At 41.4% G+C, this 118,995-nt stretch overlaps 3 protein-coding genes across 9 annotated transcripts; all 3 read left to right on the top strand.

Annotated features, from left to right (window-relative positions):
- The first annotated feature begins 15,010 nt into the window (after window positions 1-15,010).
- LOC148344119 (transducin-like enhancer protein 4) lies at window positions 15,011-44,914 on the top strand. 7 transcript variants are annotated; one of them, XM_088293462.1, is made up of 20 exons: window positions 15,011-15,586; window positions 15,973-16,058; window positions 20,822-20,885; window positions 20,979-21,023; window positions 29,528-29,590; window positions 32,225-32,299; window positions 32,729-32,930; window positions 33,330-33,346; window positions 36,755-36,874; window positions 37,027-37,080; window positions 37,163-37,315; window positions 37,479-37,611; window positions 38,259-38,470; window positions 38,777-38,853; window positions 40,034-40,283; window positions 40,370-40,617; window positions 41,721-41,868; window positions 42,393-42,543; window positions 42,655-42,731; window positions 43,043-44,914. In XM_088293462.1, the coding sequence occupies exons 1-20, from the start codon at window positions 15,542-15,544 to the stop codon at window positions 43,148-43,150; spliced, it is 2,328 nt and encodes a 775-aa protein (XP_088149588.1). In that variant the 5' UTR covers window positions 15,011-15,541; the 3' UTR covers window positions 43,151-44,914. The 7 variants fall into 7 exon arrangements, with proteins under 7 accessions (XP_088149588.1, XP_088149612.1, XP_088149577.1 ...); XM_088293486.1 differs by having other exon boundaries at window positions 15,961-16,058; window positions 32,732-32,930; window positions 37,482-37,611; window positions 38,295-38,470; XM_088293451.1 differs by having other exon boundaries at window positions 15,961-16,058; window positions 32,732-32,930.
- A 6,050-nt stretch (window positions 44,915-50,964) lies between these two features.
- Window positions 50,965-61,470, top strand: mccc2 (methylcrotonyl-CoA carboxylase subunit 2). The gene is made up of 17 exons (XM_088293422.1): window positions 50,965-51,223; window positions 51,555-51,621; window positions 51,818-51,902; window positions 52,075-52,176; window positions 52,810-52,937; window positions 53,250-53,362; window positions 53,488-53,601; window positions 54,253-54,317; window positions 54,724-54,823; window positions 54,895-54,990; window positions 55,538-55,610; window positions 56,468-56,544; window positions 57,440-57,506; window positions 58,302-58,458; window positions 58,801-58,915; window positions 59,276-59,361; window positions 60,526-61,470. The coding sequence occupies exons 1-17, from the start codon at window positions 51,092-51,094 to the stop codon at window positions 60,641-60,643; spliced, it is 1,695 nt and encodes a 564-aa protein (XP_088149548.1). The 5' UTR covers window positions 50,965-51,091; the 3' UTR covers window positions 60,644-61,470.
- A 2,805-nt stretch (window positions 61,471-64,275) lies between these two features.
- Window positions 64,276-101,505, top strand: tmem8b (transmembrane protein 8B). Its single transcript, XM_088293406.1, is given in 14 exon segments — window positions 64,276-64,443; window positions 64,445-64,499; window positions 69,973-70,162; window positions 71,086-71,293; window positions 76,195-76,328; window positions 78,287-78,555; window positions 80,893-81,275; window positions 84,801-84,897; window positions 85,005-85,128; window positions 87,520-87,662; window positions 89,241-89,419; window positions 90,382-90,528; window positions 93,218-93,334; window positions 98,509-101,505. Coding segments are annotated over 14 exon segments (2,550 nt in total). The 3' UTR covers window positions 98,845-101,505.
- Window positions 101,506-118,995: the final 17,490 nt, after the last annotated feature.

Here is a 118,995-nt window from a genome sequence, read left to right as displayed (position 1 = left end):
GTGGGTGGTCTCTGTCCCCATTAACCGCGATAACCGGGGTTTCACTGTATATTTCACTGTATAACGTCTTACATAATATATAGAATGTCGCATGTTGTTGTAATTGTGACTTTGGCTTGTCCCATCCTGATATTATGTTATTGTGTATTGTATTTATACTGTCACATGTACAATAATTTATTCAATATTACACCTATTCAACATTTGTTGTGATATGATACAATATTGTTTCCTGATTCATATTAAATTGTAATAAATACATAAATTTAATGCTGTAATTATTTTGAAATAGCTATGTTTTTTCAATATGAATACACTATTCTGATTATTATGCGAATAAGATCTCACCTCGATAAACATCTTACACCTATTAAATAAACTCTCGCAGCCACCCTTAACCAAACACTAATTAATATGAAGTATATATCGCATGTTTCGTATAGTAAATGCTATTTAGGCAAGTGCTCATTAGCCAAAAATAATGCTTACCCATTAAGCTCAAGTGGCCCATTCCCGCTTTCCACTTTCTCACTTTACAGCTCCAAATGGCACAATTAAAATTACAAGGTAAGATTCAACTCTATCTATTCTAGGTTTTGGGTGTGTGCGCGTGTCGGTGCGTGTGCGCGTGGGTGTAAATGTGCGTGCGTGCTCAAGTGTGTTACTGTGTGAGGCTAACATATTATCCTATGAATAGAGATCAGTGACAGCGCGCTACGACAAATTTAATTTGCACCTACAGCTAAGTGAAATGAGTGAGGGGAATCCTATGGGTCGAGACTAATTGCTGCCAGGTGATTCGTGTGTGTCAACGTGTGCGTGTGTTTGCATGTGTGTGCGCGGCTGTCGGTCTGCCAACGTCAATACTTGAGTGAATATTTAATGTGCATGTTTATCTGTGTGTGTCTGTCAGTGTGTGATAGCAGAATGTCAGCAAAAACAGTGGAGTTAATGAGCTGTTTTTCTTTTTTTGCCACCAGGAGGGGAATGAAAAAAGTGCACACAGTTGTGCTGCTAATGTGTCTGTGTGTTGTGTTGCGTCGCAATACATGTGCCGATGAATGGTGCTATACCAAATTAGATGTCATGATTTAGAATATTGTGAAGTAAAATGGAAAAAAAATGGACATTTGACACGAATTACGATGTAAAATTATCTAATTTGAACTTGTTTGAAAATTATTTTTTATTTACTACAAACAACGTAGTAACGTTTTGAGGTAATTGTTTTATGGTGTACTGATAATTTTGGCATACGCACCTTGGCCACCTGAGGGCAGTAGATAGCCATATAGATATACAGTAGTAGAGGGTCAGCTCCTCTTTGGCTTCTCAGTGCGACAGTAATAATTAGTTGTTCATCACTGAGGTTAAAAAAACGCCCACCCCCCTAAAGAAATCCGGAGAGATTCCAACGGCAGAGGCTTATTTACACATCATTAGCTTACTTCATTATGAGCTTATTGGTCTTATTGGTCTCCTTCGTCTTATTTCCTTTTTTCCACGAACATGACCAATGCAAGTACTTAAGTACGCAGAGTAGGTGTTATAGGGATTGTGGTATCGCCCCCCCCTCTTAAATGGTATGCCCCAGTTGAAGGTGGGAGGCGCGGGTTACGTGACGTCAGAATAAGGACCACATGTCCGCTTGAAAGCTCACTGTTGTCTCACGTCTCTTCATACACAATCAGGTGCTAGTGGCGCTTTTGAAACTTCGGTGGCAATTTTTGTTGTTTGCCCATTTTACGAGTAGGTTCATTACACAGCTGAGGGCCGAATGGTGGGCCGTACTAAACTCAACCTCCGGCCTTTGTTAATCGAACCCTTTATTAAAATTTGTCACCCCCCCCCTCCCCCCTCACACACACAAGCTCTAAAAATGGGCATCCGGCCGGGCTGGAGTGTCGGACTGTTCCGCCACCGGGACGGACTGCCTAGGTCGGTTAACATGTATCATTTCAATTTAAAATTTATATCATTATATCCCAAGATACATTCCAATAAAGTAGAGGCGTAAACATTTTAAACGTTTGTGTTTTCTCCCGTGATGTAGTGGTGCAGTGTTTCCTCTGGACGTCGGTATCCTCAGCAGGCATACTCCTAAATTGGAAAGCTAAGCCTTTCATAAAGTTTAATAAAGCGCTGTTTTGAGGCTCGGGGGAGCTGGTATTAGTGACGGGGAACAACTGCTGGCTGTTCCCAGCAAACCACATCATCATAATGAGCCCGTGGCGTGGGAGTCAACGCCACCGTTTTAACCGAACCCCGCGCCCACCTCCCCTTGCACCGATTCGTGTTGTCTTTATCATTCTTCTGACACAATATGGACGTCTTACCTCCACTGCCTTGGCCCCATTGGGGTTTGAGGGGCTGGGGTGGGAGCATTGTTTAAACGTCGTCGGCCAGCGCGGGGTTATTTCTCATTTCCAAAAGATCACAGGCGCTGTAAATGCTGCGAAGGCACGCCGTGAATGCCAACGGCGGCGTGATTGGCAGCTTGACGGCGGCGGCAGCATTTGCATGGCATTTAGCCGGGCGGGCGACGGCCACCCCCAACACCTAGGTGGGTAAATAAGATGACTTGTCTGTTCATACACACTCACGCGTGCAATCTCGCTCCTCGACAACCAACCCACCGTCTTGGCTTGCCAAAGCCCGGGCCACGCTCATAATTGTGTGGCATTTAAGCACAGCAAAGGGACACCTACTAGAGGTTTACATTATCTGACAATCATTAGGTACAATTACAGCTTACCAACGCTCCCTGAGCTTGGCTTCTACCGATGCAAAATTATCTATAGTTGAGGAAATGTCAAATGTAAGTATGGGAATTGAACAGATCGTGAGTCAGTTATGCAGTTTAATGGTCTGAATCAAAGCAACATATATAGGAATACGAAATGGGACTAACAAAGACAAAGTAAGTACGTTTATCAGCACTTTTTAAATCCTTAATTTATCGAACTTTAAAAGTATATATCCATTTTAAACGGATGACATTTAGTGTTATAGTTACAGCCGATAATAAGTTATTCTACCAGTGCAATTGTCGGTGTGTTTACAATGCTAATGCTAGCTTAGTTTTATTAGTGCTGCTATTTTGCTGAAGATGGATTTGCATTCTCTCTGACTATCAAATCTGTTCGAGTGACGATGCAATTTTAATCCAGCTATTTGGGATTCTCATTAAATGAAGTCTTGAAGCATCAGGGATGTTTTCTTTGAGAATTATATCGAAACAGATATATTTTAAAACTCATGAGTTGAAGAATATACCAGAATCCTAATTTTGTTCACAATTGGCTAAAAATTGTAAAAAAAAATTAAATAAAATGTTTACATGACAAAAGGCTCACGCTAACGTTTGTATTTGATTATTTTATTTTTTTTACTTTTTAATCTCCATATGAATCAACATGTTATTTACCCTCCTGTGTTCCCACTTTTTTTAAATTTCAATATGTTCTACCGGGGTGTCAGAATTCACATTAAGCACTCTGAGACGTTTTATTTTTCTAATATTTTATCAGACTGAACACCAATTCGCCGCACCGACACTTTTATTCACCTGGAATAATTTGGAAATGACAGCGGCGGCGGTGACAGCGAGGCAATAAGAAAAGTCCCAGGTAAAAAAAAAAAAACTTGTCAGGAAACAATGAATCAATAAGCCTCGCCAACACCTCCCGGCCGACTCCTTGACACCTGAAGCTCATTAAACGCAGTCTAACGTCAACTTAGAAGAAAAAGAGTACACAGAGGCTCAGCATTTCGCAGCCTATCACAGTAAGAGCTGCAGAGCAACCTTGATATATTGTATATACTAGAAATAAATATGATTGTCCTTTAATCTGATTTTATTATATTGGGGACTCCCGCTGGCGGGCCTTCTGAGGGCTGATGGCGTGTAATGTTATTGCAGGGGGGGGTGCAGTGTGTTTCATATCCCCTTCTTGACGCTGTTTTATCGTGTCAGGGCCATTATTGTTTCTGTTGCTTTCTGCATTTATATGCACCCGCGTATATAACTTCATAAATCAAGTTATTGCGCTGTCTCTGTTTGCATATGCGTTTGCACCTCCCCGGTGCTTTCTCCAGGTCCGCTACGGCTGCTAATTTCTGTTCCTCGGCATATCAGTATCCTTGCAGGCTGGGTTGGCTGAACCATAAGCCAGATAAGCACCTGCTTAGGGCCCCGTGACCACAAGGGGGACCCCAAGAGCAATTAACAGTTAAGAGTTCTTTTGTATTTAAAGGCAACTCCCCAAAAAATCTTTGCAATAAAATGTGCAATGCATCTTTACACTTCTAAACATGGCATTCTGATTAATATTGCATTTGTGGAATATGAGTTAAGCAGTAAAATTCACCCATTTTAGCCACGTCAAGGGGCGGCCATTTTGTCACTAATGTCCACTGAAAATTACATCACAGTCGCTCATGGCTCAGGTAAAGACCAATCACGGCTCACGTTTTCTGAAGCTGAGGCGTGATTGGCCAATTCACAAACACAATATTAATCAGAATGACAACTTTCGACTAATGGGCCTTGTAAAGTACATTTTCGGATTGACTTCCTCTATAAGTAGAATATATATATATATATATATATATATATATATATATATTTTTTTTTTTTTTTGCTAAAACGTTTACGCATTTTTACATAATTTAAAAGCCAAATTAATCAACTTCATATTTGTCATTCGGCACATTGCTTCAAGTACTTTTGTTCAGTTAGATTGTGATTAAAAGTCCCTGTAAAGTGAAGATGATGATGTCTTCCTTTGTCTTTTTTTACACCACCCCAGAAATGAGTATTCTAAGCTACCATGCCAAATTTAAAATGGTTAAAGAAATCTCCAAGTAAATGAAATGAGGTTTCAAAATTGTGAGGACTCAAACAAACGGTAGAAATATAGGATGTTCTGTCATCATGCGAGTTTTTGTCAAATTTTATTTAAAAATGAATTCAACTTTCGTTTAGTTTCATTTTCTTTTTTTCATTTTTTTTGTCCCTTTTTCATGTCCTGTTTTTGCCATCCATTTCCTGCGCTTGGGTCCTCTATACAAACCCGTGTCCCTGACATGATCTTTGCAGAGGACGAAGAATGTATGGCATTAAGTTTTGTTATATTGTCTTTAGACATGAGTTGCTCATTGTGTGCATTTCGATATCCACCAAAATCTCATTTTGCCTGGGCCGGCCCCACGGACAGGTGGGCCAGCTCGGCTTGCAGGTTCTGCTCAGCTAATGAAGAAGCCATATTTGCCCCCCCCCATGCTTTTTTTTTGTTGTTGGACTGCATTGCCAGCTTGCATGGCTGCTGTGCAGTCAGATTGAACTAAACACTCTACACATCATTGAGCAGCATTACCAACCTCTCCCCGCTCATCACTCTCACAGGGTGCGGCAGGTGTGTGTGTGTTTGTGAGCGCGTGTGTTTACAGGATCGGCTAAGTAGAATGTCAAATAAATCAAGCTGTCTGTCCTCTACTGCATTACTCCCCCATCACTCGTCGCCGCTCATATTTTTTTTACCACTTTTCTGCCTCCATCACGCTCTCTCTCTTTGCTTTATGTCCTGTAATTCTCCCTTTAAAGCTCATGGGGGGTGTCACGTGTCCCCTGATACATCACTGTCATCTGCAGATCACACTTGTGCATATTGCGGTGATGATGCTATTTTTGTATACCCGTGTGTATTTGTTACACCTGCCTCAGGTATTACACTATGTCTGCATTCAAGCTGCATTCAGAGCGAACACACTTTTTGTCTTGGACTGTGCTCCATGCTTGTCCTGCTGAATGGTGGCTGATTGAGACACATGGACTGCCTTTGTACGCTGATCTTGTTGCCATTGATTACCTATCAGGATTTTTGATTGCATGCAGGAAGTAATTCTTTTAAATAGGCCCTAATGGCCTCCAATCTGGGCTGATGACGCCCTGCGAGAGTCCAATTGCGGGTCCATTTAGGCCCTTTCAGACCTCTCGGTGTACATTGTGAGAACTTTCCCCATAGCTCACGCCACAGTTCCGTGACCTGCATCATGCCGTCTCATTATGGCGGAGCATTACTATTCCACTTCAGCGTAAGTAGGGAGTTTGGTATGCTGTGACCTTGTAGGAAAAAAAATATTTCTTTACACTTAGAAAATGCATTCTATGTTAATTATAATGTGGGGCTAATAAAGTAGATCTTGTTCCTTTTTCTTTCTCCAATATACTTGTACAGTCTTTCCTTGCTATATTGCCGTTTGCTGCATTTTTTTTGAACGTACTTAGATTACATAGATTTTTCTCTATATCGCGGTGATGATTTTTCCACACAGACTGTAACTTCGGGGCAAAAAGTGTGAACTAGGAGGAAAGAATATGTAAAAACAACCCAGAAAAGGTCCCAAGTTCGGGATCATTTTACACTTAATAAGAGAAGCTAAAATGCTGCCTGAAGTTACACAACTGCTCGAAGGTAAAGTAGATGCCACTAGCTAATTTAATATAGTGTAGTCTATTCCCACAAGGTAGCGCAAATTGTACTCCTTCCACCCATAGAAGAATAAACTCAGCTGCCAGTGAACTTAAAATGTAATTGGATTTTTTTTTCAGTGTTGTTTAGCCCCAACAAATGGTTACCTAAATCAGCCACTGACTATCCTGTCAGACAATGCAGTTATCATAAAACACCTTGCCTGAGATAGCTAGGATGATTTAGGTTCGGAAAGGTGAAAGATGCAGTTAGAAGGTGAACCAAGTGATTGAAGAGGCCGACACCAGGTGTAATCCCACTTTTAAATGGACGTGACAAGCTCAGCTTTCTAATATGAACAAAAAGAAAAAATAGAAGCAGAGAAAAAAAGGCGACATGAGAGGAGCTATGACAAATCTGTTAAGGATAAAAGAGAGCAGGCTCGGGAAGCGGGGGGTCGCTCGATCATCAGAATGTCGGGCCGTGTTATTATAGTCTGAGTTGGACAGCAGCGTGGGGGGAGAAGGAGGCGGAGGGACTCAGCAGACAGGAAGAGGGCTCGCCGTCTAATCTTCCAATTTTCTTACATTACTAACCCCCAACCACCCCACCTCCCTTCTTATCCGCACCTCTGCCAACAAATGAAACTGGAGATAGCGACGGCTTCTTTGCGAGATTGACTTGCAGGAGTAAAACACACACCGGGAAAGACGAAGCAAGCCAGAGACCTGCTGCACCTCTGGCAACATACCGTTAAATGTACCCGCGAGCCCTCGTTGGACCCCTTCATGTATGATCCTGGCCAGGTTGCTGTGTGTGGGTGTGTTTTTTGCAACATACAGTTGTGTCAGTAGCAGTTACACAAGAAGCCATTCAACGATCAATAACTTCCTGCCGATAAGGAGACAAATCAGATGAAGGCATATTAAATTAAGATATCGTTTTACGCTCTCATTGATGGATCACATGAGGCACTTTTCTCGTTCACTTGCGATGCTACAGTTTTTTTAAATTTTTTAAATTTTGACCTTTACTTACTTTTTGGGTCAGATGTGTTGACATTTGATAATGAAGTAAAACAAATCGTTCTTACCTCTCACCTATTTAAATTTGTTTATTTTTCCTAACGTGACCTAATGTTCACAAAAATAAAAAAATGTCATTCCATTGTACTGATGCTACCACGTTTGTATACACTGAGGTTGTGCCAGCTCAAATCTTAACCAAGACAACTAAAATGAATTTGAGGTTTTCCAGTGTGTGTTAAATAGGGCTGGCACAAATTATTATTTTGATAATCGACTAATCACCCATTATTTTTGCAATTAGTCGATAAATCAAATCCTACGTAAATGACACCTTTTCTCACCAGCAAGCAGGCACTTTTATGTAACTAGGGATGCCGCCAACAATTGTTTTACAAATCCTTTAATTTTATATATTTTTTAATCAATCAATAAATTAGATAAAACATGTATTAACTTTCATCCCTGTATTAAAAAAAGGACTTTATTTCCCATTCGCAGCACAGAAAATGCATAAATTTGATACATTTATTTTGATTCAATTCCTGGCTTGATCCTTCAATGGCAGAAAATAGGCAAAAAAATGTAATCATCATTGTTTTAGAAAATAAAAGCAGATATTTTTAATAGTCTCATTTTGACAAAACAAAAATCATACTGCATACACAAAGCACTCCAGAATTCTTTTATTTACTGTTAAGAGGCTGAAATTCTGAGGATTGCGACAAGTTGTCGACTCGAACTAAATCAAGGACAACAGTGAAACTGTATATGTCATCCAACCAGCCATTATCTGTACCGCTTGTCCTCACAAGGGTTGCGGGGGACTGATATATGCCATAAAATATATTTTTAGTCGCATCTCAAATGTATGACAGCGTATTAGTGTCACCCAGCAAGATTAAAAAAGACAAGACAAGACTTAAAAGCATTTTGACGTGACTTCACATAGTCATGATGAGATTAAAAATCATCATGATGACTTTTAAAGGTGTTAAAACGAGATGAGACGATCACGACGAGAGCGATTTCAAGTCGTCATTGCGATAGTTGATAGTTATCACCTGTTTTCTTCAACTGAGCCATGATAGCCGTGCGCAACAGTGATGTCATTTTCAGTCGACAGCAGTTGGCAAAATGGCCGCCTCCTAACATGTCCAAAAAATGGATGGACTTTACTGATTAACTCATATTCCACAAGAATAAGAATCCACAATCAAAATAATGGTTTTTAAATTGTAGGACTGCATAAAACACACTTGTTCGGACATGTTTTGGGTTGACTTCTCCTTTAACATTTACAACAATAAAGATAAGCATTATACTGACAAAATATTTGACAGACAAAAATCTGTGGAAAATCGGCCAAAGTGCTATTGTCCGATTAAATCGGCCGGCAGATTAATTGGTCAGGGCCGAGTAATTGCCTTATCTCACATGTTTAAAAACAACGGAATAGCATGTCAACCAATTTAATAAGTATCTCACATTTTCTCCTTTAGCAACAGGTACCAGATTGGCGCCACTAACGAGCTGTAAATAATGTTTTGACCACATTTGGGAATGTGTCGCTAATTAAACACTGGGTGTGTTGTCCATTTAAATGTCTCACTGTCAAATACATGCCTTCATTCTTCTCTGGCGAAATAATAATCACTTGGTACAATTAGATACCCATAATTACGGCAACTCACTTAGGAATTGAGAGGATGCGTGTTAAGTAATTCTTAATGTGCATTGCCCGCTCAAACAAACACCTCGCTTCAAGTAGGCACCTCCCGTTTTCCGCCTCCAGAAAAATGTAACAGGTGACATCACTGTGGAGCTGCGAAAAAAAAGCCTCACATCAAAATACATGACTTTGTTTTTCTTTTCCATGATTTTCAAATGAATCATTTAAATAAACCTCTCACCTAAAATGGACGCCTCTCTCCTCCCTCGAGAAAAAGAACATGTCTGAGGTCCCTTGAGCAAGGCAACCCAGCCGTCAAGCTTTCCACTACTTGGGGCTGTTTTTTTTTTTTTCATGGTTCATTTGAGAATAACAACCATAAATATTTTGACATCCTAATAACCACCATGCATCAATCGTGCATTTCATTTTCAGTATTAAAGTGTAGTGGACGGAACAAAAGCAGCATTAATGACGGTACCCACATGAGTTTCCACAGTTGCGCAACTCTCCTGCCCGCTTGATTGGTTCACATTCCAGTCACCTCTCATTGGGCGAGGCAGAACCCTGACTGAGCGGGACTAATTTGCCATGCTAATGAGATGGCACCAGCAAACACAGCCAGCTGGAGACCAGAGTAAATGATCCTGTCATCGGTCGAGAGCACAAACACGGCTAACCGCTAATTAGCTCGCCTGCGCTCATCCGGGTGACATCCTTGCAAGAATCGGAAGAACGCCGATGAAGAACACAGGGCTGGGTGGTGGAAATTGGACGCAAAGGCAGCTTATATTTTTGCTGCGTCCTCATCCTTTCTTTTTTCCATTGCGCCGTGCACTGAGGGGTGTGTTTAGTGTGGCGATGTGCCATAAGAATAAGGCGGGAAAATATGCTAAGCAGACAATCAAGGTGTACCCCCCGGCGCTAAACAGCCAATCATGGCGGCCCCAGCGTGTGTCACCAGCGGGCAGGAGGCAGAATTAGTCCTGGTTAGCGGCCAGGGCCCTGCCGAGTGCCTGATTAGGCTTTTAGATGGAAGAGGAGACAGGACGTGAAAAGTCTGCCTGCCGACATGAGGTGACCCAGACAAAGGACTTTTTATACTGAGGAAAATGTTGAAGCAAAGAAAATTGCTTAACCCTTTGATTGCAGCAGATATGTGATGTGATTTGATTTTATTTGAATGACTGGATTGCACTGATCGTCCCCCATGTTACGTGCGACACCTCTTGTGCTGAGATGGGCTCTTGTAACCTCGATGCATAAGGCCTCTGGATAGATTGACATAGCGGAAGCGTGTGCCTCTCCATTCACTTGCACACACGATGAAAACACTCATCTCTTCCTTCATTGACGCATGTTATGCCAACATAAGGTTCTGGAAAAAAAATTAAGAGATATATGAAAATGTGAAGCGACAGCAATTGCTGTGCTTTTGCACCAAATTTTGCTCCATATTTATTGCGACTCTCAGTTTCATTTAACTGTCAAAGTAAACATAAAGCAGAGATGGTAAATCGTGAACGTGAAGCAACCTCAATGAAGGGGCGTGCATCTCCATACAAATGGTGGGATACGATGCAACGACGTTTCGATTTTAAAGTGGAACGATTCGGTTTGATTCAGAGAGTCAACGGTTTGATTCTATATTGTTTTGAGATTGAATGATACATTTTGTTTCTTGGTGCCATTTTTCATGATATGAATGAACGTGTCAGTACCATTCAAAGATATATCCCTTCAATAAAAGATAGTTCGATACATATCTCGATATATTTTAAAGGAGAACGATTCATCTAACAGTACACACAGTCATATACTGTGTTCTTTCTCCTTTTTGAAGAATGATTATATAAAACCCACTTGATTGTACCCCACCTGCTGTCCGAAGACGGCTGGGGTAGGCTCCAGCACGCCGCAACCCTCGTGAGAATAAGCGGCTTGGATAATGGATGGATGGATTTCAAGGCAGGACACTGCTGCAATATGATTGGCTGCTGCACCCTGGCAGGAAAGTAAACGTAAAGTACAGAATATATGATTTATTGTTTATACTTCTATATAGATACATCGTTATAGTTAGTTTTTAGTCAAGTCATCTTTTGCACTAAAAAAAAAAAAAAATATATATATATATATATATATATATATATATATATATATATATATATATTTGGCTGCTGTTTTATAGGGCCCTAGAACGGAATAATGTCCTTTCCATTAATCTCAATGGGAAACGATAATGTGAGATATGAGTGTTTGAGGTATGAGGGTGGTCAAGGAACAAATTCAACTTGTATCTTAAGGATGATGTTGCATTTAAGTGGCGAGATGACTGAGCACCAGATGCTGATGCTCCCCCAGGCTTGTCACTGTGATTGAGCCCATCCTTAAATGCCATACACACACACACACACGCACACACGTCGCTTTCACCGCGCAGAGGCAGGATTAACCTGCTGCTGGCGGAGTAAATCCAGCGCTGCCTCCGCCTCTCCGTCTCCCTGTCTGGTTATCCCTTCACACGAGCACCCCATTCAAAGGGGACGACCGGCGGGGATTAATGACGTGTTAAGGGGGCGACAATGGAGGATTTAGATGCAGCTTGCAGTAAGGACAGGAGATTTGAGAACACGGGCCACCGGTTAGTGCTCACTGAAGTATGATTAGGTACGAGCAACCCCTACTACACACACAAAGAAAGCATGATGGACAGGTTATGTATTATCTTTGCATGTGCCTAGAGAATAGTGCGGTGACAAGATGGTCCTATAGTAAATATACCTTGAGAACCCTGCTGACCTTAAACTCAACAGCAGCAAGCTCCAGAAGCAAATGGAGGAGCCTGCATATTGTTTTCCAAAGTTGACACATGCTTAAGTGGGGTGCTTAAAACATCCGATGCCCCCCGCCTCCTGCTCGTAGACAGCTGGGTTAGGCTCCAGCACCCCCCGCAACACTCGTGAGGAGAAGCGATCATTTGAATCAGGTGTGCTGGAGGAGGGAAACATCTTTGCTGGTGACTCGTAAACGGTCTTTCCCAGCAACCTAACTGGTTGTTATTGTTGGCCATGATCAGGATTTGAAACCCGGCCCCTCGTCTCCAAAGTCAGCAGTGATACCCAATGGGCCATCCAGCTGCCACCAACAGTTTCTAAGAATGTCACATTGAGTTGGTTTCAGCTTTAGTACACAACAAATGGTGACCAGCTTTAGCCCTTCAGCCTCCAGACAAATGGAATATAAAATTGATGAATGGATATTTACAAACTGGGGTTGTGCAATTTGTTTTGCTCATGCATACCAAGTGGAAAAAAACAAAACCCAATCGGGTCATGTCAAACACGTAGGTGCAAATCCAGCCTATGGTTTATGCTTGCACATTGTACTCTATGTTACAGCCAGCACTGCAGCTGTGGAGAGGCTTGCATTTAAGGACATGCGCGCACCCTGAAATAAAGCTCCTCATGTGGCATACTGGACAAGAGCTTATATGTTCAATTTTTCTAAATTTTTATTATTTGTTGTGCTGATGACAAGCAGTCATAGCCTGAGAAAGGCTTAGTGTTAGTCACCATACTCTTAACCCTCCATGCCACACTTGCTTCCTTCTTACCAGCACACACACATTTACACACTGACACTCATATCCAGCCTGCTACCCATCTCTAAAACCTTCTCCCGTGCAATCTCCTGTGCATCAGCTGCCAAATGAAGTTCCTCTTTAGAAGCCACCCCCCCCACTTGCCCCCTCAAAAAAAAAAAAAAAGCCCGGGCTGTCAAATCGTCAGAGGCTCGGTGGCCAGCGGCATAGGCAGCCCTTGTGTTGAAGCCAATAATCCGGCGTCGGGCTTCAGGCGCGCAGAGAGCCGTGATTGACAGGCCTCGATATGAGGCCCTCGCCTCACTTGACATTTGGGTTTCATAAGGTCTGGAACAAAAGGCAGGGGCAAAATAATCAGAGACGGGCGCAGGCAAATAAATCTGTTTATTCCTCCTCACCTAACACCCCCGCCCCCTCCCTCACTTCAGCAACTCCCTTGCTCGCCCACATCACGGCTCGACCGCTGGAGATGATGGAGGGAGGGCATGATATTACCTTTTCTGAGCCTTAGTGGATTCACGCGCCACGACAGCGGGTCACTTTAGGCCCTGTGCTTACCTGAGATATTAGTTTGTATGTGTGCTGGACAGAGATGTGTATTTGGACAATGTGAGTGTGTGCTTGGGTGCACAGCCTGGTGTCTGTGTGAACCAACAGAAAGGATGAAGAGACAGATGCAGACAGAGGAGAGACGTGCTGTCAAAGTGTAGTTGATTATTTTGAAGAGTGGGCCACATATTGGCACTCGATGGCCCCTATTTGGGAACATCAGACCCTATTGAATACCTCGGAATCGGTACTAGGAGGAGTCTTATTATGCAAAGAGTAGTTGTATTGTGTTATGTTTTAGTGTAAAAAATGGTGGGTTGATGCCTGCGTGAATTCTGAAGTCAGATTTTTTTAGATAGATTCTGATATTTGTCAGAATGTAATACCGATAACCGATTAATCGGACGGTTGATAAAGAACATATTTAATATTGTTTTTGGGCCCCTAATGCTCAAAACAATAGGGATAAGAATTACAGGCGGAATATTTTACAATAATTTTCCTTTCAAATATGTATCACTTTACACAAAAGACAAAAATGTGTTCAAATTGACCAATTTTTGCAGATTTTGAAAGCTCTAATGTTAAATCCGTCGGACCCTTCAGTGATCACTTCGATGTAAGTGTAAATGTATTCATTGAAGACGCAGTAAAGTGTATTCAGAGATGTCATTCTGAATACATTATACATGTTTGAAGCTAATTTGAAGTCCGATGTGACAGCCGGCTTCAGGCTGGCATGGAACATTAGAGTGCCTCGTTGTCGGCCGTGAGTATGTAGAGAAAGAAGGCAGAAGAGCGAAGTGAAAAACACAAGTTGAATATGATAGCCAGTGCGTAGGCTGTGGCTTTGGGCAGGTGTGGCAGTTTTAGAGGGCCTTGTTGTTGGCTGTGCGGACACAAGTCACACATACCCTGACAAACTATTGGTGGCTATTAGGGCAAACAGAGAGACGGCTGATATTGGTACTAATCAATGACACCATTGATTGACTTAGGTTGTCTGGACACCCTCGAATGACGCAGACTGCCATTGAGCCGTAGGAGAGTGATGGAAAATGTCATCCTAATAATCAATCATTCAGGGACAAAGTCGGTAAGATGTTCAGTGAGGTAATAAAGGTGTAAAGTAACAAGTTAGTTAGTCGTTTGGCCCCAATTTAGGTTCCAGACTGAGCCAAGATAGCCCTTACACTACTGTACAGTATATGGCCCACTTTTGCAGCGGTAATAATTCAGATTGTGTTCACATCAGTACACCTCCGTGCGTTAATTATTCATGTGCAATACAAGCAGAATGGCCTACCTGTAAAGCTCAGTGACAATTTAATTGCGGGGTTGTAAAATGCAAAAACGTGGAAATCACTGCAGACTGTTTTAATGTCTTAATAAATAAATGGTAGAAACAAACAGGAGCGCATGTTCGCCTGGGAGACTGTGATAAAACACACATAAATCTAAGGATAGTTACAAGCCTGTGTCATTTAGCACCATACAGAGCCGTGGAGCCCCACGTGGGGTGCAGAATAAACGCCTCGCTCTTTGCAGTGGTGATTGGACAATACCATGGCGATTGACAGGTTCCTCTCGCGCGGCCGAGCCTCTTGCCGCTCGCCATTGGTCGCCATTAATGGCCACCTACAACCCAGCCGCCACGAATCAAGAGAACCAGGAAGTTGTAGTCTCTTACGGGGGACTCACACAGGCAGGACGCCGTGGCTTACACTACACGTCCCGACGCGACGTCAAAGTCGCGAATCTGTAATTGCGCTCGTTTTTGACTGGCTGCTTCTAAAATGTGGTTCGGCGAGGAAGGGGGGGGGCGAGCAAGCAGTCAGTGTAGCTGAAGTGGTCGCCGCCGCCTGGATGTGCACGTCAGCCGGGGGGAGAAAAGTCGGAAATTAAACGGTTGCCACCAAAGCGGGAGGACAAGTGGGGTCACGACATGGCGAAAAACAACCACTAAGAAGAGGGAATTCAACAACCTAAGCGACTACGCGGGGATATATTTTCTTCCGCACCTGACTGTTACACGGTGCGAGACTTTTTCCCGATTTATCTGAGCGAATGGCGACCAGCCAAAGGTTCGAGGATGTTCTCACTCTGTTGCTCGGCATCTAACTGACAATCTGACTGACCTTTTACGCACGGGAGCGAGCTACGCTTGACTCTTTTGTTTTTCGTCTTTACGGAGGAGGAACTTCTCAATGCCTTTTTAATGATTCGAGACTTGAGCAAGATGTACCCGCCGGCGCGGCATCCGGTAAGTACAAAGCCGTAGCCGTGTAGTCAACAACAAAAAGGTTATACTGTATTAAGAGCCGCGCGCCTGATGCGTAATCACTTTGGATCGAGTTTCCGTGTGGTTGAACGCTGGCACGGACAATTGCGCTCATTGACAGACTTTAGCGCGCGCGTGTGTGTGTGTGTGCGTGAGGGCGCGCGCGCGTGCGCGTGCGTGCGTGTTTGTGTGTGGCTAAAGAGAGACATGATGAAGGAGGCTGGGCGAAGCCTAAAGGCAGAGTGAGTGACAAAGGCTCATTGTGGTCATGACAGTGGAACCTCAGTTTGTTTCAGTTTCTCCTCTCTTCTTCTTCCTGTCCATCTTCTTCCACGGTTCTTTCGCTTCGGTTTGAGGTCCCACCCCAGCCCGGACAGCCATTTAAGTTCACTGTGTCTGAATCCTGCGACCGGATCAAGGAGGAGTTCCAGTTTCTCCAGGCCCAGTATCACAGGTGAGAGAAACACATCCATCCATTTTGGGTCGCAGGTGAGCTGGTGTAAGCACGTGAAAATTCCACACAAGGAGGCCAGAACTTGGACTCAAACCCTCCAAAAAAAAGATAACCAATCACCAATACGACCATGTACAATCAACTTCTACTATTTTCAGAAGATTCGAACTGGCTCTTCTCACAAATAGCCAAAATTTGCGTATAATTGCCCTCCATTGTAATACACTGAGAAAAAATAACAACAATCAAACCCTAAAAATTCCCCCCAAAACACAGATAAACATTCATTAAATGGTAAATAAGGCAAAAAAACAAAACGAAAAAACAACCATGCCTTTTTTTTATTATATCGTTCACTCGTCAATAAAAGGAAATTATTTTTAAAACAAATGTACCAATTCAACTTTTGCTTGTTGACTCTCCGTAATAAATATTGCCTAAATTATTCTAACATTGTTTTAATTTAAATGTATTTTACAAAATTTCTACAAACAAAGCAGTTAGTTCATTTCTTTTTGGATGACTTGCTCTCCCCTCATGGTAAAACCAAACAATAGTCCACAAAGTCACAAACATTATTCTGTATCAGCACATTGTATCATGTGTTCATACTTTTCAAGATGAATTGTGGGATCCATTAAGGACCTATATGGGGGTTAACCTATACTCACTTCACATTACAAAGTGAAAGAGTGCAACCCCTAATTGGACATGCCTGGAAGTCATAACAACAGAAACAACTACAAAATGGCCAGCTGACAATCTCGAGCGCTGTATAGTTGATAGGGATTGATTCTGAGCACATATCTTGTGTCTAGTAATTAGCTCTTGGTCTGGATTATAGTTCCCCTGACTCACACTGTTGATGTAAATTAATGAGAATGAACACAACACAATAAAAATTACCCCGCGACCCATATGGGAAAGGAAAACAATGGTCAAGACTGTACCAGGCAGGCGTTCTTGAAGTTTTTCGGTCCAGCTGGAGTCCAGCCATTTAATCCTAACGCCACTTAAAGGTAACTAAATAACATATTCTTTATTTATAATATGTATCCATCATCACTTGTTAGAAATGCTTTATGCATGAAGGAATGTCAGATTTTAATGTGATATGTCCTATCAGAGCTTTAAAATGGCCAAAAGGTAAGGTAGGGAAGGGATAGGGAGGAGTACTTGGTTTACTATGTTTGCGTCATTGGCACACTTGTGTACTTTTACAGTACCAGGTTCAATTTTTTTATTTGTGGAGCAATTTTGCAACGACTTCAAGCAAATTTCTAATTTTGACAAGCATTTTGTGGTTAATCCCTGGGAACTGAAGTCAGGAACAATAGAATAAAATGATTTAAACTAAAAAAATTTGACTATATAACGAATGAACAATCATTTTTCTTCCATTCATCGTCTGAGCCGCTTTTCCTCACAAGTGTGCTGGAACCCTTCTGGACTCGTCGCCAGCCAATCACAGGGCACACAAAGACGAACAACCATTCACACTCACAATGACACTTAGGACCAATTTAGAGTGCTCGATTAACCTACCGTTTATGTCTTTGCAATGTGGGAGGAAACCAGAGTACCCGGAGAAAACCCACGCAGGCACCGGGAGAACATACAAACTCCACACAGGGAGGCCGTAGCCATACCTCTCTGTACTATGAGGTGGACGTGATAATCAATATATGTATATACGTTTTTATTTATTTTAGTCACTTTGTGTATAGCACTAAATTGTATTTGTTCATCGAGAAAATTTTTTAGTGGGGCTATTTCAAACTCAAATGTAAATTTCAGTTTAACGTTATCTTTTCTCAATGGGTTGTATGTTTTTTTTTTTTTTAATTTAATTTTATTTATTTATTTTATTTTTTTATCAAAGCTTGGGAAAAAAAAGGATATGCTCTACCATAATGTAATTTTGAGAACATTTGTTGTGCAGACCTCAAAAGTCAAAATCTAATCTGGAAACGATTGTGAGAACAAACCAATAAGAAAACTGCTATTATAAATCTTGTGCGCTATCTTAATTTACTTTTGAGATTATAGGCCACTCCTCCTTGTTTAATTATTTTTTTGTTATAATTAATCTCCGGTTTCTGGTTCAGATTTTTCCCTCCAGAGTATAGACACTTCTTAATTTGCCTACTATTTTGTTGTTCGATGTTTGATGCTCTCCTCTTTAACGCCGGACTTGCGTGAAAAGTGTACTCGATCACCTAATTCCAGTCTTAAACGATAACGTGTCAGTTTTAGGTTATCTTAGCAATTAGCATATCTTCTCTGTCCTTCCTCGTCATCCCTTCTTGAGAATTATTTTTGTCAGAAGTGTATCTTAGTCGCAATGCGTTTGGCCACATTAGCTATCCAGCCAAATCTCGTTGCGAGCTACCTATTGTGGCGTAAATAACATTGAGCTTGCCTCTACCGGCAACGCGCAGATTGGTTACGTAAGCATGTTGCACCACATTAATACGTGCCTGTAAAGCTCAGCAAAGCTTTTTAGGACTATCTCCGCCGTTCAATTATCGTAAAATCTTACAAATCTGTGATTCTCAATTTATTACTTATTCAGTTGCGCAACATGTTTTGCTGAGGTACAAAATGCGCATTTTTGCTTGCAAGCTGCGATATTATGAAACTGGCAATACATACACAATTTTTTAAAATGATACCAATTAATGTAGGTTAGAGGAAACTTTTTTTTTTGCAGTGGTTCTCTAACTGGGGTCCACCAAAAGTCCTGAGAATCCAGTTTTAGAACCACTCTCCTTCGGGACTCAGTTGGACCTTTACTATACGACCCCCATTGCAACGAAATCTGCATTGTATTAACACGGTACGAAAGAGAAACAGTTTCTGGACAAGCATCATGCCGAGGCCACGTTCGCCCTACGCTGGTGACTAACCACAGGTAAACCCCATCATCCTCCACATGCACGTCTGCCTCTGCGAGTGCAAGAGGTGTGAAATACTTTTTAGCCGACATGATGAAGTGTGAAATGTATCGCTCGGGGCAGAACCACAAGCGCCATACCAATGCATAATAATCACCCACCTCTGGCTGCCCCTGTAATTATTGTCCAGTCACCTGGTGAGTGTTGGCCAGTGGGTTTCAAAGAACTGAAGAGAGCTGCATTATGCAACCTTGCAGTAGGGAAAACCAAAAATAATTACAGGAGACGTTTAGGTTTTTTTTTAGAGGAATATACATATTGGAAAAAAAAGCATTGAAACGAACAAGTATCTCTTTTTATCTGTTTCTTGCCATGCATTTAATTCTTAAAATCCACGAATTGTTACTTAAGCATTTCAGTTGATAGCCATGTGCTTCCTAACAAGGAGCTAATTGAATAGTCTCGTCAGACGGAGAAACCAAATAAAACACATGAGGAGAAAACTTAAATGGGTTTCTTTCTTCTCCTTCTGCTGTTATGAAACTGAATTTTGTTTGTTAAAGCGTAAGGCGTCTCTTTCAGTGTAATGAAGTCAAATCCTCATTTTGGATATTTAATGTACATCGAATATTTCCTCATAGTGGCTACATACTGGCCTAGCACATCTCAACTGAAACGGGTGTTTTTGTTTTTTTAATTGTCTTTTGACTTGGGCTTGCTTTTCTTTTCAATTTATAAAAAAATCATTTTTATGAGATCATTGTATACTTGAATAGCTTTACAGATGCGACGCACCAAGGTTATTATAGTTTAAAAAAACTATTGAAATAATTTAGAGAATTAGAATTGAAGTAACATTTTCACGAATGAAATAAAATAAAAAACAAAAAATACTCTCCAAAAAAAACAATAACTAACTGAAATGACATTTGAACTAAAAGTAACTGCAGCGAAAATGTTTGTCAATTAAATTCCTACATGATGAGCTTTCCAGTTTTATTTGAAATATATTAATTTCACTAGAACCGTACTGTCGTACATAACATAGAAGGTCAAATAGTCATTTAGGAATTGTAGTCTAGTTCACTTGATTACAAAATACTTGTACCTTTTTTAATCTTGCCACAAATACTCCATAAAAATACCACAAAAACACTAAAATTAGACACAACTAAGACAGAGCATACACCATAAAAAAACTAAAGCTAACACTAAAGTTAATTAAAGCGAAAGAAAAATAAAGCAACTAACAAAAAACAAACAAACCCACTCTCATGTTAGTTTCTGCGCCTCGTAAATTATTTCAGAATTCTGAGGCGCTTATGAATATTGTATGAGTCTAGAAACATCTAAAATGTATCACCGTTGCTCTTGAACGTATTCCAAAAAAGATACAAATATTCTTGTAGTTATTCATTCACCCCTGTATTGGTGCGTCAGCAGCCTCGCTTTACCTGCCCTGATGATGTTCAGCCCACGACTATCTCATAAAACACTCACACTAAAGAGTCGTCGTGGTAAGTGGATAGTTTCCTGTAATAGATGAGAAATAGGAAAGGGTTAAGCTTTAGTGTAACCACACTTGTGATATGGGCCCTCGCTAAATGGTTGTTTTTTTGTCGATGGTGCAATTCGGGCCTTATGTTGAGGTTTGTGTGGTTGTCTATTGATCCATTAATTACTGAGATGTACGTGCTGAGTAAGTGTCTGCAGGGGAAGCTGGTGAGCTCCGAAATGCCACATTAAAGTAGCAGGATGTGGTCGCGCGCAGCTTCTGCTTTTACATCCTTACATTGTTTTTGTGACAAATGTGAATCGCTAAGTGTGCAGAACGCGTTTATGTGACTCCCCACATCTACCTCACAGTTTGAAAATGGAGTGTGAGAAACTGGCGAGTGAGAAAACGGAGATGCAGAGACACTATGTCATGGTGAGTTTCACACCGCAAGATGGTGTGTGTTTTGATGCAAAAAGAAAATCACACCACGTTTTATTTTCTTTGCTCTGATCTTTTGTTTTTCAGTACTACGAAATGTCATATGGACTCAACATCGAGATGCACAAACAGGTAGGCAACATTTCAAAAAGTGCTGTGACCGGATTTCACTGGTGACTAGTTTGACTGTAACAAATTGTCCAGTTGGTTATTTTTAACTACTGATGTACAGAAATTGGTTTGAGAGTTAGACAATGTCCAGAACCCAGATCACAATTATATTTGACATGAATCAAGATTATTCCTTTCATACCTGAGCACACAAGCCACATGGCCAAGATGTAATTGTTTATCATACCATCCACAGTCAGGGTTTCGTGAAATAAAATGCACTGATATGGTTGGTTCTCACAAATTATGGTCCAAAAGTATGACAAGAGAGCCCAAAATTAAAGGTTTTCCAAAACCAGGTGAAAATGATAAATGCTTTAAATCAAACATTCCTGCAGTGTGCTCGGAATAGATAAAGGAGTCCTTTGTTTGTAAGATATTGTTTAAGGTCATGATCTACAATGTTGTGTTATATAGGAAAGGTTGGTAAGTGAAAAAGAAATTGACACTTGAACAGCTTCACTACCGTTATACAAAGACGTTCGATTGCATACCTGTTACAAAGGACCAGTTGTACGCAGAAAATGAACTCTGAATGGTGAACAATGGCTGTGATTTATGTAGCGTTCCACAGGAGGGACGATAGACTAGGGCTGGGCGATATGACCTCAAATCAATATCGCGATAAATTGGGCAATTTTACCTCGATAACAATAAATGCACGATAAATTCCCCCTGAGGACTAAAATCAAAATAAATGCAGGAAATGCATATTAACTGCTTTTTTTATTGACCAACTGGTACACATTACTTTCAATGAAAAATAGAAGTACAGAAATCATTTGAATAAACATTCAAAATAGCTTGCTTTGCATGATTTGAACAATGTCACAAAGAACAGCAGAAAAAGGGTACCTCTCACAAAATCTTTTTCTGCAAATATATTGTGCCGAGATGCTGTAATGCCATTTGCAAAGGCCTAGATTTGTGTAAACGTATTTTGTAAACAATATAAATAATGCCATGTGCAAAGGCGCTAGTCGCCTGTAAACAAAATGCTAAATAAAATGAAAAAAATGTCAATGGAATGCCAATGCCAAATAAACGCGTGTGCTTCATCAGGAAAATGCCGTCTCGAGTACCCTGGTGCGCGGTCGCCACTTGTCGTCTATGTAATGCACATTCAGGCTCAAACAGGGATCCATGTTGCAACTCGACCACAAGTCGGATGTGGATGCAAAATGCTTGACATGTCTCCGCTCCCGTCCCGATGTTGTCCATATTGGGAAGTACGGTTTGCAACAAATATTTTCGTACCTCTTGTCGCCTACGTTCATGAGGCGTTTAAATCCTGTGCGCTCCACTGTAACTAGAGGAGCTCTATCTTTAGCTATGTGCTAGGCTATCGCCTCCACCACTGACGTTCTCTCGTATGGTGTCGCCTCCGTTATGGGCTGTTGTCACTTGTCCAACCTTGCTTCTCACTTTGAACTTTTAGCACAAGCTCCAAGTCAACAGCGTGGTTGTGTTGTGGGTGGTGAAAAAGAAAAGGTTGGACGCGCTGTTTTGGTGCTTATGACGCACTTTGTAGTTCATGTTCTTTTGCTCAAACATCGTCTTTATGGAACCCAAAACATTTCCAAGCGACAGATGTTGAATTTCTTTTCGGGAAAAGCGCGACAGGAACAACTTCAACTGACGTTACTTCGTCTGCAGCCGTGTCAGCCGCTTCAGGATTTGAATCGCCAGCTACGAACGCATCTTCTGTTTACTTTCTTCTACAGCGCATGAGTCACGTGACTACAAGCGCTGTAGCCGTCTGAAAGAGGCATGAACTTCGCCGCAGACAGAAAAGACTTTTCTTTTTCTTTTTTAGACACCGAATTTACAGACAAGGGCAAAATTATGTCGGTCATTCTAATACATTTCGGGAACGGTCAATTTTCGGTTTATCGCCCAGCCCTACGATAGACAACAACAAAGGATCAGTGATTCGTTCACAAAACTCATAATGTCCGCAGCTGAACAGTGCGCCGTCCAAATCCTGCCGACTCGCAATAAAACACCAAAAAATGGTGACGTGTTGCAATGCCATTCTGGCAGTTTATTGATAACGGCTGTTTTTGAAACTGATGCATTTCACGGGTGTAAAGTGCTCTTAATTACAAGTGCGTGTTTGGCATGTCATGAAGAGGAAGTGGTCTCGATGGCTACTTTTCACCACTTAAAATACATTCACACACAAACAACTTGAATATCAGTCAAGTTGTTTATTTGATGTCTGGAATATTGTGAGCAGTGAAATCTGGTGATTGTGAACGCGGAGAAAAAAAACTCTGGAAATGGGTCAGCGCCACTCATACACCAATCTTGTCTATCACCCCCATAATACGAGTCGGGACAAATCTAAATCAAAAACAAAGTTAAGAATTGTGAAGAAATAAAAGCATGGTGTGTCATTGTGCTTCTTGGATGTAGCAGTATGCAAAATTCTGTCGACCTTTGGTGACAATTGATCACATCTGTGTCAACCTGTGTCATTGTGTCACCGCTATTTGAATTGCATTGTCACATTGGAGGAACTCTCGAATTCAGGGTCACCAATGTGGTGCACATGGGCCCCTAATAAAATAAAAATTTGGGGTGGTACTTGTTTGAGACCCACCACACTTGGCCATAACTCCTCTAATAATCCATATCATCCCGTTCATTCGAATAAGGTGTTTCCACTTGCAAAAAAATACTTTGTCATTTTGAATGAGTGAAGAAAAAAAGTCTTATGGATGAGGTTATGGCCATAAACGAGCATTTGCAACCACACCGTTTTTTCCCCCCTAAGGGCAGGGTGGTGTCATTAGCATAAACATCTGTGTTAAGTGCTCATCAACTGCAAGGTGAAACGGGCCATGGCAAGCCACGCATTCACCTGCGCGCACACACACGCGTGTGTGTGTGTGTGTTTGCCCAAGACTAAAAGGAGCTGAAAAATGCTTTACCATGCATTGTGCGTTTGTCTGCTTGCGTGTGGCCGCCTGTTTGTATACGCTACATGTTTACTTGGTGTGTGTACTGTATATGTGTGACTGCATGCACATTGCAGTTATTGATTTAATTTTGTGTGCACATTGTTCCTTGTGTCGTATCGTTTACGTGTGTGCGTAAATTGCAGAGTGTTAATGTGTTTCTGTATGACAAGTGTGTGCTTGTTTGCACGAGGGAATGTTGCACACGTTCGCAGCTTTTCACGGCGCACTAATCAGAGATGCGTGATGAAATATGAGGTGTCCATATAAATCCTGCTGCTGGCCACTTTTTGAAGCCCCTTTGTGTGCGCGCGGTTGTCTATAAAGCCAAGATGGAAACAAATACAAATGTGGCCGTTGTTTGTTTTCAGTGGGTGGGCAGTCCAGTGATTTCCTCTGTGGAGGGCGAATCTCTTCCATCTGCATTTGTGTGTCTCTTGTAGAACCAAACGATTTTCGCTGGACGTTTGTGTGCACACTCCTACACACGCAAGCCTCTGTGCAAATGTGTCTTTGGCATTCGATGTGACGATACGATTCCCTGACAGAGGTGGCAAAAGTACTTTGGGTCTCTGTACTCTGAGCTTGAGTAGAAATAGACATACTTGTTTCAAAAAAGGCTCGTCAAAGTAAAAATGCTGATTAAAATCCTGTACTGAAGTGAATTTTCAAAACTAAAGTGAATATTAATTTTTACTACCTAATATGATAATTTTCGCACAGCTCAAAAAAACCTCACAAAATATTTTCGCTCTTTTCATTATCTTAAACATTTCTTGAACTGAGAAGATGAACAAAAAAAAATCACTGCATGTTATATTTTTTAACCAAGGCCTAGCTAACATTTGGACATGCAACTTTGCTGATTTAAACTGAGAAACCAATGGATGCCAAATCATACCAACTGAAAAAAAAAAGACACTACTTGTATGTGTTTTAATCCACCTCTTGGTTCCCCCATTATCACGTTGCAAAGCTGCACAATAACTATGCGTGGCATTACAAAGAGATATTACAATAAGCAGTTCCCAATCATTACATACTTAATAACGTGACAAAAATCTGAAAACTTGGAATAAAATACATCATACTCACCAGAGATGCTTCTTCTTTATAGACAAAATCCATCCTCTTTTGCTGGCTGATTTGGGTACACTTAAAGATAACGAGTTCTTGCCACTCTGGAAGCGATGAATAAATCTCTCACCGCGTTGGAAACAAGTCAGCCAGCTACAGCTTTGTCCAAACGATCCTATTTTGGTGCCCCTCAGTAGATTTCATTTACATGGCAACACATTAAAGGTTCAATCTGATTGGACGATAAAGAATGTACTCGCAGATGACTATGACACACGTTATGAAATAAAGACAAAAGACCGCTGGAAACAAATGAATGCAATTTCATGTGAGTTGTAAATTGTCGGTGCTTTGGATAGTGTTTTGGCCTGCAGATGCGTCTTGAATGCTCTGACTGTTCGATCCCAAGTAGAGAAGGTCTTTTTTTATGTTGTGCCATCAAGAGCCCATCTTCACAGTCCCACTGTTGTAGATTTTATGTTTTCATATGTTGGGAATAAAATTAAAAAGTCGCTAAAATAAGCTACCTGAGAATTCTACTTAACTTCCCACCACCGCACGGCGAATGGATGTCGAGATTGAATGCGGGCTGGCGGCGACGAGTGTGTTGCCGCCAGCCCTCCAGCTCCAGTCCCATTATGGCAGACGCTCTCTCCCACCAAGTGAATCTCTGATATTGCTTGTTTAGCATTTTCCGAGGGTAATAGGCCCATTGATTTTTGGCTGGGCTCTCTGTTTTATTTACACAGAAGGACCGCGTCGCCCGGGGAGCGAAATGTACCAACACTCGTTAAAGAGAAATTGACTTGTGGACTGAGCTCAGGCTGGCGAAGGGCGAGGTAGGAAGGGAGGGAGACCGGGGACCACGAGGGCTTCGGATCAGGCGACTGAGCTACAAGAAGACAGCTAATCAATTGCAAATTAGTGTGACTGAAAGAGAAATAAAGCAAGCGATGGACGGATGGCGAGAGGCGGAAGTAATAAGACGGTGTGATAGTGAGGAATGGCAGCGTTCTCAACCAGGGCTGACAACTCATTTACTGCGGCAGATGGGGAGGGGACGCATTCGATTCACTTGAAAGATTTAACGTGATTTTAGCATTCAGTGTCACTATTGGAGATAGATTTGGATAGAAAATTAAAACGACTTTAAATTACCTGGAATAACTTTGGTGCCTGAAGTGTGCAGACAGGTGATCTAACTTTAGCAGTCAGTTGAACCCAGTGCACCAACCGCAAATACACTTCTGAGAAAGCGAAAGCAGACTCGGGTTGCTTTCACACATCCACTTTACTTTCGCTGGTCTGAATCAGTAATGATAGATTTGTGAATCTCACCCGCTTTCCACCTGGGGCAGCTTTCTTTTCACACTTTAAAACAAATCAAAGAAACTAAAATGTGCCTCAAAACAGTCCACCTTTGCTTCTCTTGATGCTCGCTAGCTCACCACACTAAGAAGGTTTTGTCTATAGACTAGGGAGTAAAATGCACCCATTTTGGGCACCTGTCGATGAAAATAGGACCCAACATGTTTGTTAAATCAACAGTCTCATCCATTCGTCATTTTGAGCAGACCTCTGTCAAATTGCTTTCATATCGCAACTCAACCAGATTGTTTTGAACTGTACCAAAGACCACCAAGATGATGAATAACTGTTTACGCTTGACCAAACCAGCCACACCGAGAGGGAAAACAAATTAAAGGATTAGATCCGATTAAAACGTACCAAAGGACGCAAAGTGTGAAAACAGGCTAAAAGAAGAACTGGAGGGGAACTAAAAAACCATCGATAAAAGTGGGTTTATTTTTAGGCATGGTCAACGTTGGCCCTAACATATGCTCCAGTTGGGTGGTCATTGTATAAATCTCTTAAATCATCTGTCGCCATCTAGTTTTTGTGATGTTGCCATTTCTTGGTTCTGACTAGAGGCCTAACTCTCACCTCTTCTGCAACTTAATTTATGTCCTCTCTCACCTTCTGAGGTTTTCAGCTTTTTAGCATTTCACCAACAACTCACCATTACCTCCGCTTGCCATATGAAGAGAATGATGTTTTCAAACTAAATGAGCATTGATCATGTCATATCGATGCTTTTATCCTGCTGTTTGACATTCTGTGTAGTGCCCTTTGTTCTGCAACGTTTTTTTTTTTGCTGCTTGGCTATCACACTACCTTGAACACGCAGTCAGTCAGTCCGCCCCAGGGGAATGCAGCATTCATACAGAGGGGTCCATTAGGTGTATTAGCTGGTGGTGAAAAGCGGTGCTGATGTGATGCTTACAAAGCTCCACAGGGGAGATGGACATTTGATCTTCTCTCTGACCCAATCTGACTCCAGGGCGGCTGCCTGGTTTCATTTATCGGATGTGAGCTGTTAAGGTGGGAGGCATTGCTGTTTTTTTTTTTTCAACGCTTTCAAAGCGACATCCACTGCGATAAGTGGTCGACAGTGAGCCACTGCCATCTTGTTATTCCCTAGAGGCGATGGTACTTTAACCTACAGTGGCCCTGAGGGCAAAACACAATCCTAGTCAGCTACAGCAGGATTGAAATGTAAATAATAAGCGGAACATGACTGTGTGTAAAGTAAAAAAAAAACAAAACAAGGCAAAAATCATTCAAGTGCTCATTTCAACCGATTAATTTTTTGGGTTCTAGTAAATGAAGTAGTTTTACTTTAAAATCGACACTTTTGACGCGTTGAACATAGGCATGGCGAGCCTGCATCATCTACTGAATTAGTCTAAAATGACTCTAGTTTTTCTACTCCAAGTTCCACAAAATAGTGTAATTGCCTCCCCCAGTACGTAGCACAGCAAAGAAATTTGTTTTGTGATATGTTGCAGGATGTTGTCATTCATCCAAATTCATACAGGAGTCATTCCAGTGGACGCAGTGTTTTATTGCGTGCGGGTGGCTGTCTTCTGCCTCTTTTCTTGTTTGCATGCTCGCTGGGTTTAAATTGCACTTCTAGCACTTCCTTTGGGAAGGTGGATCAGGCAATTTCCTGTTGAAAAAAAAAAACACCTAGCGGGGGTGGGTTTGCTTTATAATCTTTAAAAGCCAACCCTTGGGTTCGGTAAAAACATCTGATGAATACAGAGTAGCTTGGGGAGGTACGTTCACGTAAATGTGTGTGTGTGTGTCCACTCTCATGGCCTCTGGCGGCTTGTGTTAGTGCTGATACCAACTTCAACTGCAACTTCACCTCTGTCAAGGTCATAGACATGAATTGAGTGCTTTAAGGTTACTTTTAAGCCCCCTTGCGTTTCCATTGCATTCAATTTTTGTGTACTTGTTACTTTCATCGTTTGCTTTTGCAAACTTAAAAGTCAGCTTTTTTACACGTATGACTTATCTGTGTTGTACTACCATCAGGAGCAACATTCGAGACACCTCCACAGTTAAAAAAAGAATCACTTTAGAAAATTCTGAAATTTCCATCCATCCTGTCTTTTTTTTATTCGCCCTATCATTATAAGCGATGCTGTTGAGTCGGATCTCATTCCAGATGATTTTGGGCAAGAAATGGGGACTACAAATATGGGTGGATTAAGTTTCTCGATTGTTTCATCATATTTTGAAGCTATTGAGGCAAAATGCAGTGCAGTACTTGGCTGCAACCAGCTGCGGTACTGTTATTTTTCAATGAGAGAGTGAATCTCCACAGTAAAATAGAAAATAAGCAAACAAAATGTTTGCTTTGTTGTGCTAATTATTAACATTGTTGCCATGAATGTCAATAAGTAGTATTTTAAATATGAATCATTTTAATTACAGTTTAAGACAAAAAAATTACAAGTTGTGTTATGGACAAATAACATCACATCAGCAATGGTAGTTTGGCAACATCCACGCAGAACTCTGCTTTAAGATCTATAAATACTCTGAGTACCACTATGCCAAAGAGTTTAGAACCATTACAGGGAGATTTAGCCATCCCGTTCAGAAATAATCAATTACATGGAGTCACATGTCCCAAGGAATCAATGCAGTCCAAATCAATGCCTACTTATCTTTGTTCAAGACAGATTTGTTTTACATCTCGTTAGATTGTTCAGAAGATAAATTTTTCCAACATCTTAGGTCCTCATAGCATTTAATTAATCATGGACGCTGTATTTTGTGTATTGATTTTGCACAAGGCACTCACTGACAAGTACCTCTTTCTGTGTGAAACGCATGTTTTTGTTCTTCAAAAAACCCTTCTGCCATCAGTGCGCGGCACTAATATAAAAGCTCTCAACAGCAAACTGTAAATCACATTCTAATAGCACATTAAACTTGCCATACAGACTTTGATGAGAGTTTATGGAGCTATTTTTGTCTCTGAATTGACTAGATGGCAGTATTTGTGGGGTGTGTGTAGTGGTTGTCCTTATCAGGTATTTGTTTTTATGTGCCCACTTCCCTGTCTTTCAGGCGGAGATTGTCAAGCGGCTGAACGCAATCTGCGCCCAAGTCGTCCCGTTTCTTTCTCAAGAGGTAAGGCGAAAAAAGAAAAAAAATGTCTGTCGCTGTTCGTTAAGGAAGAGGCAGAGTGAGAGGTGTGGGTGTGGGGCGGTGGTTGAAGCGAGATGTGTTGCGTGTGGTGGATTGCAAGACGCAGCAGAGAGGCTTGCACGCACACGCACGCTCACATGGTCACCGCGCACACGCACAGCGGCAGATTATCCCGGGTTTATCCCCCCTGCTCAGGGTAGGCAGATATGCTTGAACCTATTAAATGTCTCCCACTAACATATGCAGGAAAGAATATGCGATTTGTGCAGCACATGTGTACAGTGTTTTAATAGTAATATGTTTACCAGGGAATGCTTCTGTGTATGTGTGTGTTGAGCAGATAAAGTCCTTCTCTGGAGGAATTGCAAGCGCTGGCGTGTGTACGTGTGTTTTAGTGGAGGGGTGGGAAAAGCAGTAAGGCGCGAGTGTGTACTCCACAACTCTCCTCCAGATTAGCCCTGGATTAGGAGGGTTTAAAGTGGATTAGAAATAATGGCATTAGACAGCAGTGCTGCTGCTTGCTGCACAGCCCCGAAGCCTGCAGCGGATGGAGGCAGCGAGAGGAAAGAGGCTTTTACTGTTTTGTTTGGATTCACTTCCCACACTTGGCGGTTGTGAACGTGAAATGTAACACAATCATATTAACATGGCACAGTCACCCTATATGCACTGTCGAGAGGTATTTAAGGAGCATCTTTTATGTCATGAGAATGTCCCTTCATTCTTTTTGGAGGGTTGCATTGTGTTCACTAATTTTCGATCTTGCCTCCCTTCTGTTGTGCTCTTGCAGTAGAATTGTATATGCACTCTCAGCAGTATCAAATATGACGTGCAAGGCATCTTTCTTTACATAGCACGTTTCATTCACAATGCAACTCATTGTGCTTCATAGAAGCAAAGAAACAACATCTACAAGCATTGACAAACTGTTAATGACATTCAGAAGCAAAACATAGAAAACAAAAGTAACTTTAGAAAACCTACCAAAAGAACATAACTTGACAACTGTTAAACACATGAACAGAAAATTCTTAAAAACATTTCAAAGTAAAGTCAAGAAATAAGGGTAGGTTTCTAAAATAACTCAGCTGCAGCTGTTAGCTGCTCTTTTGAGAGTGTCCAGGAAGAAGACTGTTAAAAAATCAAGTCTACTGGCAATAAAAGTGTATATGTATGTATGTGTATATATATATATATAATATATATATATAACCCACGCCCGATGCTGTCTCTCACTATGAGGCCATCGTGCTAACCAGTGCCGCCTATATATGTGTATATATATATATATATATATATATATATATATATATATATGTATATGTGTATATGTATATATCTCTATATATATCTCTTTATATCTCTCTCTCTCTCTCTCTCTCTATATATATATATATATATATATATATATATATATATATATATATATATATATATATCTCAAAACATACATCAAGTAATACAGTCTGAAAAACAAAAACAACCGAAAGCCATATAGAGCAGAAATTGTTGCATGTAGAGAATTTTCTCACACCATTGTGATCCCTCCCTTAACAAAGCAGTAATTTGTTGTTCATCATGTTGTGGGTCCAATTGTGAAAAAAAAAAAGCCAATTATCCATTCGTGGTCTACAATGAACTGTCATTAATAGTGTCGAAAGATGTTATTTTCTTCTGATGAAGGTTGTGCGGCATAGAGGCAGGATAAATGTGGCAGCTATACTTGAGCCCTGCAAACTTGTTCATTTTCACCCCTGATAGGCTCTTTCATGTCTGTCCTACTTTCCTGTGATGGTCCTGGATGAATCTCTGGATCCCTGCTTCTCTATTTCATTACACTTTGGATGACGTTGCAAGAGTTTGTTTAATGTTTCTTTGTGTCTCGACCTGTTTTTTTGGATGTTCAAGAACACGGATGTTTAAAGGGGCAACCTCCAGTAAATGTACAATTATGTCACGGTTCGACATTAACGATGGCCCGTGGCCACTCCCTTCAAACGGCAGCCCGACCGGGCCATGTCAAATTCATTAGCCACGGCCGGCAATTTTAGCACTGAAACAACCTGTCAGAAACAGGATGTTGTGATGAAGAAGGAAAACAAACGTGACTGGAGCACGCTTAACTGGATAACGCGACATGAATCCGTGTCAGTCTGATGTCGCTAGCTTTGCTTAGCCTGATTGCTGCTCGCCTTAATAGATTTTGAAAAGTTCTGACCGAACCATTGCTCAGTTCTTTTATCTTCAATGCCCGCATGGCGAATAGTAACTACTAGAAGATAGATGCATATTCTCCATTTAAATATGAGGATACCAGAAAGATTAAGACATGACCATCGAGCCGTTTTCTGCTAATCTGTCCAAAATGGTTCCTCTACTTTATACTCTCAGAGCCGCCCCCACAGTGAAGGGCGGCTCTGCCTAGCTCATATGACTGTGTGTGACCCCACAGTCTTAAATGGTTGCAACTAAATATGTGTGCCGCCGTGCAATTAGAACCCAACGAGCCAGGTGTCTGTCCGTTGTTTTGTTCGAAGAGCTCACCATTTCCCCCAATGCATCTTTAGCATTTGGATGTGTCTAATATATCCTGATAGCTTCATGAACCTTTTTCAGCATCAGCAGCAGGTGGTTCAAGCGGTGGAGAGGGCCAAGCAGGTCACCATGGCGGAACTCAATGCCATCATTGGAGTGAGTGTTCATCTTTTTGTTTGTTTTGTTTTATTTTTTGTTTTTTTTGTTTTTTTTGCATCCATGCACACAGACACATTTTTGCGTGCGCAATAACACACACTTTGAAATTGTATTTGATATCCATTTTATGGCTAGTGTACTGTGACACTTTGTCCTGACTACTTTGTGAGACAGTTTACACTAATAGAATGACTATGCAATATGGAATACATTCAAATTAATTCAGTGCACTCGCAGAACGACTGTCTTCCAACTAAAGTTAATTCCACCATTGCCTTCTACTACTACTACTATGACATTTCCTAGTCATTCCACTCGTGCGCTGAATTGTCTCACTCATCAGAGCAAACAGTGTATTAGTACACGGATGTGAATATGAAGGATATGAGATAAATGCTCAAACATACGTCTGTGTGTGTGCATCAGCAGCAGCAGCTCCAAGCTCAGCACCTCTCCCACGGCCACGCCATCCCTGTCCCGCTCACGCCGCACCCGGCGGGCCTTCATCCCCCCCTGCCCCCCGGCGCTGGTACTGCCAGCCTGCTGGCGCTCTCCTCGGCCCTCGGCCATCAGCTGCCCCTCAAAGATGAGCGGAAACACCAGGACAACGCCGAAGACCACCCGAGAGGTACAGTAAATCCTCCTGTGCATGTGTGCCCGTGTTAATTTTTGTTTTGCGTGCTATCTGATATGGGGAGGTATTTTGCCTTGGAATGCTGCACATCCATGAAACATTTTTACAGTTTGAATTGGATCTGTAAAAGTAGAAGAACAGTTGTATATTATAAATCTATGCTACCTGTTGAATATTAATGAGCTGCTGTTCATTCAAAGGCACACGGTTAATTACGTTGTGGCATTACCTTATATTGCATCAGATAATCTTCTTTAAAGAGCGCCGATCTTATAAACCCAGCCAACTTACTGTATTTATCTGTGTGTTTCACATTAGGTTGACATGATTACTGTGCAAAGTGCTCATTATGAATGTTTTTTTTTCTCTTTTTGTTGCTGTCTACCTCATCAGAGAGAGATTCTGTGAAGGTAAGTCCTCCATCTATCGCTCACCAAGTGAACATCTTTGCCATATTTGCAAACTAACTTTCATACATTGCTTTCTGTCAATCAAGCCATGTTAGAGGTTGATGGATGGATGGATAAAAAGATAGATCTATGTATTTGTTTACTTGATTTCTGTTAATTGAAGCACTGTTTTATTCAGTTTGATATTTTGCACTTTATTGCGTTCCTTGAAAGGAAGTTGTACAAGCACATATTTTGATTATAAATTTTTAAGGCCACTGGATTTTGTTTCACTTTATCTATTTATTTAAATTCATTTGATTGTGTTTTCTATATAAAACATCAAAATATCGAACAAAGATCATAGAACTTTGCCATTCATTTAATGAATTCAGAAGGAAAAATGCTATATACGTATACTGTGATCCTTCTTTAACATCATCTGTGATTGGTTTAATAGAAATTGTATGTCTCAAAAGTACTAGAGATATCGATTACTTGAGCACTCGAGAGTTGAGTACTTTTACTGGTCTGAAAAAAAGTTGTATGGAACATCCCTAATTTGTATACAAGCAATTAAAAGTGAATTTGCTAACCTATATCCCTTTTAAAATGTCTCATTGCTGATTAATAGTAGACTGTGATGGACCTGTTCTCTGATCATTTTTAAACCGAGTCTAAGGTTTTGGTCTTGGGTGTGTTCTTTTTCTGAGATGTGCAAATGGAGACAAAAAGAACAGCATGGTTAGTGAAGGGGGGGAAAGCGCCAAAGACTAACGTTACAGCTTGTAGTAATTAGTCCCTTAAGCTCAGCCTTTTCCCAAGGCAAACGTTTGGTTTGTTGAATACTCAATGAGCAGATTAGCATTTCTTTATTCCAGCCGCCTGAGCTCAACTGGAAACACGCACACACACTTAGAGGCTGCATGTTCACTAGTGTTTGGGAGTTGGTAGAGACTAGAGGAATGCTTAATACGTTATCGCCTGCCCCCCATGTAGTCGATCCTCCTCCGCACACACACTCGCAGCTGTAGGCACTGTGATGGATACGATTAGCAGCGTACAAATGTGTGTGCGTGGGGGTGGGGGTGCGTGTGTGTGTGTGTGTGTGAGGTCTTCTGGAATCGGGAGCAAAAATAGGAAGACTCAAATGATGAATGCCTTTCATTAGTGCCCTGTGGGGGAGCGCACACGCACACACACACACACACCCCCACACCCACACACACACACACGCACACACACACACGCGCGCACCCCCACACACTTCGAGATGCTCTTTGACATGGCGGCCAACAGTCACTTCATGAAACCAATAAGCCCCTTGTCAGCGGTCTCCAGTTGCCTTGGCAACAGTCCACTGGGTACAGTGTGTGTGAAATGTATGAGCCTCTGTGGCTTAATGTCCTTGGTGTTCGCACCTCATACACTGATAACGTAGATGTGGGTGTGAATGTCACATTACACTACATGATGGCCGTAGAGCACAGGTGTCAAACTCCAGTCCTGGAGGGCCGCTTTCCTGCATGTTTTCCATCTCCCTCAGTTGCAACACACCTGATTCAAATGAGCAGGATACATATCAGGCTCCTTCAAATCTTGCTGATGATCTGATCATTTGAATCCGGTGTGTTGCAGCCGGGAAGGATTGAAAGCATTCAGGAAAGCGGCCCTCCAGGAATGGAGTTTGACACAGATGACAAAGAGTATTGTTACCATGATTTGTTCAAGAACTTAAGGGGACCAATTTTTGTCCCGAGCACATGTATAGCGTTGAGCGAAGTCTAACGACGAGCATGGGTAGAGTTTTCTTATGTTTCCTATTTTCCAAGAGAGGCGCAGGTAGAAGAGGGTGCTTGCGCTCTTGTGAGAGGGTATGTATCAGACTTGTTTGTCATCCAATGGAAGCATCTTTTTCCCTTGTTTAGAATTGTTTTGCAATGAAATTGGTTCAGGCCTGATTAGGTTTTGGTGCTGAAACGCACACATAAGAGACAATTAATGGCCTCCACTTTAATAGTCATTGTGTTTCAATTAACAGCCCAGTCACTTGAAGCAAATTCCTCACCCCAAACATGGGCCTCATTTTTTTTAACCGTCAGGCAGAAAAAAAAAAGTATAACTGGGCTTACTTACAATTACTTTTCTTTACCGTGACTTAGCAACAAATGCAAGCACCAATCATTAGTCATTTTATAAACACTATTCACATGCGGCTATTAAATAATGAATTGCTAACCAAAACAGAAGCCCCCCCACCAAGATGCAATAGCACTCTCTGAGGTGAGTTATAATGTACTGTTTTTGCTGCTGTCTCTCAGATGTTATAAATAAAGCAAGATAAGGCAGGTTTATTTACATAAAACATTTTAAACACTAGATAACTGAATGTGCTTCACACGATTGAAGATACAACACTTAAAGGCATTCACAAACAAAATAGTTTAAAAGCAAAGTAAGGAAATAAAAAGAGCTCATTAAAATGACTAACTGAACATACAGTGCAAGAACATGATTATGGAGAATATGATTTTAGAAGTGCTTCGAATGAGTCCTCTTTGTCGTTTAAAAGAAAAAAAAACCTTGCTGCTCCCTTGCAAGATCCTTGTCATCAACACCTGCATCACGTCAAAGGGCAGCAAAAAGGTTACAAGCGTGAGTTAGTGGAAAGGTCGAGTTAAAGGTCCTGCTTTATTTTTCTTCTCTCTGTTGGTCGGCTGCGGGTGAGACGAGCCAGCAAGAGACGCCAATTGAGAAGGCCGAGTGATCGTTAGGCACGAGTGAGAGGCGAGGTGTTCAATTACACTCTTCAGCACCACTGTTCAAGACCATATATTGTTTATAAAAATGGGAGACATGCTAACAAATTCATCTTCTAGACCAGTGGTCCCCAACCACCGGTCTGTGGCCTGGTACTGGACCGCAGGCCATTTGGCGCTGGTCCGTAATCTTGCAGATACTGTACCCTGTTTATGGAAGAAAAACGAGCCATCCATCCATTTATTATACTGCTTATCCTCACTAGGGTCACGGGGGAGCTGGATTGACATTGGAATTTGCGCACGAGGAGGCTACACAATAGACATGTTGTCGGCCAATCGCACGCACATATAGACAAACAATGCCATATCATGATTTGGAGCTTTTTCTAACGCAGGAAATTGGATTTGTGTTCAACTTAAGCCTTTGCTTCCATTGCCGACCAGTTTCATTTGTGAATTCCCACTTCAATCTTAATTTGAGCATTCATAAATAATAACAGCCAAAGACAATGTAACCAGTATACCACATTGTCCCTTAGAAGCTCCTACATAGGCTGGAGTTCCACATTAGCTTTTTATTGCGATTGGAAAACTTCATTTCGGACGTGTATGTCTTTCCGTGTTCATTTTCAACGTGTTCTTAGGATGAAGTTGTGATTTCTTCCAGAGCTCATCTGTGTCTCCGTCCGCCAGTTTCCGGACTGGAGAGAAGCACCGAAGTTCAGCCGATTACTCTGCTGACAGCAAGAAGCAGAAAACAGAAGATAAAGAGAACTCTACACGCTATGTAGGTTTTCGTTCCACAGTTACCGTGAACATATTTCTTTTGGATTACAAGGACCACATTCCGTCAAACTATAAATGCAACAATATAATATCTTTATGCATCATTTTATTGACAATAGTTCTTACTTCTATTTCTGTATGAAAATCTACTAGGAGAGTGACGGGGAGAAGAGTGATGACAACTTGGTAGTGGACGTGTCTAATGAGGTACGCCATAGTATGACAATCATAACGTCTTGTGAGCCTCTCGATCAGCAAAATGAAATTGCTTTACAAACAACCTTGCCAGGATCCAGCCTCTCCCAGAGGAAGTCCCGCCCACTCTCCTCGCGAGAACGGATTGGACAAGAGTCGCCTGCTAAAGAAGGATGCCCCCCTAAGTCCCTCTTCTGTCGCCTCCTCCAGCAGCACCCCTTCATCCAAATCCAAAGAGATTAATTTGGTGAGTCGTCTGATCTTCCTTCTATCATTTCTCTAGGTATTTTCTATTTTTAGGGAAAAACGTTCATGAGGTAAGCACCATAGATGAAAACTTAGTAGTGTCATTTTTGTACTATTAGATTTTTACATTTAACCTGAAATAACGTGTCTTTTTTTTTCTGGAGAAGAACGAAAAATCCACAACACCAGTTTCCAAGTCCAGCACACCCACATCCCGCTGCGACGTGCCCACTCCCAGCAGCACCACCACCAGCCTGAGGGCAGCTCCAAGTAAGCCAACAGGAGTTGAAACGCTAGGTAAGTGTGATTTGTAGCAGGTTACACACAATTTTAACATCTTGACTAGGGCTGAACCATTTTGAAATGCAATTATTTTTGCCCAATATTATCATTTAATATGTGGTGAATTATTTAATGGTCCCCTTCCCAAGTATTTTTTTTAACAATCACAAGCAATAAATTAATTTGTATTACTATAAAAATATCAGAATTAATATACATGTATGTTTTGGTGTTATAGGTTATGTCCACACCACGATAAAGGCAAATGAATCATGAAGGACACTTTATCTACTTCAATTAGATTTGTCGACTTGTAGTCTTTTAAGCTTTCACTTTGGCAACTTCACAAAATTCTACCAAACAAGTGTGGCGTATACATAGGTCAGTAAATCAGATTTCAACAATAATTAAAAGAAATCTTCAAATGTTTCATAAAACAATGACATGTAAGCATGTTTATTTTTTAAAATTTTCAGCCTTTGGGATTTGAATTTCGTAGCCAATTTTTAAAAAGTGACAGAGTACATGACAATGGAGAAACAGTGATTGTATAGTAGCAGTAGTAGTAGTAGTAGTCATAGAAGAAATTGAGAATGCTAGACTAACTGTTAGCTTAGCTTTTATTTAATTTGTTTCTCCGTTCTTTGCTCTTCCCTATAAAGCTGATAGGAGAAGTTTGGATTGTCTTCTTGTTGCAGCACCCGGCCTACGCACACCGATGGCAGTGCCATGCTCATACCCCGGTCCGTTTGGAATGGTCCCTCACCTTGGCATGAACGGCGAGCTGAGCGGAGCGGGCGCCCCCTACACTGGCCTGCATAGCATGAGCTCTGTGGCTGCCGCCGCCGTGGCCGCCTACGGACGCACACAAGTGGTACACAAAACGCATGCACGATGTATAACAACAGGAGCATACTGTATATATTTTCCTAGAATTGCATTCATTAAGCAGGACTCTAAATTCTCCCCAAGTGTGAATGCTTGTTTGACTATGATTGTCCTATGATTGACTAGCGCCCAGTCCAGGGTGTATCCTATTTCTTGCCCAAAGTCAGTTGCTCACCCTAAAGATAAGCTCAAGAGGAAATGATTGCATAATTAATCGACATGTTTCTCAAGACTTTGGTCTGTAGTGCATGTGGCCTCTGTTCTGTCTTAATTCAAAGTTCATCTTCTGTAGGTGGGATTTGATCCTCACCATCACATCCGTGTCCCTGGCCTTCCTCCTAACCTATCAGGCATTCCTGGTGGAAAACCGTAGGTCTCCTTTTTCATTTCTAAACGACATACAGTATCTACCCAGCTGTTTGCGTCTGTTTGTTACTGTAGCTACCTATAGAGTACAGTATATGTACACCCGACACGCATGGGGCAATATGTCTCGTTAAACAACTTGTATATTTACTCAAAAGTCAACCCCTGCAATAGCAATAATGCTCTGGAAATATTAATCATTAACCCCCCCCAAAATCCTTAAAATAATCCCGCTAAATATTATAATATAACGTGACGTTGACATGGTTTCAAAATCTCCTTCTCTGACAATGCATGAACAACCGCGGTCTTTGCTCACACGATTGCTACCTTGGTTCAACAGCTGTAAAAAAGTTTTAATTACTTACCTAAAAAAGACACAATGTTAAGTAGTCAGTGTGCAGCTTGTATAACAGTCTAAATTTACTTTCCCCTCAAAATAACTCAACACAGCCCTTAATTAAGAGTGCCAGGAATCTGCAGAGAAAAAGTGTTGATTCCACAGAGTGCAAAGTTGATTTTCTGCGGCCATTAAGTTGACCAGTTAGGAAGCAAATTAATTTAATTATCAGTAATTAAATTATTTGAAAACCAAAACAATGTGAAACATTGTGATTATGAAATCATCAACATCATTATTCTCTTTGTCCCTCTTGGGCAGATTTATTGGCATTACTTATAAGGTGCAAAACACCAAACTACGGGCTTGTTGCGGAACAAATAATATTAAAGCAAAGACTTAAACAAAGTCATAGATTCCACCATCTGACCATGACATCTGGCTACATGTATATGTAATATTCTGAACCTCGCACTATTTTCCGTGGACTGCTTTGAATTTCCGCGAAGAGCTTCGAAGTCGGCGGTAAATTCCGAGATTGCGGATTCCTGGGGGGGGGGCTAATTAATGTCACAACCGCAAGCAACAAAAGTGAGTACACCCCTAGGTGAAAATGTCCAAATTGTCCCCAAAATGCCAATATTTTGTGTGGCCACAACTATATTCGAGCACTGCTTCAACCTTCTTGGGGATGAAGTTTATCAAAGCTACACAGTGTTCCACTGGAATCCTCTTCCACATATTTTCTTCAGTGTTGTCCCATGATCAGGATATCATAAAATAGTTGCAAACGAAACAGAAACCTGCGGTACTGTATCTCCTCTATGTATTTCTTTGCTCCAGAGCCTACTCCTTTCACGTGAGTGCTGACGGACAAATGCAGCCAGTTCCTTTCCCTCCGGATGCTCTGATCGGTCCGGCCATCCCACGTCACGCGCGACAGATCAACACCCTTAACCATGGCGAGGTGGTGTGTGCTGTCACCATCAGCAATCCAACCCGTCATGTTTACACCGGCGGCAAGGGCTGCGTCAAGGTGTGGGACATCAGTCACCCTGGCAACAAGACCTCTGTGTCACAGCTGGACTGTCTTGTGAGTTGCTTAAATGACGCCCTGATTCATGTCAGATTTTGAGCTCCAATATGTGCAAGATTAGAATTTAACGTCTGTGCCATCAGAACAGAGACAACTACATCCGCTCCTGCCGACTGCTCCCAGACGGACGGACGCTCATTGTGGGAGGTGAGGCGAGTACTTTGTCAATATGGGACTTGGCCACACCGACTCCACGGATCAAGGCAGAATTAACGTCATCGGCTCCTGCGTGCTACGCCTTGGCCATCAGCCCCGACTCCAAAGTCTGCTTTTCCTGCTGCTCCGACGGAAACATCGCCGTCTGGGACCTTCACAACCAGACCCTGGTTAGGTAGGCTCTCAAAGGTGTTGCTCAAACGATAAGACAACAAACAGATTGACTTCTTATGAAATGATTGTATCATGAATGCTACGAGACAGAAATAGGAGCAGTAATAATTACACCCGAGATTGGCGAGTTGAAGCCAAATGTGTGACGTTTAATATCATTTGAGTACATAAAATGGGATGATGAAATAAAACACACATCCTAATGTTAGCTTAGTCTGTTGCTATGCCTTAGAGCTGTCCCTCCTGTTTCCTGTCAAGTAACATTTTGCATCTCACTGCTGCCAAAGCCGTGTTGTACAATTTTATTTTTGTTGCTTATTAGCAGGTCTTGTCTTGACTGGTGTGTTCAAACCTACAGGCGCTGACTCGCTGGAGTCGATGCGGTCAATTTTAAATAATTGTGTTTAACTTAACTCTCACTTGTATCTACAATGTATCAATTAAAAAACAAACCGGTGTATTTTCCAGACTAGATTTTAAACCATGCGGCTAATACAACGGTGCAGTTTTTCAGTGGCTTTTTCTTTCACTGGTAGGCGCGCTCTATAGTTCAGAAAATACGCTTAAATAAATCTTGATTTTTTTTTTGTTTTTTTCTAATTAGCAAAGTTGTTGCTGTGTTAAAAGGCACTGTTTATGTACCTTTATGTGCATTCACTGTACAAAATCGTTCTGTACATGCAGTAAACAACAATTTTTTTTCAACATAGAAAACTGTGGCTTATAGTCTGGTGCAGCTTGTATAATATTTTGGGGTTTTCTCCCAAAAAGAGTTGCTGCGGCTTGCATACAGGTGCGTCTTATAATTCAGAAAATAAATTAAATTAAAATGGGGGGGAGAGAATTGGCCGGTCAGAGTTTTTTTGTTTTTGGGGACATTCTGTCAATCCAAATCCAATATCTTGCTATAAGGAAGGAATACTCATTTAAAACATAAACGTCTGTGGCCTACATTTCGGAAGTGTAAACTCTTTTGTTTTTTTAAGGATACATTGTCCCTCAAGGGCCTCATTCTTATTTCAAATCGGTATCCACTTCCATTTTGAAAGCAGAACGCTCTTTTCCTATAATTGAACTAAATGAGGCTATATATACACACTGTAGACAGTTCCAGGGCCACACTGATGGAGCGAGCTGCATAGACATCTCTAATGATGGCACCAAGCTTTGGACGGGAGGTCTGGATAACACCGTCCGCTCCTGGGATCTCCGAGAAGGCCGTCAGCTGCAGCAGCATGACTTCACCTCGCAGGTATTCCCTAGTTTGCAAATATCAACATGATACAGTAAATATAAACCACCGGAAAAAAAAAAAAAAAAACCTTCATGAAGTTTGAAGTGATGGAACTGGAAGTGTTAATGGACAAACATATTACTGAATTACATAATATAAGTGCTAATAATATCCAGGCCAGCACCGCTTTGAGGTCACCTGTGCAGACATGGGCTAATGCAGAGTTGAAGGGAGTTTTGTCCTCATTGATCTGGCATGGCTCCTTCTGTGACTGTCTCAAAGTCAGACCTTAAGTTGTTCAGAACCTTCAAAATCGTATCGCTTTGTAGGTGAAATGTGGTCATTTTTGTTTCTGGCATTCCCCAAAAATGTTTTCATGATGAAAAACATCTGTTCTCACACATTTTGTCCCCTCGCTACAGTAACAGTCATCATTACGCAAAGTGTGTTGATCCTGCATTTCAAATGTGTTATTTAAAAACACAAAATCAGCCATTTCAATTTGTCCCAGCTTTGAGAAATCGCAAACACTGTGGTTGCAGATCTTCTCACTGGGATACTGTCCAACCGGCGAGTGGCTTGCAGTGGGGATGGAGAACAGCAATGTTGAGGCCCTACACGTCTCGAAACCTGACAAGTATCAGCTCCACCTCCACGAAAGCTGCGTGCTCTCACTTCGATTTGCTCACTGTGGTGAGTCAGTGTTGTGTGTTTTGATTGTACGAGAGATGTCATTGCTGAGCTGAAGTCGATCAAATCACTGAGGCAGTTGTGTAGGCTCACTCACTGTGCTGTCACTTGCAGGAAAGTGGTTCGTCAGCACAGGAAAAGACAATTTGCTGAACGCCTGGAGAACCCCGTATGGAGCGAGCATATTCCAGGTAACTCGAGGAACTTTCACTCTTCCATTAGGACACACGTGTGGAATCCCCGACCTGGAGGGCCGCTATCCTGTATGTTATAAATGTTTCCCTCCTTCAACATACATTATTGCGGGAGTCTGTTAATGATCCTCGGGGACCCGAGTTTGGCACTTGTGCACTAAGAGGAAGAGAGATACAGTGAGAATTGGGAATATGCAAAAAAAAAAAAAAAGATAAGGAAAACACTAAACATACTGTATAGAACATGAAACGGTAGTTTTGAGACATATATAGGACTTTGACATATTGTATTTCTTTCCCCCTGTCAGTCTAAGGAGTCGTCTTCAGTGCTAAGCTGCGACATCTCTGTAGATGACAAGTACATTGTGACCGGCTCCGGAGACAAGAAGGCCACTGTCTATGAGGTCATATACTAGGGTGGGCCAGGGGTCATCCACCCACCCAGGCACCATTCTTTGAGGCCAACCCTGTGTACCATATGTAATGTGTATAATAGGGATTTTCAGTTGTTCTTGGACTTTTCAAGGCTCTTCAGAAGTTGGGCAAAGCACCGAGATTCTTTTTTCTTTTTGATGAATGAATGTAATGTCCATGCACACTAAGCATACCGTCTGTTGTTAAATGATTATCCAGATAACATTTCTTTACAAAAAAAAAGTCCTTATTTCTTTGAGTGTTTGCGCAGATGTGCGGCACCAACGCGAGCTTGTTCATTGTCTACATCCAGTTACCTACTTATTTCCGCGCGTGTACGCCGTACGGAAGCTTGAAAGAGGGTTGCGTTGCACTGAACCACTTTTGAGAAATGCATGTTAGGTCAATTGAAGACTCTAAATTGTCCAGATGTGAATGGTCGTGGGAATGCTTGTTTACTTTTGCAGTCTGTCCAGGGTCCGACATTAACGGTGGCCTGATGACCCTGGGCTTGTATGGCACTGTGTTGACCCACCATCTACCTTTACACACCTTTCCTCTTCTCATTTCCTGTTAATTCATGATTGGATTAGCAACAAAAGGTACTCTTTCAGCGGCTAAATGTTAAATATTCAATTACATTTTTTCTGGCCCATTTAAAAAAAACAAAAAACAGACACACGCACAAAACAACTTCCAGTAATTGCACATAAATGATATTTCCAGGCTTAAATAATACAGTATTATGATGCTAAAAATAACAGAATTATTGTATATGTATATCATGAATATACGGGGACGGTACCAGTTCTGACAGGGCGACCTTGGCATCCCACTGTTCAACCAATCAAAAGGTTTCATGTTGGACCCTAATGTCATAATGTTCAATATTGATTAAGGTTGGCCTTGAATAAGGCTAAAATGAATGGATGAAAAGCTTTCATATTTTTTATGTTTACCAGCAATTTTGCTTTCACATTTGGCCTTTTAATATCAAATTTTGCTTTTAAATACCTGTAGCGTTAATTAATTTTTTTTTTTTTACATTTTTGCTAAGAGTCTGCATTGTTTTCCATCAAGAGGACTGCAACAGAACACATGCACTTTGACAACAGTGGCACTTCAAAAAAAACTCCAAGTATAATATCCCTTCAGTTCGTTAGTCTGAGGGTGCGTGTGTGTGTGTGTGTGTGTTATAACAAGATTGCACTTAGCACTCAGTGGGGGGGGGGGACAACACGGTGCCTTTACGTCTCTCTGGCCAACAATGGTTTACTGAATATTACAGTTATTTTTGGGGTGTGTTGCCGCATTCAAAGGTGTTATCAGAAGATGCCTCGTTTTTTCCCCTACAACATGTGAAATATGCCACTATATTCAGTACGTTATGTCTTTTTGATGAGTTGAAGCATAATGACTGTTTTAATGTCCAGATTTACCTTTCCGAACCCCCCCCCCCCAGGATCTCTAAATATCCCTTAGTAGTCATTGTTCTTACCATTAGCTACATTTACGTTGTTCCCGACGGCCATGGCACATATTTTGTCATGTGCATTTAAAGGAAAGTGTGTTTCACTCCATTTTCAGTGTCTCAAAAGAGCATCTGTTTTATATTTTTCTGGATAAATGTAAAAGTCCTCCTGGTTTTGTTAATTCCCACTTTTATCACTTAAACTCTGTATAAATGCTCACATTGGAAGTGACTACTATTACATTGCCCACCAAGAATTATTGGTCATATGTTGGGTAAAATTTCTGCTGATGACATCATTGTGGTGCAGGCAGATCTGTGCTTAAGTCCGAAATAGATGCTTGACATGCGTGTGCATGTCAGAATGTGCAAGACTCATTAGCTAGCTGCCTTTATGTTACAGGATGTAATCATTATGTTGCAGTTCAAATTGCTTCAATACTTCATGCATTTTCTTCTCCATTGTTTTTTTTTTTGCACTTGTTTAGGTTTTTCTACTGTCAAATTATACTGTGTAACTAACTTTATTTTTTTTTTTTGTTTTACAAAGAAAGAACAAAAAAAGTTGACGCTATTGCGAAGTGATCTGTGTACTCGCACAAGCTGATCTTGAATTATTACATCCGGCGATGGTGCATGAAACATTCCGCTTGGAAAAGAGTTATGATGGGATTGTACAAGCACTGTAAAACATGTCATTATTTAAGTTGAAAAAGAAAATGTCCTGTTGCTAACAGCTGTGTTTCTTCCATATGAATGGCCTTTGTTTTGTTTGTTTGTTTTTTAAATCTAGTCTGTAGTTGATTTTATTAAATTATTGTGAATTTTTTGACGAGGTGTAAGATGTTCATTGTTTCATATCCCTTACAGTAACTTATGAGAGTAAAATATTTCGGTGTAATACAATTCTATATATACTTAAATATCATAAATTATTACAAATATATATATAATATATATATACAAATATAGGGTTTGAATTATTGGAAAATACTGAAATTTTTTTTTTTAAAAATAACATAGTTAAGTAGTGTCCTCCTATTTGAGAGGGGTAGTAATTGTAATGAATGAAATGAAACCCAAATGTTATCACAGTTATTGAAAATAATTTAAAAAAATCAAATAATGAATTGAGATCATAACAAAATGGGGGGAAAAATACAGAATATTTCTTCCCTGCATGATAAATTTTATTTTTTTCTTCTATTTTATTAAAGTATTTTCCTCTCTAGTGTTTCATTAATAGAAAATGTTAAAAATGCATGTGGGGAAAAAAATCAAAAGGAATAAAACTATTGGGGTTTACCTTCAAGCCTGCACTGGTTTGTGCCCCTGGAAGGGCAGCATTTCTCCTATACGTGTATTCGGGCACATAAAAAAAGTGTGTTTTGCTTTTGTTGAACTACTCCACACATTTTGGTTGGAGTGGACGATCCAAGTGAGGGCTGTGGAGGAGGATGATGATGCCACCATTACAGTGAATGATACTCCTGTTAGCACTCTCCAGCAGCAGGCCCTCCAGCGCAGCCCAAAAGGTGCTGCCGTCATGTGGAACGAGCCACCCCACTTTGCCGTGTTATATTAGAAGCTCTCTCGGGCGGTAAATTGATCACTTTGCTGGCAAAAATAATAGCAGGATTAAACGAATATGCTGGACTATTCAAAGATGATCAAACTGTGATACATGCAGCAGATGTGTAAAAAAAATATATATAAAATTATTTTTTTATGGGTTAGTGATTCAATTTTGAAACAATTTAGAAGCTTGTGTACATTTGGGACGGGGGTTGCGATGGCAGTCATGACGCTATGGAAGTTAATCGGCAACAGGTGTGTTGGTGGGGCGGCTGTCACGCTGCCATGATACAGAGAGGCCACTCGGCAAAATCCTGACATGTTCCCGAAATTCCCAATGGCCACCACAATCCTGTCAGTAATTGACATCTCGATTCCTGTAGAAACCTCTTTCACTTAACCTTTTTTTTTTTTGGCAGCGAAATGCCGTGCCATATTGTACATACAAGAAACTACCGCTGAATGTCCTTACTGTGTGTCCGTTTGATCTCTCCCATTTTTTCAGTGAGGGGCAGCACGGGCCTCCATAGACCGTTACCGTGGAAACGACATATTTTGTATGAGCGAGCCAATTTGTTTCCAATTAGGCTTTCTAGCATCAAGCCACGTGAAATTGAACGCAAGATCCTGAATTTTGATGTTTAAAAAGAAAGGAGTGTGTGTGACATTTCTGACAAAAAGTGATGCGAGGAATTTATTTCTACGTGTCAAGGCTGGACGATGATTAATTCATAACCATAATTAGGTTGTGCCCGTGAGTGGGGAGGAGGGCGCCGCTCTCAGCAGCGCTTTGATAGCTTTCATTTAAGGCTGTGTCGGCCAGTCATAACTTCTTTCAGTTGGAAAATGAGCGTCATTATCGCTTTATAAAAGTAGATGGAGGAGAAAGTTTGTGTCTTGGGGCTCGTTTTGTGCTCGTGTGTCTATGTGTGTTCTGGTTTTCAGCACCATGTGTGGACAAAACTTTGTTTACAGTTATGCGAACCTCGCAGTGTCGGTACAAAAAAATAGGCGGATGTACAAGTTTTCACTATTTGAGTACTCATTGATACCAGAAGTACTCTTGATTTGGGCTGTTAACTCAGGAGATTAATTTGAAAAACATTTTAACGCAATTAAATATTTTAACTCTGTTAACTCCGTTTTATGTACTTCAATAATAATTTGCATACTTTGCAAAACCAAATTCAAATACTTTACCATATTAGCTGTACATCATTAGCACACCTCATCTCAGGACAAAACACCCTGCTCAAGTTACCACTTGGCCTTAAAAAACAGAACGCTGGAGTGTGGTGCTTGTGGGCAGAATTAAACGTACTGCATTCTCATGTTTTGAGAATTGTGTGGAAAAAAATGCCAGTAAAGATGACTCATTTTAGAGCTATTTTGCACCAATTACAAAATATTCACGTAAGTATTGATTACAAGCTGCACAAAAAAATAGTAGTTGAAGAATATGATTAATCGCAATTAATTATGGAATTTTTTGCGATTAATTAGTTAAGAAATGTAATCACTTGACAGCACTACTTTTGATAAATAACATTTTATTTAACAATTAATAAAAAAAAATACAAACAAAGACTTTTCGTGGCAAAGAGGATGATCATTCGCAGATGTGTCAAACCTTGTTTTGCCTTAAGTATCAGTGACTAGGATTGGCATCCTCCACGCGAACCCGCTATGTTAGAATATCGGCCTGATACTAATATCTGGTCTCATTACTCGCCCATCCCTAATTTGTATAAAAGCAAATCAGAAGAAACATTTTCAGAATAGACAAAATGATGTCGACAGTACAACCATGAGTGATTAATTTTGATGTACTTTTTTTTTATGTGGTAAATGGTCTTCATTTGTAGGTAGAACTTTTCCGTCTTTTTCAACATCACTTCATTGAGACAGACACACAATGGTTAATGGAATTTATTATTCATGATTTTATTGTGCTTGGAAGCACTGTTGTAGTCCTATTTTGAGATTGGTAGTATTTCAGTGATGTGACCATTAATGGAATGAAACTGAGTCTGAGTATTGCAAAAAATATTCCTCTACATGTGGGTCTCACAACACGCACACACAGACAGAAGAAAGAAAATCATATAGCTGAGAATTTAAAACTGTCATTTGTTAGACATTTCCTAAGCATTAATTTCATGTTCACCCGGTCTATTGTATGAGGCACTCTCCGGCTCCCTATTCCGACTGGCAGCTTTTCATGTCTCTACTGTACATCATTCTGTCACTCCACCGCCACGGTTGGCGAGGAGGCGGTCAGAGGTCACCGCAAAGTAGAGCGAGCCGGATGGGCGAGAGCGGAGGATCGTACGTTTCCTAAGAAAACAGGAGCAGCCCGTTGGAGTGGAGGTCACGGGTGCGCCGGCCCAGCGTTGGAGGAGGAATGAAGTGAACTAAAAGCTCTCGTTTGGAATGCTCTTCAGCACCACTCTGACAAATGGACGTAGCCTCTCCACGCGGCGCTTGGGTCAGAAAGGATGCTTTTTGCAGCTTTTAAGCCGACGCTGATTTCCATTTAAAAACCTCTTTAGTTCGCGTTTCTAAATGAGAAACAGCGCGTGTGTTGAAGTGTTACTTACCGTTGCCTGCAATTTCCTTACAAAGGACTCCTTTTGTTTGAATCCACAAGTGGGTATTAATAGTGAGCCGCATATGCTAAGTTGAATTCAAACAGTTGAGCCTGCTTTATTTACAGCCATCATCATCCTTATCTCTGACTATAATGATGACAACCGTTATAGAAAATGGATGGATGGTTGAGTTAGAGGCCCTGCATGTCAGTTTTTCACTACCCACATTGTCTTTTATTTTGAATTGATAGCATGTAATCAATATTCAAACAAATGTCTACGTTTTCCACTTTTCTAATGCATTTTAATCATACACAGTGGGCCCTGTGATGTTTTCATACCATTTATAGCATTTATTTTTTTGAAGTATTCAAACACTTTAAAATAATACAAACAAGAGAGCAAGCACAATAAATAAGACTAAACTACTGTACATGCAGTGTAACAGTGTCCTGATTTCTGTATTTACAGTAAACCGGGGATCATCAATGTGATGTCACCAAGGACCCCATGAGTAGCCTACGGGCCTGTACTAAAAATTGCTTATCAGTGATTAGTCATTGTAATTTTCGAGGAATGTTGATGGTCTGATCGTTTGAGAAGATAAACAATGGCGCAAATGTTTCCCAATTATTGTGAGAAATCAATAACATGATCACTGTCTTCACGTAAATGAATATCAAATATCAATCAAACATACATACGTATAATACTATTATTAAAGTTAATTTGTGCATTTTCTGATTTCAGAAGTGTGTGTCAAACCAGTCTCAGTTTCAAAAAGGTTGGCGACACCTGAAGTACACACTAAATTAATAAACAAAATACATCATCTCACAATATACATCAATAATCATGCTGGAAGATGAACAATATTAAATGAAACTACAGCCGTTGTGCCCTGTAGGTGTAAAAAGCAGGATGGGAACGCATTGAGATATTCAATAATCTCATTAGCTGTTTATCAAGTTGCTGTCGTGTTAGTTTTTAAATCCTAGAGATCTCATGAAACGTCGTCTTTTTTTCCAATTCAAAGTATGCATAAACCAAGAACACACGGAATGTCCGAATGTGTTTCTCTGCTAGCTTAAATCAAGGATGTGTCGTTTAGAGACTTGTCAAGACTTGGCTGGGAAAATATCCCAAGACACAATAAAGGGATTTCTGATTCTGATTTTGTGTTGCTAAAATGGCTGAGGAGAGGATTCACATTTGTAAGTCCCCCCCCCCCCTCGTTCATCAGAAGTCAACGAGTACATAACTGCCCAAATGACAAAGAGACTAGTGTTTTTAGGAAGCACATTATTGAGTCTCTGCTCTAAGGAAGACTATACTTGTCTTGTTCTCCAGACTCTGTATTCTTGATATTGAGGATTTTTTTTTTCTCATCAGCAAAAATATGGCTAAACTTGAAATACTTTGTTTTCATTTCTTTGAAATTGAGTGTCAAACAATAGTGTGTCGCCATATAGTGGCCAACAGGAGACTTAAATGCAAAATAAACGTCAAAATCGAGTTATAACTTGAACAAAAAAAATTGAGAAATAGGAGTGCAAACCCGGAAATTGTGATGGAGGGGTTTACTCTATATTTAGCGGCCATTTTAAATGTATTGAAGCGGAGGGAAGAATTTTTTTTAACCACAAATTTCTTGAAAAAACGGGTCACCCCCCCGCCCCAAAAAATACAATAAAGCACATTCACTCACAATAAAGCACATTCACTCATGCGCACAACAACGCACACGCATGCAAACTCACACGCAAACATACAATATATTCATAAATATTTTTTGAAATACTGGGGAAAAAAACTGAGAATAGGTGAATCCCCGGGTCCTTTGAGTATTCAGAGGTCCGCTGTAATTAGTTTACAGGTACGTGATGATTGTTGTTTGTATTTGCTCTCTCAGTGGCACAAAGTTTTTTAAGGTACTGCATCTCCATCTGCTGGTAAAATATAAAAATGCAATCCTCAATTCCATTTATTTCAATAAGGAAAACGTATTTTAAATATGCGTTTTTGAGAAACTAACGTAGTCATGAGACAAATTAAATTAAGTGTATCTCAAGGTACCATTGTATATACCGATGATTGATATAATCTTTAAATTTACACTTTATTTTTGTATTTCAAAGCGGCGACTGAATAAACGGCACCATACCGCCACCAGGGGGCGGTATGAGTTTCCATTGGCACTGAGAGCAACCGGAAAGCAAGACCGCTGCTAGGCTAGGCTAGTAAGGAGTAAATAAAAAACACAACAACAACAATAACTTCCCCTTGAGTCAAAACCTGGCCTCAACATGCTTCTCCAGACGGTCAAGCCGCTGTTGCTCCGGTGCAGGAGCCTCCCACTAGCAAGGACGAGGTCGTATTACGGTGACAAAGTCGCCCGACTCGGCTCCCAGCCTGACAAACACTCCGCCGACTATCAGGTCAGCTACATGCTATCGTCAATTGGTTAGCTGCAACCTTGCTAATGTTCAAGAGCAGCTACACGTCCTGGATCAGTTCAAAATGTTTGACTGACGTGCGAAAAGAAAACCCTAACCCTAAACCATTTATTGTGAATATATGTGATTTTTCATTTGTATTTCTTTTAATAAAACGTATGCTGTTTGGTTGACGATAATCATGATGTTATTATTTTTTTTTAATACCATCTCTTATATGTAGTTTGGTGTGCTTGTATTACAATATTTGCCCACTTTTTAATACTGCACGATCCATATGACTCAAAATACAAATGTAATTTATATCTTCCAGGAGAATTATGAGCGGATGCAAGCTCTTGTTGATGAATTGACAAGCAGGACAGAGAAGATTAAATTAGGTGGGTAGGAATGAGTTATAACGTTTGTAGTTGATTGTACTATGGTACTACGATGCTTGTAATGTCAAATATATTTATTAGCGAGTAGTTGTTCATTTATGTCATCACTGCATAATGACGAATGCGGGGAACGACTTACAGTATCTTCACGTCACCCAAAAGTTGTTCAGGTTTGATTCTGTTGTTCTGATTGCAGGTGGGGGAGAAAAACCCAGAAAACTTCATACTTCCCGTGGTAAACTCTTACCCAGAGAACGCATCGACAGACTCCTGGATCCAGGGTACTACTCGATATGCTTATATTCTTGCTTTTCGTACACTCTCTAAAATCAAGGCATTGTGAGACACAAATATTTCAATATACATGAAATCTTTACACATGTAACTTTACTCCTGATAATTTCTACTTTATGCTTAGTGTTTGCCTAATGATGTTGACTGGTTGTTCTGCAGGACCCCTTTTTTAGAATTTTCTCAGTTTGCGGCGTACGAGTTGTATGGAAAAGAGGAAGTGCCTGCAGGCGGGATGATTACTGGGATTGGACGGGTGTCTGGGTAAGTCTGTTGTGTTAATGAACAATTTCAGGCCAACATCAAATCTTTCTTTTTTTTCAGTAAAATTATTGAAAAGGTTGTGTTTCAACCGCTAAATTGTTTAACAGTGAACAGTTGCTTTGAATTCTTCCAGTTAGATTTTAGCCCAAATCGTACCACTGAGACTACGCAGGTCAAATTGTTTAATGACATACATTTAACCACATATCATGGTCGAGCTTCACTCTTAGTCTCGTTGGATCTCAGCGTTGCATTCAAAACAGTCAAAAAGTGGACCTCAGTTCTTCATTGGTGTAATCATCCTTAAAAGTCAGGAATTATTTTGTGTCGGTGCTTAACTTTCAAACTAAGCAGACAAATATTACATTTGGAGTACACCAAGGCTCCATTCTGAGGACTCTTCTTTTTAACATCTATATGCTTCAACTTCAACAAGCCCCCCCATACAAACAGTCTGTAAATTAATTGATTACTTAATTTAATGAATTTAAAAACTTTATTTTTCTATATTTACTAATAATCATGTAATTACACTAAGTGCATCTGGGCTTTTGAATGGATAAAAATATACATGAACTTTTCTCATTTCATGCCACATGGGTCAAATAAATGCTGTTTATTTTTCTTAACCAGGGTAGAATGTGTCATTGTTGCCAATGATGCCACAGTCAAAGGTGGAACGTACTACCCTGTTACAGTCAAGAAGCATCTTCGTGCACAAGAAATCGCCCAGCAGAACCATTTGCCATGCATCTACTTAGGTAAGTTTGGAATCTCATTAAAGGTTGGAGCAAGTGCAAATGAAATGTCTCATCTCCCACATGGGCCCAACAACGGCGTAGCTCAGTGGTAGAGTGGCCTCAAAACATCAAGAAAATGAGAGATTTTTCTTAATCCGTCGTCGGGCGTGTGGGTGTGGTTCCTCGACTGTAATTTGTTTGCAATTGTCAAGTCCAATTGTGTTAGGAGGGCTCGAGTCAGTTTTCAGTGATGCCCTAGATGAAAACAATTCTTTTTCAAACTGTCTGTGTCTGCGTATTTTGCTCACGATATGATGTTCTTGATTGCTTCAGTGGATTCAGGAGGCGCCAATCTTCCCAGGCAGGCAGACGTTTTTCCCGACAGAGATCACTTTGGTCGTATTTTCTACAACCAGGCCAGGCTGTCATCAGAGGGAATAGCACAGGTAACACTGCAGCTCGTCCCTGATGTTATAGAAAATGTTTCACTTCCAAAAAGTTTTTTTTTTCCCGAGGCCCACCTTCATGAATACCTCTTTTGAAAATGCTGTCTTTTATCTTTTCCCCTGAGATTGCCGTTGTGATGGGCTCCTGCACTGCTGGCGGAGCGTATGTCCCTGCCATGGCAGATGAAAGCATCATCGTCAAGAAGCAAGGAACTATTTTCCTTGGTGGACCTCCACTGGTACTTTGGGTTTTCTTTTCAATGACAAAAATTTCAGGTGTAATGATTGTCATTGTCAGATAGACTTTAATGGTCACTAGTTCAAATGACAGGCTGTGATTTGTTGCTCGCGGAGGTGGGCAATTCACTACATTTTATCGGTCCGTCATTCGTCAGGTGCCTGGGTACCCATCCATCATCATCAGTCCGTCATTATTTCAAGCTGAACAACACGATAATTGTCAGTGTGTCATGTTATTTTAACCGCGCTTTCGTTATATTGGCTTATACGGTCTTACCCAAGTCTGGTCCTCGATATCCCTTATCCAACCTGTTTTAGTTGCATCCTTACTGCACCACACCCAATTCAAATTATCAGTGTTGTTATCAGGATTTTGCAAACCCTGCTAACGAGCTAGTCATTTGAATGATGTGTGTTGGAATAGGGATCCACCTTAAACAGGCTGGGTGGGAGCTCCTAAGGGCCGAGCATATCTCTTCTAATACATGTTCTATTGTGTCTTTGCGGCATACCGCCACCTAGTGTACATATGTAGTCAATGCAGTCCACTCAGTCAATGATGGACTGACAGACCTTCCATCAGTCTGACGGAATGCTCACGTCTGGTTGCTGGTACTTAGTAAGTAATGCCTTTGCTTGTGTGTTCTCAGGTCAAAGCTGCTACTGGAGAGCAAGTTTCTGCTGAGGACCTCGGAGGTGCCGATCTTCACTGCAGGTTTGAAAACGTGACTTTTTATTTACATCATGTGTGCATTTGCGATGCCAGGTTAGAACATGCTCTAATTATGGTAACATTTCATTGAAGTCCCAGAAATCCAGGTTTAATATTGTGTCCGCTGTGGTTATATTTTCAGTGCCATGAAAAATGACGTTTATTAATATATTTCCTACACAAGTTAACTCAATGTGATTCTCATAATTAAAAGTGCAACATTCAAAAGCATTTACAAAACAAAATAGTTAAAATATTTAAAAGCATTGTATAGAAATAAAAAGTAATCTACTAAAATGACTATTAGAACAGACAATGCACATTACACATTGTGTGCCACTGCTATTTGTTTTATTGCAGAAATGATGCACATTCCACTGTGAAATCCCTTTCTTATCTTATTTGACAGGAAATCCGGTGTGACGGACCATTACGCTTTAGATGATAACCACGCTCTTCATTTAGCCCGAAAGGCCGTACGCAGCCTCAATTACAAGAAAAATCTTGATGTAAGTCCAGATAACGTATGTTGTGTGGTGTGTGAGACAAGTTGTTGATGTTGTGTTGTTGTGTCTTTCAGGTTACTACGGAGCCCACCGAAGCTCCTCTTTACCCTGCCGACGAACTATACGGCATCGTTGGAGACAATCTCAAACGGAACTTTGATGTCAGAGAGGTACATTCAGATTTAAGTTGGTGTTGTTTTCTGCCATGTCCGTGAGCATTTTAATTTTTATTCCAATCCCAAAAAGGACCATTTCTTTTGTGAAGAATCATTGTGTTGAATGCATTATACCGCACAAAAGAACCAAATCACACATTTTACGAGTAAAAGAGTGATGGGGTGCATATTTGTGTCACAGCAGTGCCCAGGAAGCATAATGAGCTCCTCTCCACCAACCAGTCCCAATTCCCAGAATTTAGGTTTCTAGCTTCAGCATTCAAACCTTTAACTGCACATCTCCCAAACCAAGTCTTTAACTACCACGGGTGGTCTCCTTTACAATTTCTTTTTTTTTTTTTTGGATGAATTGTTCATGATTTGCCAAAATGGTGTTTACTGTGATATAAATTGAATTGAGTTCACTGCAGTGCTCGCTAGTCAAAGCAAAAAAAAAAAAAGAAAGAAAAGAAAGCCTTGAAACTGCAAGTCAAACCTGAATCTCTTTCGTCTGCATTTTGATCTCTGGGCATGTACACACAATGTGTTTTTTGGCTTATAGGTCATTGCCAGAATTGTTGATGGGAGTAAATTTGATGAATTCAAGGCGTTCTATGGAGACACGCTTGTGACAGGTACGTTCATTAAGAAAATTAAACAAAAGAGATAGTTTAAGTCATCGTACTTTATTATATCTATGAGGGGCTAGTGATCGTGTAGTGTTACACTTGCCTGAATTCCATGCTGCCAATTTCAGACGGTGTTCAGGCTGAAGGATTTTGAAAAATAATCCATTTATAATTCCCCACCCCCTCGATATTGTGATTGCGATTTTATATGAGATAATTTATTCAAGGTCGTCTTCCCCTGTATTTTATTATTATTTTTTTGGGAATAAACACATGATACATAATACCGTATTTTCCGGACTATAAGCCCCTATTTTTTTCCTAGATTTTGAACCATGCGACTAATACAAAGGTGCAGCTTTTCTGTGGCTGTTTCTTTCACCGGTAAGGGCGCTCTATAGTTCAGAAAATACACTAAAAAAATCTTGATTTTTTTTTTTTTTTTCTTGGGTCTGTTCTAATTAGAAAAGTTGTTGCTGTGTTAAAAGGCACAGTTTTAAGAATCTTTCTATGTACCTTCATGTGCATTCACAGTACAAAATCGTTCTGTACATGCGTTTTAAGCGCTGACCTTCGCTAGACACTAAATAAATGCAGAGCTGGGCACTTGACCCTTTTTTGCCGGACAGTCCCCCTCCGGCCTCGACTCGCCAGCTTTATTCATCAAAATTGTCAGCCCCCGCACCGTTCCGTGGTTTGTGGTCGATTAATTATTCAGCCCTAGTTTCCCACTCAGTGACCGTTTGAGTGAAAAAGAAGAACGTTAGAGAAGATGGATGGATGAAAGGATACCTCTATGAGAGGAATTATGTCTTTTCATGAACTCTACAGCCTGTCATATGACTGTAAATATTTCCTTGCAGGTTTTTCCAGAATTTTTGGTTACCCTGTCGGAATAATCGGCAACAACGGAGTGCTGTTTTCAGAATCTGCAAAAAAGGTAAAATATTATTTGTAAATTGTTTAGTGGGCTCAGCGGCTCGGTCATGTGAAAGTTTTTCAAAGAGTGAGACCGCAGTGTTCTTGAAGTGTCAAGGACTTAAACGCATTAGCCGAGTAAGCCCCCTCCCTTGGGGATATGTGCTGCTTCCAACAATGAATACCAATATTCCTCTCACGAGAGTGCCTCGTCCTAATAGATGATTTGTTCTGACCCTTCTTAGTGGAGGGTCCGCTACAATAAGCTCTCTAATTGCGTTTGTCTGGGCCCACTCCTGAGCCGCCCGAATACTATCGTAATAGCGTTGCATTTGAAAGCCACGGACCATTTTCATTCAACATCGCTCACTTAATTTGCCAAGCTGTTCTGCCGTGAACAGAGCTGAACTGCGACCGCCCTTTAAATTGACGAGGTGTTGAATGTGTCATTATAGACACGTACGCTTTGCACAATTGGCATTCGATTTGAGGGGGGGTGTGGGAAATCTGATTCATTTTCCCGTCTCAGTGTGAAAGTGCGAACATTGGGTGTTTTATCAGCGTGATTGCTGCTGTACGCGACGGGCACGGTGCCTCAAATGTGCTCGCCAAGCACATCCGAGGAAAATCAATACCGCGCCCGCATTTGGAGAGGCGCTGTCATCGCCGAAAACGCAGGCAGCTTTCTGCGTTGCTAAATGCTCCGCTCAGAGTTGTTTGTGTTTTTGCGAAAGTGAAACGCTGCAATGAAAACCATTTGATCCGTGCTTTTGGACAGTGACGTGACTAATAATTAGTCTCCCGCTTTGTTAACACATTCTAATTAGAAGAGAACCTCTAAACAAAGAAACTAAGTGCACGTCTGGACACTTCTTTTGTGAATTTACTCCATCCACTTATCTTTTTTTTCATTTTAGGGCACTCATTTTATCGAGTTATGTTGTCAGCGAAACATTCCACTTATTTTCCTACAAAACATAACAGGTGAGTGGGAACTTACTGGTGGGTTTTCATAAGTGTCTGTGTACAAAAAAACACATCGCTCGCATTGCGCAAAATTCTCTGATCCCTAAAACAAAACAAAAAAATTGCATGTTTATTCAGCCATTAGCATTGCAACGGGGAAGAGAGCAAGCCATTTGCTCAATAATTTGTACAAAAAAAAATAAAAAACAGACCTAAAATTTGGACATAGGTGTTTTATACCTAAAAAGGTGCAAATAAATATTGTTAAATTTATAAGGCACATTTTCTGTGTGCTTGTGCATGTGTGTGTGTTTGTGTGCGCAGGTGTGTGTGCGTGTGTTTGAGCGAGGAAAAAATATTTTTTAGGAAATAAGTCATATGTGAAGCTTGAAATTTTCAAGAAAAAATATTTTATAGGAAAAAATGTAATTGAAAAAAACTAATTTTTTATCAAAAAAAGTAATCTTTCATGAAAAAAGGTAACTCATCAGGAAAGCTGGGCAAAAATTTTATTTTTAAAGTATAAAACGATTGCATTATTATTATCAAGAAATAAAATAGTAAGAAAAAGAAAAAAAACAACGGAATGAAGTTTTTTATTTTTCAGATCATGTAAAAAGTTTCCTCTTTTTAAGAAGAAAAAAACCCCGAAAACAAATAAATCAATTTCTACAAAAACAATGTTGTATCATACCACAAAAAAAACAAACACAAAAGTCCGTCAGATTTTGAATTCTTGACATATATATCTTCTTATTACTTTGTAGCGAGGCGTCCACTGACTTAGAAGTCGACATGTGCCTTCCCTGCCAGGTTTCATGGTGGGCAGAGAATATGAAGCGGGAGGTATCGCCAAGGACGGCGCTAAGATGGTCACTGCTGTTGCCTGCGCTAATGTACCCAAGATGACTGTCATCATCGGCGGCTCTTACGGTGCAGGCAACTATGGGATGTGCGGTCGAGCCTACAGGTAAGACGATTTTGGATTGTTGTGCCATAACTCGCAGCAGCACAAATGGATGGAAGTGCAAACTCTCTGAGCCAGACTGGCTGATTTCAAATTCAGTTGGATAACAGAAAATAACTATAATTTGTGTTGTTAGAAGATGAACTACTCGTGCTTTGTTAGGTCTTTGTTGATGTTTCTTTGCAGTCTAGCAACTGTGCTTTCAGGCTTGCCTTGCTGGTAATTTTTCCACCAGGCTTTCTAAAACCACTTTTTCTGTCCCCCCCCCCCCCCCCCCCACCCATTCCTGTCATCAACATTGGCACATTCAAAACATGCTGACTGAGTGACTGTCTACGTCCACAGCCCCCGATTCCTCTACATGTGGCCAAATTCCAGGATCTCCGTCATGGGCGGAGAACAGGCCGCCACCGTCCTGGCCACCATCACCAAGGATCAGCGAGCCAGAGAGGGAAAAGAGGTAACAAAAGGCGAGCGTTAGCGACACAGGATATCGTGCCAAAAGCATAAACATAATGCCTTGACACCTTTTATTTAAATGTCACCATTACACCATTACTTAATGTCGTAATGATTCTGATTAGTGCTGTCGTTGGCTGCAATTAAAAGGTGTTAGATGTCCTGTGGGGGATGTGTCGAGAGTTTTAATAGCTGCAAAATGACACCTCAGCTTGGTACTGATGATTTGATATTATATAATGTGAACACAACGAGGGGATACATGAAAACTTAATGTGCACATTGTTTTCAAAATTGGTGCTTTTTTTATTCAACTCTAGAACACTTAGCCACAATCTTATCATTTTTGACCTCTCAAAAGTTCACAGCAGAGCAGGAAGCTGCCATGAAGGAACCAATAGTGCGGCGATTTGAAGAAGAAGGAAGTCCATACTACTCCAGTGCCAGGTAACGTTCATGTTGTGTTGTACGTGAGGCCAATTTTCAGTTTCATTGGTACCCCCAGAGTAGGATGTAATCTGTCAGTCATTCTCCGATTTGTTGTATTTAATAACTAGCGTGGTCATAGGAAATAGAGTAAACTTCGCTCCAGCACAGAGCTGCTATTCCAGACCACCCCCGCAAGAAGTGAAATCTGTGATTTAGGAATACCCTATTTAAATACTCTCAAGGCATATTTTTATAGCGTTTCTGGCACTTATTTTTCTCCAGGCCTTTGAACACACTTTCAGATAATACAAATAAGAAGCACACTTAAAAACTTTTCATGTTTGAGAGAACGAGCGAGCAATAGATGAGACAAATATTGTACAATGTTGTTTATGATTATACATATTCCTCTCTGTGTTTGCATTGAACAAACTTACATTTTGTTTTCCCAATTTAACAATATTATCTCACAATATACATCATAAACATGCCCAAAGATATACATTATGAAATAAACTCACAGCGCTTGTTGTCTGTAGGCATAAAAAGCAGGATGGGAGAGGATTGAGTCAGACGTATAATCTCTTTAGTAAAAAATTAAGCTAAGCCTGAAATAGTTCCTGTTTTCAGTGTTCATCTTTGAAATTTAGTGTCAAACACACAAGTGTGCCATCTACTGGCTGACGGTGCAATTACACTCATTAACAGTAAATTGCAAAGAAAGAACGATTAAACTGTAGCCGTCATGTTTTGATAGTTGTGGGCTGCGCGTTTAATAGCTTTAATGGGGACTCGCTCAAGGGCATGTCGTATCTAGCTATCTTTCACTGTTGATTTATGAAAATATTTAATTAGATATATGAATTACAAACTACACTCTGGAGCTTCCACTTTTGATCGACTTGCTTTGAAATTAGGTGATCTAAAGTCTACACCCCCCTGTTCAAAATTTACCATTAATGTGACTTATAACCTGCACCAACTCCATTGGGGGGGGCGGGGGGGGGGTCATTTTGAGAGGGGAAAAATTAAACAACTGCGATAATGTGGTTGCACTGGTGTGCACACCCTCTTCGAACTGGGGATGTGGCTGTGTGTGGTGTCGACCTTTTCTATGCAGTTTTCATCAGTAACTATCAGAGTAGTTTTCATATTATGACGCTTCATGTTTCCCCCTCTCAGGCTGTGGGATGACGGAATTATTGATCCTGCTGACACTCGCCTGGTGTTGGGCCTGAGTCTGAGTGCCGCACTTAACGCACCAACGAAGAAGACCCGTTTCGGAGTGTTCCGAATGTGACACGTCCAGTCTGGACCTGTACATATTCGCCGTAGTTCTTTTCGTTTCGTGTTCTGTGTCACGCAAAAACAGGAGAACAAGCACAGTATCAGAATATTGTTTATATTTTGGTGATTGGATTATGTACTGACAGGATATTAAGGGGCAGTGAAAACTTGTGCCTTAACTGTTACAATTTGTAAATGATTGTCTATTAAATATTATAAATTGTCTAAACAAAATAAGAGACTCAGAAGAATTTTCTTAAGGAGCATCACTAGTTACATTTTGATGGATTATCACAAGGAGGCACTGTTGAGCCATTAACATTTTTCTAGAGCAAACCTGTGCGATTAAAAGTGTTTGAAGGTTTTGAGTATTGACTGGTATAGTTGCACTGCCGAAATTTGTAAACAGATGTCTGGAGAACAGCGAGCCATGTGGGTTTATTTTTTTCTTCAGTGCCAAGTATCTGTTCTGTCTCAATTTCCAAATAGTGCAAATATTGTGTCCTGACAGGAACGAATCGGATGGCATGATGCTGCATGCGGAACGCAGGGGATATGTAGCAAAGCTTTCTCCTCACATGGCCAGTTTATTTGTTGAACTTGACATGATAGCGTCACAGTAATGACTCTTTTTTTTTTTTTTCACAACGTAACATTTGATGCAGCACTGCATTTCTGTTAGAAACTCCAGAGGCTGCTGGTTCCGCGGCTGCACTCTGACGCTGTTGACAGCAGAAATAACTCAGACCCCATGGTGTGCGCGTGCGTGTGCGTGTAGTCGTGTGAGTGAGAATGCCACCCACACACCGCCTCCTCTAGCATCTGCACCAGTTTTTAAAGCCTTTTTACTGACCATCCGCTGTTCCTCTTCCATCAAATAACCCTGAAGGGGGGGGGGCATCGAAAATGGATGAAGCTGAAAAGTTTCAAATCGAAGGAAATTTCAAAAGTTCACAAATTTGAAAGAAAAAAACAAATCCTTGTGTGTGTGTGTGTGTCACATGCTTTTGCTAATCTCTCCCTCTCCCTGAAAGTGAAAATGTTTACTCTTGTGTGAAATTTGCCTCACTCAATCTTGCCCCCGGGTGATTTTTATACTGAAGTGGTTCACCTAGCTGTCTCGCTTGCCCTGTGATAAACAGGTGACACATCCAGAGTGGAGTTCTCAACCCAAGTCATTCCCTGCAGTCACACAGAACAGGATAAGTGGTATAGAAAATGGATGGCTGGAGTTTGAGTTCTATCTCCGTCGACCCATGATTCACCCCTCCATTTCTTTCTTTCTTTATTTTTTTGCTGGCAAGTTTTTGCAGAATCCTACTGACAGAAGAGCGATTACAGAACAGCACCATTTACCAAATCCGAGACGAATCCTAGCCCGATTCTTACAGTTCCTTCTCTGGCCATTACTTCATCCTTCCGCTAAGTTTTAATCACCCGAGAGACGGACCGAGCAGCGTCTTTCATCCTTAGCCGAGAAATGTGCTCATATTTGCTTGCTAAGTGTTCAGTGTCATGTTTAATAGATGCCCCTCGGTTCAGCGGCTTGTTCGCTCCCTGACAGAATCTGCTAAGGACAATTATGACTCATAGTGAAGTCACCCAGCAGCAGCAGCCTAAAAATAATCCCGCCTGCAATTCAGAGTCGGTGTCCACTTCTTAGAGAACGCGTGATTGTTGTTCAGTACTCTGACCTGTGGTGTTTCACACCAACGGAGTCTGCTCTCACCTTATCAAATTCTCATCATTTGCTACATTGGTGCTCGACATAAACACATACTGATAATCATACCAAATTTCAGAATTTTCCCAGCTTTGGATCCAATTTCGATTTGTTAATGCAATACATCACCCTCGGATCGATCCATTCGTGGATATGCATTTAATAATGAGCATCACTCATATTCAGATTTTGGCTATTTGCAGGCAGGCCTAATTACGAGTCCAAGTTATACATGAGTGATGATGCAGAAGTGATGGTGTTTGGTCCCAGTGGCCCTTGTATTTCTCATCTTGCTGATTTTGGTCCCCTGGCTCCTTATCTATAGCCAACAGTCTCAAACTTAAGTCTTAAACTGGACAGTGATTTTAAATTGGACTGGCAAATTGGTGCTGTTGTTAAATCCATTTTTTTCATCTTAGGCAGCTGGCTAAGGTAAAGTATCTCCTTGTACAGCACTTTGAAACAGTAATTCCTGCCTTTGTCACATCTCGGCTGGATTACTGTAATGCAGTTTCATTTTGGAGTCAGCCAGTCCTCCATCAAGCATCTTCAGTTGCTCCAAAATGCTGCTGCTTGCCTCTTGGCCGGTACTTGTAAGAGAGAGCACATAACTCCTACTCTGGCGTCTCTTCACTGACTTCCTGTACATTTTAGAGTTCTTTCTAAGATTCTATTATTTGTTTTGGAATCTTTAAATGGTCTCACCTCACCTCTCTGAGCTCCTCCACCCTTCCACATCTCAGGTCTGCGGACCAGACGCTATTAGACGTACCGAGCACTAAGCAATGGCTCACAGGGGATCGGGCCTTTTCTGTTGACGCCCCCACTCTTTAGAATGACCTCCTGCTAAACGTTAGGCAAGCCCCTCTCGCTTCCCGTCTTTAAATCTCACCTTAAAACTAATTTTTATTCTTTGACTTTTGACTCAGCATGAGATGTACTTACTTACTTGCCGTTTTTGTGCTTTTCGCTGTCTTCATTATTAATTTATTTTGTTTGTTGTTGTATAATTTACTTTTGCTCCATGTAAAGCACTTTGCATACAGTGGTGGTTGTCTTAAAGTGGTTTATAAAAACAGTTGAGTTGAGTTTTTATAGCTTGTCCTTGTTAGGGTTGTGGGTGACCTGGAGACTATCCCAGCTGACTTTGGGTCAAGACAGCAACATACAAGGGCTGTACAACATTGGAAAAATAGGCTATATGCGTTATTAATGTTGTATTTAATGATATCGATATTGTTAACATGGACTTGAATAAATACAATTTTTATTATCTAATGAAAGAAGCAATTTTTTTTCGTTTTATGTGGCAAAATAAGTAAGCTAAGCAAAATGTGTTCTTAATTAATTAATTTTAATTCAATCTATCCAACTATTGGGTGGCAGTTTGCATCTGACTGGTCAAATTCAGATAAAGGCATACAATTACATAAGAAAATTATTGTACTTCATTGTGACATGCATATTGCTTGGGCCATTATCGCGATATTGACATTTTTTCGATATATATTGTGCAGTCTTACAGCGTACACACAGGACTGGTCACCAGCCAAACACAGAGCACACTTTGCATACATATTGATTGAATACACACTCAGCAGCCAGAACGTGACGTAAACGTGCGCAATGTAATGTGATGCCTCTCAAACCCAACTTGTCATCGGTCAAAATATGAGTCAGTGCTGTGAGTGACTTCACTTTCCTGTCAACAATATTTGGTGGTTTCAACACTCTCAACTGTTCGATACCTTCGCTAACCATGATGAATTTGTTATCCTACAGTTGACATCATGGCTAGCAAACATGCGTGACGTGCCCCGCTGCTGCAAATCTCCGTGCGCGCGCCCTTTCCCGCGGACTGCCCAATACGAAGCTCCCACACTCCTTAGCCAACCAACAGTCGGCGCGCGACCGTCGTCTCGATGACGTCATGCGCTAACAGCTGGTCGATGAGCCAGGGAGAGAAAGGGAGGGGGAAGAGGGCGGGAGTCAAAAGAGGATGTAAAAATGTAAAGCGGCAACAGCGAGCTGCACCGCGGCTCGAGCCCACGGCCACGAACACTCGGAACCATGTGGAGGGTGGACTGCTGGCCCGTCACGAGGATGCTGCTCTTCATCGTTTACACTTTCCTCTGCGTTCCTGGGGGTGAGTGCACTGCTTTGTGTCTGTCTGAGCGTGTGCGTGGGTCTATCTACGTGTGTGTGTGTGTGTGTGTTTGAGGGGGGAATGGGGATGCGGGGGGTCTCGCGTGGAGCTGTTCATCTGGTCCTGGTGCTGAAACGGACCCGGTGATCAGCCCCCCTCGAGCCGCTTTCCAACGTTTTACTGCATACTGCATGGCGCGTAATGTTTTTATGACACACTTTCATTGTCTCTCGCCTCTCCGTTGCGTGTATGGCGCATTATTCAAGTTAAAGCTGAAGTGACATTAACAGTGAGTTGCTTGGCTCGGATTGGCTCAAGAAAACAAGCCAACTCCTTGCCTTGTGGACGCCACCACATCTAGACTCAACCTAAAGGTGGGAGACCAAACGTGGAACAAAGACATCAGCTATGACAGCAAGCAAACCTTTTGTGTCATCCCGAGCTCCTTTTTCTTTTCTGCTCCAGTGGAATGTAGTGTGGTGAAACCCCCGAAAATGGCCGTTTGCACTTAGTTTTACTGTTTTACTGGGATAGCTGGAAAAGAGGGCTCACACCTCAGTGATGTTTAGTTGTCTTGTGAAGTGTGTTATGTGTTTGTTGGTTACATTGTTTTGGGCCAAACTATATGATTTAAGTTTATGTTTAATATGCATAAATAATACAGTATATTTTATGCTACTATAAAACCGTTTGTGAATAACATGAAGGTATATAAGACAAATGTATTAGTGACCCATTGACTCATAAGCAATGTAGACACAACATATGCCAAGTTGTCTTTTCTAACCCACTCATTGGGCAGCTGTGGATTTTGAGCAGATTGGGTTAATTATTTGAACCCAACATTCAGAGTTGAAAATTGGATTTGAATTTGCTGAATCTGGTCACCATTTTGGACACTTTATGTGTATTGAAATGGAATGAGTTTAATGTAGCATACTTAGAAAATGAGTGCAGTCAATGTTGATGTAGTGGTACCCTCGCCTGACTTGTGTGCGGGCTGCATGGGATCGGTTCCCGCTCAATGACGGTGTCAATATGTGCTTTGCGACTGGCTGCCAACCAGTTTCGCCCATAGTCAGCTGGGATACGCTCCAGCACCCCTGCGACCCTGTACATAAGCGGTGTGGATGATGACGCATGACTTAGAAAATGTTGGTGGAGAATGGACGGCTCAAAAGGTAAGCACTGTTCATTTGATCTGCAAGGATAGGCGTTCAAATCCTGATCAGGGCAGATGGCCCACTAACAGACAATGTGTTCACTCTAAAAAATAAGTGAGTCAAAAATAACCCAAATATTTTCAAGATGGAACCATCCCAACTTTTGTGGTTATTCATTTAACCCAAAATATTTTGTTGTCTGAGTAAGACCCTTTAGATTCTCTGTTAAAAATGGTTGTATTGCATCAGAAAAGGCATGCGGTGGGAATGCTATGTTAAACATATTACATGAGTGACTCGCAGTGGCGATCCCTGAAAGGTCTGAAGTTGTTGTTCCTTCTTATTATTAGAAAATGGTGGTAATAAAACTAATATTTATTATTTTTTATATCTTGTTGATAATTTGGTAAGTCATTTCTTGGTAGCTTTATCACCTTAGTACATGGCATTTTTACCCTTTGTTGGATCAGAATCTCGATCCAATGTGCTGGGTGTGTATAACCCGGCACTGGTTAACTATGACCGTTAACCTGACACTCACTGGTCACAACATTAGGGGCACCTGCACAAAAACTGCTTTCACAAAGATTACACTTGGGGATGGGAGAGTACTGATACCAGGTATTGAGTTCTTATGAATGATGCCGATACCAGGCACTGATACATAGGGCAAAAAAATCTGGTGCAACACTGTGGCCGTTTGACACATTGGTGTATCATCCTGTGTGTCACACGGAGAAAGGTCTTTGCTCACAATTAGCTGTCAAAATTTGTATTTTTTGTATCATTAGTGCTAGTTGTATCAGTACTTGGTCTCAGTACTGGTGGGTTCTCGAGAGTAAGTTATTGGTCTGAAAAAAGAAAAGAGTGGTCTCAAACATCCCTAACAATACTGCTCAGTTTTGAGTGACACATTGTCACAGAGGTGTAAAAATGAGAATTTGACGTGTTGAATATTTGTGTGGTTGTTGGTGCGTTAGGCACACCCCTGACCCTCATGCTCCAGTGAAAAAAAATATTGATGGATCTCTTTAATATTGTGGTGAACCTCCACTCAGGATTTGGAATTGTGCTCTCATTCACGTATGTATCGGGAACAAATACATTCTATACGATGTCAACGTGAGAGTCATCCAACTATGCGTTTGTAATTGTTGCGTAGTGGTGTGTAGCATTGAATGGCATCATACTAAGAGGTCTTCTTACTACAAAGGCGCCTTGAGATAGGGGTTTTAGTTATTCTGTGACTCAAATCATTCACATCTGAAATCCACTTTGTTCATTGAAATGAATGGAAATGATCCTCCATTTCAGTCTCCCCAAAAAGCCTAAACTATTTATGACATGTTAAATGATAAAAGTACCACATTAGGTGTAATATTGTGCTTACGGTCATGACTGAAATAGAATCAAAAGTGTTTTTGCTTTGCACCAATTAAATAGCCATTGTGCTGCTGCTCACCTTGGCCACCAGGGGGCAGAATAAGACAAACAGACGGATTTACAGGAAGTATTTTAAATACCCAATTTGTAATTGTAGTTACATGTTCAGTATGACAAAAAATGTAGTGGTTTTAAACCGCTTAAAGCGGTGCTTCACAATTATTTTCTGTTACGCCCCCCGAGCAAGACGAAAACAATTCGCGCCACTCCATCACCTACTCTCCACCGCAACTATAAATAATAGCATTTTTGTTGCAAAACAAACCTACACTGTAGAGTTAATACTGCGCACAATGGGCAATTAGAGCGCCACTGCCAACTACTGGAGTGGATGTGCAATTACACCTTATTGTAGTACGGTGGAAAATAAAAGCATGTTCCCCATGGTCACATGCGCCCCCCTCTGCATCGCACAGCCCCCCCCCCCCCCTCCCCCAAGCGGGGCCCACCCCACTATTTGAGAAGCACTGGCTTAAAGTGTCTTTTTTAATGAATAGACTCCAATATCAGTGGGCATCAAAGTGTTTATAGCCGGGCTATAAAAATAAGAAAAATATTCCATCACCAGGAGGCATCCGTCTCAGACAGAAGGGCATAATATAGATCAGTAAGTTTCAAAATCATGCGCTTGCCACGAGCAACAACTGTGCTTTGCACGCCATCAGTCTCACTGGATATCTGAATTTTGACCCGCATTCCAATACAAGCACAATTAAAGAGAAGTTTCTACAGTCTAGTTCGTGGGGACGACTGGTATATTCTCCTCCTATCAACCCGAGAGCAGAACAAATGAGCCGACACGGAGCAGGTGGCTAGACAGGAGGTGGAGGAGAAAGTATTGGGCTCAGAGGGGGGAAAAGGTGTGGCGGAAGAGGACAAGGACTCAGCGGGATTGTGGCCGGCGGGCAGGATGAAACAGGGAGTGCAGAATATGGGTGGGTGGATGGATCCTGCCCCGCGTCAAGGAATAGAAGCTTGGTGGGATTGGTGGGAAAATTCACCGTAAGAAAGTTTATAATTGCTATGTTACCTTCAGGGCCATAACAAATCTTTGAAATTAGACAAGGTGTCGGTCATGGAAAGGGTAAGGGGGATTGGAAATGTCTTTATTCAGCTGGAAAATATTTCTTCTATTTTTAAAAAAATATTACCACTATGTGGTTAGGGTGGTTTAATCAAAATAGGTATGGAAACTTCTTCAAATACAATTTTAAATATGCTTTTACCCAAATACAGACTACCAGATATGTGTGTGGCTAATCATCGTAATATATGTTAGCTTAAAGCTGACAGGCTTTTCTTTTTTTAAATGAACCTTTGAGTGCTTGACATTACTTTGTCCTTTACTATTCCTTTAACAAGTGAAAGTTGGAAAAAATGAGCAAAATTTTCGTGTAATTTATATTTTTTGTATATAAACAACTTTGCCGTTTTCTTATTGGCCGATTTTAGCATTTGGAAATTATGGTATCATGCTATTTCTGATAGCGAAAACAGTACAGTATTTACAGTATTGATATTAAAATAAAAATAATAGTATTTATCTTGAGCTTTTTTTTCGGTAGTAAGACTGTCTGGGGGGAAAAGCTGCATGGTGTCCATTTCGAATGAAATTACCAGCTATTTTCCGAGTGCTACAAAAATTGGCTCCGTCTTGATATTGAGTCTTCGGTGAGTTGTCTGAATTTTTCCTTTGGATGCTGACAAGTGAGAGGGACTTTAATGTAAAGGAAGCCCTTGTATGAAGCGAAGTGCGAGAGCACAATAACAGGAGCTTGGAGCTTTATACAGGATCAGAGTTTAGCTCTTGACAACAAGATTGCTTCATTCTCCCGAGTTTCTCGGGCTTTAGCATTCAAGGTGAGAGAGCTGGTGTGTGCTTTATGTGTGGTAAATTTTCTCCTTTTACGAGGACGCGTCAGAGCAGGCTGCTGAGTGTGTGCCTCGATTTTCCTCCCTCGTCGTTTCGATGGAGGCCAACGGCAGACATCTTAGCATCCTTTTATTAATGTTCACAGGAGATGCGGTGCACAGCAATTAAATGCTTTTTTTTTTTTTTTAACTGGGTTTTTGCCCACCTGCTGGCCGAGCTAAATGCCAGCCCGGCTTGTGCGGATAATGTGACAGATTACACCTGTCGCTTGATCTTCTGCTTTTATATGCAGCGCTTCGTCTGGGTGTAATCCAAGGATTTGACATTAAGCAGGATGCCAGTGAGCACACATGCACAGAGCTGCTTTTAAAAAAAATGATCCTATAACAGAAATACGGCTCACTGTACATTTTTGCCAGCCTGCAGCATATTGTGAAAATAAAATTTGACACGGCTCGCAACACTATTTATAGCCTATAGAGCTTTTTTAGATATGCAAAGTTGTGGTTCCACTGAATTGGGGATATTCATTTTAATATAGAATTTTCTCTGTATCGCAGATTATTTTACTCTGATTCTTTTTTTCTCCACAGATTGATACTGAAGAGTACATAAAATACAGGATGTCCCAAGTCTGTGGTCATTTCACGCTTTAAAAAAAAAAAAAAGTGCAATGTGCCCATGCAAAACATAACTATTTTAATGAATAATGAATTGTGATCCCTGTCCACTTTCAATCTATTCATTGAACAAAGCACAAGTACGTATTCACACACATATGTTGCCAGTTGCCAAAAGGGCCGCCAACTCACACAACTCAGCGTGGCTAACGCTCCAGCCAGTTAACAGCTGGCCTACTATACACTGGTTTGCTGACTCCCAACTTTTTAAAGTCACACGCATTCAGTCACAGTCTCAGATACACTACTACTTCATCTTAAAAAGAAACCCCAACATTATGTCCATCTCAGCTATTGTTCTCCTTCCTTGGCAGATTGCCTTTTTGTGACTGAATACTTCACCCGAACGCCTCGTAAGCTCAGTGCTTTCAACTCCTTCGCCAGTGTGGAACTGTTCCACTTCAATGTGCCTGACGACACCATAATGGCCGTATGGAACCTCATTACCTTCAAGGAACAAGGCGGTACCTTCGGAGACAGCTGCCCGAATCGCAATGTTACTGTGTAAGTCAATGAAAAAAGTGATGTTTAGTTTGCAATTTGGATGGGAAATGAAGCAGTTCCTGCCAGGTACTATTCGAGTATGAATTTAGATTCTTACCTTTTATCGCAGGCCACATCATAGTTATGGTTGGCCTCACAGGACTGCTTACAACAGTGAAACCACATAAATGTCTAATCGCTACTGTGCAATAGTATGCCAACAATCCTGCTTTGTCATAGTCATGGTTCATTTCGTGTTCAGTACAGTAAATGAACAAAATGCAAAACAAATGGAATGCAATTTAACAGCTGTGTTGTTTTTGGCCGCCATCTTTGTTCTAGTCCTTAGGACTGAATTGCTCATTAGTTTTGAGTTGTTTCTGTATCTGATAGTTTCGGACAGTCACCCAAACATGGGTTGTCATGACAACGCATGACACTTGCCTGCCAGCCTAAAAATCCGAGCATGTTCCACACACACAGTAACGCACACAGAAGCTAATAAATTGCCATTAGCGCAACAAAGCTAACTTTAGTCGGTAGCCTGCGGGAAGCCCATTTGCTCCAGGAGATATCTCAACTCATCTTTATTTATAGAGCACTTTAAAATCAACCACAGCTGCATACAAAGTGCTGCACATAAAGAAAAATCAGACATGAAAACAAAGACAGCTAAAACAATAAATGAATAGCATCAAAACAGTAAACACAATGAAACACTAAAGGATGGAGTTATGTGGCAAATCTTTAAGCTTATTATGAAATTTAGCACAAGCTGCTTGTCGACTACCATTACATGTATAAGATATTTCAAGAGGACTTGTTTTATCTTACCTTGGCGTGTAGTGTGCAGGTGTCCCAATATTTTCGCAAGTAAGTGTTTGCATCATTGTTCCCAACCCTGAGCAGTGAAGTAATATTGAAAAATGTCCTGTGATTGGCAGGTACTTCAGGTCCGGCGCTCCTCCGGTAATCAACCCCCTGAACACTCATTTCCCTCGGGATACGGTGGTCCCAGGTTCCTTTGCGGTGACGCTGACCTGGACGCTCCCGAACCGAACCACGGGGGCGTTCAACGTGACCAGCCCGCTCCCTGGGGACTGGTTCCTGGCTGCGCATTTACCCAAGGATGAAGGCAAGATCTCAGTCAAGGTAACATTCAGAACAACTAACATCGCATTGTCAGGCTCACCACACACCAAGCCATGTGCGAAATAGCGTGCAACAAGCAATCTCCCCCCCAAAAAGAACAGCGAGGTGATGCGGGAATATCGACATTATTTCACTAAGATCTTTTTCCACTTTCTCTTGGGACTGGTCACACATTTCTGGCATTTCTGTCAAACATCGTTGCGCACTGAGAGCGATACAGATGTAATCACAACGCAAAGTCATACCTTATTTGAATATATCGTTTAGTCCGTGTACCCCTAATATGGAGTATGGATTATGTTGTGCAATTGGGCAGTATGGGGAATTATTTTACCCCTATTGCGCAATACACTCCAACAACTGTCCCACGCTACTGATTTTAACATCATGTTAATTTGGAAATTCACACAAATTTCGATCTGTGCTATGAGCTTTTCTTATCTTCCCAACACTGACATTTCACAACAGTCTAAAAATGGGCATGGAAGGTTCAAAATCAGATGTTAGCACTCTTAAAAAAACTTTTTTTTTTAGATATTCATAATAATAATCCCAAGAGCACCTTCAAAATCCAATTTAAACATAGCTACACTCCTAAATGCCATTGCATTTATTTATTTGAGCGTTTCAACCTAAATATTCATGACCTACCCCCATTTTGTGAACCATTGTTAATAACACAATGAAAATAAATGCTAATTGTAATATTCACACGTTTGTATGATTTGCTTTACATACAAGTAGCTGTAAGATGTGTGAGAGAGTCTCGCACATTTACACAACAGCTTTATACGGCCGGTAATTATGTCAAATGAATCCAGCTCCAAGGACAAAATTAGCTGTAATTGAATCATTTGTTGCTTAGTGACAGCTAAATCACAGCTTGTGGTCACTCGTTTCAATGTTAAGTCTCATCTGCAGACGTTATTCTGCGCAGCACATGACCTTACTAATCAAAGAGTATGAAAGCATAGCAACAGGTAGCCATAGTAACGCACCCCATGGTACAATAGTTTTCATAAATAAACCATTAAGATTATTATTCACCGCAGCGCAGATGGCAGATTTGGGTTGATGATCTTTAATTTGGGATATTATAAGCTCATTATCTTGTGTATGGTGAGTACGTGTCAGGTGTTTGTGCCACGCAGTCGCACCACCGACGACTAAAATAGATCCACACTTGACTGCTTTTATGATCGGCCGTCATCGCCTCGGTGGCGTTCATAAAGCTCGGGAGGGAGGAGCGTTTTAAGGATGTGATTGTGTAGTTATTATTTTTCCGACCCATTTATGAGCTCTGCTTTGACTGGTCTGAGGTGGTAGACTGGCTGACCTGTTGACCAAAATAATTCTCCTTCCCCCGCGGATACAAACATAATGGTAATAATGATACATCATTTTATTTAATTTGGAAAGTACGGTATTATTTCCATGATTAAAAAAAAAAATAATAATTATTTTCAGCTTATAGACTGAACCAATTTCCTTTCCGGTTACCGTTCTGTTTAGCAAGGAGATTTTCTTTGCAGAGACCAGACATTTATTACTTTGCCTGATATTTTGCTGTTCCAAATTTTATACGCTGCGCTTTAATGGGGTTTGAGCCAGATTTCTCTAAAAAGTTTACTTGATTTCCCTAGCAGTTAAAGATCAAGTGATTTCAGAAAACGGTAAATGAAATCAAAGTGCAGTCATTAAACATTAGACAAAATCAGAATAAAGCATGAAAAAAATCTATATTTTGAATATTCGACAAAGTAAGCGAGATCCTGACGGGCGACAAAACCAGAAGTGCGACCTCATTTACAAACAATGGCAGGGCGCAATATGAAACGTGTACAAAGCTAGTTAGAAATTGACTCAGAAAGCGATATTTCAAACTTATCTGAGGAAATCCAGGTTTTTGAACCGTTGGTCGAAGAGGAGCTTGTTGTCATGATGTAACTCGGACTGTACATGCACAAGTCAAATGCTCAGGATCCCGAAAATGTTGTGCCCGAATGACCGTATAAGGAGTGGAGATGGGAAGAAAGCTAAAATACATAGGCTGCGATTATTAGCAAATTTTTTGGGATATCTTGGTGGTTGCTATGGAGATGCTGACCACATTCTCAGAGGTGCTACTATGGAGATAACGGCTCTGATCAACCGGCCGAAAACCCGCTCCACTGAAGTCCTGCAACCATTTATTTTGATCCTTGTTGTATGATTGTACAATTGTCTTTTAAGACTTTGAAGAAAAAAGTGCCGTAAATGCTGTCAAATCATGCCTATAGAGAAACGGTTTTATATATGTATATATATTAAAAAAAATGGTGACGGTCTCACAATATCACAGATATTTACCCGTAGCGGGTGAGGTGGAACATATCCCCTGTGACGAATGGAGGGCTCATTGTATTCTTTGCACAGCCTCAGGTTTCCCCTTCGGTCACTTTCCTTTTCTCCCCCTGAAAAAAAGAAAAAAATAAAAAAAAAAAAAACACGAAAAATCTTCCCGACTGATGTATTCAAAGAGATTAGTATTCTGGCTTGTGCTGCAGAATCTAAAGAGGCAGAACCGTGTCTGAGGAGTTTTTCTTCATCTCATCGCGTCCGTCTACGTGGTCACATCAAGACCAGGTGATTTCCATTGCAGGCAATTTACCTGCCGCTGCCTCTGTGTTTGCTTGTGTTTTCCTTTGTGGTCTCCAGCGGCCCACGTAAAATAGTCCTGCACAACACACACACACACGCACACAAAAAAAAAATCAGGAATGTCATCGGAAATTGCCTAAGATGTGCAATTCGCTTAGTTTGAGGATGCTAGTGACACGCAGCGGAGATGGAAAACTCATAGCTTTTTCTAAATTCTGCTATCTGAGGCCATTTTCCACCAGGCAAGGAATAACACTTACACGCCTGCTTGCACACACACATATAAAGTGTGAAAAATCCAGTGGTAGTCATCTGTATTATGAAAAAAAAAAAAGCAAGTTTAGAGATGTTGGTGCATACTCCACGTCTCCTTGTCATTCATTGAACAGTTTCAACCTCATTGACAAAAACTAGTCACAATAAAAACTAACACGTTTATCAAATTCGGGCATCGGAGTTGCTGAATTTAATTATTCATTTTATTGAACTGATAATAAAGTCAGGAAATTGTTTTGTTAATAATGTAATTATTGTTTACCAACACTGCCACACCGCTAATATCTCAAGGGCCCCACATGACACCCTTGGGGTGACCTTCACACTGCCTGACTGAATATCATGACTGACTAATGCTGAATACATACAACTTATATGAAGAGTGGAATTGCACAGAAAACTATTGCTTTTTTTTTTTTTAAAGTACGGTAAAGTAGCTGGTTCTTTAGTTACATGACAGCTTTGTGTGCTAACATTAGCCGCAGGGTCTGCGTTAGCCAAATCAGAGGTGTTGTTAGTTCACACTCCATGTCTCCTACTCATTCATACATGTGTCATTTATTTTTACAGTTTCAACCTCATTGACTAAAACTAGCCTGGCACATAATGGCGCCATTTAATACTGTCTGGTTTAACTGCTTATCAGCCCAGTGCGCTGCCTCCTGATTACCCATCATGCAAAGCTCAGCGTTCAATGAGGGATTTAATGGGAGGCAATATGAGATGTGAAAGATATCGACTGTGTGGCCCTGCGTCTGCCCATCCGTCTTTGTTCTCCCACGTGTTGCTTGGCCTTGATAAACAATGAGACTCTTATGAGTGACACAACAATACCGACACAGACTCATTTCCCCCCTCACTTCACTTGATTATTCTTTTGATGCGCCATTTGATAGTGTAGTGATTCACAGAGCTGACTTGAGTGCATCTAGTATTCATGAGGTTGACATAGCTCAAAGCAATACGCCACAATATATCTGACCTGAAAAGAGAAACAAATATGTAAACTGTATCTGATTAATTATCTTGGCATTTTGGTTTTCAAAGAAAGAAGATATTTCAAGTTGTTATAGATTGATACATGGACTTGTATTTGTAGTGATCCCTCGACTCAGATCGATAGGGAGAGCTTCGAAAGCTTTGACATGTTGCATATTAATAGACGTGCCAAAGCTACAGCCGTATCATAACAAATCGTAATCCCACTGAATCGAACCGAATCAAATTTTCCGATTTTAAAAACGTTACGTCCTTAAATCGCATATTCAATCATATTGAATTGTCTTTTGCACACCCCTAATGGATAGATAAATAGATTACTTAAGGTTCTTAGGTAAATATGGGGATCCTATTTTTGTCTTAATGAGCTAATATTAGCAACAGGATTGACAGGATTGTTCGCGTCTCAGGTATGAAGCAACCAGCTGCAGACTGGATGGCTGAATCGGTAGATGAGCATGTGATTTACGTAATTGAGGGGGGGGCCTTCAAAAGTTACTCAAGTGGCGCTTTGAAATTTGAAAGCCAACTGGCAGGCTGTAATCAATCAAAGGGTCACTAATGACAATCATGATTGCAGAGAAAAGAGAGAGGAGGGCTAGCGATCACTTGACAGGAACTAAAGACCTCATTGGGCATTCACACCTGTCCTACTTGTGACGCTCTGTTCCTTTTCAAACTAATTTGGCGGCTGATCGCGCGAGGAAACTGCCGGCTTCGTGTCACAGATTGACGTACATGACACTTTAATGGGACGCCGCAGCAGCACCAAGTGAAATGGAGGGTGCACGTTTCACTGACTGGCTCGCTGGAGGGACGGGGGCCTGAATGTGTTATTAATCCCCCAGACAGACTTTACGCTCACATGCTTTTGGAGGCAGATGGTCTGAATGATAACGATCTTTCTCTTGCCATCTTTAAAGTTTTGCACAATTTACAAGACGTCACTGAAATCCGCTGTGTCTGTCTGTGTCCTATTGGTGCAGGGTCTGTCTGAGGAGTGCCAATATCTGTTCCAGCCTCAGCTCATTGTCCAGAGGCTCGTTGGGATTGCGGCGCTGTATCCGGGATACTTCATTGACCAGATGATTCCTGCTCACAACAGATCGGCTCTTTACAAGTAAGTACATTAGGGCTGAATGATTTTGAAAATCGACCTTTTGTTATTATTAACCTATTTTCTTTCCCACTTTTGTGAGATTGCGGTTTAATTATTTTTTTGGGTGACAAAGCCATCTTCTCATGCATATTTGAACAAACACGAGTAATAAGTTAATTTGTAGTACAAATAAATATCAAATATATACGTACATAATGAGAACAAAAAAATAAAAATTACAATAAAAAAATAAAAATAAAGTTTACTGACCTACCAACATAAAGCAGTTTTTTTTTTGCCTTTCAAATCGCTACCTAATTGAGTTGCAAATTGCTCCTACAATTGCAATGTTGATTTGAGCCCAAAAGTCCATACATCAATGCAAAATAGCAGGATCATATTTGATTAAATTGTACATTTTCCATGGGCATAATGGTAATGGGGGGTGGGGGGAGGGGCATGATGCAATGTCAGAGGGGCACATGTGACCCAAGGAAAAAAGATTTTTTTTTTCCCTACTGGAATAAAGTTTAATTGCACATCCATTACACTAGGTGGCATTTATTTATGAATTATTTCATTTTAGGCAAACTTATGCACTTTAAATCTTTTGGGGCGCAAAATGTTTTTTGCAACCTCATATCTTTTTCGGCATACCATTGAGAAAGCCAACCTGGGCACCCTAATTGGTCCCAGCCTAGAGCACGAAGCTTTTGATTTGCTTTGACTTGTGAACACACATTTGAGATACAAGTGTTATTTGGTGGCTGGCAACTCAAATCGTTTCAAAGCAAGTATCAGTTTGACAGACATTATTATTATTATGATTATTATAAATATTCTTTAGAAAAATGCTTCGAGCTGTTTAATACGACTCTCAGCTAAGGGTTACTGTCAAACTAAACAAGCGCATAGCCTATGCTAGCTTCAGGCTAGCATACAAAAGGAAACTATTGGGAAAACAACATTGCATTGTTTTTACCCATTAATTAATATTTTAGAATTTTCCTCGGCTAAACATTCCTTTAAAAGTTTCTCTACCTTTCCGGGAAACTCATTTTGCAATCTTAAAAGTCACATTATTCTGCGCGATGAGGAGAAAATAAAACTAAATCCCTTTTTGCCTCCGTTGGCTCCCCTAGCTTATTACCGGAGTCTAGGAGTGCAACTTGTTCATTAAAAAATGCAATTTTCTCTGCTTCTTTATTGATTTTGCCTCCTGTGAAAGTGAAGTGTCAGAGGAGCAATATGAAGTATTTTACATTCTGTTTTTAATGATGTTTTTTGGTCCACTAAGTCAGTGTTGTGATGACTCGTCCCAAGATGGTTGATCTATTGCTGGATGAGTCTGCACGGAAAGTTATTGTTAGAATTTTTTAACGGTCTTTTAGTGTCTTTATTAATTGAAATCTAACTTCATCCACCAGGAGGAATATCTTTTAATTGCTTTTGTTTCTTTTGCATTTTTTCAGGGCCCCTTTGGTGACATTAGGTGAATATCTATAAAGACAGAATTCGATGCAGATTCAATTTAGGGAAAAACAGCTTAAACAAGCCAATAAATTGGATAATGAACAATACAATAAGTAGTCATTATACTTAATTTTAACCACAAGAGAGTACATCATTCACTATCACTATCTACTTCTATCCCTGCTAACTGTTAGCATGTCAGTGGCCTTTTGCGCTACTTGTTAGCATTGTTTCCTAAGGAAAAGCTTTGTGATTGTTTTAAATACACAAACTGTAATTATGTTTTTTTATGTGTTATGGGATTGTGATTTGACTGTGATTGCCTCACAATCAGTCCAAGGTGTAGCAGCCTCTGGTCCAAATTCAGCTGTGATATGCTATAGCTTGTGCACAGACCTGAAGACACGCGCAACTTAAAATAAATTCAAAGGATACAGTTCATTGAACACTGAGTGTGTGTGTGTGTGTGTGTGTGTGTGTGTTCCTTTGTTTGTGCGTGTGTGCAGAGTGTTTGTGCCCAATTACATATCAAAGGTGAAAGTTCAGCTGTTGAACTGCGGCGTTAAGAACAAGAGCGGCGACACGTGTCCGGTGGTGTTAAAAATAAGAGCGCGGGCGCCCCCCGTGCACAACTCGAGTGCTCTCGACTGCCGAGAGTGGAGCCCCTGTGAGCTGGACGCCTCTGTGCCCGCCTGGGAGCAATGGTACTACATCCTGGTGGAGAGATACCTCACTAACGCCAACGTCTATTTCCGCATCGGTGTGCAGGTTACAGGTGAGTGCCATGTCAACAAAGATACACCTGAACAGTGTCATGTGATTCAATGCAAGTGCTGGGTTTATATAATAAATATATATAAATGATATTTACAATAAATTAATGAGGCGGCATGGTGGATGACTATTTAGCATGATGGCCTCACAGTGCAGAGATCGTTGGATAGATTCTGGCTCCGCCCTCCCTGTGTGGAGTTTGCATGTTCTCCTCATGCCTGCGTGAGTTTTCTCCGGGTACTCAGGTTTTCCTCCCATATTCCAAAAACATGCATGGTAGCTTGATTGAACACTCTAAATTGTCCCTAGGTGTGAGTGTGAGAGTGAATGTTTGTTCGTCCTTGTGTACCCCGCCTACTGCCCGAAGACAGCTGGGATAAGCTCCAGCACCCCCGCGACCCTTGTGAGGAGAAGCGGCTTAGAAAATGCCATCCATTTTCTAAGCCATCCATTTTCTAAGCCGCTTCTCCTCACAAGGGTCGCGGGGGTGCTGGAGCTTATCCCCGCTGTCTTTGGGCAGTAGGCGGGGTACACCTGGACCGGTTGCCAGCCAATCACAGGGATGGATAAATTAAATAATAATAATCATTAAAATTAACCAGTGAAAACTAACCAAAACAAAACTCATGAAACATGCCTGGACAAAAAATGATGGTACCACTAGAAAAGATTGAAATGACTTGACCAGAGGGACACGTCCGACCAAGCTGTGTCCTATAATCAGCATCACAGGCGTCTTCAAACTTGTCAGCAGTCAGTCAGCCTATTTGAAGGGTGACAAGTGTTCACTCGCTGTGCCGTTTGGTAACATGGCGTCCCCCACAATAAACCTGGAGCACAGGAAGCGTTGGAGCGAGTTGTCTGAAAAGATTACAAAGAAAATTATAGAGGAGTCGTTTTCCCGACTAAACTTCAAAAAAGCAGACCCAGTCGACCTATTAGGGGGCTCGTTCCTGAAGGGTGCAGCCCGAAAAAAAAGGGTCTCTTCGTGTGATGTTATTATACTTGGTTCCTCACTAAAGTGCTACATGTTGTCTTTAGCTTGCAAAGAGCCGAGATGTTGCGCGTTCTCAGCCCTGCGGGGGTGCTGGGGCAGCTGAGAAATCTGCGGGAAGTCCGCTTCCCTCCCTCTATTCGACATTGTACTACAGTGCACCTTGTCACCATGGCAACACAGGCACTAATTATTCACAGTATGTCTTTTCCCCGCTGGACCAGCCTGATCTTACTTGACCTTTCGTGGGCTTAAATTGAAGAACCCTTCAGGATCAGCCAGCGTGTTGTTGGAGCTCTTGGACTTTCCCACCAGGAAGTAGTGAAACTAGGCTGCTCTTTATTAGTTATTATTGTTGTCAGCATATTTCATGCAGGTTGTAGCCTCAGAAAGGAATTTGGCACGGAAGAGAGTCGATTTGATTGCGTGAGCCAAATCTTTGGATTATGAATGGTATGGATTTTTTTTTTTTTTTTTTTTAATTATGCAACCCACCCTCCTGTTGCACACAAATACACATATTAGATTTGGTTTTGAGCCTAAAGTGTTTTATGTCAGTTTTAGCAGTCTGAACAAGCGACTTAAACCCGCGCATAGACGACATTTGTTCAAAGCAGGCCGGGCTTCAACAACCTTTGCAATTTTTCCCCCTGGGTAACGGCTACTGTTTGATTGTTGCCATCCACGACCATTTTGGCAACGTGGCGCTTTGTGCTGGGTGAAAGCACGCTGCTCGCAATTACTGTGAATCTCTGTCTCATTAAAAAGCTTCCTGTTTACATAGTGGAAGCCCGCCGAAGGGGGATGATCCGCAAACGACTCTTTCTGCAAAGCGCGCCTTAATACCACAAGTACAATAACCCAGGCTGTTATTGTCTGTTTGTGTTGGACTTGCTACGGATTACCACCCCCGCCTTAACCCTCCCGCCCACCATGATGCCTCAAGTAAACTGGCATGTAACTCTCAGCAAGTTTCAAAACACCTCATGACTTAACTATGAAAAAAAAAACATTACAGTGCTGCCTTGAGAGCTCAGTGACCCGACTTTTTAAAATTTTTTTTAACCAAGCTACTAACCGTCATTCAGCCAGAAGTTTTACTTTGGCTTGCGAGCGCTAACGAGACAAACGGTGTATGGTGGCACTGAACTCAATTCAACTCACTTCACAACAAGCCTCAGTTTGGCAATAGTATATAAATGAGTCAGTAGTAATATAAATGAAAACAAATATATGCCGCACCAAATGCTAAATAACATCTTAGTTGCTGAGCTATAAGCAACTTCAACACAAAAGTCAGATGCTTGATTCCCTTCTGTCTTTTCCCTCCTCCGTCCTGTCTAGACTGCACCAAGTCCAATGCATCCAAGGAGCAGTCCCCGGCCGGCTCGTCCATGAACATGCCGCAGTCGTTCAGCACGGCGATGGCGCTCTCCTTGTCTGATAGCCTCTCGGCGGCGGCCCCGGGAGGCCCGTGGTACAACAGCACTCACCAACACGCCTCGGGGGACAGCGCCGTTTATCTGGCGCCCCCCACCGACACCAACAAGTGCTGGCCCATTCGTCCGACCCTTCGCAACGAACTGGACACCTTCTCGGTGCACTTCTACGTCTTCTTTGGTCCAAATATTTCCATTCCGCCGGACAGAGCGGCCGTGTTTGCCATCAACCTCATGCCCGTGCTTGACAGCGGCGGCGTTCTCAACATGGAGCTCAAGCTCAACATGGTGAGGATTTGATATGAAAGCATACTGTGAGGACCCGCTGATTGTTAAGTTGCTTTTTTGTTTGACACCAATTTATCTAAATCCTGTAATGTGAGGTCAATCTTAATTTCATACTTTTTGTTTACATACATCCAAAATACTTGCTCCCATCTACACCATAAGGATCTTTTTGGAGTCATTCCTCACAATTGATAATTGATAGTTCTTAATGATCAATTAATTACCATGCCCAAACGTCGTTAACAACTTGATTGCAATCAAATTATGCGGGAACTGCAATAGTTTGCCACTTTAACGATGCCGAGTGGTAAAATGCATGAAGAATGTGTCAGGCTATGTCTTTGTTAAGTTGTCCTTCAGCTGGTAATGGCATTAACAATGCACCTGCAGTGACTCCGGAGGTCTGCGGGGAGACGCAAGCTGGGGAGCTGCCAGATGGACTTTTAATAGAAAGCAGTCAGTCAATGTTGAAATAACAAGTAGATGACACATCCAATCCCAGCAGAAAACTTTGACTGTTCCCTTCAAATGGAAGCCTCCGCAGTATGCCGTCTTCCTGGCACATTGATAGATGGATGCCATTTAATATCTTTGTGCACGGCGCACAAGTCAGTTTAGCTTTTAAGTAGCTTTAAGGTTTACTGTTTACACAACATTAGTTGCACTTGCGCATGCTAATGAGATACGCTGACATTGCCGTATCACGCATTGCAATACAATCCAGCGGACGCTTTCCGCTGACAAAAAAAAAAAAAAAGAACGTGGCAAAAACTTTTTTCTTTTATTATTTACATTCCATTTCATTCGCTCACGACTTATGCCCACAAATATTGCACCGGCTCCGACAAGTGCACGCTGGAAACACAACCTGGATGCTGTTTCCCTTGCGTTCCGTTCGCACCGTGTGATATGCAAACACGTCTTTCATCTCCAGTGAACGAGCGCGCTCGGCTGAAATTGATCATCTCATCTAAGCGGCCACAAGAAAGCAAACAGGCCCATGCGCCTTTTGCTCCTGCTTCCTCTCCAGGAAATGAGATTAATGGTCTGAATAATTCATCGGGTGGCTTATTGACTGATGTCGTGGAGTGACGGTGATGACTGTCACCTCGCAGACCGACGTTAATGCGCGCCCCTGTTCTACTTTTTTTGTGGCTTTTTGTTCTCCCACGTGTACACATTAGCCACATGTGCGGAATTGAGCTTGTGAACGTCATGCTGCGCTGAAACCAGGCCGCTTCTACAAGCCTTGAGATATCGGCTGTCAAGCTTTATTATTTTTCAGACATATCCCCTCCCCCCTAAGTCATGATGTGTCACTTGCTTGTCACAAGCTTCCATTGGGGAACGCCAGCAGATTTGCAGCCACAAAAGCAAGAACATCTTGTCTGCATTGCGTCACTTTTTAGAAAAGACTGCGAAAGCAGATGCCACATGACTTTTTTTTTTTTTTTTTACCCCTGCTTATCCATTTAATCTCTTTAGATACAATTTTCAAAGTTTTCTTGAAGTCAAGCTTATGTGTGCTGTAATGAGTTAGTCCTTGGCACGCTGGATGTCTTATTAGCTTTTGTACATCACAGTTTTTTGTTTTGTTTTAATCAGTGATGCTCCCCATTTGAGAAACTTGTTTAGCAGAAGGTGTTGAACTGAGTCAACACAAATTGGTGGGACTTGCAAAAGCCAATTTCTTTTTTTTTGTGTGTGTGTGATTCTACCCCCCTTGCAAATCACATCGACGGGGATGCATGTACATTAAGGAGCCAAATGAAAGTTCATTTTAATTAGTTTGGGTAGTGGAATGTGCAGGCGTGGTTCTTTGCCGCGCATCCAGCCAACTTCCTCCTCCTCCTTGCATCATCGCGCTTGACGGCCTCTGCGGCGCATGCTCGCCACCAAGCGCAGCAAATAAAAAGAGAAGCCACATCAACTGGCATTTATCAAGCGCAGTGCTGTCAGAGGACGCTGATTAAATCGCAGCTCGGCCGTTCGCCGAATGGATCCGGCACCGGTAAAAGGATTACTGAGCTGAATGTTGACAAAAATGTGATTTAAAAAACACTGATGAATACAAACAAAGCAGGCAAATATGACAAACGTTCCAAATGCTAGAAGAGAAGCAGGCGCTTGCCCAGATTAGGGAATTTGTGTCGCAAACACAACACACAAACAGTTGCCCCTCACTCGCAGTGGGTCTCAAACTATTTATACAAAGTACCGCCTCAAATATGTGGATGCTTCCCTCAGGTGGATGTCCAGAGGCCACGCCCCCCTTCAGATCCCTGATTTCAGATTTGACAGCTTCTAGGTAGACATGGGTGGGCAAACTTATTGATTGATGGGCCACAATGGGTTCTAAAATTTGACAGCAGGGGATGAATGGAATGTTTTGGTAACCTCACCTCATCAGAGAAAAAAAAATAAATTTAATTTTAAATGAAAATGAACAAAAGCATTCCAACAAAATATCTCTCTTTGACACATTCATTTAATTTCTTTCAAGTTCGGCGGGCCGGATTAAAACGTTCAATGGGCCGCATGTGGCCCCCGGGCTTTAGGTTGGCCACGCCTGATATAGGACCTTCATCTTTGGAGAGGTTCCTTGATAAATTTAACTGTAGATTTTAACCATTAAATTTCAAACGTCTTCTTGCAGTTTTCCCTAAAAAAAAAAATAAAATAAAATGTGTGCTCGAATCTCATATGATAACTGTATGAATTTATTTCCTTGCTGTAATATCTTCCTTTGGATATTTCATTGCATACAGACGAGAGGCGTCCTTGAGACCAAGAAAGTGCGGTCATCTTCTTTTCAATTTCGCCCTTTTACTGATGTGTAATTTCATTCTGCGCGGCTTTATATTCTCTTTAAGACGTTAAATCAAAAATGCTGTAAACGCAAAGAGCCTCGTTATGTGGCCGTTGCCCCCTCGAGGCCTCGCGCACAAAAACACCCACACACAAAGGGCCCCCTGAGGCTCGTAAGACTTTTGCAGGTTGCTGTCACCGAAAGTCGGTGGAAAACTGCAATTCAATGTGAACTTTTTGAGGCGACTTTGCACTTTGTTGCTTTGGGAGGGAAGCGCAAGTGTATTCAAGGGAGGTGCACGACTCATTATGGGCCGAGTTTTGAAATTGGGTTTGATTGAGTCGTTCTATCGAGAGATTGTTGGCCAGATGGTGACTCGAGGAAGCACCTGGCAAAGTGTCTGCCGGCTCCTTTCATTAATCAACACTGACCCAGCTTAACGATATTGTACGCTATGCTGCATTTTCTTTTCCGACTAAAATGAGATTGTCATTAAATGACTCATTTCACGTTTATTTACTGCAAAGTTAAAGCACGAGTAGATAGGAATCTGTTTGCGAGCCATCCATTTTCCGTTCCGCTTGTCCTCATTAGGGTTGTGAGTACCAGGAGCCTGTCCCAGCCAACTTCACATCGCAAGTCCGGATCGGTTTTAGTTTTTGTCTTTTATATTACATCATAGTTTGTACGATGTTTTCTCATCTTGTGCGTTACAGTCGTTGCTTAAAGACTCAAATGTCACCGTGCGTGGCTGCCTGACTCACGGGATGCCGCTCTTCCTTTGGCAAAACTCATCATTGAAATGTGAATCAGGTATGTCCGACTCAGCGAAAGCGCCATCCCTTCAAAAGTCAAGGTCTTGACAAGTGAACAATGCTCTCTATGTTGGCTACGATTCTCTTTCTTTTGCTCTGTCGTAGAGTCTGTTGCTGGGTTTTTCCTCTCGGTGAACACCTCTAAAAATATTACCAAACTCAGGATTCCATACCCTCAGACAGGCACATGGTACCTCAGTCTGCGCTCTCTATGTGCCACACAACAGGGGTAAGACTGGTCTGGAATTACAAAAAAAAAGTTTTCCAGCATTAATCATGCCTATAGAAGTGTATATGTGTACATTTGTAATTTTTAATATTTTGGTCGGGGTTAACGTCGCAAGTGTTAATATGCATCTGCATATTAATGAAGCAGCGCTTCGAATCCTAAACCTCTGGACATTGAATGTTCCGCTTCTGTAACGTTATTTACAAGTGCAAAATGTTTGGCACCAGATGTTGACTGATGCTCATGAATATTTAAGAGCATGTAATCAGTTCTTTGGGTTGGCCTCAATTTCCTGCAGCAGCCACGACTTGACAATATTTGTTGTCTATTACCGGATGACACGAATTAAAAAAAAACACAAACTTTCAATACGTTTTAACTGCAATCCAAATATAGATTGTTTACCGTGATTAATAATTCACTACACTAACGACATCTGCCCACTCTTGTTTGAGCCACATTTTCTTACATTTTCACTGGCTCACAAAAATCTATTTTATAGTGTAAAATTCAAGTTTGTGCTTTGGAAGAAATTCAATGCATACGTGTTTTTCTCTGAGTAGTGTTGAAGTCATTGAATCAGTCAAAAGGAAAATAGGAGGAAATTGTGTCTATGAAGTTGTCAGACACAGTAAGAATTCTGTCTTTTTAGTCACTGAATTGTTTGGTCTGAGCCTTAAAAGTAAAAAAGTGTGAACAGAATTGTATGGAGCGATTTTTTTTTTTTTTTCCCTCTCCAAGCCACTCGGGATTTGCGATTCAGTTGAATAACAGATGGTGAGAGTGAACCTGGCTGTGCTAGGAAAAAAACGCACATGGCAATCTGTGATTTTTCATATTTACGTGCACTTAATTATTCAGGTCACGTGTAATAGGTAATGCGAGTGACAGGTTTGCTTCACAACTCCAATTTAGTTGATTGATAAAACGTGAAAAATAACCGGGCAAGCAGCTGCGTCAATTTAATATGAATTCAGGGAAAAGGCAAAGGAAGACATTTGTTACCTCCCGCAGTTTCAATCGCCGTGATTGATTGTACGATCTGGCAATTAGTGAAGTGACAATGCCAGCGCAAATGTATTTCTCGTCCACGGATTGTCTTAAAAACGGATTACAACTAAATCCATTGTCTCGTTGTTTGTTTTGTGGTAACAGTTGGCAGTTTGTTATCATGTCTGCGTGAAATAACTATAGTCTGTTTGTACAATGCGGAAATAAATAATTCCGCTTGAGACATTTTTAGGTCTCTGCATATAAAAATAAACTGATACTTTAGTGAAGTCAAGGATGAAAGGGACCACTGTATGAAAAAATGACAAAGAGTAAAAACATGCAAAATGTAATGTGACTACTTCAAAGTACTACTAAATATTATTTTTTTTAGTTTTACAAAAGGCTGACTATGCTAGTACCGCTAATGGCGCTCAGATCTCAAATGGCATCCTGTGACCTTCTTACATCCTGATTATATATAATAAATATCATCAGAAAATACAGTATCGTATGAAAAAAAAATCCGCCTGCATAAAACTAACCTTCAACCACAACGATGGTAAAGCGATCCGGTGCTTATTTGATCGCCAAATATTAGCAGACAGTGTTAGCCTAGCGTGCTAACTTCTAGCACAACGTTGATGATCAGAAAAAAAATCTCCATCTTCTCCTTGAGAAAGCATTTAACTCTACAAATGTGTGGAGATAACATTTCGAGAAACATTCCTTATTTTAAAATGATAGGCTTGCTGTCGTCGAAAATAATAAAAACATCTCAGGTCAACGCCGGTGCTGGTGCTCACTGTACAGTAAACTAGTGAATAAATCTTCAAAAAAGACGCCTGCGAGCTGTTCATGGTCACTTTATTGTCCAACTAAACAGAAAAAAAGGACACATTTTGTTTTTCAAACTACTTTCAGTCTGCTAGTTTAATGCTAATGATAATACATAAATGTAACCACATACACATGGCCCGGTGCGCATATAAGGATTTTTACATTTTAAGAGGTTGTCTTTGTATTACACACACACGAAGACAGGAATTTAACCAAGCAGAATTTTCCTCCGAATTTAACTGTGTTGTGTGTGGTGTGCTGCGATAATATCAATATGCGTAGCCCACATAACGCTACACTTCTGTTTCACCACCGTCCTCTAATCTTGCGTGATCGAAGAAGCAAACGCAAAGAAGACAAAAAGAGCAAGGAACTATAGCAGTCACGTGCTATGCTAATGCACCACTCAAATATTTATTAACTTTGGAAATGCGTGAACACTGTCCAACTTCAAAGCTTTTGATTTACTAAATGTATTTTTCTAGCGGAGTTGAATCGGGGGACACGTTTGATAAACCTCTTTTCCAAATGTAAAAATCTCAATCTTTGTGTACGTTGCAGTTTCGAGGCGTGCTCTAACATCACGGCGGAGGTGTACATGCGCGCCTACCTGACGCCGTGCGTCAATGACTGCGGCCCGTACGGACAGTGCAAGTTGCTGCGCACCAACAACTACCTTTATGCCGCATGTGAATGCAAAGCCGGTAAGGAGATAATTGATATTGCATCAAGTGCATTGCATTAAAAGTTCCGTCTTTTTTTTTTTTTTTTTTAATTTACGCTTTGAAGTTTTTTCCATTTCAATCAAATCATGCTTCGTTTAGATGTTATTATCACATTCATGGAATAAATGAAAGACATTTTCTTTTATCCATGTGGAAAATAGCTCTGGAAGTGCTTTGTCTTGATTGCCAGTTATCATTCATCCATAATTAATACTTGGCAAAATATCAGCATGCCAAAAGCCTTTTTGCCATCCAATCTCCAAGTTTCAGAAGTGCAATAGATCATCTACTTTATTTAATTTTCTTATCAGAAAATACATCAAGCAGCCGACAGGGACGGAAAGTGCAGAGGTTGTTTTCCACAACTGATTTGATGATCCGCAGATGAAATTTATCGGTTTAGGTCATACAGCGGCTGATGCTAATCTTTCGATTTGAGCAATTTGGAAAGTACAATAAAAAAGGCGTTTAATTAAGAGCAGCTCTTCAATAAAGTCGGAGCTTATAAAGCTAAACAAAGCTTGACAATCCTTTGAGGATTCTTCTTGAAATCCCGCTTTGATTGCCGCGTTATCAGTGGCGGTAAATTCATCGTCGTTGCTTATACGCGGCTCAGCTCGTGCCCGTGGCCTCAAATTCTCCATTCAACTGCGCTCACAAATATTTAATTCACGCCGTCTTATCCAATTTGCCTCTTGATCGGGATCCAATTCATGCGGCGCAAAGGCGATCTCACCAGGAGGCTTCATTGTGCCGAATAAACAACTTCCCAAATACTTCCTTTTGCATATTTCTCCACAGAAGAGACGTGTTGTTTACAAGGACAACCTGATGAGAGAATAGTGTCTTCAATTTCAAAGCGACGCTGCGCACTAAAACTATGCTGGGTTGTTTTCCTAACCCACTCGCTGGGTAGCTATGGATTTCTTTTTGGGTTAGTTTACTCAAGGCTGAATCAAGAGCTGGGTTGGTGATTTTGCCCTATTTAGGGTACTTGATTGCACAGTTTTAAGCATAAACATCATTGTTTGTGTGCCAAGGTTATCATAGTTAATGAAAACTAATGAAAACAAAAAGTGAAAAAGAAAACAAAAAAAGTGAAGAAAAATAAAATGAAAAACAGAATGCTTTAAAAAATGAGTGCAACTACATTTTATGTTTATAAAAAATCTATAATATTATTATAATAACCATAATTGTAATGTTTATCCATTACTGTCCTACTTAAGCTTTTCATTTTAAATGTCTTTATTTAGGTATTACCATACATCCGTAGCTACAAAAGAGTTGTTTGAGAATTGTAATTTAGTTTATTACACAATATTTGGTGAGTTTTTTTTTTTTTATTTTATTTTTTTAAATGCATACGTTTAAAAAAATAAAAACTAAAGCAAACACAAAAACTAATACAAATTGAACGAAAAACAAACAAACAACAAACTTGCTCTGGAACCTAATTAAAATTTACTGAATTAAAAACAAAATCAACAACCACGTCGAAACAAGCAATATTAAAAACCTCAAAGCTCTTATGCATGCGTTTTCTGTGCACGTCAGGCTGGGAAGGCTGGGGATGCACCGACAATTCCGAGGCCTACTCTTACAGCTTCCAGCTTCTCTCCACCCTGCTGCTGTGTCTCAGTAACCTCATGTTCGTCCCGCCGGTTGTCATCGCCGTGCGCAGCCGCTACCTGCTCGAGGCCTCCGTCTACATCTTCACCATGTTCTTCTCCACCGTGAGTAACTGCTGACAATCAAACGGCTCTTTTGTCACTGTGTCATTTCACTTGTTTCAAGATAGGACAAAAGACCCTTGAGGTTTGACGGAAAGGCCTGTCGGGCAGAGCGCTGACAAGGAACGCGCTCCAACCAATCTGACGTTTGAAGTTAACTGCTTTATCAGTCTTGTGTCAGACTTTTTTTTTTTTTTTTTTTAAAACACTTAAGGGAGCTTGCTTTGACAAGCTTATCAAAAGGAAGACTGGTTTTGAATTGAGCCTGATTGAAAGATGAATAAAAATTTGTCGTAGTTTGGTGGACTCACCCATGCGTTTTCCGTACAGATCCTCACGAGGCTGACTTTGGGCGGGCGATGGGGTATACCCTGGACTGGTACCCAGCCCATTGCAGAGCACACGTAGACATTCACACCTGTGGACAATATTTGTTGAGATGGTAGATTTGGGGTTTTCGTTCACTATAGGCTATGATCATCGAAATTATGTTCATGAAATAATGGATTAAGTTGGAGTGATCCAAATAGTTTTGATTTGACTTGGGAGCGTAAACTTCCACTTCCAGATGACGCTTGCTGTCAAACTAAACATAAAGGCCCAGCGAGCTTATTGCTAGCACACAATGGAAAATGCCATTGACACGTTAATGATTAGAATCGAAGTGGTGCAAGCTAAACAAATGTTTAGACACTCACTTGACGATAAAGCCTCAAAAGATATCCTAACATCTTGAACGACACACAGAGGCAATTTTGACCCGTATTTCATTTTGTGTGACATTTTCCAGACAATTTTATTAAATACTTCCATACAAGTGTATTTGAAATCCCAACCAGTCAAAAATTAAATGGAAAAAACAAAAACATGATTCTTGTTGGCTGTTGAAACAATTTATTTCAGTCCTATTTCATACATTATTACAACTGTGTCTCACATTTACCGTTTTGTCTGCCTCCCGACAGTTTTACCATGCTTGTGACCAGCCGGGCATCGTGGTCTTTTGCATAATGGAGTATGACGTTCTGCAGTTCTGCGATTTCCTTGGCTCCCTCATGTCAGTGTGGGTCACAGTCATCGCCATGGCGAGGCTCAAGTCCATCATTAAACAGGTACTAAGCACTTGAATGATGAATGGTTGTTTTTCTACACTGCTCACTAAATGTTACGGAGATCGACTTTACGGAGATTCGACTTCATTCTTATAGCTCTGAGGTCTGATGAACCTTGAAGGAAAGACGGATAAGTGAGTGCTAAGCAGTAATAAGTCAAACCGTTTTTTTTTTTTTTCTGCATCTCAGAAACATAAAGATCAATACGTTTGCCTATGTGATTGTCTGCTTGTTGACATCATGCGCTGAACAAACACTAACAGGTGCAGCTTCGCCATGGGTCACCGGGGTCCTGCTGTGAGCCAGGATGGTGTGTGTGTGTGTCTGTGTGTTCATAAAAGAGACGGGGGACCAATGGGAGGGCGTGTGTACGAGCATCTGCTGTCCTCTAGTTTTCCTTTTTGCTGAGCGCTGCAGTCCGTAGCCTCTAATCAAATGCACGTCAGGACTGGCAAGTGCAGTCGTGTGCGCGTGTGCGTGTATGTTTGTTGACTGTCGAGAGACCTCGTTTATGTGTGAGCGCAGCGGCAGCAAAGGAGCCGAGAGCAACTGATTGTAAATATATGCTATCATTAAAATTTCACACAAGGACTTTGTTGCAACCTCAAGGGAGCCGTTAATCTTCAGTGACTCAAGGTTAATGTGCCTTCAATCAGCACGAATCAAATATTACCCCATAAGACTTGTGTATTAAGTCGCTTTTTGTAGTTGTCCTCTACTTTATGTTTTCGATAGAAGAGCTGAGCACCAGACTGAAGGTGATGTTAAGAGCTCTACTGAAGCCTAAAAAATTTTATTTTGGATCCTGTTGATGACTGAAATTCAGGTCATCAATTTTCTGCACCAGTTTTCCTCATTCAGATCACAGGTGAGCTGGATCCAAACGCAGACTTGGGGCGGGTGAGAGACGCGGATGGTTGCCCTTCGCACTCACTTTCACACCTATGGACAATTTAGCCACGCAGGTGTGGAAAATGTGGCAACAAGCGAGGGCACCTGGCCAAACTCTTTTTAAAATTTCAATTAGGGCGGCACAGAGGACGACTGGTTAGCACGATGGCCTCACAGTGCAGAGGTCGCGGGTTCAATTGCGGCTTTCCTGTGTGGAGTTTGCATGTTCACCCTGTACCTGCGTGGGTTTTCTCCGGGTACTCCGGTTTCCTCCCACATTCTAAAAACATGCGTGGCAGGTTGATCGGACACTCTAAATTGCCCCTAGGTATGAGTGTGAGTGTGCATGGTTGTTTGTTTATGTGTGCCCTGCGATTGGCTGGCAACCATTTCAGGCTGTATCCCGCCTACTAAGATAACTGAGACAGGTTCGAGCCCCCCACCCTACTGACCCTAGTGAGGAGAAGCGGAACATATAACGGATGGATGGATAATAAATACTTGGTAGATTTAATCGAACAGCATCTGATGAAGATGTGCACATTTAAAATGTATCCGAAAATTTTTGATATATTGAGTTTAGTTCCCCTGAATAATATTTGCTTTTAATTAACCGGTGATTATCAAAATTTTACTCAGACATCTGCACTTTACCGAGTGCTACTGCAATTGAATTGACACCGGACACAGTTTGATTTTAAAAATCACCACAATGGGCGCGTGCGTGTAACGTTGTAATTCGCCGCGCAGGTGATGGTGGGTGTGTAAATGACAGATAAAAATAATCCTCCCAGTTGAATCCTCCCAAGCTCGTCCATCACGCTGACAGATAATGATTCATTAAGGCGCTCGGCCTGCCAGCGAGCGGTCACGCGTCCGCGCTTGAATACAGTACACGAGCAACGTGCGTGTTGCACCGCTGCCACCGTGTGACCCAGTGGTGCGGCATGACTGATGACTGCTGCCGCACGACGCCGTCCCCCTCCTCCCTCGTCTATTCCAATTAGTCGTGTTCTCCTGCGGGCGGGTCATCCCTTTCCTGCTTGGAAAAACACCAAATGTCTCCTCACGTTCCCCCAGCAGACACCGGGCGTGTGTGGCATATCTTATCGATTTTTCCCTCTCCCTCCACTCGTGCTTTATCTTTCCCTTATGCTTGTGGCTTTGTGTCAAATTGTGAGCTTGACAAAAAAAAAAAAAAAAGGAAAAAGAAAACTTAACCTGGTTATTTATAGACCGTGCTTCACGTCCTCCTTTCTGTGCTTTATTTTCGTTGTTGTGATGGGCTGCTCGCAAGAGAGGAGACTCTCTTCTTGTGTTTGTTAGAGTTGCACTTTATAAACAATGCTGCCTTTGAGATACAAATTGAATTTGTTCCGTGAGCATGCGTGGAACGTAAAACATTTGTATCGCCAGAGCTGGGCAGTCCGTCCCGGGGGCGGAACGGTCCGGTTCTCCGTCCGGACACCATTTATGGGGCGGGGGTGTGGGAAGTGACACATTTTAAAAACGGGTTGGATTAACAAAGGGCGGAGATGGATTTGAGTCCAACCCACGAATTGGCACTTGTACGTGTGAGTCGGGGCAATGGAAAAAGTCACTCTCAAATGTTCCTGTCTGATTATTCGGACAAAACTATCTGTTTTCCTTGAAAAGAAAAAAAACAACCTATTATGGTCTTCTTTAGTGCGGCCTTTTTTACACAGAAAAAGGAGAGTCCTTCGATTCTCTAAAGTCGCAGCGTTTAGGGCGACTCGACATTGATGCATGTTGTTAATTTGATTTGTTTCCCCTCAAGGTGCTGTATTTGCTGGGGGCCATGTCCCTGTCCATGGCTTTGCAGCTGGACCGTCACGGTCTGTGGAACCTGCTGGGGCCCAGCTTGTTTGCTCTGGGCATCATGGCAGTGGCGTGGGTAAGTCAAATATTTACTCTCCATCAGACATTTTAGTAAACTGTGCAGTGACATCACTGGTGTTTGAGATGTCCTGCCGGCCCTAGCAAAATTCCGTGGATATTTTCATGGGAATTTAAAATGGAATATTTTTGCCAATATTCCAAAATACAAACTATGGTGATTGTATGAATTCATGAGAATTATTTGAGGGTTATTGAAAAGAGAAGTATCATATTTAAGTATGGATATTGTATTTTATTTTGCAGACACCCATGTAAAATAGATAGCTCTCCCTCTCCACATGTGATAGAATTACAGCGCTTTCATTTTTTTTCTTTTCCTTTTCGTTGACTTTATTAGAGCAGCAGTACATCGAAGAATGGGAATTGAAAACCGGTTTTGAGAAGTAGCGCTTTGATGCTATCTCAGCCGCTGGCAAGGCTGCTTAAGGCGCCTCGTTCTCAGCTGTGATTGGCCTCACATCACCGAGACAGCTGAGTGAGGAGAACAATAATTTTCTTAGTGAAAAAAAGTGGCTGTTTTTGGGGCAACTTGTAACTCAAGGTACGAGCATTTTTCCATGAAATCTAGAATAAATTTTGATCAACTACATTTTAGCTCCTTTTTAAGAGGCAACCTTCAATTTTGTTAATTCCTTGTTTGTTCCAATTTATTTCCATAAATTCCAGTGAATTCCCACGGTTTGTTTCCACCTTTAAAAATCCCCTGGAATATGAAACCCTCATAAGACTGCACCAATGTACCGTTAAGATATTTGTGTTGAAGGGAATGCTGTCGTGGGCGTGTTTAACTGCTCCAACTCTCTAGTTCCTCCTGCTTGGAGGTGTAATCTGTCACTTAGGCTCACATGTGCATGGCTAAGAACCGTGCCCCTTCTGACCAATGAAGCTATTTCACATTATCACAGAAGGGCTTTTAAAAGTTTTGCAGCCTGTGTGGGTATTAGTCATGGCTTACAGTTCCATTACAAGTCATCTTGTACTTAAACTGACTCTTCTCTCAGACCTTATGTGCTCTCTGAATCGAGAACATTAAAAAAATAACAGGTTCTAAGAAAAGACTTTAACAGCATGCCGCTGACAGGGGCCGGAAAGTGTGCAGCTTCCACCTAGAAAACGATGTGTTGATGGGTGTGGGAGTTTTGTAAGCTGAAGGATCCGACACTCGGCGAGCATGTTTGAATTTTCTGCCTTCAGTTTTTGTTCCAGTAAAAAAAAAAAAGGGACGATTCAATGTACGGTATCACAGATCAGAGTTTTAACGCCCGCCCGTTTGTTAAATCTTCACTTTCCAAGCCATTTGCAGTAAAAATAATCACGTTTGATCAAATTGGCATACAACAAAGAGGTTTTTTTTTTAATAAGCCTGCCAAAATGAATAATTATTCATTCAACAAAAAGACCACTGGCTTAAAAATATTGACAACTCAGGAAATTCTCTCAGCATTCAGACACTGTGGGCGTGTTTGCTGAATGTGCTGAAAACACGCCCCGCTCGCCTTTCAACGGTCATTCAACTACGATTCTGTCTAGTATTTCCCTGCACATCACAAAATGTATCAGACAAGAAAATATAGTCGAGCCGCTTAAAACATCCAGTGGCTGGAAAATATCTCATCGAATCGTCACAGGGATGAGTGTTAGTTGGCAGCAAGTTTGCGGGCAGACATGTCCGGGTTACATATTTCGGTCCGGTTGTGAATTTCAATAACGACACTGAGCTGTCCTGTAAATTGTGCCGAGCGGGTGCATTAAAGACGGAAATAGCACCCTCAACTGGTGTTGCGGCCGGAAAATACGGTAGGCTTACTTTACTGCTGAAACGTGGAATCTTTGAGCCTTCACAAGTGCGTCAAAATCAGGCCTCAAATCCTGAGTAACAACCAATATCAGAATGTCATTTAAATGATACGTGGTTGTTATTGCGCCCTCTGGTGGACAAAATGAGCAATAACAAATTGTGGTTCATGTGTTCTATCCCCATGGGCCAGACCGGACCCCCTGATGTTTATTTGACACCCACAGTAAAACATGATGGGTCCCGTGGGCAAAAGATCCACTGGTGTAAATATGTTTTTGTGCATTTGCACAAGAGCTGGGTGGAAAAATAATACTTGACATTGAAATCTTGAGAATTCATTTCAAACCTTTGTATTTATTCAAGTTCCAAAACTCAAATATCCCAAATCACCATCACACCCCCATGCCTTTTCAACTGTTCATCACATTAATTATTTTTCATTGATTATAATATCTTCACAATCTTGACACGCCAAAATCAAAATCTCGATTCCATTTCGATTAATTGCCCATCCCCAATTTCCGCAAGCGAGATCAAAATGACCACACTGTCTCACATTAGTTCATTCTAAAATATATTCCCTCTTTTGGGGTTAATCACCCCAAACCAAACTGTTTCATGTTTGGTAGAGGTTGCGTGAATACACTCCAGCATGATACTTTCCATAGATTGGGTTCTGATAATCATACAGTATGTTCGTGTAGTGCAGCGTGTGTTACGCAACTGCTTTTTAATACAATTAGTCTTTCATTTCTTGACAGGCACATGCATGCAAATGTGTGATGTACAGTGATTGTATCTGCAGAACACAATAGAACGCATGCGTCTTGTCGACACTGATTAAAGTTGGAGACAGATAGTCAAAGATGTCTGTGCGGCAATAAAGCACGCGCCGACAGGTCATGATAGCCGGAATGGAACGATTATGTTGCCGTGTAAAAGTGCTTTGATTATGTCTGCTTCCAGTATCTCCTCTATATATGCTGCATCTCTGGAAACATTTTTAACAAGTGCGCCTTCATTTAAACACTGCAGATGCAGTCATTGTTCACATTGGCAGACACACAAAATAAAATGACATCAGTCAAGAGTAGGGCACCGAATGTTGCCAGCTTTGCAGTAAGTGTCGTGTGCATCCAGGTAGGGCTGGGCGATAAACCGAAAATTGACCGTTACCGAAATGTATTAGAATGACCGACATCATTTTGCCCATGTCGGTAAATTCGGTGTCTAAAAAAAGAAAAGAAAAAGAAAAGTCTTTTCTGCCTGCGGCGATGTTCATGCCTCTTTAAGACGGCTCCAGCGCATGTAGTCACGTGACTCATGCGCTGTAGTAGAATGTAAACAGAAGACGCGTTCGTATCTGGCGATTCAAATCCTGAAGCGGCTGACACGGCTGCAGACAAAGTCACGTTAGTTGAAATTGTTCCTGTCGCGCTTTTCCCGAAAAGAATTTGGACATCTGTCGTTTGGAAATGTTTTGGGTTCCATAAAGACGTTGTTTAAGCAAAAGAACATGAACTACAAAGTGCGTCGTAAGCACCTGTAACAGCGCGTCCAACCTTTTCTTTTTCACCACCCACAACACAACCATGCTGTTGACTTGGAGCTTGTGCTAAAAGTTCAACGTGAGAAGCAAGGTTCGACAAGTGACAACAGCCCATTAACGGAGGCGACACCATACGAGAGAACGTCTAAGAGGTGGACACGATAGCCTAGCACATAGCTCCTTTGCACATGGCATTGTTTATATTGTTTACAAAATACATTTACACAAATCTAGGCCTCTGCAAATGGCATTACACCATCTCGGCACAATCTATTTGCAGAAAAAGATGTTGCGAGGTATCGTTTTTCTCCTGTTCTTTGTGACATTGTTCAAGTCATGCAAAGCAAGATATTTGGAATGTTTATGCAAATGATTTTTGGACTTTTATTTTTCATTGAAAGTAATGTGTACCAGTTGGTCAATTAAAAAAAAGCAGTTAATATGCATTTCCTGCATTTATTTAGATTTTGGTCCTCAGGGGGAGTTTATCGCGCATTTATCGTTATCGAGGTAAAATTGCCCAAATTATCGATTTTATTGATTTTAGGTCATATCGCCCAGCCCTACATCCAGGTCGAATGTCGCCAAACTCTCTAATTCGCCAAACTAAACGAGCTTTTGACTTATGCATAAAAAAGCTCTCCCCAGTCCAAACAGACAATAAAACACAGCAGGGTTCTTTACACTTGACTTCACTTAAATCATTTCTTTAACCTCGCATGTATTCGCCATGCTAATTTAATCGCGGCCATTTTCCAGTTGGACTCCATGTAATTATTCTGGTCACTCATGGGTACTCTATATCTGTCTTCACAATTCCCACCAAGGTGCCTTGGGAGACCTATAATGCGAGCAATCAGTGTTTATGAATGGGAATAAAAGGAAAATACTGTAACGTGTCGACGGTGTTAAGCGAAACATGAAAAATCTACCTGCTCAGCGCTTAAAGCCTTTCTGGGCCACTTAGGAGCGGGTGAGAATATTCCGTCTTCAACTTCAAATGACATCCGGTGGCGATGCAACGCAGGGGGAACAACGAGGGGCAAATAATAACATTAATTATGTTTAATGGCAGCCGAGGCGCAAGTGTTGCCATTGAAAACATTGATCAGTTGATTGTCACAGCCATCACGTAGGGCGCCTGAGAGATAGCAGCCTCGAATAAACAAGAAACGTGATCATTACATTCACCAAGCAAGAACATCAAATCCATTAAAAAAAAAAATAATTCTACTCATTGCTGTGAAAGCTGTTACTTAGAAATTTATGTCCATGCATTTCACAACGAGGCCTTCAGTGCAGTCCTACTTAGTCCGACTCCCCCCTCATATTACCATCATTTATGACACCACGGCTGGCGAAATAAGGAACAGAAAATGTGTTGAAAATAGCCTCGCAAGTCTATTTGCAATTAAATCCACACTTTTCAATCAAGATATTCTTGAAAAATACACGCAAAGAACACGCAAACTCCACACAGGAAGGCCGGAGCCGGAATCGAACCCACGACCTCCGCATTGCGAGGCCATCGCGCTAACCAATCCACCACCGTGCCGCCTACTAATCTTTATATTTAGCATCAATAAGCACATAAAGTCCTTACAACATTTGTAGAAATTTTATTGTCAACATTTTTTTAGCTTAAATACACATTTTGCATCATGAATTTCTTTGAATTTCTACTGCAATTGGAAGTTGAGCTGCAATTTTGCTATCGCAATTCAAATTGAAGAATTGTATTGGAGCGTTCGTACAAGCCCTCTAGTAGACACCGAGCAGCTGTTTTAAAAGCTCAGTAATTTATTTTTTTTGCTCCCATCAGACGGTGCGCACCATTCGCCGGCGGCGATGTTACCCGCCCACCTGGAAGCGCTGGGTGTTCTTCCTCCTCCCGGGCACGGCCATCGCCACGTGCGCCGTGGCTCTTTACGCCTTCGTGGAGACGGAGGAGAACTACTTCTACATCCACAGCATCTGGCACATGCTGATCGCCGGCAGCGTGGGCTTCCTCCTGCCGCCCCGCGCCAAACCCGACGCCAAGGTGACGCCGCTGAAGCGCCGGCGAGGCTGCGGCTATCAGCTGTGCGTCAACGAGCATGAGGAACTGGGCCTGGTGGACCCGGCCATCATCTCCATCAACAGCATCTGCACCAGCTGATGAACTCCCACACTCGCACCCTCCTCCTCTTCTACCTTAGTGACACTTCATTGCCTTCTTTGACTTGGGACGTTGACACACGGGAAATAAGCCACAGAACCTGAAGAACAGATGTAAATACTTTTATGCAGATAATGACCCATGGTCAACTTCTTGTTGTCATGGTTACCATTGTCGCCCCCCCGTGAAGCGACGCAACGCCGCGCGATTCAGTCGGTAGACTCGCTTGTTGGAACTCTTCTCGCCAGCCGATCCACGTCAATATATAGCGCCAATTCACAACGGAAGTTATCTCAAGGCACCTCACACACTCCTCAGACGTTACAGCGTGGAATCTCAATTTGTTTAAAGCCATCTCGTAACAGTGGTGAAAAAAGGAAGCGCTCACTAACACGACCAGATCCATCCCATCATTCTCCCCTCAAGCATCAACAACGTTTGGATAAACTTGAAAACGAAAGCATTTTTAGGCGATTGAAAAGTACAAAACAATTTTGCAACATTTTGCTTTTAAGCCAAGGAAAAAAATGAACTTTAACTTTCGTTTGAGTCTAACGGGCAACCCCTTGCCCCAATTAGTCCCTTAAATCTTAAAGGCGCGGTTGCCAAACAATCTCATTGTTTTTTTTTTTTAAACACGCTTAACAAACGTAACAGAGGTAGGTCGCTGAGGTCAGTTGTTGTTTTTCAGCTTTCAACAGGGCTCAGCTAAACGTGAAGGTTTATTGGGTCATGTTAAAGCAAAAGTCTGTTGCTTTCAAGTGAATAGAATTGACAGTTGAAAGACAGCCGAGGTCGAAGATGAAATCAGTTTTGTAGTCAGGCCCACCATCGAAAAGGACTGAAGTGGCGCGTCATGGAAAGGTTCGACTTGGTCGCTCACACCAGCACACCATCTGCTGACATGCTAACTGCCAACCAAGCATCAACTTTTCACTGTACTGGGTTAGATTTTGTTGAACCACAAAAACATGGCATGATTGTCAAAGAGGAAACAAGAATGATTTTGAGAGGGTGTTGACATCAATCGATCGCCCCATTCACGGACCGCACCCGTGCATTTGGGCGATCAGGGACTCGCCACGCTTTGCTTTTCAACCGGCGCTCTGGTCACTCATGAAGACTAGTTGCCGAAGTCGGCGCACTGCGCAACGATGGGCTTCGGCGTACCCCACCTCTCGCCGCACAGCCACCTGGGATCGGCCCCAGCTCACCTGTGACCCTAATGAGGACAAGCGCTGTAGAAAATTTATGGATGACTGTTCCGAGGCAGCGTGAGCCCCATCGATTTTGACTCTGCTCAGTGCACCGGGGGTGGTTTTCGTTCACCGCTCTTGAGCGATCGCTTCGCGGGGGCTTCACGCCATTGACTTTGGCGCGTTTGTAAGTTACCATGGAGACAAGTGCAAGTACTACTGCTGTGTGTAGTTATGTTGTTCTAATGAAATCTGAGTGTGTGCTGTGCTGGTACACGCGCTCGTTTGTGAATATGCATTCAAAGTCAAGGCTGCTATCTGACGGTGACTGTACAACTGCTTCTGTTGGTTATTTATTGAAACGGGCTGGTTTTACCTACAAGGTTTTCTAACCTCATTTAACATTTCCAAGACATTGTGAAAAATATCCCCAGAAGGGACACATTTTCATTTAACTTACTGAAAAGCCTTTACGCAACAGAAGAATATTACTCTGTGGGTCTGATAGAATTTGCAAATCTGTCTATTAATATTAAGATTTCTTATTTATCCAATTGAAAACGTTTCAAACTTTTAATGTGTCACTGTGGGGTCTAACACCATGGCAGTTCTCATTTTAACAACGGTGTTAAGAGTAATTGCCAAAGTGTAATCAAAAAAATGTGAAAAGGAAAACACCACTGTGACACTGAATCTATTAAATCAAATTTTAATTTGAAGCAAATAAGGAAATTTCAAGATGGAGTATTTTAAAAGGGTAAAGAACAGCGTGAAATCTAATTGGAAGCAAGATTTTTAAGAAATTGCAAATTTCATGTCGACCACAGGTTAAAAATTTACTTCAGAAATTTCAAGTCTCTGAGAAGTTTTTCCACATATCACATTGCACCACGCAGACAATTCCATACAGGAAAAAAAATGATATTAATTTGAAGGCGTTTAAAAACTCCTTGCAAAGAGGTTTCAATTCAGAACATTTGGGAACAAACCACAGAGTGAAAAGTGATTTATTTATTTTAATTAATTTTCCTGAAAACCCCCCGAAGACTTCCATTTAAAAAATGCAAGACTAAAATTGAGTGAAAAGACATTCTCAAGGGCATTTTTTTTTTTTAATATATATATGATTGTTTTGGATTATACGGTATTTTTTGCACTGAGACACACCAATGTCATGTACATTTTTATAACCTACAGCGGGTATCACAAATGTAAAATAACAAACAAAAAAAAACCTAGTCGTCATGTGGAATGTTAGAGTGTCTTTTGCAACGGCAATGTATCGCTTTGAAACGAATGTGCTGATTGGGGGGAACACATCCAAAGTGCAACTGCCTGTCGGGAGGAGCGCGCGACAGAGGTGGATCACTGCAGACCTCAAATCAACACCGGTCCTCCTTTCCTCTCCCCCGACAGGACCTGTGTGACACCACATTCATAAACAATAAATGTTTTCTTTCTTTGCCTTCGGCTCTCACTACTGCTTGCCCCAACAAGGCTTTTTCAAAGACATCCGATTGCAATTCGCGGCCCTAATGGAAGCCGAGAAGAGCGAGATGAGACGTCGCTGTCAACAACATCCTCGCAGGAATAAAGCAGGAGATGAATAATTCTCCTGCGCGAGCATCCCTGCTCTCTGCTCGTATACGCCACAAAGCCGCGTGACTATTTGCTCTTTGTTTTATTAGAAGAGCAACTTTTTGCAGTAGGAATTGATGACACAAGTTGGTTTCCTCTGGGGAAAGACGAAAATATTTACGTGTTCCTCCTGTTTTATTTGTTGCTGTGAATTTACTACCTGCGCAATCTAATGAGAAATGCATCAAAGGTAACATTGCTCACTTTTGATTGACAAAGTCCTCAATATTTCTTACCGCGATTGGAACGGACGAGAACTGAACTTCAGACAGCTGAATGACCTATATGGACCGATATTAATTTATTGTTTTTTTTTCAGGCAGATTCCGATATTTGGCAAAATTAAAAACATATTTTATGAATGATTTATTTTTGTCCCTTAACAGTTAAGAGCTGAATAATAAAGAGCTGAATTACAAGCAGAACATTTTATTTATTTATTTCTTAAACAATATTTCCTTTCGTTTTTAACGTTTGGCAGATGGGCAAATATGGGCCAATTTTTATTCGTTTAGTATTTTTAGGGAGATGGGGGTGATGTTTTATCATTATTGTCTTTGTCTTCAGTTGTATTGTGTTCATCAGAGATGGGCACTGCCTGTCCATCCTCCGTCCGCAACTTGGGCAGCCTTCCGTCATCGTCCCTCCATCCCGATACAAAACATAATCGTACTCCGTCCCCGTGTGTCCTCGTTCTTTTAAAGCACTTCCGTTCTTACTTTTCATCCATTGAGAACATATCGTGAATGCCTCGGTGTAGCATGCAGCAAACGTGATGTTGTTTGCTGACACCCCGGTTGGAATTGACTGTAAAACTAAACACATTGAATGTTAAAACACATACTTTGTTTACGAAACATGGAACAATGAGAAAACCCAGTTGACGAGCTAGCAAAACATAGCGTTAGAAGTTATCTGCATTCGGCTAAAAGTGGCTAAAGGACTTCCTTCCTTCCTGTTCAAATATTTGCCTGGTTGACCATCCACTGACACCAGCTCAAAGTGGACAAAGGAATTGTTTTGGATGCTGTCCATTTGATTCTGAAGGTGTACCTAATGAAGTGGCCAGAGAATTCAAATTGGCTGTATAGCTTTACAATAAATCGGCGCAAGAGTCAATTGAGTGCATGACAAAGTAATAAACTGTTTATTATTGAAGTTCTGTTCATCATATTTCCAAGAGAGAAGCAAAATCCCTCATTTTTCCCCCCCCAAATCTGACACAGTTGTGTGCATTAATCACTCAAAACATGCGCAAAATGCATTTTAATGACGTCACCAGAATCTTTTTAACATCTTTAGCTTGCACTCTAGAAAATGAAAAATGGAATGAAGGAAATTGCACAATAAGTAAAGCACAGCGTCAACCTTTTGTTGCGATTGATAATCTGTCTGCTGTATATTTATCTTTTTTCATTACATTAAGGACGATAACAAGCTACATGAGAAGAACCTGTACGTTCAAACAGTCTTTCTTCTCTCGTCAAGTAAGAAGAAAAAAAAAAAAAAACACAGCTCGGCCAAGTAATTATAGAAGTACAAGTACAAGTATAAGAACCTAAGAAAGACATTCAAGGATAGAGCTTCGAATGCAAATGCAAATTGACACACTGCTTACATGAAAATATAGTCTTGAAGAGATATTTATCGGGCACTTCAAAAAAAAAAAAAAAAAACACCATGAAAAGTCTTGTAATGAGAAAGCAAATCTCCCAAGTGTCAGAGTGGCGTCCTTGGCGGGCATAAAAGGCCCGCGACTGTGTGCAGTGGCGCGACCACAAGGACTTTTTTTTTTTTATTTCCTGCGTATGGACATTTCCAAATCGTCCTTCCACCGCGCATGAAATGACAGGCCAGTGTCTTCTTTGTATTCATGGCATCTTGATAGGCCTAATCTGATTTTACGGGATTACTATTCCTCCGACACGCAACTGCGACCTTCAAGAACCACATCAACCTGAAACATTTGCATGCTTTTTTTTTTTTTTACAGAGCACTACACCTTAAACAAATCTGCTACCACTAAGGTACAATTGTTCATATTGCATTGTCCCACTTCAATATATATTTATATATATATTGGGGTAAAGTGGCATCTCCAACGTTAAATCTTTCAGAAAACAACAATAAATAGTTTTCTGATGAAATAAAACATAACAGAAAATGGACATTAACACCGTTTGTGTTCATTTTGGAATTCATCATCTTCAACTCGAGGTAGAGAAAGGACCCTCCAGCCAACGAAACCAGTCCAGGGTGTCCCCCCTTCTCTAGATTGATAGGAATGGATGTTTCAAAGTGCATGAGGATGGCTTAGCAACGAGAAAATACGAGAGTCAATTGCCGTCAGGCAGATGTTCTCTGGAGTACAAACACGATGCTTGGGTTAGTTCCGCGCCATCAGAGAGAAAACCAACTCAATTGTTATTTTGGGGGAAATAAACAACACAAGCGGAGTCCCGTCATCGCTCCACTTCATCCAACAACAAGCGCCTCCACTCTTGCCGAGAAAAGTGTTCCCTTCGACATGCAAATTAGAGATTAGAAGTTTGAGACGAGTGTCGGAGTTGCTCGTCGCGTTATCGTTTGCAGCAAATCCGACAAGCAAAGTCACAGAGGCTTCTTGACATTTATCTCCGTCACCCATTCAGGGCCGCGTGCGCTAAACGCCGATGAACGAGCCCGGCGGTCACGATAGCAATTAAGACGAAATGAAGAAAGTGCGTGGAGATGACTGATCTTGAGAAGAAGGCGCTGGTGAAGAAGGCAGATGAGGATGAACCAAGAATTATTCTGTCACGGAAAGGAACATCCTTTTGTCCTGCCCTGCTATTCGGAGAGGTTGAATGTTGCCTCTCGTGTCTCGGCACAGTGGAACCTCAAAGCGCCACTCATATGTTCTTTATCCTCCGCGTAGAATGACTAACAGTAGTAATGCAGTCGAGTTTAATGCATCTGACTGCCTTATCCTGCCCCCTGGTGGCCAAAGCAGACATACCAGAAGTAGCAACACCATGGCCATTCAATTGATGCAGTAAAACAATTGTCATACTTTTGATTCGATTTATTTATTTGCGAGAATTTGGGAACACATTATAGATTTTGTAATCGTAACCTAAGTATAGAACTCTAATTTGAAAGCCCAACTAGAGTTTGAGTCCTTAATCAGAAACCTTAACTCAAAATTAAAATGCCACTTTGAAATCCTAACTCTAGTTTGAAACCCTACCTTGGAACCCAAATGCTAGTTTGAAACCGTACTTTGAATCCCTGAACCTAGTTTGAAGCCCTTCTTTGAAACCCTAACCTCAGTTTGAAACCCTACTTCAAAACCTTAACCCAAGTTTGACACCCTCCATTGAAATCCAAACTAGAAACCCTAACCCTATTCTGAAACACTACTTTAAACCCTGATCACACTTTGAAACACTAACCTTACTTTGCAACCGGAATCCTAGTTTGAAATCCTATTTTGACACCCAAGTTTTAAAACCTAAGCCAAGTCCAAACCCAGACTTTAATCATTTAACCTTTGTTGAAAACCTTACTAAAAAACGTACTTTGAAACTCTAAACCCTAAACATGGGCAATGTGTTTTCACAACGAGTCATGAAAAACCACGTTGTTCTCTGCAAGTGTGTATTTGCACGTCTTTGTGTAGAAAAGTGTCAGAATGAAGCTGATGTAAATACGAAGCTTCACATCACGGCGTGGCTGTCAGAGCAAAGTGGACTCAGACATGTCAAGGCGACAGGCAGGCAGCAGGATGACACCAAATAGGTCACGCTGTATTTCAGACGAAGTGCGGCGGGTTGGGGTGTGGGGGCGCGGTTACATGTCTGAACGTCGTCTGTCACGGCGCCCACCGACAACTTGTCTGTCATGCTGCGCGCTAACGATGCTAACGGCACGCCGTCACTGCGGTTCACTCGGTGCTCTGCGAAGGTAGTGTGCTGTCCGCCAGCGGGAAAAGGACTTTTATTATGGCCCATTCAATTCTAATTTCCAATGTTCTCGACTGGGATCCTATATATATGAGTTGTTTTTTTGTTTTTTTTAAAGACACTTTGCTGACATTGACGTACGCATTAATCGGACTTTCAAACCAGAACTGAAATGTCTTGTGATTGAATTTGTTCTGGGACCCCGCTCGTATCTCATATCATGTTTTCCTTATGACAATTCGAGTTGCACTTTTCAAAATCTCAGGGCCCAGCCTCCACGAGGGTGTTGGAGAAGAAGATCTCTGGCCTTTGTGCTGCTGTCAGGGCCATTGTACATTATGCAAAATCTTTTTCCACACACCGCATGTCGCCTTGCGCCAACTGCCGACTGCAGCAAAAAATGTATTCAAACATCACTTTAGAGGAGACAAACAGAAAAACTAGATTACGTTCTGCAACTTTGTTAACAAATTTGCACCAAATGAGTGTGTTATTGTAGTTCACGTAAAATATTAAAGGGCATCCATTATCAACAGCTTGTTCAGGGTCACGGGTGAAGTGGAGCCTTCCCCCAGCTGACTTTGGGGAAGAGGCGGGGTACTCTTTTATATATATATATATATATATATATATATATATATATGCTCTCTGGACTGTATTTGGCTTTCCTTCAGATCAAAAATAACTCAAAGGTTGGATGCATTGACATGAACTTTTGTACAGTATTGATGAACCCCGCTGACTTTGACAACTCACATCTTGGAGGCTGACAAGTCATTTGGCGAGCACCTCATTCCAACCAGGCAACCGTGTTCCCCATCAGTCTCAGCGCTGACAGTCACAGTGACAGGCAAATATTAGACAAAAGAAGCACAGTAACTTTTTGTCAAAGGGAGGAATCAGTTTCGGAGGGAAGGATGGATTATTATTTTATTTATTTTTTTTAGCCTTTCCCAGCTGACTTTGATCGCCAGCCAATGTTTGAATATATCCTTGACTATAAAGCAAACATGCTAACCACTGCCTCGTGTGCTGCTTGAACTGATGGTGAAATATAAATAAACGAGGGCGTGGCTTTCAACGTCACATTATTTTGCAGCAGAATAATGCTTTTTGGGTGGCGTAGTGGTTCTCAAAACTGACTTTCATATGCAACTGCGGTGAAATCGATTGTCACTCGATGCCCCATCCACATGTGCCTTGTGATTTATTGTCAACAGCTGGGATAGGCTCCATTGCTGTGGCCACTGAAGAGGAGAACTGGTACAGAAAAAGGATGGTCATTTAACTGTGATAATAGACCGACAACCAACCGTTGCTATCGTGATATCTGAACAAGCAGCAGGCCCATCATGCATGCAGCAGCTCCTCTCACGTGGGGCTATGTGACTGTGATTGGCGTCGTTTACATAAGAAACCTCCAGATCCTTCAATCAGGGCCGAACAAGAACGTGTGAGGTGCTGGTAGGAAAGTCACATGAAGCACTTTTGGTGTGTTGGTTTATTTTCTCGTCAATAGGGAATGATGATGTTTGAAAGCGTCAATATTTGATCCTTTTCAATTGACAAAACAGAAAAAAAAATCATATCAATTGTTGACTGCTATTTAATTAGGGGAATTATCAAGCGTATTATAATCAACCAAAAGTAGTACATAGTAGTAGTAGTTTACTCGATGACACATACTTTTTTTCTTTTATTAAATTTGGCACTTGACAAACAATCTGTATATCGTGATGGGAAAATGAAGCTTCAAGATGCTTCATGAACCAGTTGATGTGTTTATTGAGCCCTCTAGATGGCACTTGTTATTCAACATAGGGCTGGAAACACTGATTTGCCAAGCCTAAAACTTGAAACCAACGAGTGCCATCTAGAGGAGTCCCAAAAAAAATACAACTGCTTCACGAAGCAAATTTGAAGCTTCATTTTCCCATCACTTGTACGAAAACCAATAAAAAGTTGACTAAAACGAAGCATTTCCCCATAAAATAAAAGCTAAATTGTTGGGCGAGCTATTCCACTATATTGGATTACTTTAAGTAGGATCTAACTACTGGATCACCCACCTTAGTGGCATTTCTCCCGCTTCCTGTTAGCCCCTTTTAGCATTAGGCTAACTTTCCTAAGGCAAAGCTATGGTTGTTTCACACTCACAATGCGCAGTAATCGTTGTTTTAAAATTTGTTTGGCGTTAAACATTAACTGTGAGTGTTGCTAAACAGCTTGAAACCACTTTGTGAAGAATTGTTAGTGATTCGATAAAATGCTACTTGTTGTAAAGTAGAGCGAGGCCGTGTTGGTGTGTTAGTCGGCAGATTACTTCCTGGTTCAGGGAGAAAAACGTGGTCAATGCAGCTTTATCCAGAACCTCACCAACATTGAATGGGTTCTTAACAAGCTACGTAAAAACAAATTAGCCTTGTTGTTGATGTGTTTGGTAGTGTTAGCCACACAGTGTGAAAAAATATCTCGTCGAAATGGACATTTCACTCATGACTGCGTTGGACAAAGAAGGAAGCTAGCATTAAAGGTGTTGGATCATAAGATAATAAGATGTGGCCAAATGAAAAATTCACACTCCAAACTGTCAGATATCAAGGCTGCCGCAGAGGTTCTTCAAGTGAACATTGCTGTTCCGAAGGGAGGAATATGGCACGCCTCACTGAGTGCTGCGACACATCCAGCCATTGAATCCAATCTCACAATCGCAACCTGTCACAACCTGAAAAAAGCTCATCCGTAAAAGCGTAAAGGCACCATCTTTGCGGGAGCGTTTGTGCTACAGTAAGTGTTCCTCTTGAATTTGCACACACTGTATGCATTTATTATTTAGACTTGACAACAGGCATGCCTTATTTTGAGGGCAGTTCCAAGGGCGAACACGCGTTTGTTTCATTTTAAAATGATGGAAATAGAAATTCAGTGATACATTGTCGTTTGAACACCCCGAAGATTTTAAAATTGTTCAGGGAAAATGTACACCTCAGAGTTGAAAAACTTGACGTCATATGTGATGTCACGTGGGACTTCATCCGCAAATGCAAGCACAAAGCACAACCAGTGAGGGTAAACCAAAGGGAGTTTGAGTGTAAAAATCGCTAGCAAGATCCAGAGTTCTTCATGATAACGGCACGTTTTTTTCTCAGGTTCAATAATTTCCAAGTTTCTATGGCTTGAAAAAGATAAAGAGGCCCAAAAATGATCCATTTCAAACATTCATTTCATGTAAACAAACAACCACATTTTCAGATAGTTTGTCAGTTGGCGAGTAACACACTTACAGAATGAAATTTCTCCAGACCCATTTAGTTGTTTCTTTCGCTTCATTTTAGCGACATGCATTCTTCGCCGAACGGATGTCGGCCAGCCCCGCTTTTGGACGCCGTGCAAATGTCACAGCCCAAAATGTGTTCGTACATTCTCTTTTTGAGGTGGCGCTGCACCGCCACCATTTTGTAGTTTTAAGCCTTCTTATTGGACATCTTTCTCAACGGGTGAGATAATAATAGTGAATTTATAGCCGGCTTATTATTGTCCTAATGCTATAAGCTCCGACTAAGTCTGAGCAAATTCCTTTGAAGCCAATCAACGAGTGGCTGACATTCCAACGACATGGTGAAGTGAGCAGTCCCAGTTTTATTCACATATCTGTCAACATTTGAAGAGAGGGGAAACCAGGACAGGCTATTTGCGGCCAGCAGAGGACCTGCTTCTTTTGGAGCGTAACAGACTTGTTCAAACATCTTGAGGGCGGGAAATAAGAATGTGACTGAGTGGGAGCGTGGGGACTTTCTAGGTCACGCAAAGTGAATCCCACTGAGGCTTTTTACTTAGAGCAACACGATTTGCTTATCGGGAGTCGCCAAAGCCATAATCACATTGTCACTCTGCTGAGCCGCCACTATTGATATATTTTTCTCTTCTTATAAACAGCAAATTACCAGCAAAAGTGATCATCCTCCCCAGTCATGAAGCATGCCATGCGATTAACCTTGTGGCCGTCCTTCTTTTGGGATGTTTACATGTCAAGCCTGAATACGGTTGCGATTGGAGTTTCTAGGGGACACGGTGGATCGCCGCCTGGCCTCTTTTTCTGATTGGAAAACTTTTTTTTGAAAAGAGCATTTGCCAAACAAGTAATAATACTGTATAGAAAGTCATACTTTTTCTGATTGGTTTCTTACGAGGTGAGGGACTGAAATAATCAGAGCTGGGCACTTGACCCTTATTTGCCGGTCAGTCACCCGTCCTCCGGCCTCTATCTCGTGACCTATCCGGCGTCGACCCTCGGGTCTTATCCCGAAGATTTGTCGGCCCCCGACCCAGTTCAGCAGAAGGTGGGCGGCGCGGGTTACGTGATGTCAGAATAAGGAAATACTGGCACGCTTGAACGCACACTGCAGTCTCATGACCTTCATACACAAACAGTTGGCAGTGGCACTTTTGACGAGTTTGGAGGTCATTTTTGTCGTTTGCGCATTTCGCGAGTAGGTTCAACATACGCACGAGGGCCGATACGTGGGCCGGACTAAAATCTGTTAATCGAACCCTTTTCTTTCAAATTTGTCAGCTCCAAAATGGGCATCCGGCCAAGTCGTAGGGCTGGACAGTTCCGACTGCCCAGCTCTGAAAATAATACAAACGATACGTAATATCGTCAATGTTATTATCGTTCCATTATACAGTATCTCATTGTTGGTCTCTCCATTAGTGCAGCAACAAGGCCAGCACAATAGCCTAACATCAAAAGCCCGACATAAATAATACGGAGGTTTATAATATATACGGTAGCGTCAAGATGGAAACAGTCATAACCAAAATACATTTAACGTCGCAATATTGTTATGAAATGTCCACAGGAGAACATAACAAGTGGGATGGTGTCCGACTCGTTCGCAATATGGGATCATGTAACGCCAGTCTACATGAGTTCAGAAAGACTTTTTTTTTTACTGCATGCTGGGTGAGGGTAGAAAATACAGGAATAATTTACAGCATGGAAAGCAAATTCTTCATTTTCAGTGTCGGATTCTTTTGTCACATTGCATTGTTATGAAATGTCTGCAGGATTTTTGCATTTATTTATTCACGCTCTCCCGCTGACATAAAATTCGGCAGGATCCCAGAGTGCCTCCTACACACTTTCATTAGACTGAGTGCACATGTTCCATTTCAGCGAGGTTTTATTTCGCCGGCAGACAATTTGTGGTCAAGTTGAAGTTGGCAAACAGTCCCGGCATCAAATCGCCACCAACGTACAGCTTAGCTAAGAGTTTAGTAATTGTGGGGAGTTAAACGTTTAAAAAATGTCTTCCATTTGTGAATTTGTCGACTCCGCTTAATGTCAGTTACAGTTACAGTACATGTGCCACACTGCAGCCGCTTGCAGCGGTTTGGCGTAAATACATTTAAATGTTTGGCTTATTTAACAACAAATGGACTCCAAATTGTAAGCCACTTATCCTGCATTGAACGTGTCTGCTATTCACTGGGCAGATTTTGGCCCTAATGGAGGGGATATAAAGAATGAAGGCAAGCACGCCCCTAAAACGTAATGGACCTCGCCGAGATGTGTCGCTGCTCTCCATCTGCAACGAGGGGGAACATTTTGGACGCAAAGTGAGCTATCTGTCAATGACAGCCACTAAAACTGTGTCGTATCAGCATTAACTTGCTCAGAGCTATCCGGAAATATAGCTAGAAGATACTTAAAGGGCAACTCATATAATCACCCATTAGGATGCTGGGCAAAATTACTTCTCACATTTCAGTCGAACAATTCTCATGGGCTGTGATGATGATAAATGCGCTTATTATAGCAGCCAATTAGCTAACCACTCTTGGCATGAATATGTAAATCCAATAAAACTTGAACGTAAGTTGCGGTGCACGGCGTGGGCGGCAATAGAACAATGTTAATTCAGGTGCATATGCTATCCAATGGGAGACGGATAAAAAGGCAGCAGGCTACTTCCCGCTCGGTTGCTAAGGAAACAGCGCCAACTATGCTCGGCTGCTATTGTACCTGCGGCTTCCTGCGTGCTACCCCGTACCATACACACATATCCAACATTTATATCCGGGTATATCAGATCTGCGCATTTACGTACAATTGTTGTCCACATTATCCCTAATTTCTACCTGAAGATTTTCAAGTCAACATGTTTTAATAAATTAAGGCTGTCGTGGCAAATAAAATAGCTGAAGATTACTTGAGGCTCCCCGTCACAAAAAAATAAATAAATAAAATTGGGATTGAGTCACATTGGAATTTGCTTCTCCCTGAAACACCTTTTATTTAGGTTTTGGAATAACTGTTTCCGATTATGCAGTTTTTATTTGACACTTTCTGAATTAAGGTCTTACATCATCTACGCACATCTTTAGCTGCATTTTTTTCCGTAAATCGCACAGCATCAAGTGTGGCACCAGAGCTTTCTTACAGTCAATGTAATTGCTGTTATTGACCTGTCCGCTCAGTTTGACTTTCGTGGGGTCCCAACAAGACGCGCTCTTGGCCAAGGCGGCTCAATGGCTCCGTGGGAGACTTGAACGGACAGTTTATAACCTCCGGCTTTATTGGATTTGGTGAGTGCCTCAGCCAGGCATTAGCTTAAATGACTTCCATTCCCACAAAAACCCCGAAAAGGCGTTTAGGTGACTTCTGTCTGCGAAAGGTCAGAGTCCTTCAAAGACACTGGCAGTTGAATTAGAAATACGTTTTTCTGCTTGACTGCTTGTGGTAGCGCCATAGCTCCATCAGGAATATTAGACATATTCCACACATTCCTCTACAACCCAAGTGGAGTTTTATAATAGCATTTTATCTTTACACTGCCAATTCAGCTTATTCATGGACAAATACTATGACCTTTTTCCATTGAAAACTCAAGAAATGGGTTTTAGTATTGTAGGTATGCAGGTTGTCACGCTTGGCAGTCTGACAATAGGCAGGAGAAATGACAAGACGTTGAACTTGATTTGAACCGCTGAGATTTGCATTGTTCAAGAACATTGGGAGTGCAGCTTTATTCCGTCTATTTTGGTTCGTTGATTACAAACCATCGCAGTTCAAATTGCTTCGGTTTGTATTCACGCTAACTAATTAGAGGAGAATTTAGTGAGTTTGGTTGGAAGATAAATTGAGGCTTTTCTCAGCGTTCGAGGCAACATGCTAACAAACGGCCCCTTCTTCGATTATCTATGGTGCAAATAAGTCAACCAAGCACGATGTCTGTAAAGGATGGATGCAAGTTACCTCCAGTTGCATGACAACATTTTCAAGCAGTCAACATAGCCATCGGTCATGTGACTCGGCTTTCAAGCACACTATTGCTGCAGCGAACAATTTGTTTCATCTTTAAAATGATTTTGTCGATGAAACGAAGAATAGTATTCCAATCAAATTGACGGGGCGGAAAATGCACAAATGTAAATGAAATATGATTGAGTTGCAGGTTCCGTCGGTAACATTGATCATTGTTTTCTAAAGTATAATGTAGATGTTTGGAAATCACTTATTTAAAAAAAAAAAAACACACACAAAGATGAGTCTTGCAGCTTTCATGGAGGACTACAAAAATGTAAGATTTACTTCCCAGAGATTACAATTCCAATTCCAAAAAAGGATTTGGACAATTTCAATTTAAACAAGCATTCTAAACATTACTCATTCATCTGAAGCATGCATTGGTCAATCATGACACTTCGCACAAGCCAAACTAACTGTACGGAAAATGAAAGCATTTATATTTTTGTCCAAACATTGATGGCAAACAATGAGGATTATAAGAAAAGAGTTATTGCTGTCATTCGAGACTAAGAAAAAATATGTAATAAAAAATACAACATTGGTGCCAAGGTCATCCAATTGGCCAGTTTCAGTAGTTTTCCAAAACTCAGAATTTAAGAGCAAGGTCGTTTACAAGCGAAACTTCCATTCGGGAATTTTATAAAAAGTCAAATAATTCATTCAACTTGAATACACTTGGGCCATTTTTTTTAATATAATGAAATGAGAAGACCATCTTTCTCTGACCTGAACGGGTGACTCTCTAAAGCGTGGAAACATTTGCTCCAAGCGGCTAATTAAATCTCACATTCTGCACTCACACTGACACTCGGCAGGTGACTTATTCTGGGAGACAAAATTAGGTGCGCTTTTCTTTTCTCGCAGCCAACTTGAAACGTTCCGGTGCATTGTAATACAGCAGCCGACTTTCAAACAGACTGAGCGCTCTTTGATCCGCAGCAGCTGTCGAACTCCTGATAAGACAACGGTGAGACAAGAGCGCAAAAGCTCCGAGGTAAACTTAGTTATTCAGCGAGAAGTCAACTTGCCGACTGGCTGCGAATTCTCAGACTGTTTAATCAGCTGTATTAATCATACATTATTTATTGCAATTACAAGGAGTGCTATGTGTGCAGCAGTAGTTTCGGCCCTCGAGGGCAACAGCGTGAATAGATTGCATGCACTATATGTACTTTTCCGAACCAGGGGCGGAGCTACGGTACGCGGTGATCCACAGCCAACCTCATAATTAGACGAAGAGTTTGCTAATCACGATTCTGTCCTGTAATCAGTTGAACAACGTTTGCCTTACTGCTATTTCCACAATGTCGCATTACACGACCAACGTGGCCAAGAAGTCATTGTTTTTCGTAGAAAGGGGCGTTTGCACCATCGTGGGAGGAAACACATCCAGCTTCTTTCCTGGCCAATGGATGTGACTCTCCTCATTCAGAGCAGGAGAGGCCCGCAGTAGACACTGTGAAAACATAACAAACTCACTGGAGTCGAATAATAATAAAAATAATCCTTGAACTAATTAGTTTCTACAGTTATTCGAGGGATTAGATGCATAATAAAATCATAAAATCAGATGCTAACCACAGCACATGTTAGCGGAGCTCAGAAGCCTTCTGCCTGCGTCTCAAATCCACGCAAATCATGTTACACCATTTGCGCCACGACTTAGACTTGCATTTACTTGCTCTAAAGTTTAGTCGACTTTCCGTCACAAAATTGTCATGTGCGCCGGCGGCGTTTAACTGCTAAGGGTAAATGATAAGAGCCAATTGTTTTGGTGTGATTGATATGAGACCTTTTCCACTTAATCACGCTGACCTTTTCCTGGTGCAGGGAACCGTAACGCCCAGCATGGCGCATTGCCAAACACGGAAACCGAGACTTGCCCCTGACACAAATATGAAGATGCGTCACTTTTTATGCCTATAGCACACGCGGAACAGAGAACACATTCATAACACAAGCAGGAAAACATCGAAGTAAAACGCAACATTGCTGATTGCCATCAATTGGTCAACAGTGGTAATTGAGCATTCTGATTGGCCGTTAGCTAACGAATCAGTGCATGGCAGAAGTCGACCATGAGAAAGTAGACAAAAACAAAGAAAAAGGCATTATCTAGTAAATGAAGTTGAGGCAAACGTTGCTTTTTACTGCTTGTGTTATGAGTGCGTTCTGCACGGTTGTGTACATGTGCGTGTTTTATTTCAAGTCGCTGAGTCAGCCTGGCCGACCCACCGAAAAAGTTGGAGCTCCACACCCCTGCAAAGAACTAAATGTTCAGCGTGGTGCGGGAGAGTGGGAAGACATCTTTCAATCAGCCCAACAGGATCTCAGCCCGCAGGCGAAAAGAAACGACACGTGTGCGTTCCCGCTGCGTGGTATTAAGGCAAAATGTCAGGAAAGCCCTGGAAGCGTGCTGTGCCCTCACTTGAAGGACTCACGCTGGAGCGTTTTCCCGTTGATTATCTCCCCCAGACACAGCGCAGCCCCAGCGGGGATGCGCCGTAATTAAGAATTGTTGCAAACTACTTGGAGCGCATGCCTCACTCGTCTTCATGTTTCCAGCTGGCCAACGCAAAGCCGAGCGGGGACCTCGCCGTTGCACGTAGCGCCCTGGGTCATCCGTCATCGTGGCGCCGAGGTACCTTGAGGTGAGCCTGATTAAAACCAAGGATGCCTCCCGACCCGCTCCGATTAGAGACAGGGAGGCAAGAGCCGAAACCCTCGCTGCAGCCATCTCCCTTCTGCTTTATTCATGTGCTACGTGGCTCGATCAGCATTATTTCAATTCCCCAACAGGCGCCGATGAATTGTGCACATCTCATAGCACGATAGCATCTTGTCGCTGAGCTTTTATGTGCGTATGATTTCCCCTTGGAAGAATATCAGCATCCATCTAATCACAAAATCAAACTTTTGGAATAATCAAAATAAGATTATTCATGGAAGTGTAGCTGAGGGGACAATGATTTGATATTGTCTTATTGTGCACACTTTCAGATGAAAATATTTTATTTGGCAGTGATTAATTATGAATAAAATGCATCTTACACTAGAAGACCAATCGGGGGAACAGAGACCTTGGCTTTATTTATTCATTTATCTAGTAGATGTTCCTGTTCATTAATTGTACAGTGGGGCCTCAGAAGTCAAAATAAACTGAACATTTGTAATTCCACCAAAAAAAAAAAACATCCCTCCAAGGACACAACTTGGAATTGGCATCACTTCTGAGTATTTATGCATTAAGGTGTGTGTGTGTGCGTTTGCTTTTTCTTTGAATTCATGTTGTTTTTTGCAACCCAAAAGGACAGAAAGAACAGTATAAACACCGGCAAATAAGCAGACTCTCATTCAAAGCAGAGGTTGATCGTTCTTTCTTGATGTGTTTTATTCATTTATTCACATTTTATAGTTGTTAACTTCTTTTTACATTTGATGGAGCAACAGACAAAATGGATTCATCCTTTGAGCGAAGTTGAGGACGGAATGCATAGGCCTACAATCAAACCAAGGTCAACTACTCGGAGCTCAGCTCAACTTTATTTATAGAGTGCTTAAAAAACATTGGAAAGAATCTGCGCTAACCATTATACCGTAACTCTTACAAAAATGAGATGCATGTGTCGCGTACGGATACATTTATATACCGTATCTTGTGTCATTAAATTTAAGGGCTCTATTTTCGTAAACGCCATAAATTCTTGATCAGGCTGGGCTAGACCGGGTGTTGATAATTTCGCAGTCGAACACAGGCCGGCGGAACTCAAATAGCTGCGCCGCTGTGGGTGTGAACGCAGCCAATTTCAATCCTAGCCAATCAAAGCGGCTCCTCTCATTCCCTTTAAATAAGGTGCACTAGGCTTGCACTGACGGTCTCAACATGGTGGAGCGGGAACATGGGCATCCAAAACATTTGCGCTGTGGCATCTGCTTCCACACAACTGCAAGTTCTTAAAAAGTATATTTTTTGAAAATAATTGTGGCTCTGTACCAAAGATTTAATTAAATCAAGGTGTGGGTAAATTGATGAAGTACTTTTTGCGTTACTGCTCATACGCTGCTTCATTTTCTTCATCTATACCGACAACACTTGAGTTTAATATTCTAGAAGGACTTTTTCTGTTGACTAGTCATTGAACAAAACATTCTCGTGCCTACTGAATATATGAGTTTTGCATTTCAATGTATAACATTTTGAGCAGTTGTGAGATTAATACATTTTAGCAGTGGATCAGTGGAGCTTTTTTTTCGACTCTCTGAAGATATAACTCCGAAGAAGAAAAAAAAAGTCATGCTGGGGTCAATTAAGGTTTTTAGCTGGTAATGAGCTGTTCTTCTCGAGGGTCTTATTCCACTTCGGAAGAAGCTAGCAAACTTAGCGTATGTTTGGAATTTAAAATGAGTGAGACACGCATGTGCTTCCCGAGTGTAATTAGGTTGTCTTTTGTAACAGTGTGCGTGTATTGAGGGGGTGGATTTTCGACAGCACCGGCAAAGGGTGACAAATTATTTATTGTGGAACATGTTAGCTCAAACTTCCAAAGTGAAAATGACATGTCAGGCCAGTAATTCAAATGAAGTGTAAATTTGGAGTGGGCAGTAATTAACTGTGGAAGAATACCGTCAAACCCCAAAACAACAGAAAAGAAAACACTGCCCCCCCCCAGCTCATTTGCATTCTAAACCACACACACAGCACTATACTAATGAATGACCAAAGTCGGCACAGAACAGTGTCGCCGTCCAATCCATATTCCTGGCTTGCACTTCCCAGAGATGGATTCTCATATTAACAAATGTTGAAAGTGATTTTTGTTTAGGGGCTGGCACTTCTTTTGGCAGCATGAAGGGTAATCCTTTAATGGCTGCCATATTACTATGAAGAGGTAGTAGCTACAGCAGATCCTGTTAGTTTCAATTTTCTTCCTGCTGCTGAGCCAGCACACTGAACTGAATGATAAGGGGCCGCAATGGAGCTTAATCCCTCGACCAAACACCCCCACCCCCACCCCCTCCGACCGCCATCACCCCTGGCTGGGGGCAGCATGCCCATAAAACAGTCTTAGGTGCATCTTGTCTTTTACATGGGATTTGCCCACATGGCCGCAATCTCACATCCTATTCAAGGAAAAGCGCCTGGCTGCCAGCAGAAACATTGACCTTTTTCAAGCCTTCCCTTGCTGTGTGACATTATGAGCAGGAATGGCCTGACTCAAGAATAGAACAGCAATACACACTCCAATTAGTCACAAGTGCGTCATCCACGTTAAGTCCGCCTCAATCCGAATGAAGTGTCACACACTGTGTGGGGTTCTGCGACGAGGTTTCACGAGTGGATGACGGACGCCCACTGGTTTTTGCTGTGATTCAACATTTGAATCGCCAGTGAACGGTAATGAAATGTCACAGATGTAACAGCCAAGCAAAAGTGCACACGAGCTCCCCCCCCCCAAAAAAAAAATGTCATTAGAGTCTTAATGAATTTAGAGAGTTGGACTGTTTATGTCAGTGCCCCCACCCCAGAAAAAGCGTCGTTATGAGTTTTTATTAGTTTTGGTATTAGTCTTAGATTTTTTTTTTGTTTTTTTTTTTGGGGGGGTGGGTGGCGTAACTTCGTGGTAGAGTGGTTGTTTTCCAACTGAGAAGCTGTGGACTCAATCCCTGGCCATTGTGACCACGTCGAAGCATCCTTGAGCAAGATACTGAACTCCCAATTGCTCCTGATGGTATGTCATCAGCCGGTAGATGAGGTAATAGTGTGATGCCATTTGAGTACCGGAGGTAAAAAAAGTTCACGACCGGATCTCTTTGCAAGATCTTAGCAAATCGTTTTTCCTACTTTTTGCAATACTTGGATGCATGGAGAGAAAGTCACACTTTCGGCACGAGTATGTCATCATAAACTCTTTGGGCGCCCTGTCACTAAACAAGGCACAAGGCGCTCGGCGCTACAACAACAACACTCCTTTTGTTTTGTTTTTTTGCCTCTCCTGTGAACATTTTCTTCTTTTGTTCGGGGCTGCGTTTGACGGCTGTCAGGAGTCGTTTCATGTGC

The sequence above is a fragment of the Idiotropiscis lumnitzeri genome, chromosome 1 (assembly GCF_059441095.1).
Source record: "Idiotropiscis lumnitzeri isolate Australia: NSW breed Sydney's pygmy pipehorse chromosome 1, RoL_Ilum_1.0, whole genome shotgun sequence".
NCBI classification, from domain to species: Eukaryota; Metazoa; Chordata; class Actinopteri; order Syngnathiformes; family Syngnathidae; genus Idiotropiscis; species Idiotropiscis lumnitzeri.
This window is presented reverse-complemented; position numbering and strand designations above follow the sequence as displayed.

What these genes read in the sequence shown, in the direction of transcription:
- LOC148344119 (XM_088293433.1), top strand. Translation starts at nt 15,542, where the DNA reads ATGATTCGAGACTTGAGCAAGATGTACCCGCCGGCGCGGCATCCG. An exon ending in AATCCAAAGAGATTAATTTG is followed by an intron (nt 37,316 to 37,478) that starts GTGAGTCGTCTG and finishes TTTTTTCTGGAG; the next exon opens with AAGAACGAAAAATCCACAAC. An exon ending in AACAGGAGTTGAAACGCTAG is followed by an intron (nt 37,612 to 38,258) that starts GTAAGTGTGATT and finishes TTCCCTATAAAG; the next exon opens with CTGATAGGAGAAGTTTGGAT.
- mccc2 (XM_088293422.1), top strand. Translation starts at nt 51,092, where the DNA reads ATGCTTCTCCAGACGGTCAAGCCGCTGTTGCTCCGGTGCAGGAGCCTC. An exon ending in GACAGAGAAGATTAAATTAG is followed by an intron (nt 51,622 to 51,817) that starts GTGGGTAGGAAT and finishes TTCTGATTGCAG; the next exon opens with GTGGGGGAGAAAAACCCAGA. An exon ending in TTTCCTACAAAACATAACAG is followed by an intron (nt 57,507 to 58,301) that starts GTGAGTGGGAAC and finishes CTTCCCTGCCAG; the next exon opens with GTTTCATGGTGGGCAGAGAA.